The following is a 131,823-nucleotide window of genomic DNA, read 5'->3' on the forward strand; positions in this document are numbered from 1 at the left end:
AATAGCTGCTGGTTCGTTTCTTCCTAAGCTGAAACAACTTCACAGATTTCATTCCAGTATTTAGCAAACTAAAGGCTAGGTCCATTGTAAGGGGTTCAGCTAGGGAATGGCGTGCCTTGTGAATACAACTTTTAAATGCACAGAAATGTGTGTATAACACAGACCATGCTTATTGTCTGGCTTAATTTTTGCTGTCAAAAGACACCATGATCAAGTAAATTTATAAAGAGAAAGCATTTAATTTGAGCCTCAGGGCAATAGAGTCCGTGATCATCATGGCGGGAACCACAGCAGCATGCAGGCAGGCAGGCATGTAGGCATGGTACTAGAGCAGTGCCTGAGAGCTTACATCTTGACCCACAAGCATGAGGCACAGAGGGCTAACTGGGAAACCTCAGAGCTCACCCCCAGTGACACAGCTCCTCCAAGGGAGCTTAATCCTTCCTAAACAGTTCCACTAATTGGAACTTCCAAACATTCCAATAAACACAACCTCAGGGCATCGTTTTCAGTCAAGCGTCACAACGAAGGAAGTTTGGTCCAACTTTCATACAGGCTGTGTTTATGAGGACTTACCTCTCAGACCAGCGTCTTAGCAGCATGTAACAGAATGCACTGGCCAGGACGAGCTTCCAGTAGCGGCTGACAGTTCACTTATGTTGCCTCTCAGTTTGCATCCCCATCACAAACACCTGAGATCGTCAACTTCAAGGGAGGAGAGGTTTATGGCTTATGGTTTCAGAGGTTTCCGTCTAAAGCCATTGGGCCCAACCCCGGTGAGGCCATGACGGGCTCTGGAAGGAGCACGTGGGATAGGATGCCTGTTCACTTCGTGGTGCTGTGGAGGTGGGATGGAATCGGGACGATGGCCTTCAACAACACACCCCCAAATGACTTCAAGGATATACCCCCCAAATGACCTATCTTCCTTCTACCTTAGCTCTTAACTCCCCAGAAGCCATCAACTGGCTATAACTTCTCAATCAGGCATGGAGGCTTTATATTAAGCACAACTCCTCTGTCAGTGCAGCCTGTGACAGAGTTCCAAGGAATCTTAATCAACACCAACACTGTGGGGAGGAAGAGAGTGTATTCATATCTTGGTGATCGTAATGGGTATTGATCAGATTCGCAATGGCAGCCCTGTGCTTCCTTCTCTGTGGTGACTTACATCCCATGAGAAAGCAGTTGATTGCCCAGATACCACTCATGCCACTATTGCTCCTCTGGGAATATTTTATCACTATTATAGCTCACGGGGCTCACAGTTGTGTAGGACTATGATCTCCTTCTCACCCCAGCAGTCTGCATACCAGCTTCTAGTGTTCTAGCCAGCAGGGAGCTACCTTCTTAGTACAGACCGCATTTGTTCTATATGGGTCCCATCCACACCGTATGCAATAAGCAGCCACGTATATGGCTACAAAGACTGGAAGCGAGCTTCCGTCTCCGGTACATTCCAAACTGAGAAAGACAGCTACGAGTCAGACATGCGTTCTTCAAAACAATAGTACAGTTTATCAGAATAAAGGGATCGACTCTGTGAATGAGTCCGCGGATGCCTGCAAGGACCTCCACAGCCATGAAATAACTTGAAGAGACCAAAAGAAAATGTCACACAGCTCGCACTTTAACATCTCCTGGCCAGAGTTAGAGAACACAATGCCAGCAACTGGAAAAACGAAACACATGCAAACGGGTATGAGGCTGGAGAGATGCCTCAAGGGTGAGAGCACTCGTTCTCGCTAAAGACCTTGATCAACTCCTAGCACCCACGTGGTGGCTCACCACCATCCATAACTCCAGTCCCAGGGACTCTGATGACCTCTCCTGACCTCTGCAGTCATCGGGTGTGTGCACAGTGCACATACACACATGCAGGAAAGACATAAGGTAATAAACACCCTTTAAAAGAAAATATGACCACTGCCAATAGTCCCATTGGTCCTGTCATTTGAAATTGGTATTTCTTTTATTTGTACACATCGATGGGATGCAGTGTGATATAATGCAGAATGCACAGCAATCAATCAAGGCCCCTAATGTTTTATCTCCCACAGCATTGTTGGTTATTGTATAGTGTCCCCGCCAGCGGGGACCCAGTTATTCAAGGTCCCGAAGGGGCCTACCCTTGGGCCTAAGTGGGGGGCGAGAGAAGAAGGAGACCAAGCAAAAGTTCTGTTGTCAAGGTCTCGTTTATTGAGAAAAATGTACAGCATTTAAAGCTCTGAGGCAAGAATAGAAGCGGGAACTGAAGCTTAGGGTGCGGGAGTTTGGGAAGTGCCCAAGGATATAAGGTGAATCACTACACTGCAAGATATCCTCCTTAAACAAAGAGGCAACAGTCTTCCGGGGACATGTTCTTTGAAAAGGTCAAACCCTTCTCAGGAATCTGCTCAGGGACATCCGGTGTTTTGCTCAGGCATCCTGTCATTGCTCCCAGGGTCTTCCTGGGAGTGGCTTTAATTCAACAATCTCATGTCTGTATGGCAGTCATTTCAAGGTTGAACCTCTGTGGCCATGCAGCCCAGAGTCACGTAGCCACCTTGAGCTATGCAGTCACAAAGCGGCCAGGCCCAAATCCAATACGGCTCCCTACAGTATAAAAAATATGAGCTTTTCTGTTCTGGCTCTAATTTAATATGTATATGTGTATGTGTATGTGCATATGAATATGTATATGTATTATGTGTGTGTATGTGTGTGTGACAGTTATAACTTGTGAAGAACACTCCAATGTAGACCTTCCTCCAACTCTGTCGTAGGTTAACTCTAACAGGCTGCTAGCCAGCCTCCCTTTACCACCCTACCACCCGACCGTGTCTAATGTCTATGATTTTACCCTTTTTAAGCATACAAAATCCACTGTTTTCGCATGAGCGAGGGCATGTAACACTGGTGAACACTTTGTTACACTTAAGGCTCTAGTTCCACCAGTACTGCACCTGCAACACTACATTGTTACTTTTTGTGGCTAAAAAATATCCTTCTGGATACAGATAGGAAGGTAAGTAGATGAATGGATAGATAGATAGATAGATAGATAGATAGATAGATAGATAGATAGATAGATAGATAGATAGATAGGCAGGCAGGCAGGCAGGCAGGCAGGCAGGCAGGCAGGCAGGCAGGCAGATGGACAGATAGCATTTTCCTTAACTATGAATCAATGAAAACCTAGGCTGATTTCATGTTTTGGTTTTTAAAGATGGTGCTTGGTTTCTTTTGCTCTTCAATGTGGAGTGTTCTGCCTGCATGTATGTGTGTGCATCATGTGCATGCATCGCCCACGGAGGCCAGAAGAGGATGCTGTATCTCCTGGAACTGGAGTTACAGATAATTATAAGCACCCGGATCCTCTGGAAGAGCAGCCAGTGCTCTTTACCGCTGAGCCATCTCCCCAGCCCCATGAACTTGATAGTCCTTAAAAGAGTACAGATTATATGGTATTTTTTTTTTACATCTGATTAACTTACTTCTATTTGTTGTAAGTTTGTTCATTGTACAATTCAGTAAATGTATCATTGCTGGTAATTCATAGAATTCTATATTTTACCCGTTTTCAGAGATTTGTTATTGGGTGTTTTCTAAACTTGATATTTTTATATTTCAAGTAAATTATCCATTTGCACTGGATTTTTTTAGGAATTCTAAAAATTTGTTTTTTTTAAATATCTTATTTAGTATATAGGTCCCATTATTTGATTCAGTTAAAGTCAAAATACATATGCACCACAATATCAGGCATGGGATGCTTCTTCTGGTGTGTGACGATCTCCACTGGTGTGCAGAGACACCATGTTGAAGTGGCAGGTGAAGAACAAGGACCTAGGACTTCCTTTCTAAGTTGAAGTAGGAACTATCGGGGTTATAAATGAGTAGCCAGCCAGCCGTTTCACTGAAATCAACCTTGAAACAATGTCCAGCCATAAACCAAGTCTAATAGGGCCCTTCTTTTCCCCATAATGAACAATAAATGTTTTTAAGCATCCCCCTCCAAAAAAAAAAAAAAAGATGTTTCTAAAAACAGTGTGGTACTCCTGCCCTCATCCCCTGCACTAGACACGCCCCCACCTATGCCCAGAAAGTCCAGCCCTGTACCATCCTCCCGGGTTGCACTCCAACATCCCCTCTCTGGCCTCTGGGGCCCCTTTCCTTTTTAACACAATAGATGGCTTCAATGAGATGGTTCCCCACTTCCCAGCCAGCTCTCAGATGTCCTCCCTGCTCTGTCACCGCAGGTGGATTCCAGGCAATGTCCAAAACTACAGTAAGTCTCCTTCCACCACAGGTGGATTCCAGCAATGTTCAAAACTGCAGTAAGTCTCCTCCTACCCTTGAATTCATCACAAAGCTGTGTGAATGGATGCCAGGGAGCCTTAACCCTTCCCCTTACAGGTTATAAAACATGCTTATAGAATTAATATTTTGAATACTATAAGCCCTCGAGCAAGGAGATTTTGGACACAGCGTGGTGATTAGCATAAGGAGGAGCAAGCCAGGTAAGGCTACAGGTTGAGCACACAATGACTTGGCATACCAGAAAGTGATGGGCGGGGGTCCCCTTTAAATACTCACCCCGCCGCCGTCTATAGTTTAGCTACAGCTTCCAAAGTTCAAACACATATACCCAATTGGCTATATCGTTCTGTTCTCTAGACAAGCCACAAAAAGTCAGAACGTTAAGGAGAACTGGTTACTTCTTAAATGCCATAGGGTATGAAACCTTACCCTGGAGCTCTGGAGTTTAAACAAGAACTTTGCCGGGAGGTGTTAGGGATCAAACCCCGGACCCTGAGAGGACACAGCAAATGCTCTAGCAATGTGCAGCATCCGCAGCCCAAGAACTGGAGCTCCGAGGAGGGCTGGCCCACGCTACAGTGTCCCAAAGCCTCAAGCTCATAGACACATCAAACCTTGGCACCCCACGTGCCCAGGATTGAAAGTTACAGTCCCAAGACCACAGACCCAAGCAGCCACTTACACAGAACACCTAGTCTCTCACTGAAGTGAAAAAGAAAGAATGGGGTAGGGGGAGTGAGAAAGAAGGGAAGACTCGGTTTTGTTCTCTGTTAATCAGGAATAAGGGGATGGAGAAATGGCGTCCAGAAACCTGAGCTTGATTCCTACCGGGGCAGCTTACAACCTGCCTCTAACTCCGTCTCCAGAGAACAGTGCCCTTCTCTGGCCTCCTAGAGTACACTCACACATACGCACTTAACACCACAACACACATACATAAATAAAAGCAACAACAAAAGCTTTACCAAAGAGAGAGAAAGGAGGTGACAGAGAGAGAGAGAGAGAGAGAGAGAGAGAGAGAGAGAGAGGAGAGAGAACATTTGTGTGTAAAATCAAAGCGTTTATGAGATTGTCAGAAAAAGAAAATCCCCATACAAAACAACACAGCAGTCTTGTCTCCCGGGCTGACTGTGCTGGCTGGTTTCGTGTGTCAACTTGACACAAGCCGAAGTTATCACAGAAAAGGAGCCTCAGTTGTGGAAATGCCTCCATGAGACCCAGCTGTTTAAGGCATTTTCTCAGTTAGTGATCAAAGACAGGAGGACCCAGCCCATCGTGGGTGGTACCATCCCTGGGCTGGTGGTCCTGAGTTCTATAAGAGAGCAAACTGAGCAAGCCAGGGGAAGCAAGCCAGTAAGCAGCATCCCTCCATGGCCTCTGCATCAGGTCCTGCTTCCTGACCTGCTTGAGTTCCAGTCCTGACTTCCTTTGGTGATGAACAGCAATGTGGAAGAGTAAGCTGAATAAACCCTTTCCTCCCCAACTTGCTTCTTGGTCATGGTATTTGTGCAGGAATAGGAACCCTGACTAAGACACTGGCTTTACCTCTTCCCACCATGTATGGGAAATGATTAGCTTGGATGAGATCCTGAGGGCAGTGTCCCACGGTGGCATTAGAGCTCCTGAAAGAAGAAACAGCACTGACTAATGCGTCGGCAGAAAGGAGCTGGGCTACATCTCAATCCTGGACTTCCCCGCCTCCACACCTGAAAGGAAAGTAATTTCCGTCTGTGAGGCACACAGCCTGTGGCGTTCTGTTACAGTCACCCAAACTGTCTTGGACAGAGCTAAGTTAATTCCGGCCCCTAACCGAATTATAAAATCTTCAAGGGACACATTTTTGTCACTATATTCTCAGCCCTTAGCTGCCACTGGACAATCGTGTATTTGCATTAGCGAGTGGATGGATGAATGAATGAATGAATGAATGAATGAATGATTTCCCCAATCCTTGACTAGAATGTGGCATAGTCCTCAGCTAGCCCAGATGCTAGCTGAGAACTATACAGACATCTAAGGATACATTTAACTTTCGACTTCTTAAGATTAGACAACTGCAAGAAGTGCAGGCCGACAGGAACTGGATATAGATCTCTCCTGAGAGACACGGCCAGAATACAGCAAATACAGAGGCGAATGCCAGCAGCAAACCACTGAACTGAGAACGGGACCCCCGATGAAGGAATCAGAGAAAGGACTGGAAGAGCTTGAAGGGGCTCGAGACCCCATATGAACAACAATGCCAACCAACCAGAGCTTCCAGGGACTAAGCCACTACCTAAAGACTATACATGGACTGACCCTGGACTCTGACCTCATAGGTAGCAATGAATAGCCTAGTAAGAGCACCAGTGGAAGGGGAAGCCCTGGGTCCTGCTAAGACTGAACCCCCAGTGAACGTGGTTGTTGGGGAGAGGGTGGTAATAGGGGGAGGATGGGGAGGGGAAGTAGAAGGGGAGGGGGAGGGGCTAGGGGGATGTTGGCCCGGAAACTGTGAAGGGGAATAACAATCGAAATGTAAATAAGAAATACTCAAGTTAATAAAGATGAAAAAAACAAAAGACTAGACAGCTGGACGAGTCTAATCTGCAAATGGCGGTGTGAGAGCTGCATCTTCCATTATTCTCTACAACGGTCACAAAATATAAATGTGAGCCCCACCTTTCTGCCGTCTCGGCCACATGGGTAGATGCCACTCCCCACCCCGAGCACACCGGCCCTCTCCAAATCTTCATCTGGCGACCAGGAGACCAGCATGGACTGAGGGAACCCCAGTGTCTTGTGCAGAACTCCTGGGTTCCCCCTTGCAGGGGACCTCAGTTCCCAGGAAGGGAACACGCTGGCTTTGGGTAAAGATCCAGCGGGCTCCACAGACAGAGAGCTCAACCCCATTCCTTGAGACTGATGAAAGTGATTTTTTCCCCCGAAGTTGTAACTGTAACTATTGCCGACGATGAAGGCTAAACAGGCCAGAGATGAGAGATAGGGCATAGATCCTCGGTCTAGACTCATCAGAAGCAATTATTCTAACAGAGACCACCATGGGTCTCTGAGAGAGCCTGCTTCCTTCCAAGTAAACACATCGACAGCCCTCCTGTAATTGAGGAGAAGTCTCCTGGATCACAAATCCATCTCATAATTACCCTGGGATTCCTCTGAGAAAGTGTGGTCATAATTTCCTCTGTATGTGATTTCCAAAAGGACAAGTGTCCTAGCCAGTGTTCTCTAAATGGTCCCCATTGATTGCCTCCGTCCACAGCGTGTTGATTTTTTCAGCCCAGAGTGTATAAGGTGAAAGAAACAATAACCAAATATAGAAAATATCGATCTGCAACCATTGATTCAAGGCCCCACGGTGTGAAAAGATTAGTTACTTTTAAGAGAAGTACCGAAGGTGACTTTCAACGACTTTTTATTGATTAACACGGACCAGATAAACCTTTCTGTTCAGAGCCATGCGCTCCTCAGAAGCCACTGTGAACAACTGATTCCTCGGTTGAGAGCAACACTGCATTAGGCTTAAAAGTGAATAGGACGTGAGTGTGTGTCCAATCCGAGACCTCGAAGACACTAGGGATGTATTCTCTCTCTGAGTTACATACACCCTCAGCCCAAAACCTAGGTAACACAGCCATCACGTTGTTGAAAAATATATAAGCATACTAAATAATATGGTATATATATATATATATATATATATAGCAATCAAATGATTTAATGACACACCTACTGTTTATTATGTTCTGGCAAGAGACCCAGGGGTGCATTTTGAGTGAGTGTGTGTGTGTTTGCATGTGTGTATGTGTGTGCAGATGCATGTGTCTGTATGTGTGTATGTGGGTACACATGTATACGCAAATATCTATGACCTTCCATTTCCGTATACAGTAAAAGACGTCCTGCCTTCATTCCACAGGAGAACGCTGTCCTGTGCCCCTCTAGGGCCTCCCTGTGGTCTTAGGTTTCTCAGCAATCATGAAAACAGTAAACTCAGGCCCCAGCAAAATCCTACATGTGGTGTCAGTAATTACCAAGGGGCTTACTTCACCTCTGCCTTGAGAAGTCCAGCCTAGGCTCTGCGTCTGTCTCCTTGGCACCTCTCTTCTGCTCAACTTTCATACTTAAATCAATATTAAAATATCTATTAAAATTTAACTCTCCTTCATAACGATCACTCCTGAAATTCTTTTCTGCGCCGAAGTCAGTCCCGGTTTGACCTCAGTTGAGGTCCCTAAACTCTAGGAGAGCTCAGGCGATTGATGCGGGAGCTGTGCCTCCTGCTTCTGCCATCTACAACCCGGACGACTGGGCCTCCTCATGCACGCTCTAGAGAGACAGCTTCCTCCTTGTTGCTGGGTTACTTTCTCAGACCAGATGGAGACTCTAGCAGAACTAATATTTTTTTTTCCCAGCCCAGTAGAAGAGGTGGAGAATGTGGGGGAACAGCTGGGGTGTTGTGAGTCCCTCCTACACATCAACCCCGCAAAGAGAAAGTATTCCTCGCTACAGGTAAATCCCCAAGTTTACAAAGCGTTTGAGAAAGAATTCCCATGACTCACCAATGGACGCTTTCCACTCAGCAACTGTTTACCTCATTTCAATTCCATAACGAGTAGACGTTCAGTTTGAGTTATGCTTAGGGATGGATCTAGGGGCATTTAGCAGACAAGTGGGAGTGGGTATGACCAAAATACACCATATTCATGTATGAGATCCCCAAAGAATTTAAAAATACTGTACTTTAAAAGCACAAGTTTGCTGATTGAAAACCTAACGGCTGGTAATTCCCCAATAACTAACGTTCTCCTTCCCAGAGCAATGCAGCTACTAGCAAACGAGAGGTATTTTCCCTCTTCTCACCCAGTCTCTTGGCCAGGGTCCCACAAAGCTTAGCTTCTGGTTTGAGGGAACGCTAACTGTAGAAAGGAGAGCCAGGGTCAGACCGAGCCTTAAACATCAACCAGACCAGGACTCGAGCTTCTCCGTTCCAAGGTCAGTCTGTGAGCGCCATGGCCGGCACCCAAAACATGGCAACGTCGTTCCACATTTGCATTCTGCACAGGCACTTTGCATATGTGAGAGCAGAGAGCCCACCGCAGCCCGAGCCGACGGCTTAATTAGCAGCACCTGCACCGAGGCACGATTAACATCTTGCTATTAGGTTACTGTTTGCGTTACAGGGTAAGTGATTAGACCTGTCAACTTCTGACAGGACAGGCTTCATATTTTAGTTTATGTATAAATTTAAATGTCATCATTTTCATAGCCAAAAAAAAAGCATCTTTAGACATGACAATAGCTCTTTTTGGGTTCTAGTTACAGACCGTGTTTGTCAGTGACAGGGTTACAGTTCAATTCCTAAGAAGCGGGGTATTTCCACGAACCGATAGGTCAGTTTCATCTGTACGGCAGAGTCCTTCCATGACTTGCTCTACCTTTCCTCTCTAATTTCCAGGGATGAGCACACCTTCTGAAGCTGATAGCACATGCCAAGCTGCCCTCCTACTTTATGCTACCCAGCATGCACAGGTGCCCAAGACAGATCTGCTGTCGGAACAACACTCACCTTCTGCTCCTAGGGTGACCACTCTCAAGCCTCCCAGTTGCGGGTCTCCTCCATTAGCAGCTGAGCCCTTTAGTGTCCCAAACACAGGGCACCCCACTGAGACGCTTATGAGACATCCCGACTTAGTTATCTAAGTCCAGTATCTAAGGTAACGGAATGTAACGGTTACATTCCAGAAGGTGGGTACCTACCACACCACGGCTAATATTTTGTGGGATTTTACTTGCCTTCAGATATGTAAGGAACATAAAAGATTGTGTCTGAGAGGCTTCGGAGAACGGGCCCAGCATGAGTAAGGAAGTGTGTGTATATGGGGGTGGGGGTGGGAGTGAGGGGAGTATGCCTGTGTGTGTCTGTCTGTCTGTCTGTCTGTCTGTTGCGTTTTTGTGAATGTGTGTGTGTGTTTATGTGTGCCAGTGTGTCTGTGTCTCTGTGAGTGTGTGTGTGTATGTGTTTATGTGTGCCAGTGTGTCTGTGTCTCTGTGAGTGTGTGTGTCTCTGTGTGTGTGTATGTGTTTATGTGTGCCAGTGTGTCTGTGTCTCTGTGAGTGTGTGTGTGTATGTGTTTATGTGTGCCAGTGTGTCTGTGTCTCTGTGAGTGTGTGTGTCTGTTGTGTGTGTGTGTGTGTTTATGTGTGCCAGTGTGTCTGTGTCTCTGTGAGTGTGTGTGTGTGTGTGTGTATGTGTTTATGTGTACATGTGGAAGTCAAAAGACAATTTGAGGAAGAATTGCTTCTCTTCTCCCACCATCTAGATCCCAGGGATGAAACCTCAGGTTGTGAGTGTTGGCAGAAAGTGCTTTTACCCACTGAGCCATCTTGCCAGCCCAAGAAGGGACCAACTTGTAACAGTCTTTGCAACTAGAATGGAAACTCAAAAATGTATGTCCCAAAACAAGTGACTTATCTACCTGTCAGGAATATGACAGAACTTGGCACAAAGTGTAATCTGTAGGTCTTGGACTTCCTACCGTGACATGCTGACTCTGAAATTCTTAATTCTGTATAGTCCTCTCACAGTATTAAAAGTAAATGTAATTTGAAGTTAATGATGTGAACATTATTAGCATTTAATCAAACCACTTTACGGTGCACCTACTCACCTTGGCTTCTCAGAAACTAATGAAAGAAATGGTATCCCCAATAAGAAGGGATTGGACCTTGGTTGCTGACCTGGTCCTTTAGCACACATCACTGGTGCTTCATAACCTTGGACAAGTCATGTCACTTCTCTGTGCCTGGATTTTCAGATGAAGACAGATAACAGTTTTATACACACTGTGTTCACCAATGTGGCAGAGAGAAGGGGAGAGAGAGAGAGAGAGAGAGAGAGAGAGAGAGAGACAGAGACAGAGAGAGACAGAGAGAGACAGAGAGAGACAGAGACAGGAGAGAGAGACAGAGAGAGAGACAGAGAGAGAGAGAGGAGACAGGGAGAGCACAAGCTTGCTAGAAGTTCAATTAGTTCTAATTAAACTTGATAGGTCTCTATCTATCATCTATCATCTGTCATTTATACCTCTATCTGTCTCTCCATCTCTCTCACCCACACACATATACACATACATATGAAGGCACACAAACAGACACGCACATACACACACAAACAAGCATGTAGAAGAGAACTAGTTTGGATGAAGGGGGCCATTAATCATTAAAAAGAAATAAGGTCGGGGTTGGGGATTTAGCTCAGTGGTAGAGCGCTTGCCTAGGAAGCGCAAGGCCCTGGGTTCGGTCCTCAGCTCCAAAAAAAAAAGAACCAAAAAAAAAAAAAAAAAGAAATAAGGTCACAGGTTGGTGGTGATCAAAGTATATTACATGCATGCACGAAATTATGAAAGGATAAAATAACTTTCAATCAGAACCAAGACGGTCACAATCCCTGCTTGTGAAGGTGAATATTTGCATAGCGTGCTGTCTGCTTCACAAAGGCACACAAGGAGGAAGAAGAGAGCCGCACAGGTCCTGCTCACAGAGGGATCAGCCTTATGGTACGGATGACAACAGTGAGACCACAGAAGGGAAGCACTAGACACAGAAGAGAGTCAGTGAAGCACCCAGTTTATTATTTCATTGTTTCAGAATAAAAGGCAGGGAAAATTGTGTGAGGACACTAGGTATGAAAAGAAAGCCAGATGTTTTCCAATTTACCCTATAGGTATATAAATAAAATGGATTTAAGAACAAAAACAACCTTCCTTCCAAATGCATGGAAAGAGGAGGAGGAGGTACCAACTTCTGTCTTAGGGTTTCACTGCTGTGAACAGACACCATGACTAAGGCAACTCTTATAAGGACAACATTTAATTGGGGCTGCCTTACAGGTTCAGAGGTTCAGTCCATCATCACCCAGGCAGACATGGTTGTGTCCAGGCAGGCCTGGTGCAGGAGGAGCTGAGAGTTCTGCATCTTCATCTGAAGGCTGCTAGGAGAAGACTGGCTTCCAGACAGCTAGGGTGAGGGTCTTAAAGTCCACACCAAGTGACACACCTCCTCCAACAAGGCCACACCTACTAATAGTGCCACTCCCTGAGCCAAGTATATGCAGACCATCATAGAAACACACACTGGTTCCAAAGTGGGGAACATGGAAATGATTACACTGGCCACAGAATAGAAACAGCCACATACACACAAGCACATGCACAGGTACACACCACTGAAAGTAAAATTTAAACCAAAGTAACATGGAAAGGCAATGGACTTCTGAAATTATTCATTTCTAAGCTGGATCTTACAGAACGAAATTCAGATACTACAAACTTTAGGGTTGAAACGTGAAAGCCGTTAGAATAGCCTTCTGGAACGAACTAAAGCATCTTTGCCTTTTAACACAGCAGAATGGTGTGTCCAAGGAGCTCTCGGGCCTTCCTTATTAACAATGACACAGCTGTCACCTTACAGTTGTCAATAAGAACACCTAGGCAGACACAGGGGCCTAAGGGCGGCTTGTGTTGAGACAGCATGGCGCCAAGTAGGATATCCTATAGGAGTCAGCTAAAGTGACCGACACAGTATCGGGGAATGACAAGTCAGTACGCCATGGTAACACTGGATGTCTGAGGAACACCCAATGTAAACCGTGATGTAACTCCCATATGTAACCATTCATAGCCGAATGTCACTTTTATGTGGGTTCTGTATAAATATGGCCTTGGGGCCAGAGACCCGAGACTTTGCCACCAGCAACCTGCTTGTATGTCTGTCTGTAGGCCTGTGTGTTTCCTCCATGCAGCCGGCGTGCCAGTTTGCATGCGTGCCCATGCTGGCCTGTGTTTGGTCCTGGGCCCCAGTGTGCCTGAGTGCCTGCCTGTGTCTAACTGTCTCCAGCTACTTTCTCCAGGACTGAGTAAAGGATGTCACGGTCACTTCTGGCTTGCCCCAGCCCCTTGTGACCCACCTTCTCCCCTGGCATTGGAGCATGGACCTCACGTACATCCTGGAAAGAACTTAACGCTACAGAAAAATTAGTGTTAGTCTAGTTTCTGTTGTGAACAGCTCAATACCACAGACGAGGCAAGTTGTAAAGACAAGAGATCAGTTTGATTCGCAGTTGATTCAGCCTCAGGGAGCCCCATCTGGTAATGGGCGTCTTGTTGGCAGAGTCCCAGGCAGTTCTGAGGGTCCCCTGGCACGTGACGGGAGTGCAGAATACATACAGTTGTCTGGTCTCTCTCCTCTTACAGACCTACTAGGATTCAACCACATGAGCCCGACTTCCATATCATTTGACCCCAGTCACGTCCCCAAAATTCCCTCTGAGCATCACCAATGGATAGCCAGGTTAGGCTTCCGCTCTTTAGGTTCAGCCTAGCACAGCAGAGATGGGATTGTAACCTGAGTTTCAGACAGGACAAGCACAGAGACGGGTACCTCAGGGAATCTGTGCTGGCACGTTATGGTCTGTGTGGTACAACTTTCCTGCATGCGGTGGAGCCTCAGAAAATGCAGCCAGTGAGGTCTGGGCAAGGAGGGTTACCTGGAGAATTCTCAGGCTGGCACCTTCGTGCTGAGGATCGCAGAGCCAGGCAGCAAGCGCCCCCTAGTGGACGACTGCATCACTTTCACCACGGAAGCCGACAGATCTGCAGTCTCACCCACAGACGACCAGAGAGAAGGCTTGGGCTTGACCTTTTTTCTTGTCTCTTCCTGTGACTGAGGAAGAGGACAGAAGAGAAGCAAGCCCCACCGGCACTGAGGAAGAATTTTCCTCCAGTATGAGGGTAAAGCTTCTAACTGCTCTAGACTCATCTAGTAAGAGAATATGAGACCTGCCCAAGGTATTGTTTGGAGGGCAGAAAATGGGATTTAGAATAGAATTACTAAAATCCAGCTTATGCCGGGCAGTGGTGGCACACACCTTTAATTCTGGCATTTGGAAGACAGAAGCAGGTAGATCTCTGAGTTCCAGGCCAGTCTGGTCTGCAGAGTGAGTTCCAGTACAGCCAGGGCTGCATAGAAGAATCCTGTTCCAAAACAAACGAACAAAAAGAAGCATAAACAAAACCAAAATGAAGCAGTAACAAAAGGTACAACCTTATGTCATCAACTTATTCTGCATCCATATAATGCAAGTGTGCCCTTTGTGCACATCAGAGCTACACCACGCCCCAGCTTCAACAGCTGACTGCTAGGTTTGCAACGGAAAACCAGCTCTGTTCACAGACTGAAGTTGTGCGGGCTGCTGCGGGAGTTGAGGAATTCCAGCTGACAGCGGTCATGACGACACACCACACAGCAAATGAGGAAGTGCAGAATGCATGACAAGGACCATGACATGAGTCAGGAAAGCCCCGTGCTGCTGGAGGCTGCTTCTTAGACAACACAAGTGCATTCACTGCGCCTGACAGATGGACACAGGTAGAGTGATGGACAGACAGCGAACTCTGCAGTTGGAAGGGGGAGTGTAAGAAGGTGTGGAGTTGACCACCTGGCATCACGGTTGTCCTGGCCACTGAGGTATTCACGTCAAAAAGCAAAGGGCACCTGCTTGTAAGAGTCAGAGGTCAGGCTTCAGAGGCTGTGACCTATCGGCCAAAGGAGTTGGACCACGTTCCAGAGACAATAACACTAGTGCCTTTCGCAGTTGCTTTTGAGATGATGGTCAAGTTGAGGCTCAGAGAGAGAAGCATGTAGGAAAGAAATGTTCTTTTCCAAGAGTATCATACATCAAAAGAACCGGCTAAGGAAACACGTAGAAGGGCTTAAACAGACAAGCTGTGGACGAGCCCAGATCACCAAGCTGATGTTCACCCGTCCAGAAAGGAAAGAGCAACTTCCTCTCACAGATGGAGATGCTCACAAGGCTTGCGGCACACCCTCACAGCGTGGCAAGCAGAAGGCGGAAAATGGTTCATGGGAAACAGTTTGAGGTTTACTGCTAGGAGGGCCACCCCAGTCTGAGTGACCTTGTTACTTCCTGGTTGTCATACGTGATGCCTTGTGTCCTACAGGAGGGTAGGCTGTGTCTCTTTTGCGTCTACGTGATCAAAACAGGATTGAGGCTAATACATCAGACGCAGGGGGGTCAGTGTGGGGCAATCATTTGCTCGAAGGTGTATCACACAGCAGCAAGGGTGTCGCTTGGAGATGGTATCAGCTCCGCCAGCTCTTCTCACAGGCTGATTTTCCTCTTCTGATAACCACCAGTTAATTAATTGGAGTGTGGGTGTGTTCTGGAGTTACTATCCACAAGACAAATGACACCAGCTCCATGAGCAGGAGCTACAGTTCAATTTTTCTTAATTAGGCAGTGCTTATCTAGGGAAGGGTACTCCCGAAAGATCCTTGCCATCGCCCACCCTCCCAGGGGAGAGGGGTGTCATTTCATTGTCCCTGCATCTGTCCTTGTTTCGAATTCCAAAACAGGGTTTGCTCCTCATTTACATTTGGGGTCTATCCTGGACTTAGAATGCACAATTGGTGCCCCATTATTATGTCCTTAATCTGGGCAAAGTGAAGATAGAAATCCAAAATGAGGGTCACACTGCCTCAGCCACCCGACTCTCCACCGTTTCTGCCACCAGGCTGCACCCACTCCACATTGACAGAAGGAAGCATTTTCAAAACCATGACAGTATCCGGTCTGTACCTGTTCTCCCAATGCTCCTGGAAATTTTCACCTAAGCCGGTGTGATGGCATTTTATTTTTAAAGTACCATATGGGGACACTGGCAGAAGGGACCCCCTCCTTCAACTGGATCCTGGAATGGGAAGCTAAAACCAAAGTACACCAAGTGTAAAGTGTAAATGTTTCTCTCTCTCTCTCTCTCTCTCTCTCTCTCTCTCTCCTCTCTCTGCTATTGTGTTGGTCTTTTTGGAGACAGGGTCTCACTCTATAGTCTATGAGTCCTGCCTTCTGAGGGCTGGAAGGCAGGCATGTGCCAGTGTGCTTGGGCAGCTGGCTACATCTTAACCATTTCTAAGTGTAGTTATGGTGGTTCACGGCATTATGTGAACCCATTAGACACCACTACCAGCTCTGTTCCACTAGTCTATGACCCCCTTTGATGGGCTGAAGAGATGGCTCAGAGGTTATGTGCATGCTGCTCTTGCAGAGGACCTGGGTTCAGTCCCCGATACCCATCATTCATTTTTTAAAATATCCACCCAAAAGTGACCTAACATTCACAATAGAAACACCAAGCACACACTAACTCTGGGCACATGCGTGTTGATGGCACTTGTGCTGGGAAGTTTCCTGGTACCCTCTCTCCAGCTCCACCCTCCACCAAATTCCTCACCAGCTCTGAGCTCTGAGATCGGACAGCACGAGCTCCCTGCCGGGTTCCTCCTTGCTTCTGGACGATGTTGCCTAGGTCCTGGAACCCTCTCTACCTCAGAATAGGTTAGGAAGGGGTAATAGCTGTCCACTGCCGTTAGCACTAGAGCTTTCCAAAATCTTGTGTTGTTCTCTTATCCCTTATGTGCAAATACTTATTACATTTAGCATCCCATTCCAGTATCCCCCCCATCACTTGGACATACTCCCACTCTTTCAAAGGTTCTTGTCGAACCACCAGTCCAAAGCCAACTTGGGCTGTCCTCCCTAGAAAACCTGCACAGAACACTTATGCAGCTCCTCATAGTTCTGATTTCACACTCCTACATCCTTTCTGGTTTGCAATACAGGGTATTTGTGTGTATCGGGCTCTGTTATTGTCTATTAATCAATGCACCATTTCCAACTGACTAGGGCTAGTGCTGTTGCTGATCTGGCCCTGGTCCTCAGTTTCTCTCACCCTCCCAGGTTTGTTGGATACACTGTGGTTCTCTAACGACAGCACTGCAATGACGACGTTCAATATTCCACATACTGGATATATGGCTGAAGTATGGCCCGTGCTTTGTAAACTATAACAGTGCTCTAAGCAAAATACAAGTCACCGTTAAGTAAGATACAATGTGGTGTATCTTCAGTCACAATCTGGATTAGACTTCCATCCCCAGTCTTCATCTTCTGGCCTTACAGTTTGAACATCAGTCTCCCTTAACTGTCCCCAAGTGTATCTGAGCAGTCCCCAGTGAGCCACTTCACAGGTATTTAGGAGCAGGGTGTTCACTGTCTTCTCCTCTGGTTGCCTGGTGTCCTTGTGCTGAGGTCCTTGACGTTTGTAAGATTACTGCTGCACTGCCACTCCCTCCCCAGAGGAATCGTCTTCCCCCCAACTTCAGCAGTACTACCTCAGAGAAAGTCACACTTTTATGGGTGACACAAATGAGTATTTGGATGCTAGTTCTTACACGTGGGGGTAGGCATACATGGCACATGTAGAGGTCACAGGACAACATTCAGGTGGCATTTACCTTCCCATCCTGACAGGGTCACTTCGCCACTGAGTAAGCCAAGCTGCCTGGACCACAAGTCTCTAGGGCAGTGGTTCTCAGCCTTACTAATGCTGTGACATTTTCACACAGTTCTTCATGTGCGGTGACCCCAACTATGAAGTTATTTCCCTTGCTACTTCTTATCTGTAATTCTGTTACTGCTACTAATCATAATGTACATGTCTGTGTTCTCTGATACTCTTAGGTGACCCCTGTGAAAGGGTCATTGGATCCTGAAAGGGACTGTGACCCCCAGGTTGAGAACTACCGCTCTAGAGATTTTCCTGTCTTTATTTCCCATTCCCCCATAGGGACAACCCTGGATCACAGACTCTTGGGACACTGCAGCCGGCTTTAGTGGGCGCTGAAGATCTGAACGTCATCAAGCTCAGGTGGCAAGCTTTTACCCATTGAGCCATCTCCTCCACCTCAGATATAGTAAATTTAAATAAGTTTACTACAAGTCCTGGGATTGTGGGAAGTTCACCAGAAACACTGAAGAATAAGGGAGCCCCCAGCGGTGGTGCTGAATAATCAAGAAAATTGACAGATCCACCAAATACTGCTTCTAAATACGAGATAATGGAGCAAAAGAATTACACTAAAAAAAAATTTTTTTTTTTCACACTGATAATGTCCAGCATTTTCAAATCTACAGATGTCTCTGTCTCTCCTTGCCAACCCAGGAAACAGCCTCCACTCTGGGAAGGCATGTTCAGTCAGCTAGTGATGACCAGAGACAGAATGGCCGTCAGGTTCCACCCTAGATTCCCATTCCACAGCCAATGCTTGCACTTCAGTCCCTTCTGAATGCCACATTTCCAGGAGGCAGCAAGGCACAGACAGTAGTATCCCAAGACCTGGTCACAAGCTCCTGCCTCCTGATGGAGCACGAAGGAGCTTCTCATGTTTCCCAGTAGCCTCCAAACTCAAGTGGAAGTTTCTACTGGTGTCATGTGATACAGACTCACATGGTGTTTTGCTGAGGCGAGACCCATGGGGAGACGCTCGATGTGGGAGAGAATATAAATTGGACTCAACTGTGACAGTGACAGAGAGAGCTTGCATAGGTAGCTTGGCAACACTTCCTTGGTCTTCCGTCATCACTGATCTTGAGGCCTGGGCACAGGGTAGGCTTGGATTTTTCACAGCCTACTTTTAATAAGGGTACTTGAAGGCTTTGACCTCCCTTCTACCCCGCCACCTACCAGAGGCAGTAGAAAAGAATGGTTATCAGGATATGGGGGAAATGGACCGGTTTAGAAATTGTTCTTTGAAGCAAATCCAATCTGCGTTGTCAGGAAATCGGCAGTTCAGTTCACAGAAATCAGCAGCGGCAGCTCGATCCACTCACAGATACTTCATGAATGCACCAGCAGTCCAGTGCAGTAGTGTCGGGTAGCAGATACGAATCAGCAGCCGTGGCAGTGGCACAGCCTAGCAGAAGCAACCGGAAGTTCTCTGCTGTGCCACTCTCAACGAAGTGAAGACCAACAAAGACAGGAGACCAAGAAGCGTTGCAAAGATAGCTGTGCAAGCAGGCTATCACTGTCCACTGGGTCCTGTTTATACTCCCTCCAAACAGCATGTGACCTCCCACAGGTCTTGCCTCACCGCCTGAGCCTGTTCGGCAACACTGGAGTCTAAATCAGCTGACAGTGCTCTACCAATTGGTCAGAGTCTGAAGGAACGGCAAGAAGCCGTCAGACCACCACCAGAAGTTTTTTGGTTTCTCTCTATAGTCACAACAGAGCTCAGCAACAAAACGTAAGGCGAGAACCATAATGTGCTCCGTTAGCGAAGAATCCATCATCTGCCCTTTCATGTGCTCACTTTAGCAAAACACCCTTTCATCTGTGTCTGCTTCAGCTAAACATTCCTTCACAGGTCTGCTTTAGTAAAACATCCTTTCACACATGTCTGCCTTTACCTAAACATCTTTTGGCATAACTGACTTTCCAAAGGAACCGGAAGTTTCCTCTTCAGCAGAGAACTTCTCCTGGAGCACCTGCTGGTCCTGGTTGCTCCTGCTGATTCATTCCTCGGACACCGGGCTGTTTCTGCTGGGTCATGCTACCACTGCTGATTCCTGTTTGCTAACCTTGACACTACCAAACTGGACTCCTGGTATCCTGACAAATAGAGATAGGAATTCCCCAAGGAACTACTTTTTTTTTTTTTTTTTTGAGGTAGTTCAGCAACTTTATTTGACATTCAACAGGTTAGTTCTCGACCGTCTATAGATTTTTTTTTTAATTTGGTAGCTACTTCTAAATAGATCCACATCCCCTTGTCCTGTTTACCATCTCTTCTCCCCCACCTTTGGACAGTGGGCTAGAAGGGGGTTTGAAGCATTTGAAAGCCCTTATTAAACACAGGTTTTGAAAAATTTAAGCCTATACTACATGTCCACCCACGACAGCACTTTAGGACAACTAGAGCTTTTGTGATTCTCCAACTCACTACTTCTAGAAGCTTCCTTGTAAACTGGCACACCTCTCAGGTCCTCTGGAAGAGCAGTCACCTCTCTCTCCAGCCCCTCCATTATTGATCTTAAGAACTTTTAAGGTCTTAACAACAGCCCCCATCAACTCAACCTCCCAAGACTGCTCACACTGCAACACCCCAGAAGACAGCCGGATAAACAATCCACAAGGCTGAAGGCCAGCATGACATTAACAGACGCACTAAACAAAATCAGTCCCTGGCAGAGTCGGGGTACTCTTCTCTGGGCTTGCCATTTAGCATTCCCTTAAAATTAGAGCAAACACTCGCCAGTCAAATAAAAGACAGCGTGTGCCCACCCAGTAGCTACTTCCCAAACCCTAGCCTCCTACCCTAGCAACTTCACCCAGAACTCACATACTGGTTGCTCTGAGTGGCCATTCCTCTTCAAAGGGAAGCCATTTTTAAATCTAGGGGCAAACCTCCATGATCTTAAGCCCATCCAGTGTGCTTCATTCGCTTTGAAAAATGGGTGTTTGTTTTGTTTTTTAAAAATGTCATAACTAGCAAGCCAAGTAAAACCTACCTCTAATTGTCATCTGTCACCCGGAGGCCCAAGAACAAGCCAAGTTCACAAGGTGAGAGGTGAGGGACACGAGGTGCTGAGGTGCCTGACGCTTTCAGCTGCTCAGATAGCCGATTCCAGACCACCCACTTCCCTTCAGAGACTGTTACTAACAGCCCAAGCTGGAGACTGTGAAGCTGCTCCTGCATTGCCTTTTCCCTTGGTGCTGCAGACTAGGCGTCTAGCTGTCTTAATACTAGTGTATACCTACGGTGTATATGTCTGTGCACATCTGCAGTCATGTCGAGTGCCTTCCTCTGCCACGCTCCAACTGTCTGAGATGAGATCTCGCTGTGCAGACCCAGAGGCCTGGAGTTACACAACCCAGGTTGGCATCAAAACTCAGAGACCCACCTACCTCTGTCTCCCAAGTCCTGGAATTAACGGCTTTTAAAATCGCCTCTCTGCACCCAGAGTTCACTGGCTAGAGCAGCTGGCCGGCAGCTGCAGGGTCCACCTGTGCCTCAGCAGCTCGAAGGTTACAGGTGTCCTTCAGCATGCCGGGCAGCTCTACAGCTAGGACCCTAATTCAGGAATGGAACAGGTTCTCTGCAAGAGCACCAACTGCTCTTACCTGCTGAGCCCTCTTTTCAGCATGTAAAATAGTTTGCCTGGTAAAAAATTAAGACACATGAGGAAATCCAACATTTATTGAGTACATATTTAGTAACAGCATACAGCTTCTCAAGAAACACCTGAGCTGAACCTTCCAGAACAGAGCAAGGCATCTTCCAATACTGGTAAGCTAGACCCCAAATTCATACTTTTATACTCCCCATTAAGAGTTCTCAAGATACACAAATGACTTAAAATATTCACATTATTATAAAAACCAAAATATTTTTAAGGTAAAAGCAGTTTCGAGGCAGTAATGTCTACATAGCATGGTTCATCACGATGCCTTCCCGCAGCCGCAGGCCACTGTGCTCAGCACAGTAACAGACCCAAGCAAATGCTTGGCAGACGTGAGCCCCTGCAGCTGGTTCCAGGCTCTCATTTCCATCTCAGACACCTTCTGATACAGAGCGCATCAAATCCCTCTGATCAGCCCTCACATATAACGGTAATCGTGCGACAAGGGCATGTTCTGCTGTATTCAGAACAGGCACGGTCTAGAACAACGCCACAGCTATGGATTATTTTATAACATTTCAATATTCCCTGAAGAGATTTAATACAAAAGCTGAAAACAGCTATTAGTTTTGTGTTTTTAAAAAGTCCACTTGTAACAGTTGGACTTGTAACAGTTCAGACAGAAGTATTACCCCAGGGAAACGATTTACTGTTTAAATGGCATAGGTGGTCGAAATCTCTAAATGAACTTTCAGAAGGTGCGGTCATGGTGTGCTGTGTGTGAAGATGCTCCAATAGTCTGACTGCATGTTTTATCTACACAGGTCAAATGTCCCAATCAGTTCTCAAGTTTGATAGGAAAATATCTGGTATTCACAGCATTACTGAGAGAAATTCACTACAAAACTGCTGACTGTTTGAAACATAAAATTATAGAAAAGTCTAAGGAAATCACAGGAGATACTTGTAATTATTGGCCAGGATGAGGTGACAAGTTCTGAAAAGTAATCCTGACACTGGTATGTAACCTGGTGTAGATTGCCAGGCCAACAGGCACACACTGTCTCACGATTCTCTAAGGACTACATATCTGATTAGCACACACTTGTAGAGGTTTTTCTGTTTTGGGTTTTTTGTTTTGTTTTGTTTTGTTTTTTTGTTGTTTTTATTTTGCTTCTTGAGACAAAAATCTCAACAAAGGCCATACTGCCCTTGCATGCACCTCAATTTCCCAAGTACTGGGTAACAGGTCATGTGCCACCACGCCCAGTTGTGATCCTTATAACAGCTTTTAGACATCGGTCTCAAATCTATATACCTCAGGGTTTTGTTTTTTTTTAATCTTATCTTCAATGAATTAAAAAAACTACAACTATCAGAACAAGTTAGGTAGATTCCAGAAGAAAGGGGCTGCTTTGGCAGTGTAAAGGATGACCACGGCAAAACTGGCCACCTCGGTTACTTCCACCGGGTATTAAAATGCAGTAAGGTGGTTATTACTTTAAGACACTTGAAATTACACTTAATAAATGGATAACTGGCCCCACGCCGGACATATTGCACATTCTATTTTTCTTCTCTATTCAAAAACAAAAACAAAAAACAAACCAGAAACATTTTTGAAAAGACAGCTCAACCACATTAATAAGAACATCTCAAAGGAGCGAACTGTGCTTGTGCTATTTATTATAAGCAACTGGAAAGGACAGTGAGTATTTTTAAATGTTTTTAGATTATATGTATGTGTTGCCTGTGTGTGTGCATGTGCACCACATATGGGTCTGGTGCCCAGAGGTTAGAAGAGGGTGTTGGATCCCTTGGAATTGGAGTTATAGGTAGTTGTGGACCACCATGTGGGTGCTGGGACCAAGTGCTCAGAATCATTGAGCAAACTCTCTGTCCTGACAATGAGTATTCTTTAAAGGTTTGCTTTTAATGTTTCCACCATCTGTCTCCTGAGTCACTCACCAGTTCCACTGAAAGTATCCCCACTGGGACGGGGAGGAACAGGTAGGTGTAACCACTGCCCTAGCCACCATTCTAGGCAACGCCGCAAGCTAAGGATTATTTTATAATATTTCAGTTCTCCCTGAGGAGATTTTTATATATAACTTGGAAATAGCTATACTTAAAAGTAAACAAACAAACAAACAAAATGGTCATACTGGCCTCTAATTAGCAGTGCTAGGGAAAAACGGATAGGAGAGATTTAGACATTACAAAGCTGTTTCCTTCACAGACTTACCCTGGATAAGCTAAAGGACATTAAAATGGAAAGTATGTGTGTTTCCACAGGCAAAGAAAATAAAAGGACAACTACCACTCAATGAACAAGGTGACCAAAAAACGTGTCTGTTATCAATGACTCCAACAAGACTGGCTCTGCTATCCCCAGCCGCAGGCTCCAGGCAGTGTAGGGCAAGCACTGACCTAGGCAGGGGACCCCATGTTTCCAGTTCCCTTCATCTGCACCTACCCATCTCCCCCCTTCCTTCATCTTTCGCTCACTTAGCCTTCTGTCATTCTTTTACCTCTCTCTCTCTCCTTTCTTGACTATTCATTTGCTTCATCCTTTTCTTCTCTTCCTCTCTTCCTTAAAATCTGTTCCTTCCACATACCATCAACAAATCCACCCTGGAGAAGACAGACAAAAAGCTCTCAGCCTCAGGAGGCAGCCCAGCCCCTGGCAAAACTGGATGCCATCAACACTGGCGTGGCTGAGGAGCTACATGCGTCCCTCCAGCCACCCCTTCCACACCTCCTCGCCGCTCTAGCACGGTGTGGTCAGCACACCCCTCAAGCCCACAAAGGGAAAGCAGGCCAGTCCCCATCTGTTCTCGTCATGACACTGACACTTGACATAAGCCGATGAGAGCCATGAGGAAGCAGTGTCCAAGGCAAGCATGGCATAGCTCATGAGCTCATCCTCATAAAGGCAAACTGCATTTTCTTAAAACAGACTTTCTAGAGGTTTGATGCATTTTAAGATTCTTTCTCTAAACGGCCTCAACCAATCAGAGTGGAGCGCATGGGGTTGAGGCTTCGGCTACTGAGAAAATTGCATCTAAAGGTACTCATGAGTCCCTCTCTCGTCAATAACCCCAAGTGCTTCCTCTATCTGAAAATGGCACTTATAAGTTAGCAATTGTGCCAATAACTGTGACATCCTAACTCCAACCTTAAGGATGGCATAAGAATTTCCAGTGCTTCCTAAACTAGCTACATCGGAACCTTCTGAGGAACTCACTCAAAGCAGAACCATCGTGCACCAAGCGTATGTAAGACAGACCAAAGGCAGCTGCTGCTGTTGCTAAGGATGATGTAGTTGCCGTGGTTACCTGTAAGTACCAAACCATTTACTGCAGGGACACAGAATGATGCCTGAGACTTTAATATAAAAAAGGAACAGATGACGTAAATGTGGCAAGATCCTGACTGGTAACAGACATGACCAGTGAGAGTGCTGCACTAAGATCTTACTTCCTTCTCATCTCCTATTATTTTCTGCACTGCTGGTTCTTGAGCACATGAAGTAAGCACTCTGACTATTGAGGTATGGCCCTAGTCTACTTTGATATAATTTTTAATCTCTTCATTTAAAAAATGTCTTAAAGACTCCTTCCTAGATGCAGTATATGTAGGACTTGTTTTTGGCAAGCTCTCTCACATTATAAGCCAAACTTCAAAGGCTAAGGTTCTCATGTTTCCACCTAACAAGCTAAACTTGAACACAGGCCACAGAATCTAACTTCATGATGACATTCTGCCAAGGAATCATGGCTGCTGCTCCCTCAACCTATCTGCGTACTGAGCTAATAACAATTCCTCTCCTGGGCGCAGATACTTTGATGGCATTTTAAACCTTCTCTTGGTCTGTCTCTGGCTGAACTACTGAAGTTGGAGCAACTGCACTGATCGCTTCCTACAGAGGATCCGGGACCGTCACAGCTGATACTGCTCCTTCATTAACTTCCCCTTCTCTGGGTGAGCGTTAAGGTCCAAGAGAAACAGAAGACAGCCCGGGCCTCAGAAGCACCTGGTAGGAAGAAACTGCCCCAGAATGGCACACGCTACCCACTCAGAATACAGTAAGTGTCAAGGCAAGATGGACAAGGAGTGAAGGTCCAGATATTAAAAAGGAACTATCTTCAATGGTGTTCAAAGTAAAAAATACGCATATTTACCCAAACCAAAACGCCTTTTTCTACAGCTAGATGTAAAAATCTTCTTCCTCCAAACCATCCACCACAGCTGTCTAATCTACTCTAAGTAAGGCTCTGTCTGCATCTGCCTCCCTCTTCAGACGGATCCTGGAAATGCACTTTGAGGTAGAAGGAAAGCTGAAAGGACCACTGCTAATCTCACAGGCTTATGCATTTGGTCCGCTGCATTTTCCACCATCCTGGTAGTGTTGCGATTAGGTTCTTACTTTATTCTCAGCATAATATATTTTGCTTCCAGAATGCCCAGTAAAGCTGAAATTTTTCACTTAAAGTGATTTTTAAAATGTCCCCAAATATCTTAGAGCTTAGGTTTGGCAAGACAGTTTAATACATACAAAATGAACACACTTCATTTGTCAACACACACGTGCACACGCACACACAGCACTCTCACACACACACACATATACACACCACACTCATACACACACACATACATATACACACACCACACTCACACACGCACAAACACACACATACATATACACACACCACACTCATACACACACACATACATACATACACACCCACCACACTCACACACACATACTCACATACATGCACACTCACACACTCTCTCACTCACACTCACACACTGGCACACACACACTGCCTCCTTTTAAGTTTTACTATTTTCTCCTTCCTCATACAGCTAATTTTTAAATGTGCAGCTTACGTAAAATCTACAAATAATCTCAAACATGATTGTCACCAAATGTCATAGAGCAGAGATGAAATGTATGTGGTACATAGATTGTCAACAGTTAACATTGGTTACATCACATTTCTTAAGAAACAGAACCTTTCTGCTCCTGTAAACTTTTCTCACACTTAAAGTGAGGTTAGTGCTGACATAAATTATTGCTACACTCACAGCTTGAATGTCTCCACTATGTCCGAGGTACACTTTCTCCCCATCCTCCCAGTCCTTACTTACTTGATCACGAGCCAACCCAGCCCCACAGCCCACACTGTCCAATGCGTTCACTAATGCTGGAAAGACACCAAGTAATGTTACAAACCATCTTCTTACTGCAGCACCAGAGTTTAACTTATTCTTCATGGCATGAATATACTGCTCATTTAATTCTTCCGAAGAGGATTATTCTGGAGACAGAAACGCCCCCTAAATCCTTTTCCAATACCATTCCTTCATATCTCCTGAGGCATTACTGTTTCTTCAGTGTACTTCGTCATGAAGAATCACCTTTCCTTTGGTGGTGTGTCGTAACGGTTTCTTATGCTTTTCGCCAACTGCTTGATAAATATTTTGTAAGTTTTTCCACAATACGTGTGAACTGTCTTCTGTAGTTCCAGTTCTAAAGGTTTGAGTAAGGAACGGACGGAATCATCCTCAAGAGAACACTAGAGAAGAAATATAACAGACAACAATACACACAAGAGTTTAATTATTTTCCAAATAAGTTCTTCAGTCAGTTAAACATTAACAACTTCCACCTGCTATTTCACGTGAAGTACACCCTTACCCAGTGTATCAGTGAATTAAGCATGACTACCAGAGAAGGGGTTGACAGTAAATTTCTGCAGACAGGGAGACTTCAGAAAGAGGCAGTGGAAAGGCCTCCCAGCCGGGGAAGAACACATTCAAGAGCAGAAAAGAGGCAGAAAAATGCGGAAGGGAGGTGGTGCTCGCCTTTAATCCCAACATTCAAGAGGCAGAGGCAGGAGGATCTCTGTGATTCTGAGGCTAGCCTGGTCTACATAGGGAGTGCCAGGACAGCCAGGGCTACACAGAGAAGCCCTGTCTCAAACAAGCAAACAAACAAACAAAAGGATGCAGAGACACTGGCACAAAGTGGCTAAATCTTGTTAAAGGCATCTGGAATAACTAGTAACAGCTAGACTCCCAGAAGAGGGAGCATAAAGTCTTCCTGTGCTCTCCATGGCACTCTATCCCCTGACCCCACGCAGTGAGACTGCTGATGCTGACTTAGACATGAACACAACGGCCAGAGCAGGAAGAGTGAACGAGTCACTTCCCAGAGAAACTCAGACCTATCATAGTTTGGTTATGTGTCTCCAGAAGATCCGTGTGCTAGACTGGACCCTAGATCACTCAGTGACGGTATATTTGGGAGGGGATCTATAGATCACTGATAACGTTCCTTAGACAGGACACAGATGGTAACGACTCCTGTTCCTTCTCTTGCTTCTCCTGCCATCTGCTCTCACCATGATGTAATGTTCTACCACAGGCAATGGGACCAGGTGACTATGGACTGAAATTTCTGAAACTGAGCAAAAGAACAAATCTCCCTACACATAAACTGGCCAACTCAAGCATTTCCTAACGTAATGGGAAGTTTACTGCCACACTGCACAAAGGGTCCAAGCACATATGCGAACTGCTAAGTACCTCAGACTCTTCAGGGCTGTCTAGAAAGCAACATCAGTTAAATGCTGATGAGCCTAATAATTTCAAAGTATACTTTTGGCCACCTTTATCTATAATGTAAAACATATAAAAATCTGAGATAAAATGAAGTGAGATTAGCCCTGAGGCTCACAGCCCACCAAGGGGAAGAAAACAAAGCTCCAATCAGGTTGGAAGTGAACTAGAAGCTACTTCCCTGCTGGCTTGCTTTAGTATGGCTGGAAGATGCTTTGCAGACTGATGGGAAGAAACAGTGGGCAGCAATCATCAGACTCATAAAGGGTTAAAATGCTGAGAGTAAGTGCGGTGAATGCTCACCAGTAAACGAGCCATCTCACAAAAGGAGGGTGTGGGGATGCCAAGATCTGGATCGCTGGGAACACTGTCCTCCAAGCCATGACATGGCTGCCCCACAGTCTCAGTGGCTCTGATTATCTCCGTGAGAGCAGGCACGACTGCGCAGAGCACTAGTGTCATGGAGGGATGGCTTGAAGAGGTGGCGCCCTTCCTCAAGGAGCTAAGGGGCAAGTAATGGTTCCTAAACATGGAAGCTCTCTTCTACAGCTCTACACTGTCCTCAGAAGTGCGCCCACTGGGGAAGCAGAGGGAGGGAGGGAGGGAGGGAGGGAGGGAGGGAGGGAGGGAGGAAAAGGAGAGGGCAGTAGAGGGACTCTCTGGGTAAAGGAAGGGATCAGAAGGACGACATGAGAGGTGATGAGAGATGAATATAGAAAAGTGCATATAATATACGTCACACTATATATGCCATATATGACACGTGTTCTATATGTGCTAACGAAGTACTAACTATGTAGAGGAGGGGAGCTAACAGTGACAAGCATGACAAAGACCCCTCCTTCTGTAAGTCATGTATGTGCACAGCCTAAGACGCTGGTAATGAGTCTGAAGGGAGGTGGGTGTTCCTGTGCTCCTGCCAAATCAGAAGCACCTGCAGCACCAACAGGACTGAAGGGAATACTAATCGCGGAGGGTGGGTACCCCAAAGTCTATAGTGGTTATATGTGGGTACCAGATGTCAACTGTGAGCACAGCATTACGACTGCAGGAGAAAACTACACAACTGGAAGCTATCAGGGAGTGTTGCTGTCTACTAACCAAAGGAGCTTAGGAAACACAGGGCAGACACACTGCGCGTAATGCTGCTATGATGGTTAATAAATGCCACTAGTCTTAATAAAAAAGTAACTGCAGTTCTTAGGTATCAAAAAGATAATGTATATAATTCACGTTCAGAAATGCACAGAGAGACCCTGTGACAAACCATGAAGCCGGATCTTGGGAACTGGTGACTTTACAATAAAGGATAGGAGATTCTTTACAGTGTATTTACAAACTCCTCAGGATACTGCAAATTTTAAGTGAAAACTTTGGCGGAGCAAACCTTACATTTCTTAGTGCTTCATACATAGCTCTGAAAGCTGGCTGCTTGTCGTCATGGTAAACCCCTCTGTTTCCATGAAGAATGAAGACTCCTTCCTCTTCTGCTTCTCGGCAATTGCTTCCATATATACAGTGATCTGGCCGGTAATTCCACTGACACGGGAAGACAAAAAGGCTTTCTACAATGAAGAAAAGCCCAACAACAGGGAAGCGATAAAGCACACAATGATTCTATTAAAAATCTATACATGGTATTTAGATTCCTCCCAACCCAATCAATATTCAAGTCTTACTGAAAATCCTAACAACCATTAATAAAGAGAAAACTGAGCCAGTGCGTCTCCTGTGGTGGGAAGGACTGACCTGAGGACACCATGTCCGTAAGCAAGCACTATCTCCACTGTGCTAGCCCCAGCCCACAGCTTCCTGCCTCCTGATTTTTAATCTGCAATTGGTTTACAAATGCAAAGAAATAAAGGAATTTAGATGGTTACCTGGATTATGATAAAACATGATATTTAGCAGATCTTGGTCACCCCATGTGATGTTCAGTTTGTACTTTTTAAGCAGTGGCATAAGTATGTCTCCCCATTGTAGCCGTGCAGTGGTCATATCGTTCTGTTGATAAAGCATTGAAAAGTCTTAGCATTCACATTTCAGGGGAAACATAGCAGCTCCCCCTTCTCCCCTTAGAACCATTCAAAGCCCAAAGAGAACGGAAAGCCCCTAGTTACAAAATCACATATCGTGTGTAAACTGCATGTGAGGAGGCGGCTGGTCTGAGGGAAGGCTGCCCTGATGGTAAGACAGAGATGAAGCTAATGAAACAGGCAAAAGACCCACCCAGAGCGGCATGGTGGCTCACTACGTCATCCTGCTAAGGTAGGAACTATGAAAAGTGGTTTCTGGTTTTGTTACTTGAGAAAAGATTTTACCAGTAGTCTAGGGCTATCCTCAAACTCATGTCCGTCCCGTATCTGACTCTGGAAAGCCAAGATTACAAAGTGTTGTGCTACAGCCATCTTTGAAAGTTCGAGGCTTGGTAGGCTGGGTGACTGTGCATGTCACTGCAGATGTCCCTGGTGCCCTCCTGGGTAAGCACAGATTTGTCCACAGCACCCCAGGAAAGATCACTGAGCAAACGACCTTTCCCTGAGGCACTCACTGGGACTCCTGTAATGTACTGCTCTCAGCCCGAGGGGATAAAGCACCACCAGTGCAAAAACTCAGCAATTAGTTTTGTCCTTATTTCCTATCATCTACAAACTTATTTTTGTCACGCTTCTTGCTTCTCTTTTTTCTTTTTTATACAGTTTTATGTAACCCAGACTGGCTTCGAACTCATGGCCTAAGCACTCTTGCTTCTCTCTGCCTCCCATGCTACTGAAGCATACTGTTTATTAAAACTTTAATTGTATGTATTTTATTTATTAATTCCCAATAATTTTCTTTAAACATCCAAAAGAACAATGGCCTCAACAGGGGAAAACAATCACATGCAGGCATTGTTCAGAGCACTTCTTGCCAGTTCAACCCAACTCTAACACAAACACACAGATATTAAACATGAGTCCATTTTAAGGACAGTCTTCATCATAAAATGTACGTATCTACGTGTGTGTATACATGTGCATGAGTGCACATATATGTATGTCCATATATAGATATGTACACACACACACACACACACACACACACACACACAATTAAAGCAGATATTTACAAAGGGAAAGAAAAATGACTACAAATGAACGTTTTCAGATTCACCATTGCAAACAACACCAGGACAGAAAGTACAAGTGCATATTAATCGTTTAAACAACAGAGTGTCCTGCTTATCAAGCAGTAAGAGATACAAAGAACTAAACAAAACTTTTACTTTTAAATTTTTAATGCTAATATAATGTAGCAGATTGGAACTGCACAGGGTATCAGCCGCAAAAATCAGGGACTAGACAAGGCCTTTTGTTATAAACAGGTTCTCTAAGTTTTCTTGTGATAATAACCATGAGGTCACATTTATGGAACTCTAAGGAACAATCTGGAAAATGACTGTGAGTCAAAAGATCTAAAATTTATAATGTATGTCCAAAGTTATTGAACAGGGAAAACCAAGGCAATGTTTGCCACAGAGACAGGAAAACGATGAAGAAAATATACATGAGGAAATCAGTAAATGTTATAGAGCCATCTCAGCAAGGTCCTGTAGATTAATGCTGAAAAATGACATCTTCACAGAGCCACATCTCTATCTGGCTTAAACCTGAAAGAACAAAGAAACAGGGTGAGGTAGGAACTTCTCAGGAAGCAGGGAGGGAACTTTAAGAACAGTAATGAATTTCAGCTATATTGTTTAGTTTTAAAATCAAAGTGTTAAATTATTTCCACTTTCTTTTGCAATACCAAATTCTACGAAGATCAAAATGCAGCTAGTGAGAAGTCAAACAGTTCTCAGCAGACAGATAATCCTACAGCACCATCTTCTGGCATGACATCGGCAATCACAGTCTAGCAATCAGAAGAGCAGGCACAGAGGAAAGCCTTACGGCCATGAAATGTAACCGCCCAGACGGTGAGCAAATGTAACAAAGTGTCCATTGCTCGGCAAGGGCTGACGCCAAGTGTGGTAGCTCCTCCTGGTGTCAACTTGACTTCACCTGAAACTGACTGACACCCAAGCAAATGACACCGGTGAGGGGTTTTCTTAACTAAACCATTTGAGGTGGGGAGACCTGTACACTTAATATGCGGTCACACCTTCTGCTGGCAGCCTATATAGAGGACAGGGAAGAAGGAAGCTCTTTGTCCTTTACCTCATTCTTTTTTTTTTTTTTTTCTTTTCTTTTTTTCGGAGCTGGAGACAGAACCCAGGGCCTTGCACTTGCTAGGCAAGTGCTCTACCACTGAGCTAAATCCCCAACCCCAAATTAAGGGTTTTTTTGTTTGTTTTTTGTTTTTTTATGTATATGAGTACACTGTAGCTGTCTTCAGACACACCAGAAGAGGGCATCAGATCCCATTACAGATGGTTGTGAGCCACCATGTGGTTGCTAAGATTTGAACTCAGGACCTCTAGACAACCAGTCAGTTCCCTTAACCATTGAGCCATCTCTCCAGCTTTGTGGCCCTCATTCTTGATGGCAAGTCTGTTCCTCACAGGCACTGCAGCCTACCTCCTGAGGAGGATTCCAACCTGAAGACCGGCTGACACACCTTGCCAGTAGACTAAACAACTACTGGACTCTTATTCTGTTGGTAGACAGTCATTGTTGGACTATCAGAAGCACATCCTATAAGTCACTCTAATAACTCCTGTATGTATATGATATGTTTACATATATAAAATAAGTTCCACATGTACTATACAAATTTAATGAAAAAATTCATTCTATCCATGTGTTCCTCTAGAGAACCCTGTCACAGCATTAATGGTGGAAAGGCTGACATACAGTGGTGACATCGGCCAGCGACACTCTGCCCATAGTGAAGACAACACCAGCACGGACACAGGGGTGCACAGCTTTCACCCCAGCACTTGGCAGGCAGAGGCAGGCAGCTCTCTGCCTGCTGTAGACAGAAGTTCAGAACAGCCAGGAGCTCAAAACCACAACAACAAACCACAGGAAGGAAAAATCCGACATGACAGGAAGATCTGAAGATTGACGCGCATATGCAGAGGGACAGTAACAGCGCAAATTCTGATCTGCCAGAACTCGCTGAAAAACAAGTGTAACTACAAAATACAGAAGACTCTTAATTCCCCTGCGTCTAATTATCCCAAGCTAGAGATAAAGAAATAAGCTATGGAGGGAGGGAAAGCCTGTGTTTTCCCAGAAGTCCATGTTTTTACCCAACTTTACCTAATATTTATTTAAAACTTTGACTACTAAGTATCATGCTGTAAACTGGCTTTGTAGGGTTGTGTGCTTTTGTGTATTATGTATGTGTGTAACGTTATATGTGCTGTGTTCATGCAGTTACCTGTGGAGGCCAAGGCGGGGCAGAGAATGCCCTGGAACTGGAGTTACCAGGCACTTGTGAGCCTCCAAATTCGAGTGCTGGGAACCAAACTCAGGTCTTCTGCAAGAGGTCATCAGCACTGAACCACTAAGCCCTCATAGAAAGGCCTAAAGCACAGGCATATTACATCACCCTCCCACGTACAGATAAAGAAAACCCTGAGATAGTCAAGACTCACCCCACTCACTGAACTCTGAACTGAGACGAAATTAGAGCCAGACTGACAGGCTGCAGAATCTACATTGATAACCAAACACTGCCCCAAATGTCACTTTAGAGTCACGTTCTCTGTGCTGTACAATGCTGACAGCTCCCAGCACTGACAGTCTAGGGAAGGCGGTGGCTACTCGTGCCCTGCTCTTTTACTTCACCGTGAGAAAGACCATGATATGACCAACTTGAATTTACCACTGCACAACACTATCAACACTTTTCTCCAATTATCCTAAATAGAAACATTAGAAACACACACACACACACACACACACACACACACACACGGGGAGGGCAGTGAGATAACATCTCACCTATGTAGTTTTCTCTAGCTGGCAGAGATCTTTCTTGCCCCTGCTTCCTGAGTACTGGGATTAAAGATGTGCATCACCACATCTCGAGATACACACGTGTACACACACAGGGCATATTTATTTTTCTTTTGTTTTTCTCACAAGTAAGCGTATTTACCATATGAGTCCCTGGTGCTCTTAGAGACTAGAAAAGGCACAAGATTCCACTGGAATTGGAGTTATAGTTATCGGCTGCCTCCCGTAGATGCTGGAGACTGAGCTGGGGTCCTCTGTGACAGCCGTGGGTATACTTAGCCACTAAGCCATCTATCTATGCTACGTATCTATGTGTTTTTAGGACCTGTTTCATTTGTATTGTATGTGTCTGTGCCTGCAGAAGCCAGAAGAGGCCGTCAGATGCCCTGATGTCCATGCTAAAGTCTCAACACTGTGCAGTGTAAAGGCCTTAAGCACTGAACGGTCTCGGCCCTGAGCTAATCAAGGTTCTAAGAAGACAAAACCCCGCCCGGGAGAAGGGTGAGCCCGGTGGAGCGCCCGCTCGGGAGAAGGGTGACCCCGGTGGAGCGCCTGCTCGGGAGAAGGGTGAGACTGTGGAGCGCCCGCCTGTGCGCTGCCTACCTTGAAGTACTTTCTCCTCATCCGGGTCATGTTCATGAGCATCACTCCCGAGTTCACGCCTGTGCGCCCGTAGTACGGGTGCCGGGCGAAGCGGTTGTACCATCCGACCCTGGGCTCCTCGTGCTCCGGCGCCATGGCGGCGATTTGTGTGGAGTTGAATCTCTCCAGCAGCGACCAGATGTCATCAACAGGTCGCAGGAAGAGGACATCCGTGTCGACGTACAACAGCGAGTCAACCCCTTTCAGTATCAACTATGGGGAGGTTTGAATAGTTACAAACATATTTAATAAAAGGAGATTATCAGAAATTACACCTAAGTGATATGTCAACTTAAAATCTTTTAAGGTAACTTTTTTTTGTCATTTTTGAAAAATCCGTAGGTACTCTGCTATATTTTTCATCAAGTTTTAGAAAGGCTAGAAAAGCAAGCCAGGGGGTTGGGGATTTAGCTCAGTGGTAGAGCGCTTGCCTAGCGAGCGCAAGGCCCTGGGTTCGGTACCTAGCTCCGAAAAAAAGAAAAAAAAAAAAAAAAAGAAAGAAAGAAAAGCAAGCCGGAATAAAACCCTCGCTCCTCCCAGTGAGAAACATCCTCACGGGTTGGGTCGGGAGGAGCCTGTCTTCTTGCTGCACACTACACTACTTCTGTGCCTTCACACGTGGAGCCTTAGCACTGAGGAAAGTACAGGGACACGGAAATAAAGGTCTCTCAGACCCATCCCTGCGCTGCACTGCTTCAGGGCCCACTACCAAGTGCCAGCAGATGGAGCCCAGGCTATCCAGATGGAGCCCAGGCTATCCAGACAGAGCCCAGGCTATCCAGACTGCACACCATCAACAAAGCAAACCTGCACAACTCAGGAAGAGCCAGGCTTTTTAAAACTAAGACTGGGGGTTGGGGATTTAGCTCAGCGGTAGAGCGCTTGCCTAGCGAGCGCAAGGCCCTGGGTTCGGTCCCCAGCTCCGGAAAAAAAAAAAAAAAAAAAAAAAAAAAAAAAAAGAAAAACTAAGACTGGCTCTGCTGTACCTTCTAAACCTTCAGAGAGCCGGATCTCCTTACAAACCTTTTAAGTAATATACCTGCAGGTTTAAATTTGTTGTTTGTCCCGGTAGATCCATAAAGCTCAATGGTTAGGTTTAAAGTAGCAGGAGTGTCCAACCTTTTGATATCTGAAACATGACATCACCCACAAAGTTCACACGCCCGAGGACCATGCAATCAAGTTACCAAAAGTAAAAGAATTAATCCCACAATATTCTATGTAAGTCTATAACTTTGTAACGGAATCAGTCCCACAATGTTCTATGCAGGTTTATAACTCTGTAACGGAATTAGTCCCACAATATTCTATGTAAGTTTATAACTCTGTAACGGAATCAGTCCCACAATGTTCTATGCAGGTTTACAATTTTGCAGAGGCTGCATTCACAGCTGTCCCCTGTGCGCTGCAGGCTGAATGTGCCTGAAACATCTCAGTTAAGCACAAGGAGAGCAAGACTTGATCCTTTCTGCTACTCTGTCCATTTCCCCATCCCCCCAGCAATGCTCAGCCACTACCTCACGAGCAGCTACGCTGAAACCCAGTTCCTCTCAGGCTGCTACAGGCTAGGTTGGGAGCAGACACAGAAACATCTGATGGTGATGGCTGAGCCTGGATGTTGAAGGCCCACAGTTTAAAAAAGGGGAAGCTAGGCTGTGCCTCCCCGCCAACAGGAAAAGGGGTGAAGTTGTTTTTAGGTGTTACTGGGTTTCTCGTTTGGTTTTTTAAGTCTTGTGAAGAGTCCTGTATGATGGCTGATCTCAATTGTCAACCTGACTGCATCTGGAATCAACTAAAGTACAAGGAGTTGGGCACCTTTGTGCGTGTGTTGGGGTGGGGGCTTCTTCACTGGGTCACCTGAGGCTGAAAGACTCTCCTGAAATCTGAGCTGCACCTGCTGATGGGAGCCTGCATAAAGGGTACAAGATGAAGCTTTTGGTTGGCCTGCTGGTTTCCTCCTGCTAACACACTTGTCTACACAGCTGCTGGGGCACTACTTCCCTGGAATATAAACTCTTTCTCTGGGACTCCAATGCAGACTGAAGCCTGGGGGAGACATCAGCCTTCTTAACTGGACAGCTACTGGATTCTTGGCCTTTCTGTCAGGAGACAGCCATTCTAATAAATGCCCTTCTAATATACATAGACTCATTTCATCAGTTATGTTCCTCTAGAGAATTCAGACTAATGCACCTGGGGTTTCAGTACATAGCCCAGGGTGGACTTGAACTTCCTGGGTTCTTCCTTCCTCAGCCTCCCAAGGAGGATCTGATCACAAATTGAGTACTAAATTACACCTAGCCCAAGACTTGTCTTTCTATCAATGTTCTGCCGCTAAGCCATACCACATAGAGTAACATCATTGGAAGACTGGGAAGACATTGTTTATGGCTTCACACTTAAAACCAGGCCGAGTGTTATGGACTCTCTAACGCCCATCGTTCAGGAGGCCGATGTGAAGGATGTTAAATTCAAGGCCAGCCAGGGCACTGTGGGCAAACTCTCTGAGGAGTAACTAGAAGGCTGCAAGTACAGCTCAGTGGTAGATGGGTTGTTCCCCACACTACTAAACAAAAAAATCATGTTTTCATTTTATTCATGTATCTATTTTATGTTCCAAGTTCAACACCAACATACACAATCGCATAGATTATCTTCCCAGTGTTCCCTGGGAATAGACGGGACAGGTACAAGGCACACGAGTGCTTTCTTTTACAGCAAAGGAAGGGAAGCTCAGCAAGAATTATCATTAGGGGAGAAAAGTATAGATCTACTTAAATCTTTTTTTTTGTTTTGTTTTGTTTTTTTGTTTTTTTTTTTTTTTTCGGAGCTGGGGACCGAACCCAGGGCCTTGCGCTTCCTAGGCAAGCGCTCTACCACTGAGCTAAATCCCCAACCCCGATCTACTTAAATCTTGTTGAAAAGATAAGGTAACAGTAAGGTACTCAGACAACTAAAGGTTTTGAGGATGTTAGTCCCATCTAGGACTTTAGCCCAGAAGCATGCAAATGATCCAGTAAATTCAGTTCAAAACATCAGCAATTAAACCTATTAAGTACAAGTAGCAGAGAAATCCACAAGGCCATGCTCTCCTCTCATCACATATTGTTGTTGGTAAGGCATCTGGGTAATGACCTCTTCCATGGCCATCCCTCCACCGGACAAGAAGCCCCGTGAAACACTCACTGCTATGCACCCCGCACTCCTGCTGCCTGAGGAGAGACCCACACCACACAGAAGCAGCTGTAACACGGCAGTAATTCAGTGTAAGACTCAGGTGACGCCTGGCGTCATAGCCATGCCGTCAATCCCAGAACTTAGGAGGCAGGGTCAAGTGGACCTCTAAGTTCAAGACTAGGCCGTTCAACATACTGTGCTCCAGATCAACTAGGAAGACGAAGTGAGACCCTGCCTAAAACATAATAAGGCTCATATTAAAAGCTTACAAATTCTCATGTGTGTTTTAACAGCAGAAAGGAAATTTTAAAAAGATCCTAGGGGGTTTGGTCCCCAGCTCCGAAAAAAAGAAAAAAGAAGAAGAAAAAAAAAAAAAAAAAAAAAGATCCTAGGATCCAAAACCTTTAAGCACAGCCTCCAAGATCACTGTGAAGACAACTTGTAGGCCAGCCTAAGCTAGAGGCTCCCTACCTATCTGAAAACAAACAGAAAACTCAAACGACAGGGCTGCAGGGACAGCTCAGTGGTTGGCAGTGCTCCCTGTTCTCCCAGCACCCACACCACCCCTAACTCCAGCTCCAGGGACTCCACGGTCTTCTCTGGGCTCCAAAGCCTCCACATGTACATGCAGTCACACACGTGTGTACACATAATTAAAACAATAAATGTCACAGAAATATTCAAACAACCAAATAAGGGCAACCTAAACTTACAAATAATTGATGGACTTGGGTATGGTGAGCTACACCTTAATTTACTCAGGTGCTTGACCCACTTAAGCAGCAATGAAGATTCTTCCCTATAACTCATATATTTTCCAGGAACTTATGCCTGTTTTGTTTGGTATGTGTTTTTGAAGCAAGGTCTCTCTGTTACGTAGTTCTGGCTTTTCTGTCTCTCTCTATGTAGACCAGGCTGGCCTTAAACTCCCAAAGATCTTGTCTGCCTCTCTCTGTGCTGGGAGTAAAGGTGTGCACCACACCTAGCAGAACTCACATCTGTACCTTGAACACTTGCACTGCCATAAGAAAGTACACTTTTAAACCGAATATACCACAAGAATTTTAAATCCTGTGACTGAGAAAAATAACCGTGGGTTTTAAATTTTAAATCAAATCAACTCAAACTTGTGGTATCTTCAGATTGGGGTTTGTTACCCAAAACCATCACCAAAGAGCTCTAGTGACCAAACGGCTCCCCTCTGCTCTCTCCTGCCCTACAGCTGTACAGCTGATGCAGGTGTCACTCAGGAAGGTGACTTCCACAGCAGTGCTGTCAGGGGTGCAGCAGCCTGACTTCCTGCTATGCCTGCAGACCCTGGACACTGAGACCCTTGCATGACTCTTTCCCTCGGTTAACGCCATTCACGTTTCTTAGGGCTGAAGATCAGCTCCATCACTGCGCTAATCCAAAGCCCCAGACTCTTCCGTTTTCCCTGTCCTTATGATCACTCCGACTTGTTCTATGGAAACTCTTTTCTTGTGTCTGACATGTGTCTCTGCTTACTTAATGAGGCTTATATGTAATTATTCGGAAACTCTTCTGTGGTGGTTTAAATAGCTCCCATAGGCTTAAGGACTTGAATGCTTGGTAACCATGGAGTGACACTATCAGGAAGTGTGGCCTTGTTGGAGTAAGTGTGTCGATGGGGATTGCTTTAAGGTTTCCAATGCTCAAGGCAAGTCCAGTGGCTTTTTCTTCTGTTGCCTGTGGATCTAGATACAGAATTCTCATCTACCTCTCCAGCACAATGTCTACCGGAATGCCACCATGCTTCCCACCATGATGGCAACGCACTAAGCTTCCAAACCTATAACCCAGCCCCAGTCAAATGTTTACCACTGTAAGAATTGCTCTACTAATGGTGTCTCTTTACAGCAACAAAAACCCTACTAACATGTTCTGTGTTAACTTTCAAATTTAAAAAAGAAAAAGAAACGAAACTCTGGGAAGAACAGCTCACTGGCAAGAACAGCCTCTGGGAAGCACAGGGCTTGAAGAGCTTCTTCCACTCCATGGCACTGTCGCTTGGGAAGGTGATGGGATACAGGCTATAGTTGAATCTCTGTAGAAATGACCAGCTGTCGAGCTAAAAACATAAAAAAGAATTAGCGCTAAAAACAGAAGCCAATTTAGATTTGTTTCACTTTCAACCTTCTCTGTAACATCACAAACCAACAGCTACAAAATAAAACTGCTAAAACTAAAAGCCACACTTATATTATACAGTTAAAATTACTTTTTTACAGTTACTTTTATTTTAATTTACAGTTAAAATTACATCTATGTTATAAAGTTACAATTACTTCCTTCATTTTTATTTCAAATCTAAGAATCATAATGATACACTACAAACACTTTCCCATCAAGATCTAAGGCCCCGTGGATTTTGGTAAGTCAATGTTCAGGCCACTAAGATTGATCAGTCCAGAGAGCTAAGAATGAGAATCCGAGTTCAGATCCCCAGCGCAGTGCTGGGAGGAGACAGGGAAACAACTGTGCTGGCTCAGTCTGACAACAGTGACTTCCGGGCTAACCCAGAAATCTCATCTCCAAAAGCAAACAGAAAGGCTGACCACACAACGGTGACTCCTGCTTAGCCCCACAGCCCAATTCCATCTCCCTTATTTCACCCATATGAATTTTCTCAATTCTAAGCAAATTAAAATCAGAAAAATTAACTTATTACCATAGTACACATGATAAAATGTTTATATTGAGTGTCAGACTAATATAGCACCAGTTGAGTCCACTTATGTAAAGTTTAAATGTATACTGGCTTTCCTAATACACTATGCTAATAATCCTAATACATTATTCTACATATCCTAGTCCACTTTTAAAAATCATTAAGGACCCAAAATACATTTAAAAGAAAATCCACAATGAATTCTACTCTTTAGTTTTCCAAACTCACTTCTAAACACTGCCTTGGTCCATTCTCAAACATAATCTCTGACTGTTGTTTCCCAAAGGGCTTATGCTACTACAGCTGTGTAAACTGAGAAATGGACCCTCAGGAGGCAAGCGTCATCACTGTGATGACATGGGGTGAGGAGCACATGCTTTAGAACTTCTGGTTCCAACCCAAAGAGCAAACGGAAGTGACCGGGAGGAGGTGGGGATAGTGTGTCTTCAGTAACAATTGTGGTCAGGTACTCTTCAAAGCATGAGCATCTTCCCACAGTTTAAGAATGCTTTTGTTGTGACACCCTGCTTGATGTCCCTGTTAATCATCTTAAAAGAATAGCAATTCCATTTTCCCTTTCAATTTACAAATCACTTAAAGATCTTTGTAATATAACTTCAAAATGAAATCTTTGATATTTTTCATTTAATACTGGAATATTTTGCAATTTGGTCCATCAAATATCTGATATTCTTACATCAAAATCAAAGCCAAACATTTCACTTAACAATACAATAGCGAGCTGGGCCTGGGACTCAGACCTGTGTAATCCCAGCACTCAGGAACCGGGGCGGGGGGGGGGGGGGGGTTAGGGTTAGTTACCTAGACTCTAGTTAGTACCTAGGGAGCACCAGAGAGAGGCTGCTGAAGAGCGGTTCTAACAGAGCAGATTCACGTCCAGTCAGCTCTGCACTGTTCAGTGAGCGCCAAGTACTTACTCTGTCTTTAAAGCTATCGTGTAGTTGGTCTTCAGCAAAAATGTGGACGTGCAGTGGCTTGATGCTGAAAATCAGAGCCGACTTCAGCATGGTCACAGTTTCTTCCAGTCTGTCACCACAGGCGACAACGGCAAGGTGCATTTTCTCAGTGGGCCTTGTTTTCAGACCATACCTAGCAACAGAGAGAAGCATTTCCAACAGCTCAGTATGCACTCACTAATAAAGTACTTTACTGTGCTCAAAACCAGTAAAGTTTACAACTGCTTTTTAAAATGCAAAAGAAATACCAAGCTACACAATATTAAATCACCAATCGAGCATGTCTGCGCTTTCTCCGGTTTCCCACGGCCAGCATCCCAAGAGGCAAACCTCCCAGGGCATAGATACTCAGCACTCGCACTGTGTCAAGACCGGAAGCCTGTGTGATCTGATCTCCTGCCATTCAGATACCTAAAATCTGCATTTTTTTTAATTAAAATTTCTAATTCTATTTAAAACCCCTCCACATGCCTTCTTCAACCCAAAATCGGACCACTATAATGCAAGTAACGTACAATTTCATCCATAGATATTTCAGTATTTCATCTTACCTTAAGCCAAGCCCATTACAAGAAATCTGTTCATGTAACTGTTCACTGGCGTGCGTCCAGCTGCACTCACCGAGATGTGCAAACATTTCTGAAAGGACCTTACACATCAGGGTGTCTTTTAAGCAGGAAGGGTCTCCTCAGACCCCTCCCTGCCTAGGCAGGAACGTTCCCGTAACAGCAGTGGATTCAGGCTGGGGGCCCTTCCCGTCCTCTGGTGTGGCCTCCCCACACTGCCCTACCAGAGGCACTGGACAGAAGTGGTGCCTTCTCCCCACTGCTCCTTTAATCCCTTCCTCATATCAGCTCCGTCCTTCGTTTCCTAAGACGGAAACCACAGGGCACCACCTTATGCTTGTGTGACAAAGAAACATATCTAGTTCATCCAAGAACAACAGAAGTCACAGACACAGAGAAGACACGAGGCACGTAATTCTACAGAATTCAACGTCATCTACCTGCTAACTACTTCTCACAGTGGTTTTTAAAGTCTTCACTAAAATATCAGCCTGAGGACGGGGAGACGGCTCTGTGGCTGAGCACACCTACCGCTCTTGCAGAGGACGGCTGGATGCTGGAGCTGGCAGTCTCCCTCCCTTGCCCTCTGACGTACTTATGAGGAGAGGCTTATGTCACCACTCAACATAAGATTTTGCTTATTTTAGTATTGTTTAACAGGCTATCCACGGTTTCTGCTTTCCTAAATGGTCTCCACTGTCACTGTCCACAAGGTGGCTCACAACCATGTGCAACTCCGATGCACAGGTCTGACACCCTGTTCTGACACTGCAGGCACCAGACCGCACCTCTGCAATGCACATGCAGCATCGTGCAGACCCCAGCACCAAGTGACAAGAAGAAACGCGCACTGAGATCTCTACCCTCAGTACCAAGAACAGAAACAACTGCGGGAGAACTAGAAACCTGCTGTAAGCTTCTCCATTGCAGTTACGGAGAGCTGAAGTTTTCTAAGCTCTCACAGGGAAGCCACCTCTCTGGTAATTGTGGCCCAGAACAATGGTAGGGTCTTTATCATGCTCTTAAAGTCAAATCCCTGCAGACATAGATGCTACCCAAAAAGAACTTTCAAATAAAATCTACTTTCCATATAACAAGAAGAAATCTCTAGATAATTCAAAGAACACCAGCGGGCTCTCACAATTCAGTTAAGCATAACGTAAGTGGGAGGCACAGCACTGGCTGCCTGTGGGTATGAGGACCCCTCACAGCATGGCGGGAAGTGGGAGCTAGGTACACAGTTCTTGAGGCCCAGCAGGATCCAGCAGACCACTGGAAAAGAGACAGCAGCCTGGTCAGCCAGAAAGGAGCGGGACTACAAAGGCGTTAGATTTTGCTGCAGGCAACAGGAATCCTTAGCAGGCAGGCTTCCTACCCAGCTTTATTTCCATCAAAGATCCTCCCAGCCATCCTTCAAGTACTGCGAAGAGGCATTCCAACTGACAGCTAAACTTAGTGTCCTGAGTGACTGACTGGAAGTAGTAATGGTTGTTCTGATTGTCAAACTGACATACAGTGAGCTGGGAAGGAGGTCTCAGAGGAAAAACTGTCTAGGTCAGGCTGGCCTGTGGGCACACCCTGTGAGACACTTTCTTAACTGGGTTTACTGATCTGAGAAGACTCAGCAACTCAGAGTCCTGGGCTCAGTAACAAGGTGAAAACAAGCCCAGCACTAGTTCATACAAATGAATCCATCGCCCTCTGTTCTTGAGTGTGGGGGTAACAGGTTTAGGTCACCCTGACTTCCCACAAGGATGGACTGTAACTGAAATTTGGAAGCCTCCTTTCCATTGTTTGTGTAGGGTATTTTATCATAGCAACAGGAAATGACACTAAGACGGGGGGGGGGAAGGGGGAGCCTCTGAAAGTGTGAGGAAAGAACCTCACACAGGCAGTTCCTTCCCACCCCTAACTCAGTGCAGAAGCCCCTCTAAGGGCCTAAGCAGTATAAGCAGCCGTGCCTTTTCTTACCAGAGCAGTGTCTGGCGGCACATGTAAATTCTCTCATTTCCAATGACCTCCAGTATCCGAGGAACTCGAGGCTCACAGTATCCGAGGAACTCGAGGCTCACATAGAACAGGGAGAGCTGGGATGCACCTCAGTCATAAAGCTCAGGCCCAGCTTGCTCTGGGTTCAGTCTCCAACACCACCACCAAAACCCCAAAAGCTATGGCACTAGCGAATATCATAACAGAGTTAAAAACATGAGCACCTTTAAGTAAAGGAGACCTCTTCAAACTCTACAACCAACAAATACAGCACAGCACAATTGTGAGAGAATCATCACCATCAATACTTTGTCAAAAAATAAAATAAAGGGAAAGATCGTATTTCCCACATATTTCAAGGTGGACACAGAGACACTTACAGAGCAGACATAGCGTCCGTAACTGTGTGCATGATAAAACTTAACCAACAATGTTAAGCTTACGAGACTGACTAGTGATAGTGTGGGCAGAAGCGTGTAACACCATCTCTTCCTGAGGACTCAGGCAAACCCAGACCAAGGGGAATTCTGCAAAACAGAGTATCGCCTCACAAATGAGGAAGGCCCTGTCTATCTGCTACAGTCACCGAATGTGAGGGAGGTTTAGTTCTACTCAAGGAATTGAGTTAAGAGCTGGAGAGATGGCTCAGCACTTACGAGCTCGTACTCACTCTTCTAGATGACCAGAGTTCTGCTCTTATCACCCATATCACTCAAAACCACCCATAACTTCAGTTCTAAGGAATCTGACACCCTCTTCTAGACTCTGTGAGCACCATTCAAACTTGTACACAAACGCACATACGTGCACAAGAAAAAAGAAACTACCTTTAAGGTATTTTTCAGAACGATGACACATATTGCAAACTGGTTTACACTTTGTATGCACATGGTATAAAGATACAATACCACAAGCACAAAGTGTAAAAGAGGAAAATGAAGTAAAATCTCTAGTTTATGAGGCTGATAGAGTGGTGGTGCATGCCTTTAATCCCAGGAGGCAGAGGCAGGCAGATCTGGTCAAGTCCAGATTGATCTGGTCCACAGAGTGAGTTCCAGGACATCCAGGGCTACACAGAAAAAACCCTGCCTCATACATACAAACAAACAAAAAGAGCCTAATGCAGTGGTACCCTACTTCAGCTACCCGAAAGACTGAAACATGAAGATTACTTGCATTTACAAGTCAAATATCAGCCTGGGACAAGACAGAGGAATCTGTCTGTCTGTCTGTCTCTCCCCTCTCACGCACGCACACACACACACACACACACACACACACACAGATGTAATATCAACTAACCCTTCCCATTTGCCCACAGGATGCATAAGTGAGGATTTGAGACTTTATGAGCCCCATTACACACACTACAACTGCAGCTTGTATTTCATAACTGTTGGAAGGAGAAGACCCGAGTCTTCCCTAGCAACGATCCCTCTAACTGGCCTTCCAACTGATCCCTCAAGTGGCCCCTAAGCAGTTGCAGGAGGTACCATCTGAAGGTAGATGGATGGGCTTTGGCTCTGTAAGGGAAGCTGAGCTAAGCATGAAGAAAGCCAGCGAGCAGGCAGCACTCCTCCATGGTTCCTGCCTTCAGGTTCTCCCGACTTCCCCCAGGATGGACTGTGTGACCTGGAAGAATAAACAAATAAACCCTTTCCTCCCAAGCTGCATTTAGTCAGAATATTTTATCAAACTAGAGCACAACTACACATCGATTTATCAGTAAAGCTCAACCATAAATTCCTCTAAGATTTACAGTTTATCTTAAAAACATTTGGAAAAAATTAGAGCATTTACACATAATATTAAAATCAGTAATAACTAAAAGATGAGATAAGGAAGAGAAAAGCTAACCAGAAGATCAATGTAGTTATGTGATACTGGAATACAAGAGAAAGACTGTTTATACAGTGAAAGGTTTGACCTACTACCTAATCTCACCTACTCTGATCTATTAATGAAATAGTAAGGGCCTACCTAAAAGCCGCTTCCCAAAAGCAGTTCACTCCACAAACATCAGAGGGCAGCATCCAGTAGGGATTCCAGTAAGACAGAGAGACCTCCTTACACCTGACAGTGGGAAGAAACAAGAGTCCTGGTGAGCATTTATGAAGAGCGGCCAAGGAGCTCACTGAGTAACACAGTAAGTGCACCTTCAGCTTACGGCATAAGACTCAAAGTCCAGCTGCCATAGAGAACTGAAGCATCTTTAGAAAACCAGTGTCTTCTTCACTTAGGGAACATTATTTTAAATAAAACTGCTAGGTGAAAATATCTTATGACTGGAAATGTTTCCTGGTCAGGAACTCACTGGAAACATTAAGATCTCCTTCCCTCTGATGAAGACATTTTATCTTTTTCTTCACAGACTATACATACTATCTTAGAAAATTCATCTGGCCAACATCCATCTGGTCACAAATGCAGGTATAATGAGAGAAAAAGAATCGTTAAGGGCTGGAGACATGGCCCAGCGGTTAAGAGCACCCACTACTCTTCCAGAGGTCCTGAGTTCAATTCCCAGCATCCACATGGTGGCTCACAACCATCTGTAAAGAGATCCGATGCCCTCTTCTGGTGTGTCTGAAGACAGATGCAGTGTATATAATAAAGATCTTTTTTAAAAAAAGTACAAAAAAAAAAAAAAGAATCATTAAACAGATTCAAATTAAATGACTGAAACTACTCAATATTGTGTTTCAAAATGGAAACAAGACACTGTGCTGACAGTCCATAATCCCTACATCCCTGCTTTGTTATACTCCAAAAATATACCTGCAGCTTTCTTCTTAAGGCTGGATAAAAAGTGGGTCACGTTACCAAAATGGTCTTCCCTGTCACTTCCTTCCAAGGTCGCATCTGACATTGACTGCCCTTAGGGATGTAGTAAGGGAAGTCACTCACCTAGGACCTGTCATCTTAGAGCACGGAGCTTCGTTTTCTCCGTGGATTCAATTGAAAGTTGCTATTCTAATATCAAGATCTATAAAATGTCAGACTTGAAAAACCCTTTGGTCTGATGTCCCACAAACCTCTATGATCTATGATCTAAGACAGGAGTCCTCAGCCTAAAGTCATATTACCATCTCTAGGAAAGATGCACACCAGACTAATGACAAAAAAGACTCTGGGACCAGGGTCTGACTGGTGATCTTTAAATGCTGCCTACAAAACTCTGCATGCTATTGCATAAGCAGCTACAGCACTGGAGGTTTAAGATCACTAGGAAAAGTCATACTGTTACACGTAGTTTACCTGACAGACACATCAAAGCCCACAAAGGTATATATCTTACTTTTAAAAAGAAGTTTAGTCAGGAAAGTAAATGTGTACCTAACTGCATTTCTTAAGGCAGTCAAACTCAGTGGCCCCCTAATAACAAAAATTTCAAATTGTGTCAAAGTCAGGTACCTGAAAATCCATTTACTAAGCCTCACAAACTTTTCAGATAGAGACATTATCAGTGTTATTTTAACAGCTTATTTACAGTCAGTACCTAGCATGTATCTCTGTTCTTGGCCAGGAGTGGGGTTAGAGGTGGGAGGAGTGGGCGTGGTGGTCAGAAACTAAGCAGATTATTCCATTTCTCCTGTCAAACTGCACAACAGGGTAACAACGGAAATGAAAATAGAAATCTCATTTTCAATAAAAATTATGTTGTAAAATTGGGTGTAACAATACCATTTTCTGTTGCAGCTCTCACTCTATTTTACACAGCCATTTGTGCATTGTTTTCTAAATCTGTCTGGTCCTAAGGTCACTCGTTAGTGACCTATCCTCTGCCTGGTTAATCAAGCATCTGTGGACTTTTCCTTACGTCATCTTACTGCTTTAATGAATACACTGCCCTTATTTTTACAGCATGGCAACCTTGAAGCCCTGCTTCTTGGACCTTTGAACCCAAGGATACATAGGTAAGACACCTAAGGAGTATGGAGAAATAACATGAGCTGGTACAAGGCAGCAATCCAAGAAGCCAGCACTAAATGCCAGTTCTGTGGCAAGCTGGCCTACAAGTGGGTTCTCTCCCAGACAGCTTTTGAGCCAACTTCCTCCTGTCAACACCAAGTTCTGCTTTCTCTTCCTGTTTATTACTATATTATCAAGTGAATGATCAGATACACCGCCAAACACTAGAAAACCTGAAGTGAGCAAGAGGCCAAGATCACAGTGTCCAGTGGGGTGAGAAAATATCTTTGATATTGCAATAGGGGATACCTACCCAGCAGTTGGGCTCCACAATCCTCCAACAGCACTAGCTTGCACCCTACTCCACTGACCTAAAGTGGGAACTCCTGGCTGGACCTGCTCATCTTCCGAAACTGACCGCCTACACTGTAGTCCATTCTCCCCGTCCTGTCAGGTAATCACTTAGGTCACGCAGGCTCCCTCAGACACTCATTTCCCTCCGTCCTTAGTGCAGGGCTTACCTCCTTTCCTACGTCCTCGACTCCTCCTCTGTCCTGTGATAACACCTTTCTAGAGGGATCTCATTAAGTCCAGGCCACTTATTCGAGGCTCAGATGAGGACAAAGCAGTCAGGAGAGTATGTGGACTCAGGAGACTAACTCAGAGTTGCCTGTAGCTGGGCCTTTGAGGACGCAGCACCACAGCATCCACCTGCACTAGACTGTTAGGCTTTCCTCAGGGGCCTTGAAGACCACCTTGTATCAGCCAGCTCTACTTCCTCTGTAAAAAGCATCTACCTAGTAAACTGTCCTAATGCTCTTAGCACTCAAGAACACTAAGATCAGCTATGTTTATAGGAAAAATATCTACGGCCAGGTAGAGTTGAGGGACAGAGAAAGGAGGAGATCACTTCAGGCCAGAGAGTGAGTGTGAGGCTAGCCTTAGCTACAAGAGACCCTGTCCCAAAACAACAACAAAAGTAAAGATGAACGGGAGTTCATAGCACCATCATTCCTAACAGTCAAACAGTGGAAATCCACCCAAATGCCTGTCAGCTAGTGAACAGAACGTGTTAGATCCATTTAATGAACAGTACCAAGTGTAGTAACCCATGTTATGGATGAACTCTGAAAGGCAAACTAAATGAAAGAGGGCAAACTCAAAATCCACTCTTGAACTGATTCATTACGGGAAATGTTCAGGATACGCAAATCTACAACCACAACAGACTCACGGTAGTTGAGGGCTATAGAGCTAAGAAACAGCATGGGAAGTAACAGATACAGGGTCCTTTGTGGGCAGCCAGTGAACTCTCTTGAGAGCTAATGCAGGCATATCAAGTTTTAGGGTGTTTCTTGGTTTAACACCATGTTGAAAAACACAAGTACATAGACAAGATTTAAAATTTACTACTGGAGGTTGAGGCAACTTCAGTCAGTAAAGTGAGAAGCAAGCCTGAGACCAGTTGGGATTCTCGGCGCACAAGCGAAAGACCAAACCTGACAGCACCCCTGGGGCCCTAGCATTGCAGGTGGAGACAGGAAGGTCCCTGGGCTTGCTGTCCAGCCATGCTAGTTCCATGATCAGTGAGAAACCTGTCTCAGAAAAAGGGTGATTGAGGAAAGACACCAAATGTCAATCTCTGCTACACACGCGCGCGCGCGCGCACACACACACACACACACACACACACACACACACACACACACACAGTTAAAAATAAGTCCAGAAAAAGAGAAGCGACGTGGAAGCAGGACTCTTCGGGTCAGCTGTCTTGGATGGAAAGTCGGAGGCAGGTGAGCTTGAGTTCCAGGACAGCCAGGGTTAAAAACAAAACACAAACATCTGGCACCAGCTACTCGGAGGCTGAAACAAGAGGATCTGAGTCTAGGAGATGAGAGTGCTGTGAGTAATAGTGAGACCCGGCCAAAAACAAAACATTTAACAGTACTGCTCTCCTCAGTAACACCCCTCAAGCTTGACGCAGACTTAAATCCACGGACAGATGTCTTCTGAGGGGATCTGGGGGGCCATGAGCAAATGTGTAAAGAGCAGATGTGTCCTGAGTACATGTGATCGCTGATACATCAAGGACCTAAGCTCGGATCCAGAACAGGAAAGCCTCTCCCCCTCAAACCCCACCCTCCCCCATGAGGCTCAGAGGGTGACCACGCCCTCCTCTGGCCAGTGTGACTAGTGAGAGAGTAGACAAGAACAATTACTAACAGTGTAGCTGAGGAAGACTGACTAGTGTGTGCTAGAACTCCCAACCCCACTTTCCTCCCCGAGGTTTACAGCCCATGAGTCCCCACTGCACACACTGCCCCCGTGAGTCCCCACTGCACACACTGCCCCCGTGAGTCCCCACTGCACACACTGCCCCCGTGAGTCCCCACTGCACACACTGCCCCTGACAGCTCTCTCCTCTGTGCTGTGGTTCCACACCAGAGGGCAGGTGCTCCCCACCCTCAGCCCAGCTTCTCTGTGCATGAGTGTCCTTCCTTCATTCCCTCACTGCTCCAGTCAGATTTCCAGGACCAAGTCATGTAGAACACGGCAGTCTTCTTTATTTAATTAAACTAAAAAAGGTATTTGTTCTTTGTTTCAAAATGTCAACAGCAACCACAAGATTTCTTTAAAACCTGTAAACAACAGAAGATTTCCTTGACTCTTAAGGAAAATTTGGACTTGACTCTTGGAGGAAAATTTCAGGCAAATCCTCTGTAAGGATATGGCGGACTAAGCTCAGGGCTACAGGGCAACACTATAGAATCTGAAGCCTGGGCACCCGCGACCACGCAGGGCACTCGCGACCACGCAGGGCACCCGCGACCACACAGGAGACCACAACTCACACAGCACTTTAAAGACTATTCTCAGCACACTGCTACACTACCAAGATTCGCCATCTGCCTGGGCAACTCACCTGAGACTGCTTCATGTCTAGACCACTTCGCGACTAGCTCTAAATCTGACCGTCCCCATTCTCTAATGTTGTGAGCACTCAGAAGTGAGGGAAAGCAGTTACATAAACAGATGGCGCTGAAACGGTCTTACCATTTCATGACCTGACCAGAAAGCGCACTCTCTTCCCTTGACAAAAAGTAAATCTGGATTACAGATATAAAATTTTTTAAGAAAGGAACTTTGGAAGAAAGTTAAAGATTAAGAACAATAAAGAAAAAATAGCCAATCAGAAAACAAAAATTTTAACATCCACTTCAAGATACACTTTCCCAACAAAAACTGTACGGGGAGGGGAATTTCAATAGAGATGAATATTTATACTTTAAAGTAAGATCTCTAGGCCAAAAGTACACTGTTTAGTGAAATGAATATCTCAAAAAGCTCATAATATTAATTACCAGCTTTTATTAAATATTATGGATCAGAATTATGCTAAGTATTTGGACTGTTTTGTATGCTTCCCTCACCAGACAATTCTTATCTTCCGCATGATGACTGACGTCAGGGATGGAGGGAGCCTTCGGTGTGTGACGAGCCTACAGGAGTTAGTGCCCCAAGAAGGAGATTACTAGAAGCGGCTCTAGACCTGCCTGGCTATGTGGGCACACCAGAAGGTGTACGAAAGGATGGCAGCTGTTGTTCCCAGTCTGCGCAGTCACAAGTTTTGCTACAGCAGCCAAAGAACATTCAGCAGAGGTGTGAGCAGAAGCCACTCTACTGCCCAACAAGCCGGACGGAGGCCACTGTTTGACACTCATATAGCAGGTCCCACTTGGTGAGCCCGAGTAAGGGCCTGCCCTGAGTATCTCTACTTCCTCCAGCGTTCACTGCCCCAACTCCCCTCTCCTTCAAAAACAGATGCAAGGAAGGGCAAACAGCAGTGCAAAGGAATAGTGGTCAAATCTCTCTCTCAACTGTCAGTGGTTCTCGGAGTTTATTTGCACCTTAGTAATAGCTCGTGGTTAAAACACAGGTTACTGGCACTCTAGTTTACCAGGTTTCTCTACCAGGTCCCAAGAACAGATACTTCTCCCCAAAGAGTGAGTGTGTGTGTGTGTGTTGAGAGAGAGAGACAGAATGGATGCTTACATGAAAATTAAAACAATCAGGGTTGGGGATTTAGCTCAGTGGTAGAGCGCTTGCCTAGGAAGCGCAAGGCACTGGGTTCGGTCCCTAGCTCCGGAAAAAAAAAAAAAAAAAAAAAAAAAAAACCAAAAAAAAAAAAAAAAACAATCACCCTGCTTTTTCGGCCGCAGCCATCTTCCAGTAACTCGCAAAAATGGTAAATACAAAAGGAAAGAGGAGAGGCACTCAGTCTATGTTCTCTAGGCCTTTCAGGAAACATGGAGTCGTTCCTTTGGCCACATACATGCGAATCTACAAGAAGGGTGATACAGTAGGCATCAAAGGAATGGGCACTGTTCAAAAAGGAATGCCCCATAAGTGTTACCACGGCAAAACCGGAAGAGTCTACAATGTCACTTAGCATGCCGTGGGCATCATTGTAAACAAGCAAGTTAAAGGCAAGATTCTGCCAAGAGGATCAATGTGCGGATTCCTGAAGGGGGTGAAGAGAACGATCAGAAGAAAAAGGAAGCCAAAGGGAAGGGCACCTGGGTTCAGCTGAAGCGCCAGCCTGCGCCACCCAGAGAAGCCCACTTTGTGAGGATTAACGGGAAGGAGCCTGAGCTGCTGGAGCCCAGTCCATACGGACTCATGGCCTAATGGACACAAAGGAAAGAAAGGACCCAGACTGCAAAGTGTTTTCCTAAAAGAAAAAAAAAAAATCACCCTATCAGCTAGTTTTACTGTGCCAGGTAAAGTTCTAAGCAATTTATGCAACTATGTCACTTCGGTCCTCACAAATGTTCCACATCTAATGAGGAAGTCAACACACCAGTACATAGCAAAGGTTAAGGTGCTGACTCAAAAGCCTTCAGTCTTTCCTCTTTAAATTCTCAGTTCATCCTACCAGTGTTGACAGGACTCAGCAAACATGAACTTTAGGTCTAGCCAGTCTGAAAGGGAGAAAGGGAAGTGACAGTCATTTCAGAATGTGCATCAAGATATCAAGTGGTTAGTATTAAATATATGTAACTCTTGTCAATTACATTCCCGTGTAGCTAAAGATTCACTATCTACACCTACAGTAACAAAGAAACAAGTAAGAGAAGTAACTGTGTGACCAAGGAATCCTGCAAAAGTGAGTGGACTGGGGCAGGTTTGTGGAACTCTACTGACCCCCTGGAGGGGTCGAACTCAGCATGTGACAAGGCAAGTCCTTTACCACTGGGATACAAACTCAGCCCGTGGTCTGCTGAACCTGGGTCTCATTCTGTAGCCCAGGCTGGCCTGGAACTCCCAATGAAAACCAGACAGGTACTGAATTTTCCCTCCTCCTGCCTTATACCTCCTGAATGCTAAGAATACAAGTATAGGCCACCAAACCTAGTTTGAAATAATCACTTCAAATAGGATACACTAGGTGAAAAGAGATTTCTCTTCACTCACTGTCCTTACCATTTAAAAAATGTTTTCCTTTATAGAGTTGGGGTTCTTTTTTCCCAAGTACTTCTTGTTATATAATTCTGGGCAATTAATACTTTTTTTTTTGTTTTTGTTTGTTGAGACAGAGTTCTTCTGTATAGCCCCGGCTATTCTGGACATTGTTCTGTGGACCGAGCTGGCCTCGAACTCTGCCGGCCTCTGCTTCCGGAGCGCTGACTACTGCCAGTCTTTTAAATGTGTAGCTCAGGCTACCCTCGAACTCATGATCCTCCTGCTTCTGCACTCCTCAGCAAATCCTACTGGGGGCGTAGGATGTAGGTGATGGAACCTGAGAACACGCCTAGACCCCACATTTCTCTGTTGACAATCAAACCGTAAACCAGTAACTCACTATCTCCACGCAGGCTTCTCTTTACACCCGCCTCCCTCTGGAAGAGACCATCAACTCTCAGATACATACATAATAGCTCAAAGTGGATGGTACTCTCTCTACAATTCCTGTCTTCCACTCTCCAATTACTTGGTCTCAGAATTGCCCAAACACAGGTATCCTCCACCCAGGCAGTGCGAAACGCTCAGACTGTTAAGTAAACTGCCAAAACAATTTTCCATTTAAATTTCATAATTCTCACCGTGGCAGTGATTTATGCAAATCCACCAAATCATTATGCTGTGTTATAAATATCCAATTAAAAATGATATCTCATTCCCCCACTCCTCCCATAAAATATAAGCATACTAAGTATCGCTCACGTTTCTGAACTTCCTTTACGTTTCCGGAAAAAAAAAAAGTATTTTCAAAACAAAAATTCAAAGCTCGCTTTATGTCACGTCCAGATTTCTTTGGCCACGGTTACTGATAAAATGTTAAGATTTAGGAGGAAAATTTAGACACCTGGGGGGGTGGGGGGTGGGGGTTCAACAAGGGCGCCAGCCTGATTCTCAAATAGTTCAGCTTCGACACCATGGAAACAGGAGGGAATTCCACTAGCCGCGGTGTAATTAGGATTTTGTGGGACACCACTTACTCCCAACGAGCCTCTCTGAAAGTCGCAAAGTTATTCAATTTCTAACTGGTCTAACACTGGCTCTGAAGCCAGACAGACAGTGCTTGGTAGTGGGAGCGGCGCATCCGGCCCTCCCGGACCCTCGAGCCCGGCAATGCGGCCCGTACCTGCCGGTCCGGCCCGGGCCCGCGCTGCCCGCGCCTCTCCCGGTGCCGCGTCCGCCGTCCGCCAGCCAGGAAGCCACCGCGGCCTGCGGCCTGCGGCCTACGGCCGCTCCTTCCTCCAAGGACACTGCGAGCTGGCTGAAGGCGTACAGCAGCGAGCAGAAGCCGCAGGCCAGGCACAGCCCTACGACCCGCAGGTAGCGCCGCATCCCGGCCCGCGCTACCGCCACCGCCGCTGCCGCCCTCACCGCCGCCGCCGCCTCTCCCGCCCGGGCGAACTACGAAAAGCAGCAACGCGCAGCCGCAGCGTGACCAGCCCGGTTCCCGCCCCTCCCCGCCCCGCCCCTCCGCCCGATTCCTCTCCAGGTCCCTCTGTCCGGTCCCGCCCAAGCCCAGCACCCCTCACACCACGCCCCTAGCCCTACCATGCCCCGCCCCACGCACTCCGCGCCACCCCGCCCCGCGCCAGCCCCGCCCACATCCGGCGCCAGCCCCGCCTCTGTTTCAAACTACGTCCCAGACCTCATATTGTCCCTTCTCCGTGCCACGCCTAACGCCCGGCCAAGGCTCCGCCTCCTCAGCGCTCCCGGAAGCGGAGCTGAGCCCTAGCGCACTCCCAGCCTCCGCGCAGGACCATGAGATGGACGCTGGTTCCTCGTTAGAGATTACCCGGCTCTGAGCTGTGGACAGGTAGAGCGAAAGAAGCGGGGCTGTAGGCTGTTGCCCTAAATCTAGGATTTTTCCATTGCGCAGTTTGTGGCGCCGGGCAACTTGAATTCTGAGACATCGCTGCATTGACCAAAAAGAACCCGTGGTTACCGCACCTGCTAACTTTTCCTTGACTAATCCTGCTCCTCACGGACTTCAGCGTCCGGTCTAAAACGTCTGTCCTTCACGGGGTGTCTTAAGAAGGTGGCAATGCAATGGTGCAGTGCTTGCCCATCCACACAAGGCTGGGAAAGCAGCCTTGTTAGAGTTTGCTGACAACTCATTTGCATACCCAAAGCAAAACTGATACTCTCCAAACCCAGCCTCCCATCCTTCCCGCCGCACATTTCCCGCCACTGGCCAAGCCGTGAGCTTGGTTCACGCAGAAGCCTCGTGAGGACCTGGGGAGGGGGAGGGGCGTAGATATTGGGAATGTGCAGCTGGGGACTTTGGCTGGTGCTGGAGACCTGTGTTGACGATTTGACAAAGCAGAATGACTATAGCTTAAACTTCATGATTATTTTTAGATACCATTAGTCCCTGAATAGGCCTTCGTTGACCACCCGTGTCAGATCTAAAATACTTTCAACTCTAAACCTTTGAAGCAATCTCAGCGAACCAATGGTTTTCACCAATATGAAAGCTAAGAATGTCACTAGAAAATATTTGAAACCTGTCCATTTTTCCTGTTTGCTGTAATCAATCTGATGATCCAACCGGTGTCTGGAAAATGCCTTAACTTCTTTTATCCTGTGTTGGAACATGTTATTCCACCCAACCCGAATCCATGTTCCCAGGCCACGCACGCACAGGTCACTCATTTTTGCTTCAAAATCTCTTACTCACTTTCGAAGAGGGCTGTAGTACACAGGGTAGCCATCTGTAAGGGTGTGGACGAGCCCCAAAGTGCAGTTGCTTGTACCCCCCAGTAGAGCAGATTCCTGAGCCCTCTAAGGGTGGCCCTCTAAGGGAAGGAATTCTAGACGGGGCGAGCAATGAAAGCAGCTCTTGTATTCAGGAGACGGAGAAGCGTTCACGCCAGGATGAGTGAATGCATGAGCTGACAGGCTCTGACAGAGCAATGAGGCTGCAGAGGGGCAGCAGTTACTCTTGGAAACTCTTGGAGGTTTGAACTTGATCTGCTTCAAGGTTTTGAAGGAAGGAAGGAAGGAAAGGAAGGAAGGAAGGAAGAAGGAAGGAAGGAAGGTGATCACATTTGCGTTTTAGTTAGTCTGGCTTGAGTGAAGGCTGGGATGGAGATGAGAAATTTGAGTCAGTCCAGAGCTGAAACACATAAGTGCTTTAAATGCATGCTTAAAACACATTTATAAATGCACACTTGAGGGGCTGGGGATTTAGCTCAGTGGTAGAGCGCTTACCTAGGAAGCGCAAGGCCCTGGGTTCGGTCCCCAGCTCCGAAAAAGAGAACCAAAAATAATAATAATAATAATAAATGCACACTTGAAACAAAAACATTTCAAAATACAAGTAAAATGCACATATTTAAAAATGTACAGGCAAAACCACACTGAAAAGAATACTTAAAACTACATGCATACTTAAAAAGCACACTTAAAAGTGAAAAACCACTCTATTGAATCGTTCAAGTTGCATCTGGGTCACTGAGAAGTTTGCCCACAAAGGACAATGTGAAGGAGAGTCCAGGCTTAGAAGCTCTCAATCCTTGGCTCTACGACTTTGGCAAAGTCACCTGATGAACTATGGGTTATTTCCATCCCATAAGGATTAAATTTCCTGCCTTACGGGGGGGGGGGGGAATCCAATGAACAAGGAAGATGTATATAGAGAAAGAGAACATACATTTGCTCATTCAGTAAATATTTATTGAATATTTCCTACATGCCAGACAGGAGGCTCAGGTGCACAGCATTCAGGGATAAAAGAGCGACCTGCCCTCAAGAGGGAGACAGGCCAGTAAAAACACCGTACAATTCTTAGAGAAATAAAAATAAAAGGGTACCGAATTACAAGAGCACTAACAGAAGGGAGAGCTGGAGGGTGTGGTACCAGCTAGGGTAAAGAGCAAGGACCCAGGCAAAACGGCCCATTTAAAAGATGCTGAGGAAATCTGGCTTGATGGCCAACACACACAATTCCTGCACTCTGGAGGCCAAAGAAGCATGACCACCACAGGCTCAGGGGCCAGCCTAGTCAACATAGTAAGTTCCACATCCAACTGGGTAGGTAACACACTGTGGCCACATTTTAAAAACGGGAGGTGGGGGTGGGGGGTTGCTAATAATTGTTTTCCCAAGAAACTACATGGAGGAAGAATGAAGAATAATCTCTTGACTCACAGATCATAAAAGCACATTACAGTATTAAAGCCAGCCGACAATGCATGTAAATGTGTGTAAAGAATAATCATGTTCATCTTTTATAACCCTTTTAATCCTGTAATTGCAGAAGTTGTTGTGGCAATAAAAGGCACTCTAAAAATGAAAATGTCCCCGCTGCCTGCACACCAAGCCCCTGGAAAGCTGAGGACACACCGCTCTCTTTAGCCAGGATTCACACTCTTCATTCTTCTCTTCCTAAATGGACTTTTCTTACCTGAAAACAACTTTACCCATTTCAGCATCAAGTGGCTATCCCTTTTATGCATCTCACGTATGTACTACAAGTCGATATCTAGAGCCACAATCTTTAATTCGCCAGTGACAGGATAAGTAAATTCAAATTCTCAACTCAAAACAATGAACGTGAATGAGAGAACTGAAATTTAAGCATCAGGCATATTCGAGGTGGTGATACTGTAGGCAAGGACAGGGAGTGAAGTTTGAAATCAGTATGGAAGATTTCTCTAGAATTAGACAAAAGATCTCTAGGAGATAGAAAGCAGACTCGGGATTTAAATGAAATATTAAGAATCTCTATTTTAGGGCTGGAGAGATGGCTCAGCAGTTAAGAGCACTGACTGTTCTTCCAGAGGTCCTGAGTTCAAATCCCAGCAACCACATGGTGGCTCACAACCACCTGTAATGGGATCTGATGACCGCTTCTGGTGTGTCTGAAGACAGCTACAGTGCACTCATATACATAAAATAAATAAACCTTTAAAAAAATCTTTATTTTAGAAGGTACAGGGCTAGGAGAGTTTTGAGTGCTTACTGCTCTTGAAGAGGACCAGAGTTATGTTCCCAGTATCCATCTTGGGCAGCTCACAACCGCCTGTAACTTCCACTCCAGGGGATCTCATGTCCTCTGGGCTTCACATGCACAGACACACACACACACACACACACACACACACACACACGTTAAATGGTGCTCTCTTATCTCCATCCATCCCTCTGTTAGGCCACTCGAATATGTATAGAGTCCTGTCCAGTATTTCCTTCCAGTTTCTGCATCTGAGTTTATTTAAAAAAGAAGTAATCCTTTGGACAAGTGATCTTGCCCGGGTGTCTCAGGAGCTGGAATTACAGGTGTACATCGTCTCCTGTCTCCCCCGTATTTCTCTTAGACATGCCAGTATTTTCATAAAGAGAAACTGATTTTTAGGTAGCTGTGGGCATGCACACCTCTATTAGCACTGGAGAAGCTGAAACGGGAGGATTGCAAGGTTTGGGCCAACCTGGGTGATATAACAAGACCCCGTCTCCAAAGAAAATCCAAAACAAAAACTGAAAGTTTGGCTGAATGTGGTGGAGCATGACCCTAATCCCAGCCATTAGAAGGCAGAGGCAGGTGGCTATCTATGAAAGCAATGCCAGCCTTGTCTACACAGCAAGGAGAGCTACATAGAAAGACCCTATCTCAAAAAAGCAAGGGTGGAATGTCCTCCCTCTTGTTCTGTGCCAGACACAGTCCTCTCCATTTTGTGTCTCAGCCTCTCTTGAGCCTGACACTGTCCCTGGGCTTTGACTCTGGAAACTCAAGCTGCTTTCTGTAAAGACTTGCTTCCATTTGTGCTGCCTAGGCTTTTCTCTTCCCAAGCTAGTTTCTTGGTGTCCAGTTCTTCCGACTTTTGCTTCCCTCCCCGACCTACAAGTAGGCACAGGTCTGTTTCACTGTTGCCATAATTGTAAGTCAAAAGGGGATCATGAAAGCAGCACACATGAGAAGCCTAAATTATAAAACCTTGGTCTTCAGTTTAGTTCTGGATTTCCCTATGAACCTCTAGAGAGAAGTGGTGAGCAGACATCAGCTTTCTTCTGAGTCATTAGATGAAAACTAGGATTCAACCTCAGGACCCAGACCTCAGAACTCAGGGAAGGTAGCAGTATCTCATTCCTACCCTAAATTTATCTTTGGCTTATCCTCACACTTAGAAATAAAGCCATTTTTACAAAAATTATTAGTGTTAAGGGGTAGAAAACTCAGTAATTGGGAGAGATCGTTGCTTTCTCGCAGACACCCGGCTGGGTTCAGTTCCTAGCACTCAAGGGATGGTTCACAACCCTCTAACTGCATTTCAGTTCTGACCTCCACAGGCACCAGGCACACACATGGTTTCCAGATACTCATACAAACACAACACATAAAATGAACATGTATTTAATTAATAATTTTAAGTCTTTTTCATCCAAGGGAATTGAGGCAGTTTATAAAAACAAGAAAACAAAGTCAAAATTGTTATATATATGAAATTTAAAGAAGTTAGAATAAGGACAGCCATTGAGTTCTACATTAAATTATTAAAAGCAGCCAATTTAGGGGCTGGAGAGGTGGCTCAGTGGTTAAGAGCACCAACTGTTCTTCCAGAGATCCTGAGTTCAATTCCCAGCAACCACATGGTGGCTCACAACCATCTGTAATGAGATCTGATGCCCTCTTCTGGTGTGTCTGAAGACAGTGACAGTGTACTCAAATACATAAAATAAGCATTTATTTTTAAGAAAAGCCAATTTTAACTGAAACTTTTTACATCTGCAGCAAAACTGAGAATAATCAATCTAAATTGTCTTAAGAGAATGGCTAATTTCTTAGATGAAGTAAACTTTTGCAGAAACCAGTCTGAGTAAAGTTTCTAATTTGGGCGATAATGCAGAACCTTCCCTTCAGCACCCCATGAAGAAGAACTGGTTTGAGTTTTCAAAGTTGGTGGGGGGGAGGGGTTCTTGGTGATTAAGAACACTTGCTGCTCTTGCAGAAGACCTAGGTTTGGTTTTCAGCACCCATATGGTGGCTCACAGCCATCAATAACTCCAGTTCCAAGGCATCCAAAACGCTTTTCTTGCTTCCTCGGGCACCGCACACATGTGGTATATATATACTTACACATACAGGCAAAATACTCGTACACATAAAAACAAATATATTAAATAAATGACAAGAAAATGACATCTCAAATTAGTATGCTTAAAAGCATACTAATATAACAATATAAGCTGGAGTGATCACAAACAACTAGCTCAAACAACTGGTCAGTCATTCAATTAGCTGCAAATGCCCAAATGAGGCCTCAATATTCTAACGCAAACTTTCCAGTGGATGTTTAAGGCCTAGGTGAATTTTCTAAGGGAAAGCTCCCAGGCATCCCCTCCTTTAATACTTCTGTGTCTTACACATATTTTTACTGTTGTAGGGATGTCCCTTTATTTATACATCTCTGATATATGTACTCTGCATCTTTAGTATCTTTGTAACCAACTCTTGAAACAATAGCTAAAAGCCAAAGTATGCTTAATAAAGATGCTGAACTAGACAAAAAAATTATACCAGGAAAATACTGAGTTTAGGTAAGTGATGATCTGTGAAAAGATGCAGAATGTGAGGCAGGGGTGAGGTGCTTGTGCTGAAAGCATGAATGGGAACTGTTTGATTCTCCAGGACCTACAGTTAAACACAAAACAAGCAAGCAAGCAGAGACCCAGTGATCCATACTTGGAACACCGGGCTCGGGAAGTGCAGATAAGCAGGTCCCTTGGGCTTACTAGCTGGCCAGTCACCCTTGCCTACCTGATAAGCTGTGAAAAATCTTCAATTGAAAAACAAGGCCGAAAGTTAGATCAGTGTCTAAGAGCTGATCTTGCGCTTCTGCAGAGGACCCAGGTTTGACTTTCAGGACATAAATGGTGGCTGACACTATCCTAACTCCAGTCCGAGAGGATCTGACACTGCGGTGCATAAGCACACATGCAAGGCAAACACTCATAAAATAAAACCGAACAAACACAGGCACACATCTGTAATCCCAGCACTGGAGACAGAAGCAGGCTAGTTTCTGTGCTCTGTGCACCTGATACACACAGTGAGTTCCAGGTCAGCCAGGAGACATAGAGACCCTGTCTCAAAACCAAACATGTTTTATTAGAATTTAAAAAAATGAAACATGAAACACAGTGAGCGACACCCAAGGAATGACACAGGCAGTATCCATATAAACACACCTTACACACACATAAACATGGAGAATAGGAAATATGTCCCCAACACTGAAACCTGCCAGGACTCTACTTGACTTGTCACTGACGTATCTGGTCTTTCCACAGTATTTCAAGTGGTAGAGAACTGGCCTGTTGCATAGACAGGATGGTCTATACGGACTAAGAAAAGCCTAAGTCATAACATTTAAATGATGTGGGATAGCAGGTATGTATGTGTTATATAGCGGTTGTTTATAGAAAGAAAGCTTGTCTGTGGTAGCTTACAGTGACCCGGCTTGATGAAAACTAAACTATTACATATGTTGCTGCCCTGCTTAACAACATGTGCTAAGGGGATGGCTTAGGACTAATTATAAAGATGACTTCTCACTGTACATCACTGCCATGTCCCCAGAGACTAGTAAGACTGTAAGCTGCAGTTCCCTCCCTGGAGGTCTCCTGTCGGAAGCCTAGCCACCCTGATACTTTCTGTACTTCCTTCCTTCCTTCTTTCCTTCCTTCCTTCCCCATTCTCTCCGATGCCTACTCTCCCTTACCTCGATAGCAGTGGGAATTGTTTCCCATCACTTTTTTTTTTTCTTTTCTTGGGCTTGCTAGGCAAGCGCTCTACCACAGAGCTAAATCCCCAACCCCGTTTCCCATCACTCTTAATGGTGAGCAAAAGCCTTCCTCACTTTCTGCTTGTGAAGAGCACCAAACGTCCTTGTTTACTGTTCCCTTCTCTGCTACCCTTGAGCTCTTGTCACTGATTTTTCTGTACTGCAACTCCTCTACGTTCTTTGTTCTGGGCTTCTGAACATGCCTGCAGTGGCGAAAACAATAGTAATGAAGTCAACCTTTTATTGTTTGTTTGTTTTGGGGGTGTTGGTGGTGGTTTTTTGTTATTTTTGTTTTAAGAGTTTCTCTGTGTAGCCCTAACTGTCCTAGAACTGCCTCTGCAGACCAGGCTGGTCTTGAACTTGAAGAGATCCACCTGCCTTTGCCTCCCTAGTGCTAAGACGAAAGGCTTGTGCCACCACTGCCCTGCAACACATTATTTTCCTGCTATCATACACACACACACACACACACACACACGCACAGGCACACACGTATGCACTCACTCCTCTCCCCCCACTTAATTCTCAATCCACACAGCATGACTAGTTCCTACATCAAATCTTTACAAAGATTCTCGAAGAAGTAAATTGCTAAGAAGAATTTCAAGCCAATAACCATTAATGTACACAGTAAGCCAAAATTACATTTTTAGGCACTGAGGATTTGTAACTAAATGAAAGTTGACATGCCATCAACTTAGTTGATTTTTTTCTACTAATGTACTTCATCTTGTCTATTATCACTATAATTTTAGGACAGCAGTCAATGAATCCTTTAACTAAAACCTTTAAGCCATTAAGTCATCCATCCCTGCTGTGTAATACAAAAGGTTTTAAGAGTGAATATTCTTATGTGCTTCAAAGTACATCTTCATTTGATATCTCTTTACTTTTATTCTGAAAAACAACAGCCAAAGACTTTGAGTATGGAGTTCGGTTAAAGGAACTAACTGCTGACAGGGCTGGAGAGATGGCCAGCGGTTAGGAGCACCTGCTGCTCTTGCCGAGTGCCAGAATTGATTAGCAGCACCCACATAGGAGCACACAACTGTCTGTAACTCCAGTTGCAGGGAATCCAAACCCTCTTCTGACCTCTGCAGGTACCAGGCTTGCACACAGTGCACACACATTCATGCAAGCAAAATACTCATACACATAAAAAAGTAAAAAAGAGCCCACCACTAAAACTCTACTACGAATTTACAAAACAGCTACAGATAGACCCAAAGCCCTGGCTCTGAACAGTCTTGCATATTTTAACATCAGTGCATGTACTAATGGAACGTGCATGCCTTCCTGATAGGAAGTCTATTTGAGGTAGAGTGAATAACGGAAGATGAAGGAAAAAACAAAATCCTACACTAGGTGGCGTCGTTCTTTTCTGCAGTCTCAATGTAGAAGGTGAGGGTCTCCATCATAGAAAGGTGGTCCCTTCTGGGACCAAAGCAAACTATGACAACACCGTCTTCTTAGGTTACCTAAGAAGCATTAAAATAATCTGGTTACAAAGGGGATTTTTAAAGATGTTTTACCTATAATAATAAAAGTAAAGGCTCACATTTACTGAGTGACCAGATGTTAAGGATCTTACATGGGTTAACATTTAATACCCACAAGAACCATGTACATCAGAGAAGGCCATCCCATCGCTGCCCCTGCTTTATGGACAGGAAGTAAGCCCGAGATTTACTCAGGTTTGCCTTCTGCAGCAGAGACCTGCGCACCAGGCGTGTCACTCTGCATCCTCACGCCACGATGTTGTCCACCAGCACGCAAGGATGAGTGTGATCTACTCTGGTAAAATCGCACCTTTTCTAATGCTTTTCTTTCCTGCAGAGAAATTTCAAATATATTATGAAAATATATGATCACTGAAAGATATACTACCTTTACTCATTTTGTATTAGGAACTAAAGTATTTCCCCCATTATATTATAAGTATTTAAAATTGGATACACTAAACATTTATACATGAAAATCATCGATGTAAAAATAACATTTGAAAAGAACATGGCCAGTTAGTTGGTAGTCCATTGGCAGTATCTTAGAATAAAACAAGTTTTAAACCTTCATTTAACAACACTAAAGAATGAGGTGTCTGAATGTTTTCATCACAGACTTTTACTGTAACCAAGAAACTGGATTCACAACTAGCACGTCATAAGAGTGCCACTGTGCCAATGAGCGTACTGTATTTCAACAGTTACATTACCATGGAAACCAGTATCACAACCGTTAGGGGCCACAGCTTTACCTTCAAATGTTACCATGATGTCTTTTACGTGACAGGTGATATTCAAGTAAGGTTCTTGTCTTTAGTTTAATTTACATTTCAGAGACTCCCCCATGGGCAGATATATATTAAGCAAATGGCTAGAGAAAACAAGAGAACCTGAGAATTTAAGATATAGCATATAGTTTCTAAGATGGATTTTCAAATACAACATAACACACTCCATTTAGTTGTAAACAAAATGCAAAATCTTAAGTCATAAAAAATATTTTATTGGTAATTATACATAAGTGAGTGGGGCTGTAAATACTTTCTATTTCAGGATATTGATAAGTGCATAAACTGGAGGCTGTATCTGGAACCCAGAGTACTATGGTTTCCAGACCAATTGTTATATTTAGGAAAAGGCCAATTAAATCACCTTAGGAGTGCACCCCAGTACTGTGCAATAGTTACACGTTATATTAATTAGATTCACATGTCTATGACCCGGGACAGGTTTGGAACAAGGAAACAGTGATAAACTATCATTAAGTTAAAGCTTTTGCAAGGATGGCAGTTCTTTCCTGTTCCTGCCAGATACGTATACTCCTTCAACTTTAACGTCTTAGAGAATACAGGAAATACCAGTGTTCAATCAGAAAGCTACACAGTCCGTGTTTTATTGTTTACTATTCAGCTAGTAAACAGTACAACAAACCGAGGCTTTGAAAAACAAGCAAACTAACAAACATAAACTGCAAAAATGGATAAAACATAACTCAGAAACAATAATTTAGTAAAAACATGTCAAAAACATTGGCAAAGGTTCATACAAATTCTTTATTTAATAACAACTTTCCTATTTAATCACACCAAGTACCAGCAGGTGCATTAGGAGAATAGGCATTAAGAAAGTCCTGTCGCAGCAAGAGTAATTCAGCCGACCTCTGACTTGCATACATATAACTATTTGTTTCACAATTCTCAAATAATACATATTTAGGCAGCTTGCACTATGTAATAAAAAATTTAAACTCATTACATGCCAATAGTAGAGAATTCAATAATTATGTGTTAGAATTCACTAAACTATAAGTGAAAATAGACTTACCAATAACACTGCATAATGAATAATTCAACCACATTTTCATGGCCTTTCACAGCAGAGACCGAAATGTTACGTCTGGAAATGTTCGGTAGCTTACACTGCAATAAATCTAATGAATCCTGGCAAATTCATGTTTCATGTAAAACTCAAATTATAGGTTATGCATGAGTGTCTGTCATGAAAATGTGGTAGTTGTTGGCATAATCTGTGTTTCCATGGAGGACAGGCATGACTAAGTGGAGCTCGAGTGTTTAGTGCGACTCTCCGTTCAGGGACGAGGCTTCTCCGCGGGGCGAGGAGGACCTGGACAGGCCCCGCTCGGTGGTGTCCGAGCTGCAGCTGCTCTGGCTGTGCTGATCGGCGGCCGCGGCTCCGGATGCAGGAGCTGACTTCGCTTTCTCCTTAAAGTCTGTGATAATGACTGTCAGGTCTCCAACAGTGACTTCCAAGTGCTGCGCGCTACTCCGATCCACATTTTTTAATCTTGGTCTAAACACAAAAACACAATGTAGGTTTTAAACTCGTTTTTCTATCAAAATTCTGATTAAATGCTAAATAAAGTAACAGAATGGGTCACAGTGAAGGTTGCAGGCAGCTTAATAATGTTATTCCAATAGATGTTTTAGGACACAAAGACACCACTGTACCACAAAGGCAGCTGATGAAAGCTAAGGCTGGCGGACTGGAGAGGTAGCTCAATGGTTAAGAGCACTAGCTGTTTTTCCAGAGGACCCAGGTTTGATTCCCGCCACCCACATGGAGGCTTACAACATCCCTGACTCCAGTGCCAGCAGATGTGACGACACCCTGAGCTTTGTAGGCACCAGGCATGCACATACATACATGTAGACATGACATAGTATACATACACACATGCAGACATGACACTTGGGATACATAAAACCAAAGCCTCTTCGAATTTAAGCTTGTATTCTGATCTTATCTGATTTCTAACGTAACTTTCAAGGCCAGAAAACTTGTGATATTTTATATTGAGATAAAATAGCTTACCTGGGCGCTGTGTACAGGAGTATGATCAAAGTTAAAAAAGGAATATTAAATGGTTGTTCTATTGTTTTGAAAACCCCACGGAGCCCATCCTACCTGGTTCTCTTGTGACAGTTCTTTTTGCTAGCTGCTTCCTTCTCACTTTTGTCCTTCTCTACTTTGTCTTTCTTCTCTTTCTTCGACTGGGTAGGGGGCACGAACTGCTGAGTGACCTGCTGTGCGACCAGCTGGGAGACAGGGCGAGGTTTCCTGTGTGCATAGGAAAGAGAACGGATTTTATTATAACTTACAGATGCATGTTTGTATGAAACAAAAGCAGGTTGTGAAAATATATTTTACAATATTTTAAAGTTTAAATTTCTCATATATAAATTGTTATTTCTGTTCAATAAAATAGAACAAACTATGATAACAGTTAAAATCTAAGTCTAAGATATATACTCAGGCCAGTAGAGTGCAAGTGTACATAAAGGAACATGTAATATTATTTACAATTTATATCCAAGAAAATAAGGCACATATAACAAACATGAATTTTAAAAATTTAACAAACGTTTACACTTAACTAGTTTCAGTGTACCAGTGCTGTGGCTAAAGTACGGGGCCTCACACAAGCAAAGCAAAAGCTAAGGCACATAGCAGGCCCCAAGAAGTCGCTTTGACCTGCCCTTCCTTCTGAGAGAAAGAGCTAAATATCTCTAGTATCATCCCTCTAAAATCTTTAATTCATTCACTGATTATCTGTTTATGCCAAAATGCACCATTGAAATCTTTCTGTCTCCCGCCACAATCTTAAGATGCATTTTTTTTTTTGGGTTCTTTTTTTTCGGAGCTGGGGACCGAACCCAGGGCCTTGCGCTTCCTAGGCAAGCGCTCTACCACTGAGCTAAATCCCCAGCCCCTTAAGATGCATTTCTGATGCAAGAGCATCCTCCATTGTGTGACGTCTCCATTTCTACAGTGCAGGGTGCCTTCTAGGCTTTGCCTTTGGATGCTAGCATGAGCACCTGGGGCAGGATTCAGAGAAACAGCCTGTATGTACCAAAGAAAGTGAGGAAGTAGGAGGACAAAGGAGTGAAGAAAAATATGAGAGACAGACACACAGACAGACATAGGGATATATCCATCCCATGTTTTATAAATAATTAGCGTTGTTGCTTAGAAACTCCTATCCTGGGGTTGGGGATTCAGCTCAGTGGTAGAGCGCTTGCCTAGGAAGCGCAAGGCCCTGGGTTCGGTGCCCAGCTCCGGGAAAAAAAAAAAAAAGAACCAAAAAAAGAAAAAAAGAAACTCCTATCCTGAAAAGAAACCCAAAGAAAAATCTTAGAACGCATAGTATTAAGCGCAGTCACACAACACCAGAACAAAACCTAACATACATGTCTCCTCCATCTGGAGATCCTAGCCTGCAGTGTGTACATGCATGTAGACACAGTAGCCCCCAGTGTGTACATGCATGTGGGCACAGTATAACATGTAGAACAGAGGACAATAGAGGGGGCACATACTGGATGATGAGAAGGACTGAGCACAGGTAAAGAGCCTTTCAGTCATGAAAAACGATATAAATGAAGCCAACTGTTCTCCGTGTTTCAACCCTGCCATGGTTGTTGTCTTTTATCTTTTTTTTTAAAGATTTATTTATTTTATGTATATGAATACACTGTAGCTGTCTTCAGACACACCAGCAGAGGGCATCAGATCCCATTACAGATGGTTGTGAGCCACCATGTGGTTGAACTCAGGACCTCTGGAAGAGCAGTCAGTGAGTGCTCTTAACCACTGAGCCATCTCTCCAGCCCCTTATCTTTTTTTTAAGTGCATATAATCAAGTGTTTATATTTGATAATAAAGTATAAAATCTGAGTCTTTATGCTTTCAGAATAATTATTATTACCACATAGAATCCAGAATGCAGGTGGTAAATACGATGTTCACAGCCAACATTTTTTCCTTTTGTTTTCTGAGATAGAATTTTACTATGTAGACTACTGAGCTGTCCTATAACTCATTATTTAGACCAGACTAGCCTCAAACTCAGAGATTTGACTGCTTCCGTCTCCCAAGAGCTGGTATTAATGTTTAAGGGTTTTTTATTAAAATTTAATTTTTTAATTAAATTTAATTATAAAAATTATATTTTGGATAGAGCATTTTTGAAAGTCTTATATTTTCTTAGAAAAGAAACAGGAAACAGCAGGACACAACCAGGAAATGAGAAAATATTGCATAATACTGCATAACCAAACAAAAAGTTTGAAGGCCAGCAGGCTATAAGGAAGCAGAGTCCACTCATTTTAAAAACAGAACGGACAGAAGTCCGGGTTCAGTGTCCAGGTTAACAGTTATACTAACAGTGCTCGAGAAGACGGCTGTGAGATAGTGCTTGCTGCACATCTGAGTTTGGAGTGCCAGTTCTCAGGTAAGAAGCTAGCCTCCTGACACACCTGCAGCAAACCCAGTATTGGTAACAAGGAGGGAAAGGATGGCAGCCACGGCTTGTTTAACACCAGCACAGCAAGTTCCAGGTTCTAATTCAAGGGAGTAAGCCTGGAGGTAAGAGGAGAGGAACACTAGAGGAAACCAGCCATCCTTCTGTGACCTCCATGCACAAGTCTGTGTGTGCTTACACACACACACACACACACACACACACACACACACACATCATACACATACATACACAACACGTGCAAAACCAGCTACACGGGGGCAGCCATCTTCCAGTAACTCGCCAAAATGACGAACACAAAAGGAAAGAGGAGGGGTACTCAGTCTATGTTCTCTAGGCCTTTTAGGAAACATGGAGTCAGTCCTTTGGCCACATACATGCGAATCTACAAGAAGCTTGATATTGTAGACATCAAGGGAATGGGCACTGTTCAAAAAGGAATGCCCCATAAGTGTTACCACGGCAAAACCGGAAGAGTCTCAATGTCACCCAGCATGCCGTGGGCATCATTGTAAACAAGTTAAGGGCAAGACTCTGCCAAGAGGATCAATGTGTGGATTGAGCACATCAAATACTCAAAGGGCAGAGACAACTTCCTGAAGCGGGTGAAGGAGAACGATCAGAAGAAAAAGGAAGCCAAAGAGAAGGGCGCCTGGGTTCAGCTGAAGCGCCAGCCTGCGCCACCCAGAGAAGCGCACTTTGTGAGGACTAACGGGAAGGAGCCTGAGCTGCTGGAGCCCAGTCCATACGGACTCATGGCCTAATGTACACAAAGGAAAGAAAGGACCCAGACTGCAAAGTCTTCTCCTAAAAGAAAAAAAAAAAACCAGCTACACATATGAAAGTGATCTGAAGGTATTGTATTTATGGTTAGCTCTGTTAAGGAAATGAACACAACAAAGGTTAAGGCAATAGTTAATGTAATCAAGCGGTGTCAGAATCTCCCAGGAAGTTTTTTGTCTTGTCAACCCCTATCTCCAGTTACTGATTTAGTGACTTCTGAATGGAGACCAAGATTCTGTATTTCTAGCTAGTTTTCAAGTACTGCTAATTTGTCTGACTCAGGGAGGTTATGTGAGAAAACTTCTTCCTGGGAAGACACAACACACAATCTGACTTTATAGGGAACTCTCAACAGAACAAAGTATGGATACCACCAAAGTCCAATTTAGTGAACCAATGAGTTTTATTAGGGCTACTTATAGAAGCAGAAATGACTCAGAAACAACTGGATCACAAAAGCACACCCCAGCACGAGGGACCGCTCACACACCCCAGCACGAGTGCCCGCTCACAAAGCTAGGAAGCTGGGGTCGTCCCTGAGCAGAGGAGACCAACCCTCCCCGCCTCCCGCCTCAGCCTACAGCCACTCTAAGATGCCTCCACACCAACTGTCAAAATGCTGGCATCTCCTTGCCTTGTAGCTGTTGCAGGAGATGTCCACAGTGGTTCATCTCCTTTCCTGCCTCAGCCTACATGAGCTGAACTGTGGCGATACCTCTCTTCACCTCCCCAAGCAGCACAAGAGTGCCTCAGCCAAAGCCACCCCTGGTCAGGAAGGACTTCTCATCCAAACCAATGGAAGAGGAGGTAGGGAAAAGCTACCAATCCCTGAGCAGGAAAAGCACCAAGCTCCCCAAGATCAGGACTTGAAATCTCACCAATCCTCAATCCAGAAATCTCAGCCCTGAAGAGCTCTCCCGCCCTAGGAAATTCTATATAAGCCCTGACCTGTGTTCAATTCCCTGGACCCTCCAATAAATCTCTTTTATGGGATTTGCTGCCTGGTGTGACTCTCAGTGGAGTAAGCCAAGAAGCAATGAAGGGAAAAAGGGAAGAAGCAAAGAAGTAGAACGGGGCGGAGGCTACCCTGCCCTGGGAGCTGTAAAGCCTCTGCTGAGGAGGCTTCCTCAAAGATGTGTGATTGCTGAGCTCTGGGCCTCAGGATGCCCTTCCCTTAGGACATTGTCCCACCTCAGCTCTGTGCTTCCTGAGCTCTCATGCCTCAGGATGCCCTTCCCTTGCCCTCGGCTGTGTGGTTCCTGGACGTCTGACTCCCAGGATGCCCTTCTGTCCAAGCAGAAACACTTAGAACGCACTGCACAGCCTGCAGGCAGTTCAGGCTGGAGAGTCCATTCAAGGTGCCTCAGTTGCTCTAAACCTCCTCCACCCAGCTCCACTGGTTTCTTTCCAGGTCACTTGTCTGGCCTCAGGGTCGTCTTCACACACTGCTCCATCAATCTCTAGATTGAGCTTTTGCTTACCCTGTCAGGAGGAGAGGCCCAGCCATTTCAGGATTTCCTGACCCTCATTTGAGTTGTTTACCTTCTGTAAGGAGCTTCCCTGAAGGATAAATGTTTCAATCTCAGAGGAAACTGTTACACAGCAAAACATCTTCTGAAAAGCAGCTTCAAGAAATGTTATGACTTTTAGCAAATACTGTGATCAGGGCAGTAGGAAGCTCAAGACAGTGCAGAGGGTACACCTTAAGGAATCTTTACCTGAGACTAACAGTCACTGAAGAAACTCAAGAAAATTTAAGAGTATGGAGATCAGTCAGAAACAGATTCTATAGGACAATAAAGTTGTTTGGAAGCTTTCTGAATAGACCGGGGGGGGGGCATTCTTTATACAAAAATAAAAAAAATAGAGAAAATAAATAATCAAAAATGCCCAAAAATAAAGAAGCAGCAATGAACTTTCAACTGTCTGGACAGTAAAATCAAGGGTGAGTGTTAACTGATTAGCCTATGCCCTTATCACCTCTAACCAAGAGACACTTCTAAAGCAAGAAGCAAAAAGCCTTGACTTGCATGTAGCTGACATTCTCTGTGTGAATATTAGAATCTGAATGTCCATGTCCCTTCAGATTTCTACACTCAGACATAATCCCAAATACGATTAGAATAAGGAAGTATGGTGATTAAATCCTAAAAGCAGAACCCCTGAGATGAGTGCCCTGACAAAGGCTGCGGAGAGCCATTGTGTCCCTTCCACAACCACATGAAGTCACAACCTCTCATCAGACACCCCTCACAGGCATGACCTTGACATGTGATTCCCAAACTTTAAAAGGTGAGAGAAAGAAATTTGTAGGGGCTGGAGAGATGGCTCAGTGGTTAAGAACACTGACTGCTTTTCTAGAGGTCCTGAGTTCAATTCCCAGCAACCACATGGTAGCTCACAACCATCTGTAAAGGGATCCCATGTCCTCTCCTGGTGTGTCTGAGGACAGTGACAGCAACAGTGTGCTCACATACATAAAATAAAAAAAGAAGTTTGTTATTCCTAAGTACCCACCCCATGGTATTTTGTTATAGCAGCGAAAATAGACTAAACAGTAAAATCAAAGACAAAACAATACAAATAAGTAAATAAGTAAATAAGCCCAGACTGTTAAGCACTGGTAATTCACAAATTTAGGAACCACACTGGGTGTCAGAGAAGAATGTACTATTCATGTTCTGTCTCCGTGCCTGTGCTCAGGCAGCCCGGGTGTCAGCCGGCACTCTGTAGCCACTACAGCAAGTGCTGCTGCACAGTCAGAGTGTACCCTGGACCAGTAATGCGTGCCGAGCAGTGAGTAACCCTTAGCCTACTTTCTTACTGACGTCTGACATGGGCACGTGGCGCAGTGTGACATGTAGGCAGCCGGCTGTGACGCCTATCGTCCTCTGACGGACAGCCTGAAGACACCGTCCTGCCTCTGAGCTCCCGGCCAGGGTGAGGTACTTGCTACTCGTGGACAGACACACAGTGTGGGGGTCACAGTAACAGGTGTTTCTTTTCTTTTCTAAGCTATACCAAAACATGGAAAGAGAAAACTGAAAGATTCAGCATGGTTGGGAATATATTTGATCAGGCTAATGCTAGTAAAGACTAATTTAAAACTAGGTAAGTCCTCTAAAATAGAAATGTAGCTAAGAAATTGTCATTGCAGGAGATTTTAAATCTCAGGGTCTCTTCATTAAATTATAGCTTTGTCACATTCATATACTGTGCTTTGTATTGTCATTCCTTTAACCTCAAAATTTAATACAAATGAATATATAAAAATATTACTAACAAAATTATAAAAATTTAAAGTGGAAATCCCAGAGCTAGGGAGATGGTTCAGCAATTGAGAGCAGTTACTGCTCTTCAGAAGACCTGGGTTCAGTTCCCAGCACACACATGGCAGCTCACAACTGTAATTCCAGGTTCTAGCCTCCTCAGGTACTGTAACACACACACACACACACACACACACACACACACACAGAGAGAGAGAGAGAGAGAGACAGACAGACAGACAGACAGACAGAGACAGAGACAGAATGTGTGCATGCTCACAAGAAAAACAAATACACAAAATAAAAACAATTCTTTAACAAGTTTAAATCCTGGAGTTTCCAGCCATTAGCAGATTGAAGTGCCTTATTCTTGTCATTACAATGATGATCACCGTATGTGCTACCTTAGAGGATGGGACCTGAAGGAACAGCTCCTTAGCTTTGCTACGTTTCTCTGGGTCACAGTACACACCATCGATAATCAGCCACTATGCTGCACTGAGGGCCTGAGCACGTCTGTGACATGCTCCTTGCCCCATGCACGGCCGTCACCAGGCGAGCTCCATCATCTACCCGGCACTGCCTCGCTGCACCACACTCACACTTTCATGCAAGAAGAAACCATTCCTAACTTTCCAACTCACAAATCTTAGAAAAGTTACTACTCTCTTTTTTTATTCTTTGAGTCTTATTCATTCTTAACAGATATTCTCTCCCTAGAACAATTACTTCTTGTGGAGGCAGGGGATGACAGGCAGTCTAACCACTGTGAAAGTAAACATCTATTAGTAAGGTATAATTTACACCATAAATCCATAAGGCTGAATCAAATCCTTTATTTTAAATGACTTATCAATTCAGAATATTCCTTAAGAACTATACTCTCAATGGTAAAAATGAGATAGTTGAGAATATTATAATTAGTCCACAAGGCAAAGCCAACAGAACTAGTTGAACCTGTCAGAGGAGAAAAAGAGTATGTCAGGCTATAACCAAGTGATTAGATCTAACCTAAGGGTGCAGCAGGGTGGAGTGCAAGTGAAACAATGAACGCTAATGTACACCTGGATATTCAGGGATAAGAGCCTCCAATCACGCAGGAAAAGGAACCGTGGCAGGACAACAGAAGCCTTCTCTAAGTCAGAGAGCCATAGACTTGACATGGAACATGCTAAATACTGTGGCTGCAATGTAAACCGTCCCCCACTGGTTCATCACATATTTGAACAGTAGTTCTCCACCTAGGAGTGTTGTTTTGGGAGCACCTTTAAAAGAAGTGGACTGGGCCAGTGAGGAAATGCCTCCCACGTGACATTCATTTCTGGTTCTGACAGAGTTCTGCTCCTTGTCCTATCAGATGAGAAGAACAGACTAAACAGACTAAGGGAATGCCTCAGCACAGCAGACCAAGTGGGGTGCTTTCCTCAGGATGACAGACTGTGCTATGAAGCCATGGGCCTCTTTGCCACTAAGCTGCTCTGTCAGCTGTTTTATCAGTGGCAAAATAAGCAAACATAAAGACTAAGTATGTAGGTTTGTGAGTGAAGCAGGCCATGGGGCAAGCAGAACTGTAGACCTGGCATTCTAGTAAGCAGTCCTTACTATCTCCTCTGTACCCTGTACCCTGAATGGTATTCCTTAAAGAGACTTACGGCTGTTCAAGGTGCTGAGAAAGAGTGACAGTTGACTGCTTGGCCCTAATCAGGACATCGATATCAACCTGCTTAAGACTCAGGGAACACAGAGGAAGAAGGAGTAAAAGACTGTAAAAGCCACAAGACAGGGAGAAGGACTGAGAAATACTACTTTCTAGGCATGATATGACCACTGCAATCATGATCCCACACCTGCGGTTACGTACACTAGACCTGTATGAGAATGGGCGTCTTGACGGTCAGTCATGGAAGGGGAAGGGTCATGGGGCCCTGGTCGGCACTGCTGAGCTACTGGTTGTCAATGGCTACTGTGGGAGGGACTCATTGCTTTCAGCCGCTTACCATCAGAGAGCCTACCAGGCTCCAAAAGACAGTACGGCCTGGTTAAACCCACTGTATTACAAAACAAAACAAAGCAAAGCAATGGAACATGAAAAAGGCGTTTGCAGCAAGAAGAAAGGGTGAAACATGGTAAGAGGGACGTAGGAGAGGGTCGAAGGCAAGAGAAGACAGAATGCATTAATGCGTGTAAAACTGTCTTCTTTTATCATAGGCTTTTCTGTGTTATCTAATACTCCACTGTTTCATTCTTGTTCTAAAGACAAGGATTACCCCTCGTTTCAAGACTGTAACTCTACCCTACAGTTCTAAGATGGCTTAATCTTATTCAATTTTGAATGAAAAGTGTAGAGGAATACATTTATTAACTGAAACAAAATTCCCTACTACTCTTTGGAGGCTGAACGGGCTTTAACACTCCTTCAATAACAGCCATGGGGACACAGTTTACCACCATCCTTTTTTTTTTTTTTTTCAGAGCTGGGGACCGAACCCAGGGCCTTGCGCTTCCTAGGCAAGTGCTCTACCACTGAGCTAAATCCCCAACCCCACCACCATCCTTTATAGACTAGAGAGGTACAGCTCCACCATGCACGTACTGTCTGCGCACGGGGGTCCCTTCTTCCCTTTGACAAGAGGAATGCTGAATGAGAGAGAAGAGTCTCTTTCCCCCAAGAGCACAAATCCACTTTTATTTATTTACTCTCCATTTAAATCCAGAAGGGATATAACATCACACAGAGTCTATGTCCAATGGCCTTTGCAGGAAGGTTGCTTTGGAATTGGGCTCGAACCATGTTTCTGTGGGCCTGAGTTACTTTTCCCCAGATCACTCTGGTTTTGTTTGGTTTGCCTCCAGGAGTCACTGTATTGGTTTTTGCTTTGTACACATAAGCACACCTCTGGCCTAAGTAGAACTCAATTTCATCTCGAGCATAAACGCCTTCAATTTTAAGAAGAGCCGTGTGCTCTCTTTAGTTCTGGGGACCTCGCTTGTAGCCAGCAGAAATGGCCTTGCACCACAGCCTTGCAGACATGCTTGCTTGTTTTAGAACTCCTGTTCCCAGTAGGCCCCAGAAACCTACCCCTAAAGTTCAGCAGCACAAACTTCCCTCACCTCCACTGAGAGTAGTGTCTTTTAATGGTGGAAACAGTTAGCTCAGAAAGTGAAAGAATGTCATTACGAAATAAACTTCCTTTCTCAACTATTTGTTACAAGACAAGTAATTAATAAATTAGTGTACTTGTTATAAAATGAAATGTCACAGACAAAATTAATGTGTTCAATGTGTTATCATTCCAGCTAATAAAAACATAAGAAAGTAAACAATCAAAACAAGTATGGTAGCACAAGCTTATCACCCCAGCACAGAATGCGCTGGACTGAGTGAGCTACATGGTGAATCGGCCCCCAATCTAGTTTACACAGCAGAAAACTACTATTATGCTACTAAAGAAATGTAGCAATAGAGGGCTCCTAATGACATACTGTTATACCTGAGATTAGGCCTCATCCAATGCACAGCAGAGAAGCATCTTCAGGCAGTAGGTGGAAATGCAGTCCCACAACTGGGCAGTGTGCAGAGTGAGAGACTGTGTAGCACCCAGTCCTAAAAGAAATGTCTTTACCAAGCCCCTCCTCTCAAAGGCTCAGGGATCTATGGGGAACAGGAAGCTGAAAGATTTTAGAGTCAGAGGGAATGGATGGCACCAAAGGAACACTGTCTTGCAGACACAACAGGACTGATGTACAATGTGAGATCACAGAGACTGTGATGTATGACCTAAACAGACACCCAGAGATTCAAGCCAGATGGGTTCCAACATGGAGAAGAGAAAACCTGGCATGGTATCCCACTTCTAACCAAGCTATTTATAATTGTTACTGCTGGCAAAAAGGAAACCAGTTCTTCTCAATGGGGTGTTACTGGGTACATCAACCACACCAGATCAGACCCTATGTTCAGGAGTAGCTGGCCAAGGGAGCTGAGGGAAACGGTACCTTTTTCTTTCATTTTGGTGGGTTTTTTTCTGTTTTTTGTTTGTTTGCTTGTTTGTTTTGGGGTGTGTGTGTGTGTGTGTGTGTGTGTGTGTGTGTGTGTGTGTGTGTGTGTTTTAAACAAGAAAGAGAAAAGATAGTAGATAAAAAGGTGGGAAGGGGGGTTAGGGATTTAGCTCAGTGGTAGAGCACTTGCCTAGCAAGCGGAAGGCCCTGGGTTCGGTTCCCAGCTCCGAAAAAAAGAAAAAAAAAAAAAAGGTGGGGAAGGATCTAAGAGTTAGGGAAGGGGAAAACATGACCAAAATATATTGTATGACAATTTTAAATAAATTATTACAGTATGAGAAAATACTTAACATACTGTCTAAGAATACACATTAATAAACTTTTAAAGAACTTGCTCTTGCCTGCTACCCTAGGTTTCCAGACAATTAAGTCCATAAAAAGCTTGAGAGCAAACACAGGCAGTGCCCAAAACTGAGTCAGGCATGACTACCTGAGACTTTATCATCTCTGAACATTGCAGTAATGTTGTACTCTGAGGTCCTAACTCGACAAAGCCACACAACTGTTTGTTCTCTCCACCTTATTGTACCCTGGCTTCCTCAACAGGTGGAGGGCAACTGCTGCTTTTACTTCTCACTGCTCTCTGTCCCTCCAAGACAGCACCCAGTGAGCTTCACACCTGATGGCATTCCGCCATTGTATAGCACCCCAACTGTTAAACAGCTCAAATGATCAAACTATTAAGGAAATGACAAAGCGGGACTTCTGTAACTTCTGTCTTACCACTTGGAGCACTTGCTCTGGGGAGCCGGCTGCTCTAAGGGACTTCAGCGGCCCTATGGAGATGCACATGGCAAGGGATTTGGCAACCCTGTCAACAGCACTCAGTGTGTCTGAGCCATCTTTGGAAGGAGGTACCCAGAGGTCAAGCCTTCAGACAAGTGCAGCCTCACTTAGCATCTTCTTCCCCAGCCCATCCTTCCTCCCTGAGTCTGACTAAACTGGCTAACCTGGAACTAGCAATCTTCCTGTCTTGGGCTCCTGAGGAATTGGGCTATAGGCATGGACCACCATGGCAGGCCTCAGCAAATATTAACTATAGCCTGAGAGTAATCTAGAGTCCGAAATATCCGCTAAAACCTGAAGCAAACTTACGACTTACCAAAATAGATAAAATAAATGTTCTAAGGCAATTTGTTGCAAAAATATGATTATGAACCTGTTTACTAAAAGCATGTGAACAAAGATGCAGTCACTTCTGCGTGGGAGAGGGGACACAGCAGGACGGGAAAGCTGAGCAACAGGAGAACAGCTTGTCAATGCACAGGCCACTCCCTCCGGGAGACAGCGGCTGTGCGGAAAGGGCAAAAGAAACCAGCGCGCTCAAGATTATCAATGTGCAACTGTTTCTGTGGCCCTAAGACAGCAGTTCTCAACCTGGGCTTCCCGACCCCCTTGGCTGTGGACCGACCTTTCCATGGGGTCTCATATCAGATATTTACATTATGATTCATAACAAGATTGTGTAGCAAAATTAGTTATGAAGTAGCAATGAAAATAATTTTATAATTGAGGGTCACCACAACATGAGGAACTGTATTAAAGGGTCTCAGCATTAAGGCTGAGAACCAGTGCTCTAAGATCACTGAATTCTCGAAATTGTCTTTAGTGTTTTATAAACATTTTACTACATTTATTTGTGTGTGTGTATGTGTTTGCCATGGAGCCTGTGGAGGTCAGAGAACTGTAGGAGAGTCTCCTCTTCCACCATGTGGATCCTGGGATCCACCTCACATTAGCAGAGCTCAGAGACCAGCACCCTCACCTGCTGAGCTGTCCACTGCACCTAGTTTATGAGTGTTTAATACATTTTACTTGTAGATACTAAAAGCATGGCACATGTCTAATTTTATTATGCAATCATCTATTGAAAACAATGAGGTTCACCTGTAGAGATCAGAGTTGATTTAAGATTTCTACATACAAAATATGATGCTGAACTAAAGACAGCCGGCCTAATGAAGGTAGTGTGGTCTCTAGCATTGATGAGATCCAATTTAGTAGAAAGAAACAGGAGGAACCCAGTAAAGACATCTAACATAGTGTATGTCCAAGTAGCTGCTGAGTAAATCTGAAAGGCAAGAAACATAAATAACACCTCGACATGGCAAAGTCAAAGAGAACTGTTCTTGAAGAGGGCTTTCCAAGCTGGTCCCGGGGCAGTTCCAACAGGCAACGCTGAAATGAAGGGCAGTGAAAGCAGAGGGAGCATGGAGAGCAAAGCCGCCATGTCCAAAGACAGACGGAATCTCCAAAGCACTTTCAGGAAAGTCTGTGAGCAGTGAGGTGAGGGAAACAGACAACATTTTTCAAGAGGGCTGCTGTAGAGGCTAGGGGGGGTCAGGCTGTGGGAGGCTTATGTGACAGAGTGAGGGATCTGCAGCCAGGATTGGATTCTGAAGGACTCTGGAGTTATTTTTCACAAACTTCATCTGTACTAACATTTTTAATTAATAGATTTTACATATCATTTTAAATGTTTTATAATGAAAATTTGAAAACAGTCCACTTCCACTCCTCCCTCCTGTCAAAGCAAGGACACTGGAGGTAAGTGAGAAGTGAGGCACTCTTAAGTGCCTGACACCAGCTGCCATACAGTAGAACTGTCCCATCACGGCTGTGTGGTGCTGGACACATATGTCCATGTGTGTAGAGGTGCTCACAGCTTACAGTGCTGCCACAGAAGATGAACCACAACATGTCAATAAATTGTTAAGTCAAGCATCAGGAAGTAAAGTCTGTTTATCTGCATCTACATATAATTTAAACATGATCCCACATAAATTATTACATAATAAAATTTATATAGGCTATATAACATTTTTATATCAGATGTAAAAGCTATTTTTATTTATAAATGTGTGTTTGTATGTCTGTGTATGCCCAGTTCAAGCAAGCTCTGGTTTCTCTGTGTAAAGCCAGTGAAAAACCACCACGACGTTTATAAAGCTAAGCTACTTCCAGATCAGATGACAAAAAGGAAGTTGTGGTTTTAAGTGACTTTCTTGCTTCCGATCTATATTCTGCTGAACAAAATTATTTTAACACAGAGAGCTAAATTATAAATGCTTTGTTTAAACTACCAAATGTCTAAACATGAAATAGCAATGAACCAACCAGCTACCAGGCATTAGATAACTTGACCCCTTTGACTAAAGATCAGAATTAGGCAGCCAGGATATGAAAAGTACATTTGAGACAAATTTCACTGTATTCCACAGAGCAACCATCATTATGTACAGAGCAGGGGGACTATGTGAGGATATTTTTGCATGTAAGAACTATACATTTAATAGTACATCATCTAACTCTATATAGTGTGCTTTTACTAACAATTAGAATTTTAATATAACTAAAACCATAAATGCACAGGTAAAAGGAAACACAAAGGAAATGAATGCTGGGGTGGGAGGTGGGGGACAAAATATGCAGGGAAAGGACTCCTAATAAATCCTATCCTTGCACAGACGTGACCATGTGGAACACTATAGAATATTTTTATTTAATGTAGTGAGATTTTAGTTAATAGATAAATGAAGAATTTAGATAAAACTGATTCTCTAGGTGACTAAATCTTATATGTGTTACTTTCTTAATTACACATAAGTTATTAATCTTAAAGATTCCTTAAGTGACGTATACGACAGCTTATATGACACTTTCCACCTGTATCCACTTCATATTAAATTCTGTTTTGAGTGAAGGAACCTGTCATGGTCACTTCCCAAGTCTCAATCAACTCCAGGTCTGCTGGGTCCTAGCATCCATCCTTCCGCACGCACAACACTGTGTGCTTCTGCTGACTCCCAGCACCAGTCTGGAACCTCACCCAGCAAGGCTCTCTGGACTCATTAAGGTGCTCTGGGCCATCTGCCCACATTGAAACAGTACTTCCAGACGGCTGCGTCATTCTAGCTGGTAATTCTCCTGTCTCCTGTCTTGTCGTCAATTACCACTTCTCAGTATATCTGTGTCTTCAGCCCTTCAGCTGCTTACACGTAATGTCTATCATAATCTGAGAGAATTAATAGAGGGGGACAGAGCTCCGTAGGTGAGGCGCTTGCTATAAAAATATAAACAACAAAATTTAGATTCCCAGAAACCCGCACAAAAGCCACGTAGTCGTGCCAACGGCCTGTAACTAGCATTTCAGAGGCAGAGAGCAGGGATGCCCACAACAAGCTGGCTGGCTAGACTAGGAAAGCCAGAGCCCTTGGTTCAATGAGGGATCCCGCCCCACCACACCTCCCCCACCACACCTCCCCCACCCTTCAGAGAGCAGAGAGAAATTGAGGAAGACACTCGACACCAGCTTCAGGCCTCCATATGTATTTGTACAAACTTCTACACACACACAGACATGTACACCTTCAACATGCAAACACACATACATACACACAAGTATTCCATGTATATGTGTAAAAATATAAAAGTTGTCAAAAATAACATCTCATCCTAGCAGTGCTTGTTGTTTTATGAAGTACTTCTTGTATACCATAACTACAAACTGACAGGGACAACTAGAGACCAAGCACAGCAGCCTTTAAAGCAGCCTTTAAAGCAGCCTGGAGCATTCTGGGTACCTGGCAAGCAGGGGGAAGTAAGGCAACGTTTAAAAAGTTCCCTAACCCCTCACAACCACAGCGGCCATGTGTTGGCTTCACTATTTGACAAACTGAAGAGGCTGCTGCATGACCCCACCAAATGGGAGTTACAAAACTGAGGACAACTTCAACAAGGCAGGTTACTCTAGAACATGAGTTACTCAATGTCACCCCAGCATCCTGGCTGTTTTACCACAGCCTCAGGCTTTCTTCTCTGTCACACTTCTCTGGTTTCTGTGACGCTGAGTACGTTCACCATCATTAAAGTCATCGAGTAAGAGCCTTTCGTTCATTTACTCTATATACCCATGAGCACACTCTTGACTGTGGTTTGAAAGTACATATTTAATTTTGCTAACACACTGCTTTCTTTTGTTTTTTGGAATGAATTTTTAACTTAACTAAAATTTTAGGAAAAACCTAAAATTTTTCCCATACTAATATACAAAATATATTTAAAACATTTTACTGTATGTTGGCAGTCCCAAAATAGTCTTAGACAGAGCACAGCTTAGACACACTGTTCTCTGCGCATCGTCCCTGTCAGATGTTTGGCTGGCCCGCTCTGCTGCTATTATTCCTGTGGCACTAATCCTGAGTTCTTCCTGTGAGTACTATGTTTCTATCAACTTGTTTAGTCTCCACCACAACTCTGACTTTATAGAAATTTAATGCTTTAAGAAAAGAATAGGAAATTTCAACCTCATCTTTATTCTTAGTCAGCTTAATTATTTACCAAATCATTCTGTGAAAATCTTTAAAAAGTCTCTCACAAAACCACCTAGGCCTGGCAAGCTGAAAGTTTCAGTCTCTCGTAGGGTCATTTTTATTAATACATAATTTCCTACCAAAAATCCATTCTCTTTGCCTCCCTTCCTTTTGGGCGACAGGAATGTCTTCTGACTCAGGCTGCCCTTGAACTCACCAGCTTTCCTAAGCCAGCCTTCTGAGGCGTGGCGTCTAGGTGAGGCCTAGCACACTGAGCTGCTAGTTCTGATTTACTAGCTATGCCGACTGAGCCTGAGGAACATCAGCACCATTCGTGGTGATGTCACTTCCTTCTTTGTAGTCCTAACTCTGCTTAGAGAACCTTCAAGTTCTAGCTAAGGAAACATGTGAGGCCGTGCACATATGCATTGTGTGCATGTGCATGTGTGTACGTGTGGAAGATGGAGGTCAACTCAGCTACTGCCTCAGGCGCTGTCAACCTCCATTTCTTCAGACAGTGTCTCTTAGAAACCCGAGAGAGAGCTCACCAGTTGGTTAGAGTCTCTCCATTCGGGGATTACCGGGATGCACGAGAATGCCGCACGCCGGGCTTTTGTGTGAAGACTAAGAGTTGACCTCAGGTCCTCATATTTTTGTGGCAAACACTTTACTGATGGAGCCATTCCCAGCCCCACTTAATTTCTTGTAATGAAAATAATGCTTTAGTTTTACCGAACTACACTTTGTTTTCTAATTTGTCTGTTAACTTTACTAATTATTTTTTTTCTATCTCATCTTAGGTTTATCTTGTCATTCTATATCCTATGTGGTATTTGCGTATTTAATTTTATTGGATTTCCTAGACAAACCACAATTGCCAGTTTGCAATAAAACATTGAACTAAGACTTTTTTTTAGGTTTGTTTGTTTCTCTGAAACAAAGTTTTATGGACTTCGTATGGCCTAGCTTGCTAGGTAGCAGAAAAAGACCCAGGATCCTTCTGTGTCTTGGGACAACCCTTGTAACCTCACTTACACAATGCTGGAGAAATAACCTGGAGCTACACTCCACTGTTCATACAGTACACTGAGCTGCCTGCTTGGGAAATTTTAACCTAGACATGTCATTAGTTCATTACTTGAGCCAATCACGTTGGCTCGAGATAATGTCTCAAGAATATTTACTGTGTCTCCCTTAATTGTGTTTGACTCCCAACACAGATCATCTTGACTCACTCATTTCAGGTGAATGGCAGTCTGAGACCAGCTTTTCAACCTAGCCAAGCACTCTATCAGATCAAGTACTTCCCTGGCCTAGGAAAACGGTTTTGGATTTCTTCTTGGAGGGAGGAACGTCTGCATATCATGTGCACACTAAGTGCAGGTGCACACGTGCCATGGCTTCTGGGTGGAGGCCGGAGAATAACTCCCATAGTAGGTTCTTTCTTTCCACAGTGGGATCATCCAGGGATCAAACTCAGTGGTCAGGTCTATGCAACAAGCACCTTCACCCACTGAGTCATCCTAATTTCAGAAATTGAGATTGTTTTTAAGTTTAGAAAAGGATTGTGGTTTGCTTTCTAGGAGTTGCACTGTTATTGACAAAACCTTATTGCAGAGTACAATTGCTTAAAAACTGTTTCTCAGGCGGGGAAGGCAGGTCAACTAGTAGCACAAGGACCTGTTCCACCCCCAGAACCCATATGAAAGTGCCAGGCATGGTGGTGCACAGTAACCTCAGAACTGGAGTGTCAGAGGCAGGCAAATCTTGGTTAATAGCTAAGCTTGATAGTGGGCATTGCTAGTTTTAACAAGTACATATGGTCTGGTTTTTATGTTTTCTTTAATTTTTCCTTACACACGTTTTCCTTCTGTTTTCCTTCTTCTATGATACAAGTAACGCACAGATTAAGCAAACACATATGGAGTACTTATTACTTGATAGACACCATGCTTGAAGGAATGGAATGGTACCCATGGCATCAGCAACATAACATGAATGGTGCTGCTCGTCCCCCATCCCACTCAACAGCAGAAGACATTTTTCAGAAGTGGTATGAGGGTGACACATATTTTGTCCAAAATATGACATACTGAAATTCAAATATGCCAGATGGAGTGATACACACATTTAATCCCAGAATCTTGGAGGCAGGCAGATCTCTGTGAGTCTGAGGTCAGCATGGTCTATATAGCAGTTCTCGGCCTACAGAGGCTTTATAGAAAGATGCGGTCTTAAAAAAAACAATGACCAAAAAACAATTGTCCCAATGAAAGAATGGGAAAAAGAGTACTTCAAACAGAAACTAAGTACCATATGTACAAAAGACAGACGTGTGTGACAGAACTGAAGGAAATCAGCGAGCATGGAGTCTGTTGAGGGAGGAACCGTAGAGATGACGCCTGAGAAGCAGGCACGGCAGATGAGGTAGGGCCACGTTAAAGACTCCACGTACTGGAAGTGCATCTGAGAAAGAAAATGACGTCCATCACACCAAGTGTTGTGCGGAGAATGACATACTTGAACTGAGCAGGTCAAAGGGTACACTGCTAAGATAATCCAAGCAAGAGATGACAGTGATAGGTACGCTGGCAAACAGTGATGCTGGCCAGATGGAAATCCATGCCACCAGCTTAACTACAGTCTCTTGCCAGCCAAATCTTGGGAGCTATGTGTTTACTGCTAGTCCTAGGCAAATTTACTTTCACAGAGAGCACAACATGGACTTTTAGTTTGCATGTCTGTCTCTGTACCCCGTGCATGCTGGAGCAATCTCAGTTATAAAAAACATCATCTCATGTGCATAGTTTTATAATAAATACCTCTCTATTAATTTATAACTTCATTCTTTCAGTAACTGTTTATTGATACACTGCTCAGTGGAAAATGACAGCCGGCATATAACCCCAGTACCAAAAGCAAATAAACAACAGAGCAGGACAGCGTCAGGTGGCACAGGCGTGAGCACAGGCAGGAAAGCACCTCTAGTCTCACAAAGCTGGCCATTATGATGCGAAGTGTAATTAAACTTTCTATGTATCTCACTATGTCCACAACAGTACTTTAAAGCAGTTTAAAGTTAAACGAGTTAAACCGACACCTTTTCATGTTAGCCGTCTGCTCAGTCCTTCAAATCCATTCACTAAACTCTTATGTGTTTCCAGTCCCTTGGAACAGATACACAGAGACTGTTTCCTCCTAGGGTGTTTACTCTGGTAAACATAGGGAAACAATTGTAGGCACAGATATTATACAGACTGCATATAATTGTAGCAGAAGAAACAACAGAATATGATGAGATGGGCCTAGAGCACCTCTCAGAAATGCTGTTTTCTATCAGGAGAAACCAAAGCCTCTCAGCAAGGCTCAGCACCCTCTTCAGAGAAGAAAGGGGGAGCCACATAGGGACGGATGTTAGACGTTAATGAAGGGAAAAGCCAAGGGTAAAGGTCCTGACAGGCCTAGACATGGCTCAGCATGTCAGGCCGTCTGCCACCAAGCCTGATAACCTAAGTTTCAGAGGAAGGAGAGATTAAACCATATCTGCACCCTGGAGCGCGCATGCATGCATGCGTGTATGTGTGTGTGTCTGTGTTACAAATTTGCATGCAGTTACAGCAAACAGCTGGTGTATTCAAGAAGCAATAAAGTAAATTCAAGAGCAATGAGTGAAAGAAAATGGTGGAAGTCATTTGAGGAGACAGCAATGAGTCAGATTACACATTGTCTTTCAATCAAACAGAAAAAACTTACAATTTTATTCAAATTAGGATGAGAAAATAGGAGGATTGGAAGGGATCTAATCAGGAAAATAACATGATATTAAAATAAAAAATTACCTGGCTCTAAACTGGAGACAGATGGGGAGAGGAACAGAATAAAATCAGAGAAACTAGCAGAGCATTTACGGCACAAAGCCAGCAGAAATGATCACCAGTCATCCTAGGATGTTAGCAGTAGTGTGCACTAAGGTGGAGGGATTTCAACAACACTTTAGATACTGGTATGGCAAATACAATTTTCAGATGAATAGAAAATATAGGATAAGAGAGACTATCCAGAAAGTAGTCAGGAATCCATGTTGACCTGTGAACATGTTAAGTTTAAGACAGCTACACGCAGAATGTCTCAAGAATGGCCCAGCAGAAACGCTGAGCGCTTACAGTCGCCCTTTACATGTGTGTGCTGACTCTAAGATCCTCTAACAATGATCTTAGTGCAACAGTACACAAACAGGTGTTTTTAACACAGCACACGGTTTGGGCCTCTGCAGATTTATTGTGAAAAGGAGAAAAAATACACAAGCAGTTAAAATATAGGCTCTTAGGGCTGGAAAGATGACTCAGTGGTGAAGAGCATATAGCCTTCTTCCTGAGGACCTGAGTTTCGTTCCTAGCACCCACATATAAAATTCTCAAGGGATAAACTCTGTACAATGAATGCACTGGCCTCATTCCAGAATTATGTTACATTCTAAGAACTTTCCAATTAATTTGTGATTAAGAAGGACAAAGGGATATAGGTATGGGACACTGTCACCTGAACCTGAATATGTGGAAAAGCACTTACGAACGTTAAGATGGTTTACCATGGCTGGTCCATTAAAGTCTTCTTCTTTCGTGTCCAATGGAAGAATGAAGCTATAAATCCCTATGCTCTGGCGATGCGAGGATTTCACTACCTCTCAAGAGTAAGATTAATGCTTGTGGCCCTTATTACCATTTTCAGTAGAATCCTTTAAAATGAAAAAACCTGAGGTATAGCCCTATCCATTAATGCTTGTAGTGAGATCAAGTTCTTCCATGAATATTCAATTATTCATGAAGATAACTTTAATTAAATTTTATAATTCTTTATAAAAACCCTAATAATATACCAACAATAACAAACTGGGGAGATGGCTCAGTGAATAAGATGAAAAGCTGATTTTGATCCCTAGAACCGTGTGAAAAGCTCGGAGTAGAAGTGCACATAAGCAGCACTGGAAGGCAGCCAGGAGGACCTCTGCATCTCACTGGCCAACTAGGTCAGTCAGCTGATTCAGTTAGATCCTTAAAGCCCAAAGCGGGGACTGACAGAGGAAGGCATTCAAAGTGAACTGCTGCTTCCTGCACACACGTAATCAGCGATAACAACAGTAATAGAGACACACTATACACACGGAACAGGTTGCCAAGTTGAAATGCATCTGCCCAGCATCACATTATGCTTTAGTTGGGAGCTTCTCAATTGAAACTTAAGGGCTAGTCTTCACAAAATGAGATGGGCACCACCACTAGGATTTATTCAATTTATCCCTCCTTAGCTTTTAACTTTAAAATTTTTCTCTTTTCAGGATTTTACATCTTCTAGCTCTTCTTTACCACCCATAAAAAATACACTCCCCTACCTATGAAGAAAGGAAATAACAGCATTATTTTTATAACGCACCATGACAGATGCGAAAGGCATTTAATTTCTATTATTAATATTACTATCACCTGGGCATAGTTCTTAGTCTGTTGACAACTTAAAAAGAAGGTGGTCTGTAGGAATGATCTCACTAGCAAAGCAGCACAGGCAGTTTTAGAAGGTAACGCTGATTCAAAGGCAGTAGACACATAGCAAGGAGAAAAACAATTCCACTGTCCCAAAATTATAAAGTCTACTAATTTTAAAAGAATAAATTCAGCTGAACATGGTGGTACATTAGTATCAGCTTCTGGGAAGAAGAGGCAGAAAGATTTTTCTAAATCTGAGGTCAGCCTAGTATACACAGTGAATTCTTTTTTTTTTAATTATTTATTTTATGTATATGAGTACACTGTAGCTGTCTTCAGACACACCAGAAGAGGGCATCAGATCCCATTACAGATGATGGTTGTGAGCCACCATGTGGTTGCTGGGAATTGAACTCAGGACCTCCAGAAGAGCAGCCAGTGCTCTTAACCCCTGAGCCATCTCTCCAGTCCTACACAGTGAATTCTAAGATAGCAAGAACTATGTACAGAGACCTTGTCTCAAAAATGAAGCTAGGCATGGTGGCACACACCTTTAGTCGTGCTCAGGAGGCAGAGGCAGGAAGGAGTATTTCTGTGAGTGCAAGAGCTGTTACACAGAGAAATAAGTATGTAAAAAAAAAAAAAAAGGGGGGTTGGGGATTTAGCTCAGTGGTAGAGCACTTGCCTAGGAAGCGCAAGGCCCTGGGTTCGGTCCCAGCTCCGAAAAAAAGAACCAAAAAAAAAAAAAAAAAACAGATCAAACTCAGAAAGGCAAAATTTAAATGAATTTTGAGAAGTAGAAATTCTTACAGACTAAAATACTACACGTCAGTGTTTTGGCTCAAAACAAGCTAGGGATTTACATAGAACTCTGAGTAAAACTACCTTAGTCTTAGCCACCAAAAGAAGAATGGTAAGCAAAAGAAAATGATCCAAAGAATTTAAAAAGAACTTTGGCCAGTGATGTTAGTTAACTTTAGAGTGAAGTATTCACTTGGATACCTAAGAATCCTGAAAGCACAAGACTTTATTCTTCGGTGTTTGGAACCAAAAGACCATGAATGAGGTCACAGTCAACATCATCGCCTGCTTCCCTTTTCTTTGCACTCGGACTCGTCTCCATGTCATAAGCACTGAAAGGCAGTAATGCAGAGTGAACCCTGGAGCCAGAAGAACGACGTTCAAGTCTCAGCTCTGGACCTCACCTCTGCTGCTGACTAACTGTACGGATGGTGTGTTCTGACATTTGTTCTTACAATGCGGTTCTGAGTGCTGTAGCTTGCATATGGCTTAAGACTGTCAGCAGAAACTGATGGTAATGCTAGCATTTGAGAAGTAACGGCTAGAAGATCAAAAATTCAGAGTCATCTTCAACGACATAGAATGAGGCCAAGCTATGCATGGTGACACACACCTTTAAAACCAGCATTCTTCCTCACACCTGCGGGTCTGAACCATACAGGACAGGACCTCATTGATATAGCTGAAAATATTTCACATTAATATCAATAGTATGCACTGGAAAATTCTCACATTATGCCCAAAATACACCCTTGGAAAGAGAACAGCTTTAGCACGTGGAAAGCGTGAAGCCACATGTGTGGGAAGTTTACTGTGCAGTTGTTTACGGGTTGAGCGCAGTAGGGATTATCTTCCCCCAGGACGACCAAAGAGAAGTGGTGCTTGAGTCCCAACTGAGGATAACAAGTGCAAGGTGAAGTCTGCAGTGTCTGTGCTGTACAAACGGCCTAAACAGAGTCAGCAATAGAACTGCTGGTGTGCACCATGTGTCCGAGACATCTTCTGACTCACGACAAAAACCCAAGTTTATTCTACATGTATGATTTGTGGAAATCATAGAATTTTGTGTTTAGAAATGACCTTAGAAATTAGATATTCTATTTTTTGTTTGATACAGAATTTTAATAAAATTTTCTGAGTTTTTTTTCAAAAGGAGCTCTGAGAAGGGTTAATTCTTACCAGCTTGTTTGGCATGTTTCTGATAATACCTGGGTCAATGATAGCCAGTGTGCATACTCTAGTATTTCCACACAGTGTACCCAATTCAATATTACTGCCGCTGTAGTGATAAACAGTTTTCAGACGTCCTCAAAGCTGGGCAGCTGTTGGCAAGGATAACTGACTTGGCTTTGCCTTGTCTGATCATCTTCAGAGTCTGTCTGTGCCCAAGCAAGAACTTTATACTTCTCTTAACAAGCTGGAGCCTGGAGCTGACCGACTCCAGGGACTTCCTCCTCTTCTTTGCGGACACTATCTTCCTCCCTTAGGTGTGCGACAACCCAAGATGGCCAGGGAGGGAGAAAGGATTTCTTGAGATTTTTATATGGATATTTAAGATTTCATTATTTACTGTTAATTGAAATTTAGATAAAACAAGTAGCAATTTGAGTATCAACATGATAATTATTTTAAATTTTCTATTATTTTATAAGTTAAAAATTACAATTTATATTGACATTCAAATACAGAAGAATTTTTCAAGAATTTTCAAATACATAATTTTTATAAAAATTGAAGATTTGTAGGATGCTTTAATTTTTATACATTTGAAACCTTATTCTTACCATATACTCAATGTATGTTTATCATATTAAATTGAATTTTAATTACATGTGATTTTCATAATTAAAGCCTTTTATTTATTTAAAACAAAAAATACCAGCACTTATGGAGCAGAGGTAGGCAGTTGTCTGTGAGTTCAAGACCAGCCTGGTCCATATATAGAACTCAGCCAGGGCTGGCTACACATGAGACCTTATCTCAAAAACAAAAAAATTAAAATTAAAATTAATAAATTGAAAAAAGTTTAAGATCAGTATGAATACATAAAATCATCTAAAAGAAAAGAAAAGATAGTGTATCCTAAGATTCATGTGTTAGAAACTTATCCATAATGTGATCACCTTGGGAAGGGTTAGAACTTAAGAGGGGGCATTTAGTAGGAAGTAATTAGATCATTGGGACTATCAGCCTCCACAGGGATTCCTCTCGGGGTGACTGAGTTCTTGAAGGAATGAGTCATTAGTAGCTCAATGTAGGAAAATAAATCAGTAAATTATTCGCTACACAAGCATAAGCACTGAGTTCAAGCCCTGACACATAAAAGCCAAGCATGGTGGTTCACACTTGTAGCCCCTGCACTGAAGAGACAGGTGGCTCCCTGTAGCTCAGTGGCCAGCTAGTCTAGCCTTATCAGCAAATCCCTATGTCCCAGTGAAAGACAAAGTAGAAGAAAAAAGTAGTCAGCTCCTGAGAAAGAGACACTAGAGTTTGATGTCAGCTGACCTCCTTGTGTCAGCTCACAAGGACCCGCGCGTGCATGTACACACACACACACACACACACACACACACACACACACACACACACACACCTATATGACTTATTTCAGATCAAGCTATTGACATTTCTAATATACAAGAAGGCTCCCTGGTGATCCTTCCTCATCAGTACTTTCAATGCTTTCAAGAACAGTATTGTTAGAAAATTGTATCATTCGTGTCATCTATGAACTTCCTATAAATGAAACCATTCAACTTGTGCTTCTGATTCTTACTTCTTTTATTCGACACTATCTAAAATATCCATCACACTGCATTATTTATTTCTATTGCTATGTAGCAGTTCAGCCTAAAAGCCACAGTTTTGGTTTTGAGACATTACCTTGGTGGCCTGAGAATAGTCTTGAAACTCCCGCTCTCCGCAGCTCTTAGGTGCTAGAATTACAGCGCAGCACCAGGTATGACTTACGCAAACTAGCACTGTAAGCCAGCACTGCTTCATTTCCAGAACTACCATGATCATTTTTGTACCTTACATTTTTTACACCAAGGTCATTCTACACACGTCCAGAAAAAAAAAATCCCATGATTACTGTCTAATGCTACATATGCATGTAATTCAGAGAAGTCACTTCAATAAAATTTGTTTTCATATGAACCTTAAATAAAGTTCCTATCCATAGAAGTAGAATATTCTTTTATTCCTGTCTAATTTTATATTCTTCAATAAAATTTTGGGAACTTAATAAAGTTTCTATAATGAAGACATTCCCATTTTCTAAATGGATGTTGCTAGTTTAAATATGGGCCTTCTAGGAACACTGATTTCTCTTTTTAATACAAATAACAGGTTCTGGAGAGACCCAGCAAGACTGCTTAGTGGATAAAGGCAACTGCCTTGAAAGCCTGGCAAGCCATTTAAAACGAAGAGGGAGAGATTTCCCAGGAGTTGTCCTCTGACCTTCACACTCCGGCACGTTAGGGTATACTCATACATGACACACATGTCCTAGTCAGGGTCACTGTGCTGTGATGAAACACCATGACCGAAGGAGTCTGGGGAGAGCAGAGTTTAGTCAGTTCACACTTCCACACTGCTGTTCATCATTGAAAGAAGTCAGGACAGAAACTCACACAGGGCAGGAACCTGGAGGCAGGAGCTGATGCAGAGGCCATGGAGGGGGGCTGCTTACTGGCTTGCTCCCTGTGGCTTGCTCAGCCTGCTCTCTCATAGAACCCAGGACCCACAATGGGCTGGGCCCTCCCCTATACATCACTAATTTAAAACATGTTCCCCAGGCTTGCCAGCATTTTCTCAATTGTGGCTCCTTCCTCTCAGATGACTCTAGTTGACAAAACTAGTCAGTGCGCACACTAATGACATATTTTTGAAAATTAAATTTTCTAGAAAGATGTTTATCTCATTTCTCTTCCTCTCCTTCTTTCCAAGTCTGTTGGACTTTATTGCCCCCTTTTTTGTTATATTACCTACAGAGACATATTTGTTATGCTTTTGACTTTAACAAGAATGAATTTAAGGTTTCACTATAACCCATGATCCATGTTAGACTTGGAAAAGCACTTGTTTCATGTCAAAAAAGGTTCACTCCTTTGTAAAGGTTATCCCTTTTTTTCAACTTTGAAATACATTATTTACTTTCCTTTATCACCAATTTTATGTCTCCTCAGAAAAAAACGTGTCATGAAATAAGAGAATCCTGTGGGGAACTGAGGTCTAGTCACAGTGTTAATACCGCTGGTCACACTGAGCAACAAGTCCTCTGAAGTAATTGGTAGTATTTGTATTAATTTGTATTAATTTTGTGTTATATAATACAGATTCATTAAATTTGTTTAATATTTGGTATGAAAGAGTATTAAATCTTTATAATTTGCTTTTACTAAACTTAGAATTTTTGTTACGTTTACTTGCAAAATTAAATAAGTAAATTTCGGATGTTAAACTATCCTTACATTCTTATTACATTTGAATTTCCATGTCTGTGTCCATAAATGAGCTTGGACATAATTCATTTCCTTTTGTGTATTCTTTTAGCTTGGGTTTCAAGGTAACATTTAGTTTATTAACCAAAGGCTGCTTTCCCCTTTTAAACTCTTTCTGGATTGATCTGTCCAACATTGAGTTTTGCTCTTTTAAAGTAACTGATTACTGATCTCACTCAGTACCCAGACTTCCCATGTTCTCCTCTAGGGTCTAACCTGGGTATCGACCTGGTGCCCAGTCAGACCGCCCTACCTGCACCACAGTCAAGCAACAACCCACAGGTCCTACCTGCTCAGCTTCCAACCACTGCAGGTTAAGGTCTTCTGCCCTCCCAGCTACTCCTTTCCCCAAACCCATGAGATCTAGCCTGGGTTCCACAACCAGTGCATCCGGCTAGACTATAACAAAAAGGAATTCTAGGCTTGGGCCAGGATCTCCCTAACTATCCCCCAAACCACAGGACTCCCCCACACCACCTCCAGCCTTTCTACCCCACTCTCCAGGCACACAGCAGGAACATGCACATCCTGTACAGCAGCCCAGTCCTCTCGGCCGTCCTAATCCATTCCACCCAAGCCATCTCCAGCCTCTAGACCCAGCTTGTGTGTGCATTCTCTTCTCTGCCCCAACCTGCTGCATCCATATCAGACTCAGAACTAACAACGACCACATGCCTAGATCTCACTGCAAACGAACCAACGATATAAAAGATCAAGCCAGGGTCCTCTCTTCAAAACCTAGCAGTCTTGTGGAAGTAAGTACCTGCGAAGATGAACTCCGTAAAACGCAAGCACCAACATGAGAGCTAGTCTTTAAGAGCCAGGCATGGTAGTACATGCCTTTCTCTCAGCACACAGGAGGCAGAGGCAGGCAGGCAGGCAGGCAGGTCTCTGAGTTTGACACCAGTCTGTCAACATATTGAGTTCCATGCTAGCCAGGACCACATGGTGAGATTTTGCTTAAAACCAACAGTAACAACCAAAACAAAACAAACTTATTCATGCATGGGACTGTAAGACTAGCCCACTCCCTGTGCAGCATTCCTAACTGCACTCTGAGTCCTTACTCCTTAACCTGCAGATCAGCATAGCCCTCACCTCACCTGCCTCATCAAAGCAGCTTCTTTCTGAAGATGAAGACATACAAAAAGCCACAACTGATCAAAATACAGGACAGCTGACAGGGGAGCACTCCTCCCCAGCAGAGTTTCCCAAGGGTCATGAGTATAGTGGGAAGTGGAGCAAAGAGGCTCTCAGAGCCAGAGTACCAGTATGCCTGCTGAAGACAGTGACTTCTACGACAGGGAAGATGATTACCTAAACAAGGCCTGACCCTCTGACCCTCCCTCAGATAAAGAGCTACAAGCAATTAATGCAGCTGAGGAAGAATTAGAGCTCTCCATGGATGAGTCTCCTGATAGGTTATTTTGTCCCAAGTGGTCACTATTAAACACATGCACATATGAGCAGTAACAAAGAGACTCAACGGGGTGTTGTTATAGGTGTAGGGGTGTGTGTGTGTGTGTGTGTGTGTGTGTGTGTGTGTGTGTGTGTGTGTGTGTGTATGATAGATAATAAGAGGTCATGAATTTGAGATGAGTTGGCAGGACGCAGGAGAAATCCAAGAGAAGATGGAGAAAGGAAACAAAGTAAATAGGTGCCATGTGACCTACTATTTAACCTTATCAATAGTGATCCTATTAGGGCTCCTCATTTTGGTTCCCTTGGAAGAGAAGAGCTTCAAAGCTCACCAAATACCATCTGACCACTGTAACGACTACAGAGTCTAGCCCCTCTCAGGAGGCCACAGCCATGCTTTCAATGTCTCACTTTCTTCCTCATTATTCCTTAACCCATGTGTAAAATATAGGTTTAAAATACCGAATGCATTCCCACTCTGCTGGGTAATGAAAATAGCAACAACCTCATTTGTTCCAATATTGTTTCATACCAACTAGTTCCCACACATCTGTGGTAGGAAGCAAAATGGAATTGCTGCTTTGGAAAATGGTCTCGCAGTTCCACATAGGTAAAAAGCTGAAGCTGTTAACAGCCTAGCAATCCTGTTACAGGTAAACATTAAAAAACTAACATAGAAGGTCCAAGATGTCACTTACTAACAGACTGTTTTGATCCCCGGGATGACAAGCAAAATAAAAACCCAAACCCAAAGCCAGGTGTGGTAGCACATGCTCAAAATCTCAGCACTAAGGAGCGGGGTAAAGAGGTAAGGAGTTAATCAGTCTGCAGAACACCTGTCTGTCTGTCTTCTGTCTCTGTCTCTCTCTGTGTCTGTCTGTCTGTGTCTGCCCCCCCTCGATATCTCCCTCTCTCCTCTCTCTCTCTCTCTCTCTCTCTCTCTCTCTCTCTCTCTCTCTCTCTCTCTCTCTCTCTCTCTCTCTCCAACCTCCTTGAACAAAGCCTGGCATACAATGTTCCTAGCAGGACTTTTCCAATAAGCACATAGTGAAAACAATCCAAATATCTGTCAATGGGACATGGTACTATCTACATAGAACTGATAATATTATTTGATGGAGGGGAACATAATGAAATTACCAGGTGCAAGCCTGAGTCCATGATTCAAAAGGCTGACATACAATGACTGCATGTGTCTATTTCCATGTAACATTTAATTTGAAAAGAGTTTTTCCTACAATACGGATATGTCTTCACATTAAAATTTACATCCATCTAGAGGCTCGTGTCTACAACAGAAGCACTCAGAATTACAGGTGTGAGCTGATGCCCAGCAAGACTCAGTTTTTTGTTTGTTGCTGTTTCAGACAGGGTCAATCCAGGTTGGCCTCAAACTCCTCATGCAGGAAGGGCTGGCCTCCTACCTCCAATGGGATCACAGGTGTGTACCACCTCTCACAGATAAGACCCTTTCTTGATGTAATTCTTAGCAAACATGACACTGGCATGTTAGAATAGGTAAAGCCTGCTCAATCTGTAATCCCTTTTAAACTGGGATTCAAAATTAAGAACTGTTTTCTCTTTGCTCTTTCTTTCCCACCCTGGCCCAGACATATATCCTATCCAAGAATTTCTGAAGCTGCCCCTGAACTCAAGGCGCTTCACATTCCAGACGTAAGTCTTTGGAGACTAAAGGTCCTGTCAGTAGTCACTGTCTGCCACTGGGCCACACTGAGGTCCAACACTTTACAGAGGTGCACTGCAGCTCACTTGTAGTCGTCATCAAGTCTTCTGACTAACTGTTCCTCGTCTTGTCTCACCTAAGGACTAGATATGAACTTGTTTTCTCATGATCGTGTACGGACACTCAAATCTGCCAAAGAACATTTCAAACTTTAATGTCCTTAAAATTAAATTTTATTTACATCTAGATTGAACAGGTATTCTTAAGAGTAAGCATTTATGCAATCAAGCACTAATTCTCTAAGACATACAAATCTCAAAAATGAAACACACTGCCTTTATAGCTTAATTTATAAAGACTGCACATGGTCTTAAAGTTAAAGTATTGCAATAAATACTCTCGAAATTACAATTCTCTTTTCCAAAGTTTTGAGATAGTGTCTCACTGTACAGCCCTGGAAACTGCCATGTGGACCAGGCTGGCCTCGAACTCAGAGATCCACCTGCCTCTGCCTCTGTGTGCTGGGGTTAAAGGTGTGCTGTAACCCCTGCCCTTTCCCCTCTTTCAGGCCCTCTGTCTTCTGCAGCATAACTGCTGAGGGAGGAGACAAGGTGGGAAGAGCCGGTCCTCTGGGCTGCCAGCAGTTCCTCCTGCTTGCCCGCCCGACTGGTGTGCTCACCATCCTTGGACACTTGCACAATTCTAGGAGCCCCTTGGTGTGCAGCTCATACACATACTCCAGAATAGTGTCCATAAGAATCCAGTCTGTGCACTGAGGTAACCACCAGGCCATCTGTGCCTCAACTTGCTAGTGGTATGACCTTGTGGCCTTTGTTAAGACCTGCAGTCATGGAATAGTACAGAACCATGGCCTGCTCTTAGCCAATGATGCCACAACAGGAAGCTATATTCTCCATCTTTAATGTGCCATAGCAGTTAGTATTATACTGGTTGGAATGTCAATGTACCAGTTTTTAAGGGAAAAAAATACAGTTTACATAGGATTTACATAGCCAACAGATGAATGCTTCATACACACAGACACCTGGTAAACGCATTCATGCACTTATACAGAAAACTCATCTCAGTGGCTATTTCTGTATTAGTTATAGCTTTAGAAACCACATAGGGTGGGAAATTAGTAAAGTCTTATCCTTGCTTTCAAAAAGCATCACTGGGGTTTTAAGTATTTAAAAATGTATTCCACAAAAATGTGTTACACAACTGTAATCACAGCATTTAGGAGGCTGAAAGAGGAATTCTGTGGTTTCAAGGTCAGCCCAGGCTATACAGAGCACAATAATCAGCAGCAAAGATTAACTTTTAAGGGCTAAACAGTGTTGTACAGGTAACTATGACCACAGACGTTATACAGCTAAGTACATTCCGTACATTAACACAATATCATCCAATTTCTGCTGCACCACAAAAAAACACAAGTGAAACAGATGCTACCAGGGACTTGGGAGATAGCCCGGTTGGTATAGTGTTTGCCACGAAAGCATGAGGACCTGAGTTCAATCCCTGACACCCACATGAAAAGCCAGGCAGAGAGGCTCACAGCTGTCAGCCATCCGCTGGAAAAACAGAGGATCCATGGGGCAGGTCCTCGTAACCTAATTAGTGTGCCCCAGACCCAGAGAGAGACCATGTCTCTAAACAGTAATGTACATCACTGTTGACAAATGATTGGCAGAGACTGCCCTCTGGCCTCTACTAGTACCTACCCATGTGCAACAACAAAAGTGAATGATGCCAGTCAAAAGAGGCTAATTAGAGGGGAAGGGTGGTAGGATGTATTTCGGCTTTCAAATACAGAAAGAAGAACGGGGAAGCCATTCCAAGAGAATGGGAAAGTACCAGCCAAGCCTTAAACTATCTAAGTGAGAGCAAAGAGCAAAGTTTCAAATTGAAGACAGTAAGACTATATGAAGAGGGGCTGGAGAGATGGCTCAGCGGTTAAGAGCACTGACTGCTCTTCCAGAGGTCCTGAGTTCAATTCCCAGCAACCACATGGTGGCTCACAACCACCTGTAACAGGATCAGATGCCCTGTTCTGGTGTGTCTGAAAACAGCTACAGTGTGCTCATATATATAAAATAAATAAATCTTTTTAAAAAAAGACTATATGAAGAGAACTGAAATAGAATTACAACAGCTTTCAATACTCAGATATAAATAAAACTTTATGAAACAGCTGTAGAGGTATACTACTCAGGCTCTTGGTGCTGAAGCTGCCCTTTAAGAATAGTGATCTGGAAATATAAAGCAAAAGAAACCAAAAATAAGGAAATGTAGGCGACATAACTCAGTAGTAGAGCACTTCCACGAGAAGCTTCAGGTTTGGGTTTGAGCGAGTGAGCGAGAGAAAGGGGGAGGGAGGGAGGGAGGGAGGGAGAGAGAGGCAGGCAGGCAGATATGGAGAATTCTAATCCATAACTTATGGAATCAGTGCTCATAACAGCAGAAGTCTTAATTCCAGACGAACCATGAGAAAAGAAGTGCAGCATTCTTAAGATCATGCTTCAGATACTCCTTCAATGAAACAAAAATGCTCACTGAAAACTGCCACTTATACATGCTAGCCAGCCAGGCACGGTGGTTGCCTCTGTAATCCTCATAGCTGGAGGCGGAAGCAGAAGGATCAGGAGTTCAAGGATAGCTTCAGCCACTCAGGGAGTTTGAGCCAACCTGATCATTCCTAAGAACTGGTTTCAACAACAAAGAATAAAGCTTAAAAAAAAACCTTCTTTTTTTTTAAATAAATGCTAGCCCTAACAGAAATGTAGCTCAGAGAATGCTCGCTGTGTACAAAGCTAAGAAAGAAAAGAAACCAAATGCCAGCCCTGGGGCACAAACTTAAATCTCAGCACAGACACAGACCCTGACACATCAAAGATCAGCCTGCTCTACATAGGAAGCACGTGTCTCACACAAACAAAGCTACTATTACCGTTTAGAATACTGTGCCAAAGTAATCTGACCAAACTGGTATGTGTAAAAATATACAAGTATTTCATTTAAAGCAATACTGTAAATAAATTCACAAAACAATCCAACACACAGCTTTCCTATTTTTAGAATTATTACACTATTTACCTAGAACACATGATTTTTAGACAGTTAAATAACATTCTTTAGAACCACTGTCTTACCTATGCACATATGTATTAGTAGTTCGCTATACTATCCATAATAGCTTTTATGACCCCCAAAAAATTATACAAACAACTCCCTTCCTATTACTTTCCTAAAGAGAAGAAATTTGAGAGAAAAATCTCGTTTGTGAAAACCAGATTACTTACCAGTAACTTGAGCTATCCTATTGGGTCTTTTCCCTCACAGATCCACCCCTTGCTTCTGTCCATCTCCAGGATCCTCAGGAAGCGCATCCAGCACCCAGCACGGGGGAATTGAGGGCATGCAGCACAGACGCATGGGAGGGAAGCTGGGTAGGTTTAGGAGGCTAGAGACATGCTGCAGGCACTCACTTACCTTCCTGGGAGGGGATCACAACCGTCCCTCGGTCCTCAAGGCACTCACAATAGCGTCAGAGAATGTGGATCTGTGGAGATTACCCAATAGGAGAACTCCAGTTACTGGTAAGTGATCCAGTTTTTTCTTCTCTATCAGAATAAGAAGATTATTTAATTTTACTTGAGATTATTAACTCAGGTAGCACACAGGAGAAACAGATGTGAATGTGTCACAGAGCTAAGCATGTACTCACCAAAATAAAAAATAGATAAAAATGTGACTGATGTAGTCAGAAATACAAGGAAAACAACAATTTGCATGACTTCATTTGTAAATGCCCACTATAACAGCAGGTGTATTTTTTAAAGACAGATCTATCTATCTATCCAACTATCTATTTATTGTAAATAAGTACACTGTAGCTGTCCTCAGACACACCAAAAGATGGCACTGAATCCCATTACAGATGGTTGTGAGCCACCATGTGGTTGCTGGGAATGGAACCCAGGACCTCTGGAAGAGTAGCAGGTGCTTTTAACTGCTGAGCCATCTCTCCAGCCCCATGGCAGATGTATTTTAACAACAAAAATTAGCTATGAGACTAGCATTTCACTGAACTACCACCACTATTTTGTAATATTAGTATAACAATAAACAGTTGATCAAAATCTGCCACTTCTCAGGATCGTCAGGCCACCATGTAAATTTTTTACATTTTATTTACATTGGTGTTTTGCCTCCACGTATGTCTGTGGGAGGGTGTCAGATCCCCTGGAACTAGAAATACAGACAGCTGTGAACTGCCATGTGGATGCTAGGATTTGAACCTCTTTAGTGAGGCCTGGGAAGATGGCTTAGTAAGTACCATGCTTGCTTTACAAGTACAAGGACTGTACAACTCATGTAAAAAAGCTGGTTGCTGCTGTAGGGTGGTCCACACCTTTAATGCCAGGATGGACTTGGAAGACAGTGTCAGTTGGATCTGTGTAAACTGATGGGCAGCCTGATTTACACAGCCAGTTCCAGGACACCGAGGATAGAGAGAGCCCGTCTCAGCATTTAGAAAGCTAGCTGTGATGCTCCATGCTTGTCATCCTGGCAGCAGGAGAGCAGAGACGTGGATTCCTAAGGTTTGAGGGCTAGCCACCCTGGCTTACTTGGACAGCACCAGGCCAGTGAGAGACACTGACTCAAAAAGAAAAGGCTAGTGTTGGGGTTTAGTTCAGTGCTAGGGTGCTTGCCCTGAGTGGTTTGTCAGTTCCAGAAAGAAAGGCAGGCAGGGAGGAAGGACGAGACTGAGGGAGAAAGAAACAACACCTAAGTCTGTGTACACCTGCAAACACGAAGCCAAGAGACCCCAGGCAGACGGCTACCTCCTCCTCACTGTACACAGGGCATCCTAGTGTCTTTAACTTCACACAGGCATTCTGTAAATTGCCCTAGTAGCACTAAATACAGATACACTTCAGAACATTGTATCTTTGAACATTCATCCCCTATCTTCAAGATCTTTCTAAAGATTCTTTTTGAAACAATGTTTCATACAGCCCAGACTTGAACTTATGATACTCTTGCCTACACTTCCAAGTGTTGGCATTGTGGGTATGTGTCGTCACTCCCAGGATAAACCAGGTGGGACTGAACCTCGGGTTTCATGAAAGCTAAGCATGCTACCAAGTGAGCTACTACACCTAGTGAGCTACCACACCTAGTGAGCTACCACACCTAGTGAGCTACTGCACCTAGTGAGCTACCACACCTAGTGAGCTACCACACCTAGTGAGCTACCACACCTAGTGAGCTACTACACCTAGGTCCTTGGTGCTTCACTGGTCTTCATCTATGGAAATAAACCACAAAGTTTGTAAGACTAAAATAATACAAATAATTTCTCCACACAAACAAATTTAGAATGTGAAGATCTTATATTTCAATATTATTATGAAGTATCTAGTGCATGGCACAAATATCAAAGTCTCTTAGTAGCTTGCTAAAATTTTTACTAGATTCACATTTAGTTTTATCATGCACATTTCTCTGGGTAATTATATCTATTTTCTAAGTCTAAAGTATAATAATCATGAATGATTTCATTTTTAAGTGACTAATTCATTCAAACTGGGTATTGCAGCCACAGGGTACACTGCAGCCACAGGGTACACTGCAGCCACGGGGTGCACTACAGCCACGGGGTGCACTGCAGCCACGGAGTGCACTGCAGCCACAGGGTACACTGCAGCCACGGGGTGCACTACAGCCACGGGGTGCACTGCAGCCACGGAGTGCACTGCAGCCACAGGGTACACTGCAGCCACGGGGTGCACTACAGCCACGGGGTGCACTACAGCCACGGGGTGCACTGCAGCCACGGAGTGCACTGCAGCCACAGGGTACACTGCAGCCACGGGGTGCACTGCAGCCACGGGGTGCACTGCAGCCACGGGGTGCACTACAGCCACGGGGTGCACTGCAGCCACGGAGTGCACTGCAGCCACAGGGTACACTGCAGCCACGGGGTGCACTACAGCCACGGGGTGCACTACAGCCACGGGGTGCACTGCAGCCACGGAGTGCACTGCAGCCACAGGGTACACTGCAGCCACGGGGTGCACTACAGCCACGGGGTGCACTGCAGCCACGGGGTGCACTACAGCCACGGGGTGCACTGCAGTGCCACGGTTTGGCTGTGCTCTGAGTGTCTTACCACGCATCTGTCTTCACTGTAGTGATACTGAGTGCTGTGGAACACTTACACAGCAGGGCTGGGGAACTAGGCCAAGGACGGACAGGCTCTCAGCAGAGCAGGCAGTCTGAGCTTGCTGGGCTTGCTTCCCTGACTTGCTCTGTGGCCTGCCCTGTGCCTGCTCCATCACAGGGACTGTGCTCTTCCAGAGGCTGGACATAGACAGCCAGTCTACCCAACTGTGAACTCGACAAGCCACAGATCTCCATTCTGAATTATAATGTACAGTTTAGGGTTGGTTTTGTTTGGTTTTAGTTTATTTGAGACAAGGTTTCTCTGCGTAGACCTGGATACCCTGGAGCTCCCTCCAGGCTTGCCACAGACTCACGAGATTTGCCTCTGCCTCCCAAGTGCTGGGATTAAAGGCATGCACCACCACACCAAGCTCAGATGAATATTTTTAAGAGTCACCTAAATCAGTGACTCTTAGTTACAGACTCTCCCTTAACATCAAGCCACTAAACAATGGGAAGCACACTGCACAAAGAACTTCATGTATTTATATGGATTACAGGAGCAACTATCTGTTTCTAGAGCTAAAAGACATCATTCCAAATAAAGCAATATACAAGTTTTATTTAAAGCAAATACTGCCTCCATTTAGATATGTCTTCTAGAAATAAAATATAATTAAATTTATTTTAAAATAAGAGCATTAAATACATTCAGAATATTTTAATGGGCTAGCTTGCATTTGGCAGTGAAAGTTACACGTTGTTGTTATTGTATAAACTCAACTAAAATGAATTCGTTCTCTGTGTGTGGCAATAGGACTTTAACCAGGACCTCACACATGTTAAGGCAAATGTTCTACCACTAGGCTATATGCCTTCAAGCACATTTTATTTTAATTCCAGACGTCAGGATGCTCTGCTCAAAAATAGTGTCTTGAAACTCTACAATTACACATGCATCAACCGAGTTACTCCTTAGGATTTAAGAAGAACCAAGTGTTTCATCAGTAAAAGTCGCCTCACAGAATCAGTCTGAAAAGCCTGTATTAAAATGAGAAAATGAGGGGCTGGGGATTTAGCTCAGTGGTAGAGCGCTTGCCTAGGAAGCGCAAGGCCCTGGGTTCGGTCCCCAGCTCCGAAAAAAAGAACAAAAAAAAAAAAAAAAAATGAGAAAATGAGATAGCTAAAGCCAGCTAAAACCAAAAGCAGAACAAACAGAAAAACAGAGTGTAGTAGAGTAGCTAGCTGGACATGGTGAAGCGCACTTATAACCCCAGGTTGAGGAGCAGGGGGATCCTTAGTTTAAGCCACTTGGAATAGACAAATAAACTATCTCAAACAACATAAAAGTCAGGTGTGGGATTTTTACCTGTAATCCCAGCAGCGCTCCTGAGGCCCAGGCAGAAGACTCACCATTACTCTGAGGCCACGCTGAGCCATACAGTGAGCATACAGCCATTCTGGGCTTCATCGCTACATGGAAAGACGCTATCTGGAAAAGCGAGTAGGGGTGGGGCGTCTTCACTGTAGCTTCACTGTAGCGCACTTGCCTAACACGAACGAAATCCTAGGTTCAAACCCAGCAGTCAGAATAAGAGGCTGGGTAGGATAAGGATAGCAGGTATAGCTCATTGTTGAGGTGCTTGTCTACTACGTGTGAGGCCTTGGATTCTACCTCTAGCCATCTCTTTTGTCTGTCTCTGTCTCTCTTTCTCACACATACACACATACACGCACTCTGAATACTCATAACTACATAAGGACCGTCAATATTGTTCTAATATACAACTATAAGACACTATATTAGATTTGCCTTAGTAATGGAAACTACCCAGACATCCAATTTGCCAGAAATATTGTTGTGAATTATTTCTCTATCCCAATTTCTAATTTATAAAACAAGATCTTATATTGGCAGTTGTCAACAAATTCAGAAGTGAAAATATGAAGTCAGTGCATGTCCACTTTCCTGAGTGACACTTCACAGCTAATTCATAAGCAACTTGTGTCAAAAGTGCAGATGAACTCCAGCCCCCAAAAGTCTGCCCTGCTGTGCCCTGAACAACCTGCCTTATTTACATGCCAAGTCCCCAGAATGTAAACTCTGGTGGGCCTGACATGACTGCAATTCAACTGAAAACTGGATTGCAGCTTTGTAAGAAAAGGAGTCACAATATTAAAATTACTTTGGCCAAATCAATACAATATTTTTCAAGTCAACACTTTTTTTTTTTCCGGGGCTGGGGACAGAACCCAGGACCTTGCCCTTCCTAGGCAAGCGCTCTACCACTGAGTCAAATCCCCAACCCCGTCAACACTTTTTTGATGATTTACTTTGACTTTTTGCACGTTGGTGCTTTACCCATATGTATATAAGTACACTGTGTGTGCCAGTGCCTGTGGCAGTCAAAAGACGGTGCTAGATATCTGAAACTGGAGTTACCACGTGGGTGCTGCAAATCAAACCCTAGTCTTCTCTAAGAGCAACGAGTGCTCTTAACCACTGAGCCATCCTCTCCGGCACCTTCAAATCAATTCTAAATAACAACCTCTAAAATACAACCGTGTAAAACTGACTTTATACAAGAATGGCAAATTTTTCTAACATGAATTCAATACAGTCTGAAGTTGACAGTTCTAGTTACTATGACGACTGAAGCGTAGTTCTGAGCACCTTTTTGCCTCCTTTAAAAGGGAAGTTAGCCCTTCTTTATCACCAATAAGCAATGCTGTGTAATAAGTCTCTTTTACACTTTCCCAGGCTTGATTCTACTCATTCAAGCTTAAAGAGATTCCACTCTCACCGGAAAAGCACACATACAAACGTCATACGTGGCCAAGAGAAGGTGTTGACTGCTAAGCCTCATGGTCTGAATTTCATCCCAAGAACCCACATAATAGAAAAAAAAACAAGTCTAAAAAGTTGTCCTCTAAACCCTACACACAGACAAATAAATACACAAATGCAATAAAAGCACACACATAAGACTAAGAGTTTAATTCATTTGCAGATAATTTGCCTGTTTTGTTCAAGGTCTGGGGTCAATACACGGCACTTTAAAAAAATTTAAAGTCACCTACACAAAAAAGATGGCTCCTCACCTTTGCCTGCCCCTTGCCATCTGATCTCTGCCTATTTTAGCTGAGACCCCGTGAGCCTGAGGAGAGCCCTTATTCTCCTTTCCGACTCTGCTCCATGAACAGTGGCAGCCTTACAGCAGCATTTTAAACCGTAAGTTTGTTCAGATGTCACCAGCAGCTCACTGATCTTCACGTCTGAAGTCCTGGGTGGTTCCTATGGTTCATGCTCTAAGAATGGTTACTCACTCAGAACTCAATCTTGACCCACTGTCCTTCAGGGATGGCTGGAACTCCACAGATCTGACAGACTTACAAACAGTGCACTCATGTGCTTGGTGAATTCATCAACAGAGCCTTACAAGTCCTCCTCCTAAAAAGACGAGACAAAGGAGCTTCCTCCAGCCAGATGTTCACCCACAATCCGCTAGGTGGCTATCCATATTTTCTTGTTCTTTTCTTTTTGTTTTTAAATTTTATACACACACACACACACACACACACACACACACACACACACACACACACACACGTACACTATAGCTGTCTTCAGACACAGCAGAAGAGGGCATCAGATCCCATTACAGATGGCTGTGAGCCACCATGTGGTTGCTGGGAATTGAACTCAGGACCTCTGGAAGAGCAGTCAGTGCTCTTAACCACTGAGCCATCTCTCCAGCCCCTAATTGCCCATATTTTCAAAGTGACACTTCTTTACAATTAAAAAAAAAAAAGACATCAGAATCTACCCAAAGTTCTGGGGACTTTAACTACAAGACCTACATTTAAATGTATAGATTTATTCCTCCTCAGTAATATTTAAATAATAAATATTACTAGCATTCTTCTTTGGGCATTAAAGCTAGCTAATAACAATTTTATTCATATTTCTACCTATTGATATTAACCTCCCTTATTTAACTTATAGATACAATTCAAATTGTTGCAATTATCATGAAAAGCTGAAGACAAGCAAAATGCAGTATTATTCTTTAAAACTTTAAATACAAATAATTTTATAGCAGTGATACCAAATGTTACCGTTGATGTGGTAAGTGAGTGTTACATACGTATTTATTACATGGAACTTCATGGGAAAGCACTTCACCCTGCTTCTGCAGCGCTTCTTCAGTCTCCAATGCTTCTTTCCCCATAATGTCCCCTCCTCCACTCTCCTGTGCTTCTCTCATCTTCAACGCTCATCGTTACCACTGGAGGGAGAGGACCAGGAGCATTCTCCAAAGCCTTCTGAAGTCTCTCCTCATCTCTGCCGTCTACTCCCTCTCATCTTCCTCACTCAGTTCCTTGGCTTCCACTTAGTCACTCAGGCCAACAATTACAATGTACTGCCAGCTCCTCTCTCCTGAGCCTTCTCCACAAGATCTGAACTGTAGATCTACCTTTCAGACTTCCTCTGGGTAGCTAAGGCTTAACAAAGCCAAAAGTAAACTATTGCCTTCCTAACAGTTGTCACCAAAGGGCCTACTTATCATGTAAGGAAAGCCAGACTCCACTTGTGAGTCCTTCTTCCACATAACCCAATTTTCTATTCCCATCACCATATCTAATTAACAATCGAGTTCTATAAAATTTTCCCTGAACATCCTTAAATCCATTTACTTCCCTGTGCACTGGCATTGCCTTTGTTCATCATACCACGATCAACTCTTCCTAGATTTCTGCAATTACTTCTCCTAAATGGTCCTCTATATTTAGGATTAACCAGCAAGTGTGAATAAGTCAGAATAAAACACTACTGGCTGTGGTTCTAATCATACATGATATCGATGGTGAAAGAAAACATCTTTATATGCTTAAGAATAAAATCACAGAAAATTAAGCTCTTTTATCCAGTAAAACAGGAGAAATAAGAGATGTACCCCCATGTAACTCAAAATGAAATGAAATAAATGATCCTTAGGAAATAAGTGGAAACCAGGAGCTCCTGGAATCAGACACAGAATAAAGGCCTCTACAGTTCAATGAAGTACTCTCGGCTCCTCCCGAGGGCGCAGTCAGGCAGTGAGGACCTCCATTAACACTCCCCACTCGTGGTGAGGCACACTGCACCCATCAGATGACGCAACTCCTCCTCTCTCTCATCGCCAGAACGCCAAGTGCAGTAAATGGCAACCTGCAGCTTTAGACCAAACCGTGACTCTCAGACCAAAGGTTCCCTTAAGAAGAAAACACTTTAGGAAGAAACAGTAGAACGAAACCAACATCCTGCCAAAGCATGACGTCACTGTAAGCACAGAATGCTTCCGGATTAGTCGCCTATTAATACTTCAGCTCCTTAACACCCTACCCTCCTGGAGTATTTCTTAGATAACAAAATGTTAAACTTACTCTTCTGGTCAAGATATGTATATGACAACTGACATCATCAGTACACCAGGAAATTCATTTATTCATACATTGCTAAATTTATGCTCACCCTTCCCCTAATACACACTAAAGGAAGAAGAGGTATTAAGTAAAGGAAGAGGATAAGTAGAATAGAAAACATGAAAGATTTTATTAGGAACTAGTTACTCTTTATGTTCTGATGTTGTGGGTAAGCACACTGGAATCCAGCTATTTTATAATCAAGACTCTATCAGCACTTACATATTTGATTGCTTTAGCTAATACTTTTTACAACATGTACTGTGCTAAAACTTTATAGTTATTACTTTCATTTAAAACTGTGAGAAAAGTATTTTTATAATCTCCATCTTAAAAATGGGAAAAACTAATATTCAAAAATGCCAGAAAGTGGTAAAATAAAAGTTTGCAATAGGAAAAAACAAGCAAGCAAGCAAACAAAACCATTCTGTCTTAGTTAAGGTTTCTATGGCTGCAACAGAACATCATGACCAAAAAGCAAGTTGGGGAAGAACGGATTTAATCAGCTTATATTTGCTGTTTGTTTCCAAAGGAAGTCCGGACACGAACGAAAACACGGCAGAGTCCTGGAGGCAGGAGCTGATGAGAGGCCATGGAGAGTTGGGGCTTACCAGCCTGTTTCCCATGTCTGTCACCCTGCTCTCTTACCAGCCTGTTTCACATGTCTGTCGCAGTGCTCTCTTACAGAACCCAGGACCACCAGCCCAGGGACGGCACCACCCACAATGGGCTGGCCCCTCCCCATTCATCACTAATTGAGAAAATGCCTTACAGCTGGGTCTCAAGGAAGCATTTCCTCAACTGAGGCTCCTTCCTTTCTGATGACTCTAGCTTGGGTCAGGTTGACACACAAAATCAGCCATTACCTATTCAAATACAAGAGGAGGGCTCCAGTGTGGTCTACACCATGCTGCTAACTGCTGAGAGCTCTTCAAGTTCCTTCTCTACATTTGACTTTTCATTATTATACTGGAGAGATGTAAAAATTTTTTTAAAAAAAGTATGCATGCTACCACAAGCCTCAAAGACCTCTCTCTCTCAACAGCCTGCAACCATTTTCACCTTGGACATAGCTGGAGCCCTTCCCCTGCTGGTTTGGAAGACCTGCTAAGACTTCTGCTAAGAGCCAAGACTTTCCTATGTGGGCTGGGTATGTGCTCACAGGCCTTTTATCTCAGCACTTTGAGAGGCAGGGACAGGCCAGTCTCTTGAGTTTGAGGCCAGACTGGTCCACAGGTTTACAGAGAGAGAGTCGGGTCTACACAGAGAAACCAAACCCTGTCTTGAAAAGCAAAAACAAAAAACAAACAAACAAAAAGTATTATGTGTCAAGCACTGACAGAGCCCAAAAGTGAGCATGCTTTGTCTAAAATAAATGGCTGTGATTGGTCCAAACCATCCTCCTCCCTCAGGTTCTCGCCTGCTAATATTACAGACATGGACCTTCATGTGCTGCTCTTTAGTTCCTATTTGTAGGAAGTTTTATGTTAGATGTTAACAAGAAGTATAACTACATCTAGGTATGAAGAAAATTACAAGAAATCCTTAAATGCTTGGTAGGGAGTTTAAACTCTACCTCAGCTAGACAGAAATGGTCCTGACCTCCAGATACCTTAATCTCAAATTAACTAGCTATTGGCCTGGCTTATCTCCCGACCATCACCATCACCACCATGTTAGACTAGATCCTCAAATCCAAAGCACAATAAAACAGTAAAGACCTCATTCTAGCAGATTCCAAACACTGCCTCTTAGGTCTTTAGGACAACACTACAAAACTCTTCCCAATGTGGCTGAAATCCCAAAGGGGGTGCACAAACACCAGTGGCCTCAACTGCTTAAGAGACTGAACACCAGAATCCTACCACAAGTCTCATACAGTCGTCTCCACTCTGCAGACTGCCTGAGCCCCTCAGGGTACCGAGCAGTCACAACTAGTCTGCCCCAGGAAATGAGCATGCATTCTGCGGGTTCTTTGAAGATTCCAACTCCTAAAATTCTAGTTCCACAGTTTTCTAACAAACGGTATTGTCAAATATCTACAGAATCTTTCAAAACAGATGACTGTTAGTCACAGAACAGTTTATGTAACAATAGAAAGAGTAAAATCTAAGAATCAAACACTGTAGATGTTCAACAAATATTTGATTAAGTGACTACTTAAAAACCACAATGATACAATATTTCATTACAAGCTTTAAATGGAATAATTTAAGGGAAAATATTATTTTTAAACCAAAGTTCAAGGATTCAGATGAAACCTTTGGTTTAAATTCTTGAACCAAACACTTGTTCTCACTAAGTGTAATGGCACTCTAGCCAATTCTGAAGAAAACAGAGAAACAAGTAAAGTCTTAGAAACTCTCCCAAAGAAGAAAGAACGAGCGGACCAAGCAGCAGTCAGACAGCCTGGCTGCAGCTCTGGATCTGACACTGTGACTAAATGGTCACTCCTCCTTCCCAGTCTTGTAGGGAAGACTGACAAATGGAAGGCTATATAGGAACAAACTGTGGCCATGGTAAAGTACCAACTAGTAATAGAAAAGCTTTGGCTGAAATCCCATGCCAGACCTGATGGTCACTAAAGACTAATGTGCTGAGAAGATTAGCAACTGTCTCCCTGAACAGTAAAAGTCACTGCTCAACACTCACGCTGCATGCTCTGCCTGTGCGTGTATGTGCAGCATGTGAGGGTTTCGTGCCAGGAAAGGATGGAAAAGGACATAGATTGACCTGTCACAGGGTGGGCACGTATCCCCAGAGCATCCTATGTATCCCACCCTTACCCCCACCCTCAGGGAGCACAAACCTTCTCTCCACTTGGGACCTTTCCACAGGTAGGTGTGGCAATGAGAAAGCAGCTGCCAGCACCACCTATCGGCGCCTTAGTGGCAAAGGCACAGCCCTGAGGCACTAGCGCTCGCCCTACCTAGCCCCTGGCTGGGAATGGGAAAGTCAATCAGCTTCAGGAGCAAACCTAATACACCTGGAGGAGGGAGCTTCAATTAAGGACAGGGCATGTCAGTGGGGCATTGTCTTAACTGCTGACATCAGAGGGCCCAGTCCACAGTGGGCAGTGCCATCCCTGGGCAGAGGACCTGGGTTACATAAGGAAAGTAGCAGAGAAGACAGAGGGGACCAGACAGCAAGCAGCAGTCTTCTATGCTGCAGTTCCTACCGCCAGGCTCCCTCAGTGACAGACTCTGATATGTGAGGTGTAGTAATCCCTTTCCTCCCAAGCTGCTTTTGGTCAGTTTTCTCAGCGACTGAAACAGGGATGAGGGTTGGAGATGCACAACCGTGACTATAGGTTACAGACAACCAAGCAGTGTTACCTGAAGCCCTGCTCTACCAAACTGATGGAGCGATGGATGGGATTGCTCCTGCTGACTGGACCCCGCGGCCAGTGCTCTCTCCCTAGTGTGAGTATGCTCAGTGCAGAAGACCATTGGCCCTTGCCTCACCTCAGGTACATAAGCTAAGCTCTGAATGCCACACAGATTTAGAGAAAGCATCTTGAAAACATGTAAGAGCAACTAAAAGCACAAATAAGAAGTTCACATAAAGTGCATGGGCCAGGGACACTATGAAATTCTTGAGTTTATGGCTATGTCAGGTGCCAATAACAGCCAACAGGATGACAGAAAAAAAATCCTACAACGCCTGTGCCTATCGATGTTAAAACAATGGCTTAAAACGTGCACGAAGGGACACTGCATGAATGGGAGAAAAAGGAAAAGAGAACTCTTAAGCCGTAAGCCTTATGGTTACTGAAGGAACGCTGGATCCCGGACATGGAGAAATGAGGCAAGGTTAGTTCAAAGCAAACTCTCTACTAGCTATGATTTGTAGAGAAAGGTTCTAGGAAGGCTGAGGGAGAATTGTTGCCAGTGGTTACTCGGCATGTCCCCTTCATTTTAAAGCCATCAGTGGCCCAACAGTACCATGACTGGTACGAGTATACTCAACTACCTTCCAAGACCTGGTCCACTGGAAGGAACTCATGATTGAAAGAACTCCTTAGGCAGGACAAGAGCCAGCGGCTGGGGAGGTCACAGAGGATGCTGGAGAAGTGACTGCTATCGTGTCTGCTAACTGGATGTGATCTAGCTGACAGGTAAATTCCGAGGACTCTCTTCTCCATCCCACGCCCTCAGCAAGGCCTATCAAACCACTTCTGTCTGCGCCCGTGGGCTGCAGGCAGGCCTGTCGGGTCTGGTACACAAGCTTTATTTTACAGGGTCAGTGACTGCTGCTGACTCACAGCCAGTCAAAGCCACCAGGATAAGTGACTCTGACCATGACAACAGCACAATGCTCCCCCTAAACAGGAGAAAATAATCCTACATCAGGCTCAGGGATCACAAGAAATAAAAAAGAGCCAGAGAACAGACTGAAATGTCATTCTGCAGCCACTGCCACTCTGCAATCAGTGTGGCTGCACAAGACATTTCCTACCTGCAAGGAGAGAAAGTACAGCCATCTAAGAAGGTGCTCGAGTCACCCCCTCTCCTCTATAAAAACATGCAAACAACTGGCACAAGGAAGACTCCTCATGGATGGTGCACGCTCCTCTTCTAAGTAACCACAGTTAAACTTACTGGCTCACCAGTGTGGGGCAGAACTGTTTCTCGGTCTGTCTCTGCCTCCTTATCTGAGGCACATAGAAATAGTATTGCCCGGGGAGAGCCCAGAACACCTGAGCACTGTGCTTTGAGGCTCACCATTTTCACAAAGAAATGGCACAGGAGGCTGAAGTCTAACTACAGAAACAAAGGATCTGAGACATCCCATGAACGACTGTACATGAAGAATCCCATAAGTTAGGGTCACAGTAGAAACAATGGTGGTGTCTAGCTTAGGTAAGAGAGAAAGTCCATGCCACATCCAAGGGAAGGAATGCAGAAAAGTCAGGTATGACTGGGCAAAAATTAATTTCAGAGACTTACTAGGAAAAAAGTGTTTGTGACCTCAAGGAAAGAGTATTTTCTTTTCTTTTTTTTAAATATTTTATTTATTTAGTATATATAGGTACATTGTAGCTGTCTTCAGATACACCAGAATCTGTTATAGATGGTTATGAGTCACCATGTGGTTGCTGGGATTTGAACTCGGGACCTCTGGAAGAGCAGTCAGTGCTCTTAACCGCTGAGCCATCTCTCCAGCCCACCCCCCCAAAGAGTATTTTCATTCAAAAACGAAAGCCACCAACAAAGGCCAAAAAGGTGACACTGGAAGACTGAGATCAAGTCAACAAGGTTTAGCAATAAGGTAGGCCATCAGTTATCAGAGTAAATAAGGAGGAGTATCTGTTTAAGTCAATCTACTTTAGGAAGAGAAACCCAAGCCTGGAAAACTAGGCTACCAGTTCACATAGGTTTTGGTCTCAGGATCTCTTCATGTCAAAAAGCTATGTCTATGTGGTTTTTGTAAAGAATTTTATTTTTATTGTATGTACATGAGTGTTTGCCTGTGCATGTGCATGTGTACCACATGCATGCAATGCCCAAGGAGGTAAGAAGAGGTCGTTAGATGGCCCTGGGACTGGAGATATGGACAGTTATAAGTAGCCATGTAGGTTCTCGGAACTGAACCATGATCCTCTGAAGAGTAGCCAGTCCTCTTAACCTCTGAGGCATCTCTCCAGCCTGTTTATGTATTCTCATCTCTATGTATATGCTACATTGGAAATAGAAACCCTGAGATCACAGGTCAGTGACACAGCATTGCTTAAACCCATGAGGCCTTCATTCCATGTGCAGAAGCCACACAAATATATAATATAGATTTGCTAGTTCATTTTAAAACATATCACATTTTAGTTAAATGATATATTCCCTATAAGGGGGGAGAATCTCTGCATTTTCCAAAATAACAACTTAGTATACAGTGCTTTTTTGTGGACTTCCTAAATCTACTTAAGCAGTGTGTTCTGTTATACCTATTTATGCATTTAATTTTTTGCACTATGTTATCTTGGCCCAAAAATATGAAATATACTTAGACTTCAACAGATATGGTTAAAGAAGAAAAGGCCTCTTTTCTTTTCTTTTTACAAAGACATTGTCTTAACACTGTAGCCCAGGCTGACCTGCCTCTGCTTCCAAGGCACTGGAGCGAGAAGCACACACCACCACACCCAGCCTCAATGGCCCTTCAGATGATTACGGATCTTCTTCTTACCAAGGAGTCGTTTCTTAAAGTTTAGCTGCAAGGTAAAACCTAAAACCACATCAACTAAATATTCAAGATATTCCCTTAAGAACCTTCCTGTTTTGTACTTTATCTATGCAGGGCTCTTTAAAACCACATACTGCATTGATTATCAGGAAATAACAGCTCACTAAATTCTACAGATCTTTGAATGTGGAGACATTTCATGAAAATATCAGAAATTCACTGGTATCAACACCAATCTTACCAGGAAAAAAAAAACAAAAACATGGAGAATAGCAGAAAGTAAAAGTAGTGCATACGAAAATTCTGTGGTATTCAGACGGACAAAGCTCATTACTGCAATTATGGGTTTTCAAAAGTATAGTTTTTCACTTGACTTACATCACTGATAAAAAATACTGTCAATTTTTCTCTTAGAAGTGACAGACTTACTGAATTTACTTTCAGAAAATTTGTATGAAAGATTCACATCTGAATAGTTATGATTTTCCAGGTAGCCTTTCAAGTGAAAACAATGTTTCATGAAGTCACCTAGTTGGACTTGTGCCAGCGGCAGCACAAGCGTCTCCCCTTGGCCGCCACCCACTGTACTCCATGGCCTTCAGCACAAGTGCTCTGTGTGTACTTCCCTTTCCACCAAACCACTAAGAACAAAGACGTAAGGAAACCAGCCTTGTGTCCTGCCTCACAAGGCCCCACTTAGGTGACACTAAGGGGAACTTTCACTAGGCAGGGACGGGTGTGCTGAAACACTGGGGCAGTGCCTCTGCTCTGAAGCACACTGGATGGACACGGTTACCTCCCACCACCTCTGAACTGTTCACAATGGGCAACAGTGAAAAGAACAACCAACAGATTAGTGCTGCTATGAAAACGATTTGGGTATCACTAACTATTGTAAAGTGCTCAGAGTTCCCAAGGTTCCTGCTTTGACACTCTGAAATCATCACTAGGTACCATCTAAATACTTATCCCCCTCACAATTTCCCTGCAAACAATGAAACTGCATGAGGTCTTTAACCTCTGTCTCTTCAAGACAGAGAAGAGCAATCCCTAAATAACAAGTACAACTGCCCTTCAAGTAGTGGAGGTTCAGGACTGTGTATTTCAAAAGAAAGCCCAGACAATTAAATGGCCCTTGTTTTGCCTCTCTTATTTCTATATCCAGTATCTAGAAGAATTGGTACCAAACCTCAAACTAACCTAAACAGAAAGCCACTATAACAGATAACATGTCCACTGTAAAGATTTTCATCTGGTAATAATTGGCTGTGTTTTAGTTCCCTCAAAATGTGTACTTGAGAATTTATTCCTACCTTACAGAAACTGATATAACTTGCTACCATTAATCAGCTCCTAACAATAATACTGTGCTATCTATACACTGTACATACATTTTAGTAGGGAACTGTCATCTCTTCAGCTTACACTAAAGATATAATAGCACATCTCATAAAGAATTTATTCTTATTTATCCATTTATGTGTATGAGTATTTTGCCTGCATTTATGCTTATATACCATGAATGTGTCTGTTACTGACAGGCCAGAAGAGGACATCACAGATCCTAGGACTGGAATTATTGTCAGCTGTGAGTGCTGCAAATGAAACCCAGGTGCTGAAAGAGCATCTGGTGTCCTTAGGCAATGACCTACCTTTCTAGTCCCTCACTTAATAAAATTGTATATATGTCAAAGTGTTTCTCATCCATAAAAACATTACTAAAATCAAAGAAACACAAAATTTCCTCACTATAGTGAGTACTAACTCAGATTTTGTGTAACCAAAGATAATAAAGAAACTCTGCTGGACGCTAGCGTGGTTCAAATGAGATATGAACCTGTTACTGGACTCCTACCTACCACAAAGCTAACACTTTCCTACGGTGATGTCTCCTCCTTATCTCCCCAAAGGGACCCAAGGAGATATCCTGAAAATCCACATTACCTGTAATGCTTCAATGTCGCCTTTATTTATAACTATCTGCTATCCAAATTAAGCAAGAAATTTTCTATTCCTCCATGAAGATACTCGTCTTAGATCAATCATCCAGCAATTAACACCTTCACAGGCGATACTAAATACTTCCCTTTCTCTGACACTGGACAGTTTATTTCCTAAAGTTTTACATTATTACACTTACTAAATTTAAAACAAAAGCCAGCTATAAAGGAGACTAGATAGCACCTCTGACAATGTTTTTATCTTATTGGTTTTTATTTTGGTCTTGCTTTTTAAAATACTCCCTGCCAGGGGTTGGGGATTTAGCTCAGTGGTAGAGCGCTTGCCTAGGAAGCGCAAGGCCCTGGGTTCGGTCCCCAGCTCCAAAAAAAAGAACCAAAAAAAAAAAAATACTCCCTGCCTAGGATGCCTGGAGCCTGTAACCCTAGAACTCAGGAGGCTACAGCAAGGGGCAGATGGTATGTCCAAGGCTAGCCTGAACTACAGGGCAGGGCTGGGCTAGCCTGAACTACAGGGCAGGGCTGAGCTACTCAAAAGAATCCTGGTTTTCTTTCTTTTTGAGGGACAGGGTTTGTTTTGTTTTACATTTATCATTGTTTCTCATAAAAGCACAATATAGAAATTTAATATCCTTGAAGAATATTGTTTATAGTCTAGATTTTATTTAAACTAAAGCCATCAAATACAAAATTAAATTCAATGATAAAAATGGAATAAATTTATAGGATGTAATTTACTAACTGAGGAATTAAAACTATGTCTAGTGGTACCTGATTGTGGTCTATACCTTATGAATATAGCCTCATTCTGCAGAATGACATGACCTATCACAGATGCAGCCAAGGAAAGTAATTGTCTGCTCCATTATAGAGCATCTGAATCAGGTGCTTTAATAAAAATTTTACATATAGGTGTGTATACATCCATTCCAGTGAAATATTGAAGAAATACTATGAACCCATCTTTTATAAAGACTTAAAGAAGAAAAGCTTTCAGACATCTAGAATAGCTTAGGCTTGGCTTTACATGGCAACTGAAACAGATTCAGTTCAGAGGTCGTTCTGACCCAAGGGATTCAAATGCTGGCTGTGGTCACACAAACAAGTCATTAGCAAGCTGTAGCCCTGTGCTGCAGCTGCCTGCTCCCTGCTCTCCCTCTGGCCAGCCTTACTCTTTAAATTCTACCTGCCAATAAACACGTCAACTGGGGGAATAACCCCCAACTCCTCAACTCTTGCCTTCCATCTGTGCTCCGCAGTCCTCCGTCCTGTTTTCCTCTCATTCCTCTAAGGAAACAGTCTCACGTAACCTGCATCTTCATATTAACAAGGCCCTGGTGTACGTCTATGGCTCTATCCAAACGTGGATGCCACTCGACTTCAGAAGAAGCAGAAGGAAACATAACAGCAGAGAAACTCGAGCTCCTACAGTTAATTTAGGGGCAAAGTCAAAAGAGACAATTCAGAGAGAGGAAGAAGCTGAGAGGGTCATAGTGCAGAACACTTACTTTTGGGAACACAGTGTCCCTTAGACTTCTGGTGAGTGGCCCAGAGCCTCTTCAGTTTCAATCCAAATGACAATGCTTCTCTGAGTCCTCCTCAAGTAATGTTTCCACCACTAAAAATTGGATCTACAAGAGCTCAGATATACTGGTAATAAAAAAAGTCAGGGGCTTCCAAGTGGGCCCCAGGCCCCTTTTAAAGTAGGCCCACTTCTGTCCTGGGCCAACTCCCCTGTGCACTACAATCCTTCCAGGGGCAGGGATTCAGCCTGGTGCTTCTCTTCTGAGTGTCACCACCTACTCTACTTCTCCGTTCCTCTAAGCCCAAGACTGGCTGTGGAGTAGGACACCAGCTTCCCCCTATCCTTGCTGTCCCTGCAAATAAACAAACAGACTCGTCTAATTCCTAAAAGTATGAGAGAATAGAAGGAAAAACAAAAACAAGCGAACAAAAAAGGCACCAATATAGTGGCAGAGATCAGGGTTATAGTAATTGTCTCTACTTCAAAACGCCTGCCTCAAAATAACCAATCAAATGAGCTACATATTGCGTATGTCCAAATATGTATACAGTACACACTAAGCCATTCCCATCCTTACACAGACATACACCCTGTGCTTTTCAAAACACTTATAACAGGAGTCCAAAAATAGAAGTAGCTTCTCATTTTAGAATCTTTCCTTGAACTTAAAAAGTATTTAAAACCTTGCTTTTTAATAGATGCCAAGAAACGCCGAAAATATTCTATTCGATGTAAATGAGGACTCACAGTAAAAAAAAAAAAAAAAAAAAAAAAAAAAAAAAAAAACCTATTGAGATTTACACGATAGGTCTGTCAAAAGCGGCCAGTATTGTAGAAACAATAAAATCTCTACATGTCTCTACACTCACCATGTTAATAAAATTCTATAAACTGAATTTTAAAACCGGGATACCTCCTTTTTAGAAACAACTTTGACTATTTAGAATGTCAAAATTATACAGGCCCTCTTTTTCAAACAGAAAATTCCCCATGTTCTGCGATAATTTATATTCTAATAGGCTTCAGAGTAGCAAAATAAATACGTTACTTAAACATTGCTACAAATCACAGGACTCAAAGAAATGAACTTAAAGTCTGCCTTCCTGCAAGGGACCTGTGACCAGGTGGAGACGGATCAAAAAGGCCACTGACTTTTTAAATGTTTTTAAAAGACAATACTATATATCTACCACACCACAAATTTAGGGCCAGAAACAGACAAAGATCAGGATACCCCGTTTGTGTAAAGATATTCAGGCACTCGAGTAAAAATGCGTTGCTGGGCTCGCCTCCCAACTACTTAATTGTAAAATATTACAGAAATGGAACAAAAACCAGACGTGAAACCTTGGCCTGACCCTTCCGGACATCCGTTACTAAGAAAGTTTGATCTATTACGATCCTACAGCGATACTTTTTCCCCAGGGGGACCGAATGACATCGCGGCCTTTCCTCCGTCCCTTCCCCCTCCCCGTCCCCGTCCCCGCCCCCTCCCCGCACACCAACACCACAATGCGGCCAACGTCTCCGCGCCCGGCTGGGGAGGGGGACACCGCGCCGGCCACGCACTGAATAGCAGCGGCCGGCGACCCCCTTCCATAATTCATCCCCCGAAGCAGGCGTCGCGGACCACGTCGCCGCTGCCGCCGCGGCCGCCACCGATCCCTCGCCGCAAGCCGCGGCTCAGCCGGGTCGCGCCCCACCGCGGACACCGCCTGGCTGGCCGCCCCGCCGTCCCGCGTCGCGCGGGGGCCGCGGGCCGCGGACGCGCGGGACTCACCGGGTGGAGGTGCCCTTCCGCACATCGCACATCATGCACTTGAAGGCCTCGGCGCTGTTCCGGAAGGTGCAGACGCTGCAGTCCCAGTAGCCCTCATCCGAGGCGGGCTTCGGCTGCCGCTTCGGCCTGCAGGACACAACCGGACACGACGCAGCGCGGGGTCAGCCGCAGGCCGCGCCCGGCCCCGTGCCCCGCCCCGCCCGGCCCGCGACCCCCGCCCCGCCCGGCGCCGCGCGGGGGAGGGGAGCGCGGCCGCTGACCCCGGCCGCCATCGCGGCCCATTGTGGGCAGCGGCGCGCGGCGCCGCACCCCCTCTCCACACACACACACACACGCACACACACACGCACACACACACACACACACACACACACACACACGCGCGCGCCCCGGGCCGCGCCACCGGGCCGCGGGCGCTCCGCCGGCGGGCGCCCTACCTGGTGGGGCTCTTCTTGTCGCCCATGCTCGCTGCCGACGCGCGCGAGGCCGCGGCCCGTCTGTCAGCGCCGAGGCGAGGGGCCGGCGGAAGCGCGGAGGCGAGGGGGCGGGGAAGGCCGCGCCGCGAGCTGCAGCCGCCGCCGCCGCCGCCACCGCCGCCGCCGGATCCCACGCAGCCTCCAGCTGTCGGGGAAACTCCTGCCCGCGCGCACGTGACCCGCGCCGGCCAACCAGCGGCCGCGCCGGAGACTTCAAACGCGGGGAGCGCGGCCCAGCACCCGCGGCGAGTTCGCGGCGCCGCCTCCCTCCTGCTCACCCGCTCGCCGCCCGGAGCGCTCAGGCCGTGGCTCGCACGCCCGGAGGGGCGCGGTGGCTGGCGCCCGCAGACACACGTGCGCCCAGCGCGGCGGGGACCGTCGTCCTTCATTGGGGGTAGCGACCCAGAGGCTCGGGAAAGGTTCGGTGCCCTGCTCTGACTTACATAATTCGAACGTGACGAAACCAGGGTCTGATCCTGTTTTAATTCCAGAGGCGTCCTCTTGGCCTCACGGGGCTCTGCAGTGGCTTGTTATAAAACGGACGTTCGTGAGCTTTCCTAAGACGAATGAGGTTGCTTGTGTCCTGGACACCACCTCCCCAGCCTCGTTACTTCAGCCTATCAGAGACACACCTCGCCTGTTAGACCCAAACAACCATCTCGCTGGTCCTTTAAGCTCTGCTCCCACCTCCCCAACCTAGCGGGTACCCCACAACCAGAGTTAGCGTGCCATCGCTCTGATCGAGAGGCGACCTTAGCGTGCCAAGTCAGGAGAGCTGCTCCTTTGAAGAAAGGGTAGATGAAATCCATCCTTTCGCGGAGCCCTGCCTTTACTGCCTTACTTGGGTGTGCTGATGGAGGCGGTGTAGCTTAGCGTTAGGCTTAACTAACTGAAGAGGACCCAGTTCAGGCACTGAGTACTTAACAGTTGATCTGTGTGACTCCTAGTTGGGATACACTATAAAGGGTGTTTAGAAAATCCAGCTGGACTAAAGCAGGATAAAGCAAATTTTCATCATAATACTCAGAGGGGGGTGGCAACTAAAAACTTAGGAGTTAATTATTTATGAAGTCCTTAGTATTTTGAACTATATTGTCCGTGGGTAATTTAAATAGGAAAGCAGCTAAAAACCGCAGCTAAGGGAGACTGCTGTATTGATGTATTACTTACCAAAAACATCAAAAGTTAATAACCGAAGGGGGAATGCTGACCTTTTATCATTGGGAATTAGAGATTAATTGGGGTAATTAAGAGGGAACCGGGCTACCAGATTCTGAGAGAAGAAACTTTTTTTTTTTTTTTTTGGTTCTTTTTTTCGGAGCTGGGGACCGAACCCAGGGCCTTGCGCTTCCTAGGTAAGCGCTCTACCACTGAGCTAAATCCCCAGCCCCCTGAGAGAAGAAACTTAAAATGAAGTATAGCAGAACGGGCAAGCATATGGCTCAGCGGTGGAGCACTTTTGAAAAATCATTTTAAAAAATTGTTTTATGTGGGGTCTGCTTGGTTGTTTAGTTTTTTTTTTGTTTTTGTTTTTGTTTTTTTGCAAAATAGACTTGATCTAGTTGAGTATAAAAGTTATATGTTAGGGCTGGAGAGATGGCTCAGCGGTTAAGAGCAACCTTCTACTCTTCCAGAGGTCCTGAGTTCAATTCCCAGCAACCACATGGTGGCTCACAACCATCTATAAAGAGATTCGATGCCCTCTTCTGGTGTGTCTGAAGACAGCTACAGTATATATATATATATATATATATATATATATATATATATATATATATAATGAATAAATCTTAAAAAAAGAGTTATATGTTAGAGGTTGCATTAATTTTCCAGGATAAAAGTAAATGTCAGAGGCTGAGTGGCTTGTGCAATGGAATTGTATTTTCCCGAGATACTGGAGACTCCAGGTAGAAGGTGAGGATGTCAGGGCTGCTTTCTTCCAAGGCTTGCAGATAGCCACCTATCTAGCTCCCACCTCCAAAGGGGCATCTCTGTGTGTGAGTGCTTTACCCTAATCTCTTTGTATCCCATCTGCCCGTGCCAGGCTCCCTGGATTAGGGCCTACACTAGTTTCCTCATTTTTAAATGATGTATACAGGCATTGGTGTTTTGACTCCATGTGTGACTGTGTGACAGTGTGGGGTCCCTGGAACTAGAGTTACAGACAGTTTTAACCCACCAGGTGGATTCTGAGAATTGAACCTCTGGAAAAGCACTCAGTGCTTTTAACCACTGAGTCATCTCTCCCAGTGCCAACAACCTCATTTTAATTACCTCTTTAGAGAGAAACAGGAAGAGGGGTGAAAGTGCAAAGCAGAGAAGCAGTCCTGTTGGGCCAGCCCTGGACTGGCCTGTTGCCTCTAGTGCATAGCCTACAGGAATATACCTGTCAATCAAAGAACCCGTGTTCAGCATCTCCACCTTCCTTCCTGTAGCTCCCCACAGGGTCCTAGTTGATATTAGTAACTGTCTCATGTTTCTTCGGTGTACTTGCTAGTTTTATGTCAACTTGACCCCAAGCTAGAGTCATCAGAGAGTAGGGAACCTCCGTTGAGGAAATGCCACCACGAGATCCAGCCAAAAGGCATTTTCTAAGTAATCAATGGGGAAAAAGCAGGCTAAGCAAGCCATAAGGAGCAAGCTGGTTGGCAGCACCCCTCCATGGCCTCTGCGTCAGCTCCTGCCTCCAGGTTCCTGCCCTGTGTCAGTTCTGGACTTTCTTCAATAATGAACAGCAATATGGAAGCATAAGCCAAATAAGCCCTCCCCTCCCCGTGCTTTTTGGTCCTGGTGTTTCATCCCAGCAATAGAAACCCTAAGTCACTTAGCCAGGCCGAGTTCTTTACCCGGCGAAGTTCTTGAAGAGTCTCTCTGCTCAAACGGTGTAGACATCATGTGAATGCTAAGGTCTCCACCAGCTTTAACTATTAGAAACTAAAGCAGTGAGAAGTGTTCTCAAGACCACCTTGCACTACAGACCACACCACCATCTTCACCCTCACAGCGCATCAGCAGCCCACGGTTACCACTGTCGCCAGGTTCAGTTTCCCCATTCAACAGGTCAAGTCCCATGTTTACCAGGTGGCCCCGTGGTGTAAAGAGTGCTAAATAGGGCTGGAGAGATGGCTCAGTGGTTAAGAGCACCGACTGCTCTTCCCAAGGTTCTGAGTTCAAATCCCAGCAACCACATGGTGGCTCACAACCATCTGAAACAAGTCTGATGCCCTCTTCTGGTGTGTCTGAAGATAGCAACAGTGTAATCATAATATATAATAAATAAATAAAATATTAAAAAAAAAAAGAGTGCTAAATATCCAAGGAATGATTTCATCTTTCCGTGCATTGGAACCACGACTGTGGTCTCACGGAAGCAAACGTCTTAGGACTCATAACCCCTAGTTAAGTAGTGTTCAGTATGGAGGCCACAGAAAACAAAATGTCTGCACGAAGATATGATGAGGAAGAGCCACATCCCCTCTCTCCCTTCCTCCCTGTCTGTGTGCACATGAGTGTTCTAGTCTGTGTGCACACAGGCATATGCAGGCCACCTATCAACATCAGGTGTCTTTCTCCATCACTCTCCACCTTCTTTTTGAGATCAAGTCTCCCGCTGGGCCTGGGGCTCTCTGATTCAGCTAGACTGGCTGGCCAGTGAACCCCGAGATCCTTTGTCTCTGCCTCTCCCGTGCTAGGGAAAAGGGCTCACACCTCTGCATCCTGCTTTTTCTGAGGGTCCTAAGAAGCTAAACTTGGGCCCTACGCTGTCACTAGAACTTTCTCCGTTGAGCAGTCTCCCCCACCCTTGCACTTGTATTCTGGTAACCAGAAGGGAGGTACCATCTTTTGACCTCTGATCCAAAAGACACATTGCATCTTGCAAAGACAGCATCACGGCAAGCATCCCAAGCATGGTGATTCACACCAATAATCCTGTCAGTCAGGAAGGACTGCTACTGAGAGTTACAGGCCAGCCTGGGCTGTAGAGGAGAGGCACATCACAATAAACAACTTAAGTGGAAGCATCATACTCTTTGAGGATGTTGTCCGATGCAACCAAGACTTCTCTTCAGAAGCATCGTACTGTTCTGCGGGGGCCGTTGCCTCGTAGAGATGGAGTATGTGGTGTGCTTAGTGAGTTCCGTGAGTGTGAGCAGAGTGATGGCCGAGTCCACGGACAGTGGTGCCAACAGGGGTGTTCTGTAACGCCTGTTTCACTGAAAACACCTTTCTTCCATTCCACAAGGAAATAGCCAATACAATAAAACTCAGCTGATTTCCTCATTCAAGGAAACATGCCACAGTCACTGTTGGTTTGTGCTGTCTCCTAGTTAGGTACTCAGCCGTGGTAATGTAGTCAGCGAAGCTGCGAGTTTAGCTTTAGTGCTGAGCGCATGCAAAGGCTCTGTTTCAGACTCTATGGCCACCCTGCAGGTGAGCTCACTGAGAAGGCACTAGGGTGGCTGGGGAACAGGCATGACATCCCTGTTCTCTTGTTACAAGCTCTTCCTTCACCCCATGCTCTTTGTGGATTAGTTTTATAGCCTGCTCTGCTGTCCCTTCTGAAATACCCATTCAATACCCGGTTCTCACCTTTTTACATCAGTCCTCCAGTCATCTCTGAGTACCTGTCATGTGGCTTAAAGATTAGAAATTACCCATGAATCAGCACGCACCCCGCACCCTGATGACCATGCCTTAAGCCAGATGATGTGGGCAGTTGAACTGCTAAACTTTCTCCTTAACAGAGTTTTTCTCCACTGCAGCCCCCAGAGCCACTTCTCATTAGGATCAGAGTCACACAGCCATCTACCTTGGTCATATATAGAACCATTTATAAACCAGGCCTAAGGTTTTCTCTTTTATCTATTGCATGAGATTCTTCATAAAGCTTCCAGTGTGGACAGAGGGGACACCTATTGTGCATTTGTCTCTCTCTTCCTGCTTATATCCAATATCCTACACCCCACTTCTATGGAATGCTTGTTGCTAGGCCTATACGTGTAGATTGTGGGCTTGGCCCATTTCAGAAGAAGAAACTCAATGTGGTCGCTTGGTATTATGCCATGGTTAGCCGATCCATCCCTACACGAAGTTAAGTATAAAGACAGCAGCATGCCCCAAAAGAGGCATAGGTTTGCTCCAAAGCCATGGAGGTCCACACTGTGACTTGTATACTGTGTTTTTTTGGTACAGAGAATATCTGCTTAGTGTGCTGCAGCTAGACTAGTTCATAGACATGGGTATTGGAATATTACATCTCGCCATTCTCACTGCACTTGTTTTGATATAGGGAGTGTGTGTGTGTGCGCGCGCTCACAGTTCCACCAGGCGCGTGAGCCACATGACATGGTACTGGGATTTGAACTCTGGTCCTCTGCAAGTACAGCAGGTGCTCTTAATTGCTAGGACGTCTGTCCAGCTTCGTCTCTGTATTATTTTTTTAAATAATAGCATTTCATGTATACCACTTCTTTTTTTTTAAAGATTTTTATTTATTTTATGTATGCGAGTACACTGTAGAGTGAGCACACTGTAGCTGTCTTCAGACACCAGAAGAAGGTTTCAGATCCCATTACAGATGGTTGCGAGCCACCATGTGGTTGCTGGGAATTGAACCCAGGACCTCTGGAAGAGCAGTCAGTGCTCTTAACCACTAAGCCATCTCCCCAGCCCCATGTATACCAGTTCTTATCAGAGCCATTTAAGTTGCTTTAAAAATGCCCTGTGGGTTAGATTTTTACATGCACTCTTATGGAATGTCCAAGACTGCAGAAGAGAAGCTGGTGGCAGTAGGAGTTGCTTGGCGTGTGTGCATTTCTAAAAGTGCAGCTAACTTACTTGTTCACAAAGAGTTTTAAGTTCACTGTCACTAAGAAGCAAACAGTCTCGAAATGAAAACTTCTTTACTGGCAAATGTATTTATACCTTGGTGTGTTCTTGCTCATACCTTGGTGTGTTCTTGCTCACCAGCCCTGTAGGTACTGATGGAGCGCAGGGCCAGCTCCGCGCATACCCCTCAGTCCAAAATGTTAACGACACTGCACTTGTTAACAAGCAGCATCTTAATGAACCCATTGCGAAGATTTTACCCCATCACTCACTTATTTCGTTTTTAGAATTATTTATTTTATGTATGTGAGTACATTATGTGTTCAGACACACCAGAAGGGGGCGTCAGACTCCATTACAGATGGTTGTGAGCCACCATGTGGTTGCTGGGAATTGAACTCAGGACCTCTGGAAGAGCAGTCAGTGCTCTTAACCTCTGAGCCATCTCTCCAGCCACACACACCCCCAGTCATTTATTATATTAGCTTATAAGCTTTCAGTGTGAAATACACTAGTTATACTTAGGACCTTTGGTAAGGTAAAATATATTTTAAATATCTTTCCATTCATATTTTTGACCTGGAAATTTCTGCTATGGCATCTGAAAAGTTAGAAGTACCTAAAAGTCTTTCTGCCAAAAACACCAAACCAGAACTAAACCAAACCAAGACAAACAAACAAACAACAGCACAAACACAGCCACCACCCTTCCAAATTTCTCAGCAGAAAAATATTTTTTCCTCAGACTTAATCGTGGAGAATGATATATAAGGGGGGATTTTCAATTTTTTGTCTTAAAATTTTCCATAAGAAAATGTTTGGAGGCCAAGTGTGGCGGCGGCGACACACGATTTTAATCCCAGCACTCAGAGGCAAAGGCAGGTGGATCTCTGCATTTGGGGCCAGCCTGGTCTACATAAGGGCCTCCAGGACAGACAGGACTGCAAACCCTGCCTCAGAAAAGAGAAAAGAGAATCACTGGACCAGCATCTGTGTATTTGTTTTTATAGTAATATAAATAACACTATCTGAAGAACGCATTTCATGAAAAGAGAGTAGAATCATAACCACACCATCAACGCAGAAAGAGCTGTTTGAGGGGAGGCGGGGCTGACCAGAGGGAGTAGAGAATGGGGAAGGGAAGCGGGCAGGGCTAAGAACAAAAGAAAACAGCATACATGGCCAAAATAAGGCTGTGCTTGCTTTAGTAACCCAGATTCTAAAATTCAAACCACATGCTTAACATGGCCCCTGCACAAGGGTGTATACAAATCTGTGAAGGAGTCCATATTTTTAATGTGACCACAGTACATTCTGAACAGGCAAGAAATGCCATAATGAAACTCATCATGATGATTGATTGATATATGCCAACAAAAACATTAAAATGTCCCTAAATAACACACTTTGTTAATATATCCTAGAAACAAACGCATCATAGAAAGATGTTCAATAGCATTCTGTATCGTGTGCACTTCCATAACTATTGCTGACATTTCTTAGAGTCTGTTTTGTTTGTCTGTTGTTGCTATGACTCCCACTTTTATTCTCACAGGCAATAATTCAGGGGTCCAACGTGCGCTTAACCTGAGCTGTGCTCTGTGTCAAGAAGACTCTCTTCTGGAAGAAGGCTGCAGCATCCTGAACTTGGAGAGGCCCAGGTTCAGGTCCAGGGAGGGATACACGCTGTACCCTAGTGCTGAAGGCCCTTTAGGCAGTGGTGTCAGCAGCTCAGGGGTGCGAGTGGGCTCTTTGGGTGAGCTTCGCCTCTTGGGAATTGGTCAGGTCTTTTACCTTTGTTGTTGTTGTTGTTGTTGTTTGTTTATTTTTGGTTTTGGGGTTTTTTTTGTTTGTTTGTAGTGTGTATGTGTGTGTATGTGTGTGTGTCTCTGTGTGTGCGCTGTGCGTGTGTGTGCGAGCCTACGTGTGCACACGAATGCCTGCATGTGGAAATTGAAGTTATGAATCATCCTCAGTCTCCACCATCTTTTTTTTTTTTTTTTTTTTTTTTGAGACAGGAGCTTGATCACCAATTCACCTACCCTAGATGGCCCTCAAGCTCCAGGGATCCACCTGTCTCTCACCCCTAGTGCTGGGGATCTTTCCAGAACTGCATTCCTGCAGGGTCTCACACGGAAGACCAGACTGCTATCACTCCTGGCAGCCTTGCCTCTGCCTCACCAGTCCAGGATCACAACTGTGCACTACCACGCTCAGCTTATATTTCTAAATCGTTGAATAAATTCCTGAATTACTTTGAAATGATAGAATTTTATGGAGTTAAAGCTATCTAAAATTCTGCCAATCTGTTTATTTTAAGGTGAAAGACAAATATGTATATAAAGTTCTTTATAGTGCCAGGTGTGGTACACATGCCTTTAATTCCAGAGGCGGATCTCTGAGTTGAAGGCTAGCCTGGTCTACATAGTTCCAGGCCAACCTGGGCTATGTGGTGAGACCCTTTCTCAAAAACAGAACTGTGGGTGTGGGTTCGTGTATGTGTTTGTATATGTATTTGCATACGTATTTTTTAATATTTTTATTAATTTTTTATTTATATAAGTACACTGTAGCTGTCTTCAGACACACCAGAAAATGGCACCAGATCTTATTACAGGATGGTTGTGAGCCACCATGTGGTTGCTGGGAATTGAACTCAGGACCTCTGGAAGAGCAGCCAGTGCTCTTAACTGCTGAGCCATCTCTCCAGCCCCCTGTATACATACATACATACATACATACATACATACATACATACATACATACATACATACTACAGTGAAATTCATTCTCCTATGAATTTTGGATAATGTATAGAGTCATGTAAAAAGGATCACACAGTCAAGATGTAGACCAATGGGTTGGAGAGATGGTTCAGTGGTTAAGAGCACTGACTGCTCTTCCAGAGGTCTTGAGTTCAATTCCCAGCAACCTCATGGTGGCTCACAACCATCTGTAATGGGATCTGATGCCCTCTCCTGGCATGCAGGTGTACCTGCAGATAGAGCACTCATATAAAATAAATGCATTGATCTTTAAAAAAAAGAAAAAAAAAAAAGTAGAGGCACTTCATCATACCCAAACTTGTCACCTGCTGTCGAGTATAGCTAAATTTAACCTCTGGCAGTTACTGACCTACCTCCCACTTTAGATCACTTTTCCTAGAATGCACTGTGTAACGATTTCCTCCAAGATTGAAACAACCTGAAAGTGGGCAGTCCCATCCCTTAAACTGAGGTTCTGGATCAAATAAAAAGGAGAAAGCAAGCTGAGGGCCAGCGTTCCCTCCCCGTTCCTGCCCTACTGAGGGCGCAGTAAGAGCAGCTTGCGCATGCCTGCTGCCGCTTCTTTTCTGCTGTGATGAGACGACCAGCCGTTCTTCCCTGGTGGGGATTTTGTAGCGTCTGTAGGCGTGAGGGAAGCTGTGGCCGTTATAAATGCAGTGGGATATGACACACAGATTTCTCTGCCCTATAAAAAGCAAAAGTACTTTCCAAAGTCTTTTCTTAGGTCATCAATCTGTTTTATACCTTACCTTCTGTGCTGATTTTCCACAACTGTATTACAAATTACGGTAAAGCTTAACAGCCGAAGGTCACTGACCTGACCAGAGATCAAGCATCTGGGCAGACATGAGTTGAGCGTCCTGGCTCCGTGTATCACGCAATCTCAGTATTGGAGCAGACATCATCTCAGAGACTGGCCGCAAGCACGGAGCCCTTTTGGCAGTTCCTTAGAGGCTGCTGTCTGGAAGTCATCTTCATCGGCCATCTGCCACGTGGACGTGGACCTCTTCCTAGGGCAACTCAAGATGCAGCTGGCTTCCATGAGAACAAACCAACCGAACAAGTCGTGGGAAGCCGGATGTGAGCAAGACTTTTTTCTTTAAGATTTTATTTTTTAATTTGTGTGTTTTGTGTGTGTGTGTCGGGGGTTGGGGGTGAGTAGGGTGTGTGTGTGTGTGTGTGTGTGTGTGTGTGTGTATGGGGGATGTGTGTGTTTCTGTGTGTGTATGCATGTATTTGAAGTATGTGAGACGGGGGTGTGTGTGGATATGTGATGTGTGTGTTTCAGGGGTGCTTATGTGTGCTATGTATGTAAGCATGTGTTTGTGGTATATGTATGTGATATGTGTGGCGTGTGTGCATATAAGTGTGTGTGTGTGAGTATGGGGCATAAGTGTGTTTCTGTGTGTATGTGCATGTATTTGAAGTGTGTGAGATAGGGTGGGGGTTGTGGATATGTGATGTGTGTGAGTGTGGGGGGATGCTTGTGTGTGCTGTGTATGTAAGCATGTGGGTGTGGTGTATGTATGTATGTGGTGTGTGTGGTGTATGGGCATGTAAGTGTGTGTGTGTGCAAATGTTTTTCTACATATATATATATATATAAAATAAGTAAATCTTAGAAAGAAAGAAAGAAAGAAAGAAAAAAAGAAAGAAAGAAAGAAAACCTGAAGGACGAGTGTCTTCTGGGTAAAGTTTGTCATCATTACCACCAATATTACATTTTTCATTTATTTGTTGCAGCAGCCCCACACATGCATCCATGCATGCACATGCACATGTGCACCCACACACACATACATACACAGACATACACACACATACACACTCCTTCTTCTTGGCTAGATTGCAAGAAGGCTTTCAGATGAATACCTTTTAGATTAATGGGCTATATAATTATAGGGGAACAAAGCATAACGTCTGTATGAACGCCATGTATAGATTGTACGTGGTAGAGCTGGCCTATTTGCAGATCATATTCTCGTACTTAAATCCGCATAAAGCACAAGTGGCTTTCTTATGAATCCCATTTTCCACAGCTTTATTTTCCTACTCTTACATCATTGCATTCTCCAAAAAAGTGTGAAATTTTATGTAATCATAAAATAGAAATATCAAAAATGCCAGTGGTTCTTACTGTCAATGTTATGACCTTGTTCTGGTTAGATCATGTGGGATGGTAACTCCTGGCATATGCATAGCCTGTCCTTTATTCTCACTCCCACACAAGTTAACCGAGATGGGAATACTATCTAAATTAACACATGAACGATGCTTCTTCAAGGGTCTATCATTCAATATTCAATCCCTGTCCTAACAAAAGCAACAAAATGAGGCCCCCTGGCACCCTTCTCTGCAGGTGAGCTCATTGGTCCTGACTAACAAGGAGATAGTATTCGAAACTCTCAGGAGCTCTTCATTAGCCCTGATATGTGTGAATACAGACACACGAGAAACGCAAATAAACAAATACAGGTAACCCATGAGATGTTCCCAGGTAGAGTTAACTGCGAGGTCCCAGTGTGGAAGAAACAGTTGCCACTAGGGCTAAGGCTCAACTACTCACTTATCTGAAGTCAAAGCTGGTCAACCCACTGGTCCTAAGAAAGGTGACAAACGTTTTCCTACATTTAGAAAGAACCATTAGCGCAGCCTTTGTGAGTGAGCCAATCCCTGCTGTTCATAACCCGAGGGCTCTGATGACTTATCTCGGGCAGATCATGTACCCTGAGTTGTTTCCCGACAACAGAGACAGACTCGCACCTGTTCTCCTGCTCTCTGACTCAGCACTTGTGGGGCAGTGAGCCATGCCAGAAAACTTGGTAAGGTTGAGTGTTCGAAGCCCAGGAACCTGAGAGGATGGTAGCTGCTTCACCTGCTTCTAACCCGTTCCCTGTCAGGGGCCACAGTCCCTGCATGGAAATGTGACCTTCACATAGATCAGAGCAGAGTTCTCCATGCTATCGAGGCATCTAGAGGCCCTGAGGCTTTAGCCAATAAGCATCCTTTCCTAGACACCTCTTCCTGCAAAAGGTATTTAATCTCTGGCCCACCCTGAGGAGATGGTATGCACCCATTTCCACGATGAACCCTCAATAAACAGTTTGGAACCAAAGGCTGTCTCGATCATCAAGAAATGCTGTCGGGAGTATGGGGAAAGCCTTTGTCTATCTACAGAGTTGCACAGCCTAAGTCTTCCACAGAAGTCCCCTCTGCACTCCCAGACAACCGCTGTTAATCTAAGGACTATCACTGATGAGCTAAGCTGGAGTTCCCCCTTCCACAGGAATCCTCAGAAGCATCTGGATGTCCAGGAGTTTGGGAGCTGGCTCCGGGCTCCTCATCCCAGACCCATGGAATCCTTCTGATCCAACAGGA

General features: G+C 44.2%; 2 protein-coding genes, 2 long non-coding RNA genes and 2 pseudogenes across 10 annotated transcripts; 2 read left to right on the forward strand and 4 right to left on the reverse strand.

Moving 5' to 3' along the window:
* Nucleotides 1-2,174: 2,174 nt before the first annotated feature.
* LOC102552792 (uncharacterized) lies at nucleotides 2,175-10,014 on the reverse strand. Its single transcript, XR_015625900.1, has 4 exons — nucleotides 9,869-10,014; nucleotides 8,862-8,950; nucleotides 5,848-6,008; nucleotides 2,175-2,595 (listed from the first exon to the last, which is right to left on the reverse strand). It is a non-coding gene; the product is annotated as an uncharacterized LOC102552792 (long non-coding RNA).
* A 31-nt stretch (nucleotides 10,015-10,045) lies between these two features.
* Nucleotides 10,046-10,916, forward strand: LOC134479777 (uncharacterized). Its single transcript, XR_015625901.1, has 2 exons — nucleotides 10,046-10,160; nucleotides 10,623-10,916. It is a non-coding gene; the product is annotated as an uncharacterized LOC134479777 (long non-coding RNA).
* Nucleotides 10,917-21,396: 10,480 nt separating this feature from the next.
* Gxylt1 (glucoside xylosyltransferase 1) lies at nucleotides 21,397-54,805 on the reverse strand. Of its 5 annotated transcripts, NM_001100887.1 has the most exon segments (8): nucleotides 21,397-26,925; nucleotides 29,363-29,535; nucleotides 29,851-29,974; nucleotides 34,522-34,773; nucleotides 39,701-39,826; nucleotides 41,365-41,536; nucleotides 45,939-46,031; nucleotides 54,520-54,774. In NM_001100887.1, coding segments are annotated over 8 exon segments (1,308 nt in total). In that variant the 5' UTR covers nucleotides 54,726-54,774; the 3' UTR covers nucleotides 21,397-26,763.
* Nucleotides 54,806-64,275: 9,470 nt separating this feature from the next.
* On the reverse strand, nucleotides 64,276-119,964 carry Yaf2 (YY1 associated factor 2). Of its 3 annotated transcripts, XM_087559150.1 has the most exons (6): nucleotides 119,792-119,964; nucleotides 119,355-119,480; nucleotides 99,786-99,836; nucleotides 77,197-77,217; nucleotides 66,604-66,756; nucleotides 64,661-65,988 (listed from the first exon to the last, which is right to left on the reverse strand). In XM_087559150.1, exons 1-6 carry the CDS (start codon nucleotides 119,815-119,817, stop codon nucleotides 65,751-65,753), a joined length of 615 nt encoding a protein of 204 aa, XP_087415276.1. In that variant the 5' UTR covers nucleotides 119,818-119,964; the 3' UTR covers nucleotides 64,661-65,750.
* LOC108351562 (60S ribosomal protein L30 pseudogene) lies at nucleotides 89,715-96,370 on the reverse strand (annotated as a pseudogene).
* A 6,890-nt stretch (nucleotides 119,965-126,854) lies between the features above and the next one.
* LOC148004941 (U6 spliceosomal RNA) lies at nucleotides 126,855-126,954 on the forward strand (annotated as a pseudogene).
* The last annotated feature ends 4,869 nt before the right edge of the window (nucleotides 126,955-131,823 follow it).

Source organism: Rattus norvegicus, chromosome 7, assembly GCF_021556685.1.
Source record: "Rattus norvegicus strain SHRSP/BbbUtx chromosome 7, alternate assembly SHRSP_T2T, whole genome shotgun sequence".
Taxonomy (NCBI): domain Eukaryota; kingdom Metazoa; phylum Chordata; class Mammalia; order Rodentia; family Muridae; genus Rattus; species Rattus norvegicus.

Bases quoted from the DNA above. Each gene is read 5' to 3' on its own strand.
- Gxylt1 (XM_087556717.1), bottom strand. From the start codon at position 54,725: ATGCGGCGCTACCTGCGGGTCGTAGGGCTGTGCCTGGCCTGCGGCTTC. The intron at 41,537-54,519 runs GTACGGGCCGCA...CTCTGTTGCTAG, and splicing joins GGCCCGGGCCGGACCGGCAG to GTATGGTCTGAAAACAAGGC. The intron at 39,827-41,364 runs GTAAGTACTTGG...TTATGTTTTTAG, and splicing joins ACGATAGCTTTAAAGACAGA to CTCGACAGCTGGTCATTTCT.
- Yaf2 (XM_087559150.1), bottom strand. From the start codon at position 119,817: ATGGGCGACAAGAAGAGCCCCACCAG. The intron at 119,481-119,791 runs GTAGGGCGCCCG...TGTGTCCTGCAG, and splicing joins GACAAGAAGAGCCCCACCAG to GCCGAAGCGGCAGCCGAAGC. The intron at 65,989-66,603 runs GTAGGATGGGCT...TTTTGTGTTTAG, and splicing joins AACTGTCACAAGAGAACCAG to ACCAAGATTAAAAAATGTGG.